A 102,314-nucleotide genomic window follows, 5' to 3' on the forward strand; every position below is an offset into this window, starting at 1 on the left:
AGAGCAGAGACCTCATCTCCAGTAGTTCACGGACAGCCTGCAACCTTGGTGCTTTTTCCTTACCTATTTCAGAGATGTGTTCACCAGCAGGTCCTCCCAACTGAAGTTCCCACTGAAGTGTCAGTTTCTGGGTTGCTGGAGGGTGCAGGATGCAGCCTAGCAGAGGCTTCCTCTGAGGCCTCTGGAATCTCCTCCTCACGTGCTGGAGGCCTTCCATATGGAATGATGCACTTAACAACTGAGGCATTGTGCTTGCCACCTGAGCCTGCAAGACAATAAAGACAGAAGACATTATAGTCAAGGGCTGTGCTGTGTGCAATGAATGAAACTGAAAATTGGGTTAATATAAGAGTGATTAAAAATAGTACTTACTCGTTCGGTGAAACAGAGCAGTCCCAGCCTCCACTGACGGGGCCAAGATCCTCAGCTTTTGGGGTATGAAGAACCAAACTTCATCCACACCATCATTCCCGGGCCCTTTTGGACTAGTGAGGGCTGTTTTCTCCTGGCATGAAAGTGTGTGACTGACTGAGTGCGTTGAAACTAGGAGCACAGCTATTAGTGCTGTTGCCAGTACGTGGAAGCATGGAAGTAATTGAGGTCTCCTGAGTGTGGATGCAGTACAAACAGCGCAAAGGGTTAATAGTGCAGGAGGCTCTGAGGATTGGGGGCAGCATGTATTTAAAATTTCCCCGACACAACACGAGAGTAGTACTGCATTAATCGTTGTGGAAATGGATGCAGTAGCAGAGATTTTGAGTGTAAGGTGGGAGAGGGAAGATGGTGGCACTTATTCTGACAGAATGGAGAAGATCATTGACCATTTTTCAGCATTGTTCTGTGTTCCTCTGAACTTTGGAGACTGTATTGATGCTGATGATAACCTCAGACCAGGCAGACAGGGTCTAATAGCATGGCTTCCTCTGCCAGTCTGGGGAGGAGGGGGGGTGGATTTCCCTGCTCCGCAGCATTTAGTCAACCAGGACATTCAGGTCCCTATTCACAAAGTGAGATACCAATTTTCCCTTGTCTAACCTGTCCTGCAACAAATTGATGAACCATGTAGATTAACTCTGGACTGCTAACACTGGGTGCATAACAGGATTTCAAAGATGGCATTGGTGCCAGGGTGCCAGTCTATTCCAGAATATCCAGTGAAACAGAGAAAATAGGAGCAAGAGTAGCCCATTCAGCCCTTGGAGCCAGCTCCACCAATCTTTGAATATTTTTAAGGAAGAGATTAACGTATTTTTGGTTAAAATAATGGAATTGAAAGGTTATTAAAGGTAGGTGGGAATATGGATTTTTGGTTAAAATCAGATCAACCTTATTAAATTATGGAACAAGCTCAAGTGGCCAAATGGCCTACTCCTGAACATTGTTTATTTGTAATCCAGTGAACAAGAAACTGCCACAGTGCAACAGCCTTTGCCTTTTCTCTCTTTCTTCAAAATGTCTTGGATCAAACTTTGAGAGTTGAAAACCCACTGGAAGACCTTATTGCACAATTAGAAGGTTCTGAAGGAGAAATTTGAATCTATATCACTGACTCCAAAAGAAACAGTATTTAACCATTCAGAACTGATTTCGGAAGAACTGAAGTACCAATAACTTATGTAGGTAGTGATATAGGCTATAGCCGATATTTGTACAATCTATGAATAATATTTATTTTGTGAATGATCATTTTCAATAAGAGGTAATCTAATGATCAATCCTCAATATTCAATGGTTTTACATTCACTAAATCCCCCAATATTGTTATCTCTGAGTTACCATTAACCAGAAATTGAACTGGACTTGCCATGTGGCACACTGGCTATAAAGGGCAGGTCAGAAACTAGAAGAGTAGTGAGCAAATTATTCCTTGAACTCCCAAAACAAGTCAACCATCTACAAGGTACAAGTCAGGTGTGTGTCGGAACACACCCAACTTACCTGGAGAAGTTCAACTCTAACAACACTCAAGACATTTGACATCATTCAAAAAACAGCCATCTTGAATGGCAACACATCCACTCCCTTTATCACTGACACTCAGTAGCAGCAGTGGGTGCCACCTATGACATACACTGCTAAAATTCACCAAGGCTCCTTTGACAATACCTTCCAAATCCACAAGCACTTTCATCTAGAAGGACAATGGGAGCAGATACATGGAAATTCCACCGCCTGCAAATTCCTCTCAAAGCCAATGACCGTCTTGACTTGGAATATATCATTGTTCCTACAGTTTTTGCTGGGTGAAAAAACTGGAACTCCCCTCCAAACGGCATTGTGGGTTGACCTAAATCAAATGGACTTCAGTGGTTCAAGGCGGCTCCTCAAGACCACCTACACGAGGGCAACAAATGATGGTCCAGGGAGTGGTGCTGATATCGCATGAGAAAAAAACAAAAACCTGTTTCTGATATCAAGTCTATACAATCGGTAATGTTACTTTTCATTTAATTTTAAATTCTGTTGTGGGCATTGGAAGAAGGGACAAAGAAAGGAATCAGTCTACCATTCCTAACTGGTCATTGCAGTTCACAGATTCTTCCTTAATTTGTCTCCTGCCAATGTATTGCACGTATCTTTATTTTTAAGACACTTTCAAATTCCATTCCATTTAAAGACTATGGGGATGATTTTACGTTGTGATATTTGGCTTTGTGTCTTTCAAGCACTGGTTGGAATAGTACATTTATTTAAGGCCTTTTGGTCCACAGTTTTTGGCAGAGACATGAAGGCATTAACCTTTTGATCTGAACTACCAGACCTGCTATATATCTCCAGCACTTTCTGTTTTTATTTCAAACTGCCAGCATCTACTGTATTTTGCTTTAATTTTCACCTCATTTTGATTAGTGCTCCTATTGTATGAAGTTTGGTAATGCTGGTACAAAGCATGAAATCTGCAGTCTATCCACATTCCTACCTCATGGCATCACCAACATTAGACAACAATATAAACAAAGTTTTAAAGATGTTATCCATCTGCAAAATACTCCTTACAAATTATGTTGAATGCAAAAATCATACAAAGTTTCACTCGTCATAAACTAAATTATAACGTCTAGATTATGACACAAGCTGTGTAGGAGGATGAATTGTGAGGGGAATACAGAATGACGGCATGGTGGCTCAGTGCTTCACAGCACCAAGGACTTGGGTTTGATTCAAACCTCAAGCAGCTGTCTGTGCAAACCCTGCACATTCTCCCCATGTCTGTGTTGGGCTTCCACCAGGTGCTCTGGTTTCCTCCCACAGTCTAAAGATGTGCAAGTTAGGTGGATTGGCTATGCTAAATTGCTCATAGTGTTCAGGGATGTGTAGGTTAGGTTTATTAGTCATGGGAAATGCAGGGTCACAGGGATAGGATAGAGGGATGGGTCTGGATAGGATGCTCTTCGGAGGGTCAGTGTAGGCTTGTTGGGCCAAATGGTCTGTTCCATACTGTGGAGATTCTATGCTTCAGTGGGATGTGGGCAAAAGTATGACAGGTGAAGTATAATGTGGACAAACATGAGGTTATCTACTTTGCTAGCAAAAACAAGAAAGTAAACTATTATCTGAATAGCAATAGATTGGGAAAGGAAAAGGTGCATTGAGACCTGGGTGTTCTTGTACACCAGTCATTGAAAATAACTGTGTAGGTGATACAGATGAAGAAGTCAAGTATTATGTTGGCCTTCTTGGAAAAAAACTTTGAACACATGAACAGGGATGACTTGCTACAGTCATACAGGGCCTTGGTGAGATCACATCCCAAGTATTGTGTGTACTTTTGATCTCCTTATCTAATGAAAGATGTTCTGGTTAAGAGTGCAATGAATGCTTGCAAGACTGATTCCGGAGATGACCAGTCTGATTAGTATGGAGAGAGACTGGTCTGGTTAAGACTATTCTCGAGTTCAGACAAATCAGGGGAGAATATAAAAATCCAACAGGACTTGAGAGACTATATGCGGAACAGTTAACCACAAAATCCAAAATTAGCGTCACAATTTAAGGATATGGGATAGGCCATTTAGGACTGAGATAAGAAATCTACTTACCCAGAGAGTGTCGAACCTATGAAATTATCTGCCATAGAACACAGTTGAGACCAAAACAGTTAATGTTTTTAGGAAGGTGTTAAAATAGTACTTAGGGATAAAGAGATTAAAAGCTATGGAGAAAAAGTGGGAACAGGATTCTTATTTGAATGACCAGCTATAATCATACAAAATGGCAAAGCAAGCCTGAGGAGCTGAATGGCCCACTCCTGCTCCTTTCTCCTATGTTTCTTACATTTCATAAGAAGTCTGATGTGTTTGTAACATTGGCCTGAAATGCAGAATTCGTAAATAAAATAGCCTTCGCTTGATCTCAAAGATTCCAAAGTACTGAAATAGCTGTAGAATTACTTGAAGAGTTTTTAGAGTACTGCTTATGAAGGGAGAAGCCAGTCTCAGAAATAAGCATAATAATTGTTTCGACTACCCTGAACAACACTGCAGGAGATCAATTCTTTGTGCAATACAAAACAAATGAACATTTGGCTCTCAAGTGTGTAAATATGCCGAGTGATGTGGAATTCAGCCAGTTTAGAGCAATCCCAAGCCAAGATTTTGTTGCATTATCTTGGTCCGGTAAACCACTACAACTTACCTGTGATGTGGCTACTTATTTTTACGCAAGTATTGACACTATGATTTAAACTTTATTGCACGTAGCAGCCAAAATGAGACCCCTCAAGTAAGCAAGCTCAGCCTCACAACCTAACTTGGCTATTACCTGATTAATGATGGAATCTGGCCAGGACTTGACCAATAGTAAATAAAAACCAAAAGAACAGCGGATGCTGATTATCAGGAAAAAAAACGTTGCTGGAAAAGCTCAGCAGGTCTGGCAGCATCTGTGAAGGAGAAAACAGTTAACATTTCAGGTCCGGTCACCCTTCTTCAGAACTGGACCAATAGCGACTGTCTCTGCAGGTGCCTAGGTTTTGATCCTGGTGCTGTGTTGTTCTTTGAAGTTCTGCCTCTGACTTTTTCTGATATTGGATTTTTAAACAATTTTCTCTCTTTCAAGTTTGTGGTGTGACATTATTGATGATTCAATAGGTACTTTCACTCCCACCATTGATTACACTTCTGGAGACCTCAAGCCTGTAAGTTGACTTCTTATCAAAAGTAGCTCCCTTGTTCCTTGTTACATTCGGGGTCAGCTATCAGTTTAACACAGCTTTTCCTACAATTAACCCCTTTACTTTAAAACATTAGTTCTGCAGGCAGTGTTAATTGCCCATTCGTCATGAGGCAGTAGGTTATCAAGCAGCTGTTATGATCTCTTTCAGGAGACAGCTTATTTATGAGGTTAATTTGCAGATGGTTTTCAATTACTTTATAACAATGTCTCCTCTTTCATCTCAAGAAAGAATTTATTCCAGAAAGAGTTGTTGCTGCTTCTTTCTGTGTGGATCAGTTTATCTGTGTCGATGGGTTCAATCCATGAAGTTATTAAAATTGTAGTTTATTGTAGCACAATCCAATTCGTGGATATTAGAAGAGCATATGCATAAACAGGTAACTTTAAAAGTTAAGTCACTAATTTACATCCATAACTTTGTAACGTGAATCGCTACAAGACGAGGAAAGCCATTTGAAAGTTAATTAGAGAAACGCCGAATTTGTGTTACCCTTTCTCAGTAGTGAGCTATAAAGTTTTGTTTTAGAAATATTGATTCATGCCTTTGTTTCGAAGCCTAACGACAAAAAAAATCTAGTTAGACTAGAAATGACTCCATCTAGGTCATTTCTAGCCAGAGCAATGATAGTGTGCCAGTTTTGTTACATGAATATAGAGTGTATATATAGAATACATATTTTCAGTGCATGCTGAATCTTTAAGGGTATCTTGAAGTCTTTATGAAGACTACTTTTTTAAATCTTTAAAGCATTTAATTCTTGCAGGAAACAACTTTTGGCATATCTATATAAAACTCCACAATATTAGGAAAAAAATGGGTGAGCCTATAATTACAACCGCAGCTCCTAGACCTCAAATTGGTGTTGGTCCCTGTTGTTCGGAGCTGGCTTTCTTCTCCGCGAGTGGGAATTTGAACCCTGCACCTTCTATGCAATAAACAGAAATACTGTCACTAAAATCTTTATCATTGTATCCTGTTTGAACACCGAAGTAATCAGAAATGGAAAACACCTGTGTTCCCCTATCCCTCCTCACCTTGCGTATTCTCAAGAGAAAATTTTCCTCAGCCCCCCCCCCCCCCGGTGCATCCTCAGTGGTTTTGCTGTAGCAACTCCCAAACTCACGTTACTTCAAAGACGGTTGGAGATGAGTAACGGTCGCAGCTTGAGCGAGAAAAACGCGCTTTCTGGTCTCCCCGGCCTCGAGAGACACGAGCACGAGCTCCGCGTGAGCGCAGCCCCGCTGCCGCCGGCGCGCGCATGCGCACGCGTGCCTTCAATCCGGCGATGATCCAGGAGGACGGGCGACGGTGAGGTGACGGGAGTCGTTGGATTGTCCGAGTGAGTAAAATGTCGGCCTGTTGTGTGTTAGGGTCACCCGGGGACGAAACGCCGAATCGGGGTGGGGAAGGAAAGCGTGGGGAATCGGGATGTGATCTTGACGGTAAAGAGTTGTCGAGCTTCAGGAGTTGAGAGACTCTGACGGAAAGTTTCTCTGGAGTGGGATGTCAGTGACAGCTGCAGTAACCAGGGTCGAAGGTTCCTTCTGCCCGTTCACATCCATCCTGCTAGACAGCTTAGATTTCATCCCCGTCTCATCACCTGAAATCTCTCCACTTTTTGCTATAATTTGATTTTAGACTCCTGTCCGCACCCATCAGCTCAAATTTCAATTTACTTGGACTGATGGAGACCTCCCAAAACAAAAACTCATGCAATGTTGAGCGGTTGCTACTCAACAAAACCCCTGTGGCCGCTACAATTTGGAAATATAGCGATGACTGAGCATTTGGAGGTTTTATTTTCGAGGCCGGCCCAATTGAATTTCATAGTTGAATATCGTTTCGTCATTTGCCAAGCCGAAAAATGAGGATCTATTTATAGTTAGGTGGGAATGAAGCTGAAATTTAGATATGAACGTAAGGACGATTTGGTTTTTATTTATTCGTTTATGGGATCATGCGTCCCTGGCTAAACTAGCACTTTTCCGAATAGCCCTTGTTGCGGAGTTGGTGATAGCTGCTTTTTGAACTGCTGCAGTCCTTGTACGTATGCGCCTGGTGCCACATTTGTCAATGGTGATGCCCTGCTGTGCTTTTCAAACAGCATTAACTTCAGTAATGGTTAAAGTAATTTGATATGCTATTTGATTATTGTATGTTTTGTGTTTTCACATTCAGTTATCTTGTGTTAATTAACGTTAGTTATTCAACCCAATGTTCTGCCAAGCATCTATTTTTATATAGCAGGTATACCAGCTAGAATATTGCTTCCAGTCCTTTGTCAAATGGCTTTCCAGCTTGATGCCCCATTCTGTTCTAAGTGTTTACTACCTGGCTTAAAGTTCCCAGTGGCTGAAGCACAGTAAAAGAAAACTCCAGAGGCAATACGGTGTGGTGCTGGAGGAACACAGCAGGCCAAGCAGCATCAGAGGAGCAGGAAAGTTTATGTTTCAGGTTGGAACCCTTCTTCAGAAAATTGCTGTGTTCCTCCACAAACACACTGTATTCTCTCTGACTCCAGCATCTGCAGTTCTTGCTATCTCAGGGAAAAAAAAATCTTCAGTTTGCATATGCATTTTAGAATTTTCCACCCTTAGTCACCTATGATAATCTACAGTCTGCCATTCCACTTGATGTACCAACCTAGAAATTTAGAACAATGTATCACTTAATTTAGGGCAGAATCTATTATATATTGCACTTTTAGTTGACAAATTAGCCTGATGTTTCTGTGATAGCACCTAATTGTTATTGGATTTACATTGATTTAATAACTTCAGATAATAGCAACCTGTAATGAAGCACTAAGTAATCTAGTGAGTTTTGAGAAGATTTGTAGCTCAGGTTGAGGTTCTGGATGTGAGTTTGCTCGCTGAGCTGGAAGGTTCGTTTTCAGACGTTTTGTCACTTTTTTTATTTGAAAAAATATACTTTATTCATAAGATGTACAAAAAATAAAACATATTTACACACCTACCCAGTCATGCAAGCCGCTCCGGGTTACCCAGGGGGTACATATACCAACTAAAAGGAAAAAAAACAAACAAAGAAGGAAAAAAAATAAAGCAAACATCCCAGCAGTTGTCACCCCGCACAGTCCCCATTGGCTCCCTGACCAGTTGGGGAAGGCGCCAGCTGGGCCCAGGCACCAGATAGGGCCTTTTTTTCTATTCTGGACGAGAGGTTTCATACTGTGGTCTTTTCCCACCGCGCCTTGGCGGCGGCTGCCCCAAGCTTTAGCGCGTCCCTCAGCACGTAGTCCTGGACCTTGGAGTGCGCCAGTCTGCAACACTCGGTTGGGGTCAGTTCATTCAGCTGGCAGACCAGCAAGTTGTGGGCAGACCAAAAAGCGTCTTTCACCGCATTGATGGTCCTCCAGGTGCAGTTGATGTTGGTCTCGGTGTGCGTCCCGGGAAACAGCCCGTAGAGCATGGAGTCCCGCGTCACGGAGCTGCTCGGGACGAACCTCGACAAATACCACTGCATCCCCCTCCAGACCTCCTGCACATAGGCACACTCCAGAAGGAGGTGATCGACAGTCTCGTCCCCCCCGCAGCCACCTCGAGGGCAGCGTGCGGTGTCGCAGAGATTCCGGGCATGCATAAAGGATCTCACTGGCAGAGCCCCTCTCACCGCCAGCCAAGCAATGTCCTTGTGCTTGTTTGAAAGTTCTGGCGATGAGGCATTCTGCCAAACGACTTTGGCAGTCTGCGTGGGGAACCACACAACGGGATCCACCCTCTCCTTTTCCCGAAGGGTCTCGAGGATACTACGTGCTGACCACTGACTGACGGCCTTGTGGTCAAAGGTGTTTCCTTTCAAAAATTTCTCCACGAAGGACAGGTGGTACGGAACGGTCCAACTACTCAGAGCGTTCCGCGGCAACGAGGCCAGTCCCATCCTTCGCAACACCGGGGACAAGTAGAACCTCAGTAAGTAGTGACACTTGGTGTTTGTGTACTGTGGATCTATGCACAGCTTGATGCAGCCGCACACAAAGGTAGCCGTCAGGGCGAGGGTGGCGTTCGGTACGCCCTTTCCCCCAATTTCCAGGTCTTTGTACATGGTGTCCCTGTGGACCCGGTCCATCCTCGACCCCCAAATGAAGTGGAAGATGGCCCGGGTGACTGCAGCGGCGCAGGTCCAGGGAGTAGGCCAGGCCTGCACCACATACAACAGTACCGAAAGCCCCTCTCACCTGACAACCAGGTTCTTACCCGCAATGGAGAGGGACCAGCATCCACCTGCCCAGCTTCTGCTTCAATTTGGTAATACCCTCCTCCCAAGTCTTAGTGCACGCCCCAGCTCCACCAAACCAAACACCCAGCACCTTCAGGTAGTCTGTCCTGACGGTGAAGGGGATGAAGGAGCGGTCGTCCCAGTTCCCAAAGAACATGACCTCGCTCTTACCCCTATTGACTTTGGCACCCGAGGCCAGTTCAAACCGGCCGCAGATGTCCAGTAGTCTACTCACTGACCGACGATCGGTGCAGAAGACGGCGACATCGTCCATGTACAGGGAGGTCTTGACCTGAAGGCCTCCGCTGCCTGGGATAGTCACGCCCTTCAGGCTCACATCTTTCCTGATGGAGGCGGCGAAGGGCTCCACACAGCACACAAACAAGGCAGGAGAGAGCGGGCAGCCCTGACTGACTCCAGATCTGACAGGAAAACTGTCTGATTCCCACCCGTTGATCGAGACTGCGCTAACGATGTTGGCGTAGAGCAGCCGGATCCAATTGCGGATGCCCTCCCCCAACCCCCAATTTGGAGAGGATGTCCCTCATTTAAGCATGAGAGACCCTGTCGAAGGCCTTCTCCTGGTCCAGTCTGACGAGGCAGGTGCCCACCCGCCTGTCCTGTACGTAGGCGATCGTATCCCTGATGATCGCGAGGCTCTCAGCGATCTTCCTGCCCGGCACAGCACAGGTTTGGTCAGGGTGAATCACCGACTCCAGGACAGACCTGACCCGGTTGGCTATGGCCTTGGCCAGGATTTTGTAGTCCACTTTCAAAAGTGAAATGGGACGCCAATTCTTAATTTCTTCCCTCTTCCCCCTTCCTCTTGTAAATGAGGGTGATGATGCCCTTCCTCATGGACTTGCACATTTCCCCTGCCCGAAGCGCACTATGGTACACCTCCAGCAGGTCGTGGCCGACCAGGTCCCACAGAGCGGAATACAGCTCGACCGGTAAGCCGTTGCTCCCGGGAGTCCTATTCCTCTCCAAGGACTTGAGGGCTCTGGTCAGCTCGTCCAGGGATATCGGCCGGTCCAGCCACTCCCTCGTGCCGTCGTCTAAGACCTCCGTGATAGACGACAGGAACGACTCGGAGGCCGTGCTGTCCGTGGGCTTCATGTCGTACAGTCCGGCATAGAAGGATCTGCTGATCCTCAAAATGTCAGGCTGAGACGACGTCACCGAGCTGTCGTCCTCCTACAGCCGGCTAAGCACAGAGCTCTCTTTGTGCACCTTCTAAAAGAAGAAACGCGAGCACGTCTCGTCCCGCTCCACGGAGCGGACCCTGGACCGGAAGATTATCCGGGAGGCCTCCGCGGCGAAGAGCGAGGCTTGCTGGCCCCTCACCTCGTGGAGGTCCTCTGTGACATCGACCCCCATCAACTGCAGAAGGAGCAGGTTCTGCACCCTTTTCTGGAGTCGCGACAGCTTTCCCCGCCTCTCTCTTGCCTTCCGAACACCCTTGAGGACAAAGAACCTCTTGATGTTCTCCTTCGTCTCCCACCAGTCGCCTGGAGACTCAGAGGGGTTTCACGGTTCTCCAACCGGCGTACTTCCTCTTAAGCTCCTCGACGTACTCTGGGGTCAGAGTCGTGTTGAGCTTCCACGTCCCCTTGCCGGCCGGCTGGTCGTCCTGTAAGTGACAGTCGGCCAGCGGGAGGCAGTGGTCAGAGAAGAACACCGGCTCGACGCCGGTGGACCTGACCGAGAACGCCCGTGACGCAAACAGGAAGACTATCTTTGAGCGGATAGACCCGTCTGGCCGCGACCAGGTGTACCTCCGCTGCGCTCCGTCTGCAGGGATGCTGAAGACGTCGAGCAGCTTGGCGTCCTTCACCGTGCTCATCAGGAATCTGGACGTGACGTCCAGTTGACTCCTCCCACCCGCTGTCCCCACGTCGGATCTTCGCTGAAGTCTCCGCCTAGGATGACCGGCCTGGACGTAGCCAGCAGGGGTGGAAGCCGCTGCAGGACGGCCAACCGCTCATTCCGTACCGCTGGGGCGTACACGTTGATCAGTCTCAGGGGAGCGTTCCTGTAGGTGACGTCAGCCACTAGGAGGCACCCCCCCCCCCACCACCTCCTGAACTTGAGAGATGGTGAAGTTGCGCCCCCGCAGCAGAATAGCCAGGCCCGAGGAGCGACAGTCGTTACCCCCCCCGACCAGATCGAAGGCCCACAGGCCCAGGCACCGGACCATTTCCCGTTCCTGCCGAGGTGCGGTATCCCGCACTCCTGCAGAAACAGGAGGTCTGCCTTGATGGTGGTCAGGTAGGCCAACGTGGATACACATCTTGCGGTGGACTTGACACTGCGCACATTAATGCTCGCAACTCGTACCCCCATTGTGGGCAGTGACCGCAGTACCCTTCCCAAACTCCAAGGTCCAGCCCCTCCATCTGTCCCTTCATGCCCATTGCCCGGGCCAACTGCTGGACGCTGTCCGGGCTCAGGAAACCGTCTGTGCTGCCTTCTGGGTGGCATCCCCCTGTCAGGGGTGCGGAGGCAGGAGGGTCCGGCTCAGGGTCAGGCTGGGGACGGGCTGTTTCCTCCTTCCCGCCTGGAAGTTCCGGGGGGCCCTGCAGTGCCCCAGCGGCACTTGACTGGGTGTCGGAGGGAGCCTCAGGACGCCTCCCGTCACCTGGAAGCGGGGTGCTGCTTTCCTTCTCCCTCGAGATCTTTAACTTCTGCTTTGGGCATCCCTCTCCGAATCCCCCTTGTCAGAGGAGCTCTTATAGCCCCCCTGTAGCTGCCTCTTCCCGCCTGATGGTTGCGGTTCCTGGGCCCGTCGACGCACCTTCCTCCTCGCTTTCCGGACCGTCGTCCACTCCCCTGGGTTGCCGGTCGCCTGTCGCCGCCTCCATCGACTTCAGGTTGTCGGGGGGGATTTGAGCCTGCAGGGGTGCTTTGCTGGCCTCGGGCCCATCCTGCCGGCTGGGCCCTCCTGCACGACCTGGCCCTCCTGCACATTAGTGGGGTCCTTGCTGGGCCCTGGTTCCTTCCTCTCCTCCGGGGGGGCTGGCCCCGCATTGCCCCTGCTGGCGACCTGGGCGTAGGTGGTCCCCCGCTGCGGGCATGCCCTATAGAGGTGGCCCGCTTCCCCGCAAAGGTTGCAGCTTTTGTCTTGTGGGCAATCCTTTGCAAGGTGTCCCTCCTCCCTGCAGTTCCTGCAGATGGTGGCTTTGCAGTCGGCTGCCACGTGACCCGACCTACAACAGGCATGGCAGACTTTAGGTTGCCCTGCATAGGTCAGGTAGCCCTTGCTCCTGTCGATCGCGAAGCTGGATGGTGGGTGTACGACATTTCCGTCCGCGCCCATCCTCAGCGTCACCTTGACCTGCCTCTTACTCGTCCAGATGCCAAAGGGGTCCATGATGTCAGTTAGGTCCCCTTCCACTTTCACGTACCTTCCAAGGAAGGTCAGGACATCAACTGCTGGCACATGCGGGTTGTACATGTGTACAGTCACCATACTGCTCCTCAGCTCTGGCATCACAAACAGCGGGACAGCGGTCAATACAGAGAGGGGGCCCTCACCTCCTTTCTCCTTGAAAACCTCCAGGAAGCGCTCGCAAAGCTTGGCACTCCTGAAGGTCACATCGTAAAAACCTCCTCCGGGGAAATCCTGCAGGCAGTAAATGTCCGCAGCAGCGAAGCCGCAACAGTCCAACAGGACCCTCTTCACGAAGAAGGTGCGGTCCACAGGTGCACCTTCATCCACCTTCTTTACGGAAACACGGATGGTGTTCCGGACCCCCTGACCTGGGGCACGAGCACTTGCCGCAGCCATCGTTGCAGGTTGGCTGCTCCCCTGAACCAGCTTTAGGCCGAAGCCAGCATTAAGATCCACTGGTCGCAAGGGCGCGCAGCCAACCCGACGTCCTCCCTTCACCTCCAAGACAGCACTTCCCCCCGCTCTCGGTCCACAAGAGAGTGGGTCTTTATTTTGTTCCAGATGTCAGCTGGTTCACTGTATCTGTATTTAAGGATACGAGTGATAGTGAGTCATGTCGTTTTGTGGCTAGCTGATGTTCATGTATCCTGGTGGCTAGCTTTCTGCCAGTTTGTCCAATGTAGTGTTTGTCACAGTTCTTGCAAGCTGGCTACGTCCAGGCCGGTCATCCTAGGCGGAGACTTCAACTGCATCATTGATGCAGATGGAAGATCCGGCGTGGGGACAGCGGGTGGGGGGAGTCAACTGGATGTCACGTCCAGATTCCTGATGGGCATGGTGAAGGATGCCAAGCTGCCCGATGTCTTCAGCACCCCTGCAGACGGAGCGCAGCAAAGGTACACCTGGTCACGGCCAGACAGGTCTATCCGCTCAAGGATAGACTTCCTGTTTGCTTCACTGACATTCTCGGTCAGGTCCACCGGCGTTGAGCCGGTGTTCTTCTCTGACCACTGCCTCCCGCTGGCCGACTGTCACTTACAGGACGACCAGCCGGCCGGCAAGGGGACGTGGAAGCTCAACACGACTCTGACCCCAGAGTACGTCGAGGAGCTTAAGAGGAAGTACGCCGGTTGGAGAACCGTGAAACCCCTCTTTGAGTCTCCAGGCGACTGGTGGGAGACGAAGGAGAACATCAAGAGGTTCTTTGTCCTCAAGGGTGTTCAGAAGGCAAGAGAGAGGCGGGGAAAGCTGTCGCGACTCCAGAAAAGGGTGCAGAACCTGCCCCTTCTGCAGTTGATGGGGGTTGATGTAACGGAGGACCTCCACGAGGTGAGGGGCCAGCAAGCCTCGCTCTTCGCCGCGGAGGCCTCCCGGATAATCTTCCGGTCCAGGGTCCGCTCCGTGGAGCAGGACAAGACGTGCTCGCGTTTCTTCTTTGAGAAGGTGCACAAAGAGAGCTCTGTGCTTAGCCGGCTGAAGGAGGACAACGGCTCGGTGACGTCGTCTCGGCCCGACATTTTGAGGATCAGCAGATCCTTCTATGCCGGACTGTACGACACGAAGCCCACGGACAGCAGACCTCCGAGTCGTTCCTGTCGTCTATCACGGAGGTCTTAGACGACGGCACGAGGGAGTGGCTGGACCGGCCGATATCCCTGGACGAGCTGACCAGAGCCCTCAAGTCCTTGGAGAGGAATAGGACTCCCGGAAGCGACGGCTTACCGGTCGAGCTGTATTCCGCTCTGTGGGGCCTGGTCGGCCACGACCTGCTGAAGGTGTACCATAGTGCGCTTTGGGCAGGGGAAATGTGCAAGTCCATGAGGAAGGGCATCATCACCCTCATTTACAGGAGGAAGCGGGAGAGGGAAGAAATTAAGAATTGGCGTCCCATTTCACTTTTGAACGTGGACTACAAAATCCTGGCCAAGGTCATAGCCAACCGGGTCAGGTCTGTCCTGGAGTCGGTGATTCACCCTGACCAAACCTGTGCTGTGCCGGGCAGGAAGATCTCTGACAGCCTCGCGCTCATCAGGGATACGATCGCCTACGTACAGGACAGGCGGGTGGACACCTGCCTCGTCAGACTGGACCAGGAGAAGGCCTTCGACAGGGTCTCTCATGCTTACATGAGGGATGTCCTCTCCAAATTGGGGTTCGGGGAGGGCATCCGCAATTGGATCCGGCTGCTCTACGCCAACATCGTTAGCGCAGTCTCGATCAACGGGTGGGAATCAGACAGTTTTCCTGTCAGATCTGGAGTCAGTCAGGGCTGCCCGCTCTCTTCTGCCTTGTTCGTGTGCTGTGTGGAGCCCTTCGCCGCCTCCATCAGGAAGGACGTGAGCCTGAAGGGCGTGACTATCCCAGGCAGCGGAGGCCTTCAGGTCAAGACCTCCCTGTACATGGACGCTGTCGCTGTCTTCTGCACCGATCGTCGGTCAGTGAGTAGACTATTGGACATCTGCGGCCAGTTTGAACTGGCCTCGGGTGCCAAAGTCAATAGGGGTAAGAGCGAGGTCATGTTCTTTGGGAACTGGGACGACCGCTCCTTCATCCCCTTCACCGTCAGGACAGACTACCTGAAGGTGCTGGGTGTTTGGTTTGGTGGAGCTGGGGCATGCACTAAGACTTGGGAGGAGCGTATCACCAAATTGAAGCAGAAGCTGGGCAGGTGGACGCTCCGGTCCCTCTCCATCGCAGTTAAGAACCTGGTTGTCAGGTGAGAGGGGCTTTCGGTACTGTTGTATGTGGCGCAGGCCTGGCCTATTCCCTGGATCTGCGCCGCTGCAGTCACCCGGGCCATCTTCCACTTCATTTGGGGGTCGAGGATGGACCGGGTCCACAGGGACACCATGTACAAAGACCTGGAAATTGGGGGAAAGGGCGTACCGAACGCCACCCTCGCCCTGACGGCTACCTTTGTGTGCGGCTGCATCAAGCTGTGCGTAGATCCTCAGTACACAAACACCAAGTGTCACTACTTACTGAGGTTCTACTTGTCCCCGGTGTTGCGAAGGATGGGCCTGGCCTCGTTGCCGCGGAACGCTCTGAGTAGTTGGACCGTTCCGTACCACCTGTCCTTCGTGGAGAAATTTTTGAAAGGAAACACCTTTGACCACAAGGCCGTCAGGCAGTGGTCAGCACGTAGTATCCTCGGGACCCTTCGGGAAAAGGAGAGGGTGGATCCCGTCGTGTGGTTCCCCACGCAGACTGCCAAAGTCGTTTGGCAGAATGCCTCATTGCCAGAACTTTCAAACAAGCACAAGGACATTGCTTGGCTGGCGGTGAGAGGGGCTCTGCCAGTGAGATCCTTTATGCATGCCCGCAATCTCTGCGCCACTGCACGCTGCCCTCAAGGTGGCTGCGGGGGGGACGAGACTGTCGATCATCTCCTTCTGGAGTGTGCCTATACGCAGGAGGTCTGGAGGGGGATGCAGTGGTATTTGTCGAGGTTCATCCCGAGCAGCTCCGTGACGCGGGGCTCCGTGCTCTACGGGCTGTTTCCGGGGTCGCACACCGAGACCAACATCAACTGCGCCTGGAGGACCATCAATGCGGTGAAAGACACTCTTTGGTCTGCCAGCTGAAAGAACTGACCCCGACCGAGTGTTGCAGACTGGCGCACTCCAAGGTCCAGGACTACGTGCTGAGGGACGCGCTAAAGCTTGGGGCAGCCGCCGCCAAGGCACGGTGGGGAAAGACCACCGTATGAACCCCCTCATCCAGAATAGGAAAAAGAACCCTATCTGGTGCCTGGGCCCAGCTGGCGCCTTCCCCAACTGGTCAGGGGGCCAACTGGGACTGTGCGGGGTGACGACTGCCGGGGTGGTTTCTTGCTTTGTTTTTTTTTTCCTTTTGTGTTTTTTCCCTTTAGTTGGTGTATGTACCCCCTGGGTAACCCGGAGCGGCTTGCATGACTGGGTGGGTGTGTAAATATGTTTTTTTTTGTACATCTTACGAATAAAGTATATTTTTTCAAATAAATAAAAGTGACGAAAAATCTGAAAACGAACCTTCCAGCTCAGCGAGCAAACTCACATCCAGAACTAAGTAATAAAATGTGAGGCTGGATGAACACAGCAGGCCAAGCAGCATCTCAGGAGCACAAAAGCTGACGTTTCGGGCCTAGACCCTTCATGACCCTCCAGAACTAAGTAATCTGCTTTCTTTTAATAAGTAATTAAAAATGGGTGTGCCTATCATAAGTTTCTCGCTTTGTACCCTGCAGCATGGATATATTCACTCTAGAAGGAGGAAATCGATCTTATTTTTCATATTGCCTAAAAATACTATTTGGTGTAATACTGAGCCATCCAGTTCCACGTCTGATCCTAGCTTGTGCTCAACAACTAACCTCAACAGGGACAACAATTGGGTCAGTAGCTACCACCTTTAGATAGGGAAGGGAAGAAAAAAAACAACCAAAAATCTTTGATAATAAAATGTGAGGCTGGATGAACACAGCAGGCCAAGCAGCATCTCAGGAGCACAAAAGCTGACGTTTCGGGCCTAGACCCTTCATCAGAGAGGGGGATGGGGGGAGGGAACTGGAATAAATAGGGAGAGAGGGGGAGGCGGACCGAAGGTGGAGAGTAAAGAAGATAGGTGGAGAGAGTGTAGGTGGGGAGGTAGGGAGGGGATAGGTCAGTCCAGGGAAGACGGACAGGTCAAGGAGGTGGGATGAGGTTAGTAGGTAGCTGGGGGTGCGGCTTGGGGTGGGAGGAAGGGATGGGTGAGAGGAAGAACCGGTTAGGGAGGCAGAGACAGGTTGGACTGGTTTTGGGATGCAGTGGATGGTGGGGGAAGAGCTGGGCTGGTTGTGTGGTGCAGTGGGGGGATGGGATGAACTGGGCTGGTTTAGGGATGCAGTAGGGGAAGGGGAGATTTTGAAACTGGTGAAGTCCACATTGATACCATATGGCTGCAGGGTTCCCAGGCGGAATATGAGTTGCTGTTCCTGCAACCTTCGGGTGGCATCATTGTGGCAGTGCAGGAGGCCCATGATGGACATGTCATCAAGAGAATGGGAGGGGGAGTGGAAATGGTTTGCGACTGGGAGGTGCAGTTGTTTGTTGCGAACTGAGCGGAGGTGTTCTGCAAAGCGGCCCCCAAGCCTCCGCTTGGTTTCCCCAATGTAGAGGAAGCCGCACCGGGTACAGTGGATGCAGTATACCACATTGGCAGATGTGCAGGTGAACCTCTGCTTAATGTGGAATGTCATCTTGGGGCCTGGGATGGGGGTGAGGGAGGAGGTGTGGGGACAAGTGTAGCATTTCCTGCGGTTGCAGGGGAAGGTGCCGGGTGTGGTGGGGTTGGAGGGCAGTGTGGAGCGAACAAGGGAGTCACGGAGAGAGTGGTCTCTCCGGAAAGCAGACAGGGGAGGGGATGGAAAAATGTCTTGGGTGGTGGGGTCGGATTGTAAATGGCGGAAGTGTCGGAGGATAATGCGTTGTATCCGGAGGTTGGTAGGGTGGTGTGTGAGAACGAGGGGGATCCTCTTGGGGCGGTAGTGGCGGGGGCGGGGTGTGAGGGATGTGTCGCGGGAAATGCGGGAGACGCGGTCAAGGGCGTTCTCGATCACTGTGGGGGGAAGTTGCGGTCCTTAAAGAACTTGGACATCTGGGATGTGCGGGAGTGGAATGTCTTATCGTGGGAGCAGATGCGGCGGAGGCAGAGGAATTGGGAATAGGGGATGGAATTTTTGCAGGAGGGTGGGTGGGAGGAGGTGTATTCTAGGTAGCTGTGGGAGTCGGTGGGCTTGAAATGGACATCAGTTACAAGCTGGTTGCCTCAGATGGAGACTGAGAGGTCCAGGAAGGTGAGGGATGTGTTGGAGATGGCCCAGGTGAACTGAAGGTTGGGGTGGAAGGTGTTGGTGAAGTGGATGAACTGTTCGAGCTCCTCTGGGGAGCAAGAGGCGGCGCCGACACAGTCATCAATGTACCGGAGGAAGAGGTGGGGTTTGGGGCCTGTGTAGGTGCGGAAGAGGGACTGTTCCACGTAACCTACAAAGAGGCAGGCATAGCTGGGGCCCATGCGGGTGCCCACGGCCGACGACCTCATCGCTCCGCCCACAACCTCCACAGCCTGCAACCCCAGAGGAGACAGCCACACTGAGCCCTGCCGCATCTTCACCATCCCCCCCAGACCTCCCACTGACTGAGGACGAACGGTCAGTCCTTAGCAAGGGGCTCACCTTTGTCCCCCTACAACCACACATCAACGAATACCAGTCACGGTCGGACATAGAGCAGTTTTTCCGCCGTCTTCGCCTCCATGCCTACTTCTTCAACCGGGAACCCAACCCTCCTTCCACTGACCCCTTCACCCGCTTCCAACACAAGTCCTCCTCCTGGACACCACCCCCAGGCCTCCTACCCTCCCTCGACCTCTTCATCTCCAACTGCCGTCGAGACATTAACCGCCTCAACCTCTCCACCCCTCTCACCCACTCCAACCTCTCCCCCGCAGAACGGGCAGCCCTCCGCTCCCTCCGCTCCAACCCCAACCTCACCATCAAACCCGCAGACAAGGGTGGCGCAGTGGTAGTATGGCGCACTGACCTCTACATCGCCGAGGCCAGACGCCAACTCTCCGACACCACCTCCTACCGCCTCCTCGATCATGACCCCACACCCGAGCACCAAACCATCATCTCCAACACCATTCACGACCTCATCACCTCAGGGGACCTCCCACCCACAGCCTCCAACCTCATTGTTCCCCAACCCCGCACGGCCCGTTTCTATCTCCTTCCCAAAATCCACAAACCTGCCTGGCATGGTCGACCCATCGTCTCAGCCTGCTCCTGCCCCACCGAACTCATCTCCACCTATCTGGACTCCATTTTCACCCCTTTGGTCCAGGAACTCCCCACCTACGTCCGTGACACCACCCACGCCCTCCACCTCCTCCAGGACTTCCAATTCCCTGGCCCCCAACACCTCATATTCACCATGGACGTCCAGTCCCTGTACACCTGCATTCCGCATGGAGATGGCCTCAAGGCCCTCCACTTCTTCCTGTCCCGCAGGCGCGACCAGGCCCCCTCCACCGACACTCTCATCCGCCTAGCTGAACTCGTCCTCACACTCAACAACTTCTCTTTTGACTCCTCCCACTTCCTACAGACTAAGGGGGTGGCCATGGGCACCCGCATGGGCCCCAGCTATGCCTGCCTCTTTGTAGGTTACGTGGAACAGTCCCTCTTCCGCACCTACACAGGCCCCAAACCCCACCTCTTCCTCCGGTACATTGATGACTGTGTCGGCGCCGCCTCTTGCTCCCCAGAGGAGCTCGAACAGTTCATCCACTTCACCAACACCTTCCACCCCAACCTTCAGTTCACCTGGGCCATCTCCAACACATCCCTCACCTTCCTGGACCTCTCAGTCTCCATCTGAGGCAACCAGCTTGTAACTGATGTCCATTTCAAGCCCACCGACTCCCACAGCTACCTAGAATACACCTCCTCCCACCCACCCTCCTGCAAAAATTCCATCTCCTATTCCCAATTCCTCCGCCTCCGCCGCATCTGCTCCCACGATAAGAAATTCCACTCCCGCACATCCCAGATGTCCAAGTTCTTTAAGGACCGCAACTTTCCCCCCACAGTGATCGAGAACGCCCTTGACCGCATTTCCCGCGACACATCCCTCACACCCCGCCCCCGCCACTACCGCCCCAAGAGGATCCCCCTCGTTCTCACACACCACCCTACCAACCTCCGGATACAACGCATTATCCTCCGACACTTCCGCCATTTACAATCCGACCCCACCACCCAAGACATTTTTCCATCCCCTCCCCTGTCTGCTTTCCGGAGAGACCACTCTCTCCGTGACTCCCTTGTTCGCTCCACACTGCCCTCCAACCCCACCACACCCGGCACCTTCCCCTGCAACCGCAGGAAATGCTACACTTGTCCCCACACCTCCTCCCTCACCCCCATCCCAGGCCCCAAGATGACATTCCACATTAAGCAGAGGTTCACCTGCACATCTGCCAATGTAGTATACTGCATCCACTGTACCCGGTGCGGCTTCCTCTACATTGGGGAAACCAAGCGGAGGCTTGGGGACCGCTTTGCAGAACACCTCCGCTCAGTTCGCAACAAACAACTGCACCTCCCAGTCGCAAACCATTTCCACTCCCCCTCCCATTCTCTTGATGACATGTCCATCATGGGCCTCCTGCACTGCCACAATGATGCCACCCGAAGGTTGCAGGAACAGCAACTCATATTCCGCCTGGGAACCCTGCAGCCATATGGTATCAATGTGGACTTCACCAGTTTCAAAATCTCCCCTTCCCCTACTGCATCCCTAAACCAGCCCAGTTCATCCCCTCCCCCCACTGCACCACACAACCAGCCCAGCTCTTCCCCCCCCATCCACTGCATCCCAAAACCAGTCCAACCTGTCTCTGCCTCCCTAACCGGTTCTTCCTCTCACCCATCCCTTCCTCCCACCCCAAGCCGCACCCCCAGCTACCTACTAACCTCATCCCACCTCCTTGACCTGTCCGTCTTCCCTGGACTGACCTATCCCCTCCCTACCTCCCCACCTACACTCTCTCCACCTATCTTCTTTACTCTCCACCTTCGGTCCGCCTCCCCCTCTCTCCCTATTTATTCCAGTTCCCTCCCCCCATCCCCCTCTCTGATGAAGGGTCTAGGCCCGAAACGTCAGCTTTTGTGCTCCTGAGATGCTGCTTGGCCTGCTGTGTTCATCCAGCCTCACATTTTATTATCTTGGAATCTCCAGCATCTGCAGTTCCCATTACCTCTGATACTATTTTAACCAAAAATCTTTGCTCTGGATAGCTGCCTTGTGACGGCTACTGGGAAGTGCTTGAATGTGTGGATGTGATACCCTCAACTGTCAAAACCTTTGTTTGCATTCACTAAAGCATAAGTAAAATATTACACATGCCCAAAATCTGAAATTAAAACGGAAAATGTTAGCATTCACTACCAAGATGTACATGTATAGAGTGACCTTTCGTTAGAGAAACAGGATAGCGTCAGACATATCTGAACCCTACATTAGTTACTTTTGAGAGGAGCGGAAGATTTTGGGTGTAGCAAGAAGAATTATAATCTGAAGATGTCAAACAGTCATTGCCTTTTAAAGTTAAGCAATATTGTATTGTTCAGAGAAAAGTGAATACGTTCCTCAAATTCATAACTACAGTTGTACTTCAAATGGAAATTATATGCAGTTTACTAAAGAAAATTGTTGGAAAATCTCAGCAGATCTGGCAGTATTTGTGGAAAGAAATCGGAGTTAATCCTTCTTCAGAACAGTTAGGGTCACTGGACCCAAAACATTAACTCTGATTTTTCTCTAGCAACGCTGCCAGACCTGCTGAGATTATCCAGCAATTTCTGTTTCATTTTCTGATTTCCAGCAACTGCAGTAATTTTGGTTTTATATATGCCGTTTACCTCTCTTCATTGTGAGATGTAAAGTACTGGTGCAATTACAGGTCTAAAAGTTGTCATTTCCTTTCTGCTGTATTGACTTACATTTGGCCATGAAGGTGAATGAAAACTTTTTGTTTCTATAAGTAATGTGGGACTGGCAGGTTTCTTACTGATAAATTGAAATCACCTCAGGCAACCCAGGGGCTGTTTCAAGTGAATAGCCAGCTGGAGCATGATTTTTTTTAAAAGAAAGTGATCTAATGTATATGACACAAAATAAAACCCTTCCAGGAAGTCTGCAGGAATATGGTATGAACGATCCTAAACACCAGAAGTATATTACAAGTGTTACTTGAGGTTTGACTTCAAACATGTTGTGGGATTGTTATAGGAGTATTAATGCTTATGACTAATATTTATAACTTTTTGACAAGCTTTAGAAATCCAAAATAGGCAAACTTTCTGTTTTTGTTCAGTCAGGTCTAACTTAACAATGATTTTACCCTTTGGTTTTGGTATGGCTTGAAAAATGTAGGTAAGGGTAACTTTAAAAGTGACAAGAACCAGAAGAATACATTGTATACTTATTATTACATTTTAATATAATATTAAACATATTTTAGGTCATAGATCTCTAATATTTTAGTACAGATGTTAATGGGAATTCTGAAATTAAATATTTCAGTCTTTTTTGTTACAATATAACATTGACATGCAATAATTTAGCTTATATTTTGAGATACATAATACATATTCAAAATCATCAAGATTTTTATATTTTAGGATTTTTGTTATCAAATTACATTTTGGGGTATATGCTGTATTTAAGACCTAATTCAGTGTTGTGCAATTATACAAATATTGTGTGATGAAATTATTTTTCTTAGATTCTGTGTTAAGGTTCAGTCATGTTAATTCACCGGATACTTTGAATGTTAAAAGGTTAGTATTGTATTAATTTTTAAAATTAAAATAATAAAACATTGTCTTTTGCTGCTTGCCACCTGGTTTATATGGTAATCATTAATTCTACCCTTCTTATTTGCATCCATTGTAGATTTAACCAGACTGTTTTGCAGCCTTGTAACACTGTTTGATCCTTCTTTCCACTTCTGACCTCGTAGATATGACAGCATAAAACTACCCATACTTTAATTCATCTGCTGCCTTTGTCACTTGCAAGCATTTCTCTAGTGCTGTTCTGATTAAACTCCTATCCTCCATAAATTACAGCCCACCAGAACTGTGCTGTATGTCAGCCATCCCTTAGCAAATTCTGACCAGTTTTCACTTCCGTGCTCGCTGATCCATGTCCCTCCCTGTCCTTCAGTGACTCAAATTTAAAGCTTTTAGCTTTATGTGCAAATCACTTCATGACCTCATCCCCCTCCACTACTCACCCCACCTCAAGCATTCCACACCACCCCTCCCCATCTGATTCTTACAGTCCTTATGGAACAGTATTTTTACAACTCTGATCTCTTGTATAAACTCACCCCTCCACCCCAAACCCAAGTGACGAGTGGATAAATTGCTGAATTATACAGTGCAGAAGGAGGTCATTTGTCCCATCATGTCTGCACTTGCTCTGCATGTTTTGATTTGGTGCCTGTCTTTTCATCATAACCATGCTTCATTTCCCCAGTGCACCCAGCAAAGGTGTGACACCTGCCCATTTACTTCCCCCCCTCCCCAGTATCTAAGAGACCAAGCATAATTTCCAGAATGCACTTCCCAGAATCTAGTCTAATGCATTCGCTGCTCGCAATGTGATCTCCTCTACATTGGGGAAACAAAGTGTAGGTGGGGTCACCGTTTTGCAGAACATCTTCGTTCTGCCGCAAAAAAGAACCTGAACTGCCATTTCCCTTCGACTTTAAATCACCAACCTAACCTGGCAAACATTGCTGTCTCAGACTTGTTGCAATGTTCCATCGAACCTCAGTGCAAGCTGGGAAAACAACACCTTGCTTTCTGCTTTGGGACCCTGCAGCCCTCTGGACTCAATATCTTGTTCAATAATTCTAGGGCCTAAACTTTCCCGTGACCTAGCCTCCTACCCCGCACTACCCCTCCAATACTTGTTATCACATAGCCTTCCATTACACACTACCTATTACTAGTCACTAACAGTCCCCATTAACAGTTGCTGAACCTCCTAGCCAGACCATTATCAATTCCTTTGTCTATCCAACTGCTCTTCTCTCTGTTTGGGCTCTATGCTTTACCCTGTCATTTACTCTCTACATCATCTGCCAACCCCAACCACCCCCCACCACCATTTTCCCCGCAGCCCCCCCACCCCCCGCCCGCCAGCACCCAGCCATCTCCTGCATGAAAACAGACATTTTCCTAGCTACCATCATGATGTCCACACAATGTTTTCAGCAGAAGTTGGCTCAGCCTTGATAAACAGTAAATAGGTTCATCACATTTTACTTAATAGCTAACTAAATTACATTTTTAGTGCATGATGGTTTCTTATGAAACATTAAATATAAGTACATATTACTGCTGCTGAAACATTCTGGTACCCACAATAAAATGACAACTCCTGCAACAGTTTGAACACTGGTTAGCTCCTCCTAGATAATAAAGTGTGAAACTGGATGAACACAGCAGGCCAAGCAGCATCTCAGGAGCACAAAAGCTGAAGTTTCGGGCCTAGACCCTTCATCAGAGGCCACCTTACCTCCTCCTAGTTTTTTGTTAATATCCTGCTGGGTGATCCTTATCTTGTGATATCAGCTAACCCTTTCCAGTACTATCTTTTCAATCACAGCCACTCATCAGTTCATGGTGCTGTGAAATATTACCCAGGTCCACTTATCTTATTGTTTTCCCACACTTCTTCTGCAAGCAATTTTCCAGAAGTTCTTTTCCTTTTTTGAAAAGTCTTCTCTAGGTCTTTTGGGTCACCAGTTAGTTCGCTGTATTGCTGCCCAGTTTGTATATTATAGAATCATGGAGTCATACAGCATGGAAACAGACCCTTCAGCCCAATCCATCTGTGCCGGCCAAGTTTTCCAAAATAAACTAGTCCCATGAAGGGGAACTGGCTTGAGAAACGTAGCTGTGATCAAATGATGGAGCTGACTCAGTAGGTTGAATGTCCTAAATCAGCTCCTGTGTCTTATGGTCAATCGTGTACTATTGCAGCCCTTGTAGAGCTTGTGGGCTCAGTGCTCCATTAAACCTGACTGTGACCTCTGTCATTCAGACAGGAGCCAAGGACTGGTTCAGGAAGATTTAGCTCTTAACATGCAAACTGAGATTCCATGTTCGCACTGAACCAGCATCATTGGTGAGGGAGGCCCTAAAGAAGAAATAAAGACCCAGCTGCTTACTGAGAGACACCAGTCAAATAAAATTAGCATGTCTCTGGTGATGGGATAGAACAAAATTGCCATGCACTCAGGGCAGACATTGTCCTTGCGTCTCACTGCTGCAGACTCAGGTCCTTGTGCTTTCTGATCTCCCTTCAAATCCAACCCGGTCCCCACCTTGTTCATAACACGTTTACTTCTGGGAACCGTCATACTTTGCTGGATCTCAACAAATGCAGAAGAAACCCATCTATTCTTATATGTTCATGGGATGTGGGTGTCCCTGGCCAGACCAGGATTTTATTCCCATTCCCAGTTGCCCTGAGGGCAGTTCAGAATCACCCATATTGCTTTAGGTCTGGAGTTATGTATAGCTTGGACCAGGAGATAAGATTGGTTGTGCTGTGGCTAATGCCTCACTTAGTCTCATATCTGGATTAGCAAACAGCTTTTCCTTAAATTCTGCATGCATTTGCTTAGACCTTGAGTCCCTTACTGACTGCTAAAACCCTTCTCAGCTTGGGCCTGTCACAATTGTTGTCCTGATCAGCCCCATGTTGTTGTGCTCAAGATCATTGTGCACCTATTTTGACCTCCTTGATCTTGATTTTCTTGAAATGAACTTAGAAATCAACAATCTATTGTAAAGGGCTTATTTTTCATTTATAATGAAATGTTTAGGCCTATTCATAGTTGTTGGGTGATTTTATTTAGCTAGATTGTGGTGGACTAGCGATGAAAGCATAGACCTAGATCAGTTGCTCGGAGATAAAATATAATGATATAGTTTAAGAATCATTAAACAGTGGAATAAGTTGCTGATAAATATAGATGTGATTTTTTTCTGCAACCACTCAGAGGGCAGCTTGATAAATTCCTTTGGATGACAAGTATATCTGTATATAGAAGGAATAGTAGTCAGTGTGATCTTCTGGAACTCTCTTGTTTAGTTTCTGAAATCGGAGGAAAGATATCCTGAGTTTTCTACCAAGTTAGCCTTTTTTTTAATCTTCCAGCAGATGCTATGGCTGCACTGAGGGATAGGGGTACAAATATGGGTGATGATCTGATGAACGAGTTAGTTTTCTCCTGTCCTCCTTTTATGTGTGTAAAATCCAGAGAAGATAAACAGGTTGCCAATTCATTGAGAATGAAGGGATAGGAAGCAGGTATGAAGGGAATAAATCAGGACGATAATTGTCTTGCAACTACGGTTGGACTTAACAATTTGCAGTTCTCAGAAAAAAATCCCATCCTTCTCTATTCACCACATCTAACACAAAGTAACAGTTAACGCAGCCAGAATTAGAAAAAGAAGGAAATGGAGGTGCAAGAAATAAGAAAGGAACATCAGAGGAGAACAGATAACATTGTGAAAATCAAAAACAGATGAAAGTGTGATTGTAAAGATAATTTCCCTAAATTATGTGGGTTGTGGCTGAGGTCACAAAGTATGGTTTATTATTGCCAATCAATGTAACTATTATTTAGTTCTGTGACTCATAAATGAAATCCCTAATGTGAGTTTGGTTTCCGTTACTCATGCATATGGACTCTTTATATTACACACACTTCCCAGAGGTGCAGCGTGCTTATATTATTGTGTTTTATGTCATTTATACCCTACTTCATCTAATCAAAATTGTAAATGACACCTATTGTAAAGAGCATTGGCAGTTTTATTGCCAATTATGTAAAATCAGAATTATTCTTGATGGTCATCAGTCTGCCTCTTTCATACTATAAAAATACAAAAGCATAGAATTTAAAAAAAATGCAGTAGCACATCTAGTATCAGTGCCCAATTCATTATATTCTGAACTCTCACCTATTTAACCACCTGAGAAAGGCTTCTTACTGATAATTCTTACTGACAGTTCAGTGGAACCTGAGTTTGTCAAAAGCATAGGATCTTTCCTCTTTGCTTTCATCATCTTTTTATTTTTAAGCTTCTCTGTATGCAAATGCATATTCCCCCTCTCTCCTTAGGTGTCACTTTGGCTGAATAATGAGTATGTGACCTGGTAAACTTCCTGAACAGATGTTACTAGCCTCCTATTTGGTATTTTTCTATGATAACTCAGTCAAAATCTGATCTTTACTGCATGACAAAGTAATGTGCTAACAAGATTTAAACTGTTATCCTCCAGCTGAGTGATCAAAAATATTTTGTAAAAAACTGTTGAAGAAAAGTATTTGGATTGGTAATATCAAGTGATTCTGTTACTTTATTTCTTGGCTATGAGCAGTTGAATAGCCTGGCACTAATTACCCATCATTATTTAACATTTTGTGAATGTGGTATCTTGAATTGCTTCTTCAGTGCTCTTAGTTGGAATACTGTTTTTCAGCTTTTTGATGCACTACTGAAGAAAAAATGTCCATGTCCAGATAATAAGTGACTTAGGGCAGAACTTGTAAGTGATCGTACTGCTGCACACCTTCTGGATATTTGTCTTTCTAGAAAGTGGATGTTGTGCCTTTAAAAGTCCTCTGTAAAATTGCTAAGGTTGTCCCCTTGTGTAAGAAGGGTAGCAGGGATAATCCAGGTAATTATTGACTGGTGAGCCTGACGTCAGTGGTAGGGAAGCTGCTGGAGAAGATACTGAGGGATAGGATCTATTTACATTTGGAAGAAAATGGGCTTATCAGTGATAGACAACATGGTTTTGTGCAGGGAAGGTCATGTCTTACCAACTTAATAGAATTCTTTGAGTACGTGACAAAGTTGATTGATGAGGGAAAGGCTGTAGATGCCATATACATAGACTTCAGTAATGCATTTGATAAGGTTCCCCATGGCAGGCTGATGGAGAAGTTGAAGTTGCATGGAGACCAGGGTGTGCTAGCTAGGTGGATAAAAAACTGGCTCGGCAACAGGAGACAGAGAAGTAGTAGAAGGGGGTTTCTTAAATTGGAGACCTGTGACCAATGATGTTCCACAGGGATCTATGCTGGGACCATGTTGTTTGTGATATACATAAATGATTTGGAGGAAGGTATAGGTGGCCTGATGAGCAAGTTTGCAGATGACACGAAGATTGCTGGAGTAGCAGACAGTGAAGGGGATTGTCAAAGATTACAGCAGAATATAGATAGATCGGAGAGTTGGGCAGATAAATGGCAGATGGAGTTCAATCCAGGCAAATGCGAGGTGATGCATTTTGAAAGATCGAAGCCATGAGCAAACTATACTGTAAATGGAAAAGTCCTGGGAAAAACTGATGTTCAGAGAGATCTGGGTGTTCAGGTCCATTCTTCCCTGAAGGTGGCAATGCAGGTCAATAGAGTGGTCAAGAAGGCTTATGGCATGCTTTCCTTCATTGGTCGGGGAATTGAGTACAAGAGTTGGCAGGTCATGTTACAGTTGTATAAGACTTTGGTTTGGCCACATTTAGAGTACTGCGTATAGTTCTGGTCGCCACATTACCAAAAGGATGTGGATGCTTTGGAGAGGGTGCAGAGGAGGTTCACCAGGATGTTCCCTGGTAGGGAGGGCGCTAGCTATGAAGAAAGGTTGAGTAGATTGGGACTATTTTCATTAGAAAGACAGAGATTAAGAGGGGTCCTGATTGAGGTCTATAAAATCATGAGGGGTATAGACAAGGTGGATAGCAAGAAGCTTTTTCCCAGAGTGGGAGGCACAATTACTAGAAGTCATGAGTTCAGAGTGAGAGGAGGAATGTTTAGGGGAGATGTGTGTGGAAAGTTCTTTACGCAGAGGGTGGTGGGTGCCTGGAACGCGTTGCCAGCGGAGGTGGTAGAGGCAGACACGATAGTGTCTTTTAAGATGTATCTGGACAGGTACATGGATGGGCAGGGAGCAAAGGGATACAGACCCATAGAAAATAGATCAGAGATAATGAGAACTGCAGATGTTGGAGAATCAAAGATAACAAAGTGTGAAGCTGGATGAACACAGCAGGCCAAACACCATCTCAGGAGCACAAAAGCTGATGTCTCGGGCCTAGACCCTTCATCGGACAGGGTTCTGAAATAAATAGGGAGAGAGGGGAGGTGGACCGAAGATGGATAGAGGAGAAGATAGGTGGAGGGGAGAGTATAGGTGGGGAGGTAGGGAGGGGATAGGTCAGTCCAGGGAGGATGGACAGGCCAAGGAGGCGGGATGAGGTTGGTAGGTGGAAAATGGAGGTGCGGCTTGAGGTGGGAGGAGGGGATAGGTGAGAGGAAGAACAGGTTAGGGAGGCGGGGATGAGCTGGGATGGTTTTGGGAGGCAGTGGGGGAGGGGGAGATTTTGAAGCTTGTGAAGTCCACATTGATACCATTGGACTGCAGGGTTCCCAAGCAGAATATGAGTTGCTGTCCCTGCAACCTTCTGGTGGCATCACTGCGGCACCGCAGGAGGCCCATGATGGACATGTCATCTGAGGAATGGGAGGGGGGAGTTAAAATGGTTCGCGACTGGGAGGTGCAGTTGTTTATTGCGAACCGAGCGGAGGTGTTCTGCAAAGCGGTCCCCAAGCGTCCGCTTGGTTTCCCCAATGTAGAGGAAGCCAGACCGGGTACAGTGGATACAATATACTACATTGGCAGATGTGCAGGTGAACATCTGCTTAATATGGAAAGTCATCTTGGGGCCTAGGATGGGGGTGAGGGAGGAAGTGTTGGGGGCAAGTGTAGCACTCCCTGCGGTTGCAGGGGAAGGTGCCGGGTGTGATGGGGTTGGAGGGGAGTGTGGAGCTTTTTTCCGGAGGTTGGTAGGTGGTATGTGAGGACGAGGGGGATTCTTTTAGGGCGGTGGTTGCGGGGGCGGGGTGTGAGGGATGTGTTGCCGGAAATGCGGGAGACACAGTCAAGGGCGTTCTGGACCAATCCCCTCCAACCCCACCACACCCGGCGCCTTCCCCTGCAACCGAAGGAAGTGCTACACTTGCCCCCACACCTCTTCCCTCACCCCCAAATTATTCCAAATTATAAACACTGACAATAAACTATACAACTCTGCAATGATATTATCTGAAGTGTTCGAAAAATTGCACATTTTAATGTAATTAATAGAAGGAATCGAATTAAGTTTGTTTGTGTTTTGTGCTTGGCGTGCATTAACCAACCCGATCTTCCAGTTGTCATCTGCTTTAATTCCCCCTCCCATTCCCCTGGTAACTCAGCCATTCTTGGCCTCCTCCATTATAAAAATGAGGCCAAACATAAACTGGAGGACCAAAACCTGATAATCCGCCTTGGGAGTTTACATCCCAAGGCCGTGAATGTTGACTTCACCAGCTTCAAAGTTTCTCCATCCCCAGCCATATCCCTGGCCCGCCTCCCTGACCTGACCTACCCTGTCCATCTTCCTACTCACCTATCCGCTCCACCCTTCTCACTGACGAGTCCCTATAACCCCTTACCTGCATCCACCTTTTACCATCCCACGTGCCTTTCCCCAGCCCCACCCCTCTCCATTTATTTCTGGGCTCCCCTCCCAGTCCCCAGTCCTGACAAACAGTTACAGCCTGAAACATCGACTTTCCTGCTGCTCAGATGTTGTCTGACCTACTGTGTTGGTCCAGCTCCATGTTTATTGACTCTGGCTTCCAGTATCCGTGGTTGTTACTATCTCCAGAGTTTGTGCAAAGTTTGACAGGAAAAAAAAACGAAGTATGGGCAAAGGAAACGCTGTATTATTAGGCTTGATTTCTAGACGGAGAGCTGTTCAATGCTACAGAAACCTCTAAAATGAATTTTAGTACAAATTGTGAAATGAATTTGTAAAATTCAGTACATTTAAGGAAAATGAATTTTTGGAAGTACTGCCTGATAACCAGTAGAAGGTGCTACGAGACTTGCAAAAGAAGAGTCCTTTAATGTAATTACATCATCAGAACTCTGATCAAACTGTTCACATCACATCACAATCTTGAAATTACTGTGAGGAAAAATACAAAAGCATTGTAAGAGAACTCTGCAATTTTTTTTCAGTTCAAAAGTGTATTTTTTATTATCAGTTTCTGTATGAAAACTGCTGCCTCAAAGCCATTACTACAGTTGCAGAAGAAAGCTCATATCTAGTTTTCCCAACACTCTTGGGGGAAAAAAAGTCAGATTAATAATGTATAGTCTAAACCTTTTGTTCATAAATGCACTATTATTCCATACTAGTATCCATTTACAGTTTTTATATTGACTGCTGCACTATCATAGAAGTCAAAAAGTCCATAAAGGTTTGTTCGAAATCACACTCGAAATTTAAAGTTATGGGGTGTGCATTTTATTAACCATTTTAGTTGAATGATGCCTAGTATTTTGTATTCTTTATTCATTAATTTATAGGATGATTAATTCCTATCTTGACAGGAAAACATTACAATATTTTATGTCTGAGATAATGAAGCCAAAATGTAACAGGCGTGCTTTAATTTTACAAAATATCTAATTTATCCTTTCAAAATATGAATATAAGTTTTTTTTTCTTAAAAAATGGGAAGTTTACATCCCAATGCAAATAGTCCTGATTCCATCTAGGTGGCTTGGAGTAGTACTGATTCTTTTTTGTCCATCTAATGCATTGCCAAGAACACTGTCAGACTTTGGGTAGAGAGAATTATACTAATGTCTATTCAACATTCATAATTTAAACAAATTTTGGAAGTATATAACACATCCCTCACACCCCGCCCCCGCAATAACCGCCCTAAGAGAATCCCCCTCATCCTCACATACCACCCCACCAACCTCCGGATACAACGCATCATCCTCTGACACTTCCGCCATCTACAATCCGACCCCACCACCCAAGACATTTTTCCATCCCCACCCTTGTCTGCCTTCCGGAGAGACCACTCTCTCCGTGACTCCCTTGTCCGCTCCACACTCCCCTTCAACCTCACCACACCCGACACCTTCCCCTGCAACCGCAGGAAGTGCTACACTTGCCCCCACACCTCCTCCCTCACCCCCTTCCCAGGCCCCAAGGTGACTTTCCATATTAAGCAGATGTTCACCTGCACATCTGCCAATGTGGTATTTGTATCCACTGTACCCGGTGTGGCTTCCTCTACATTGGGGAAACCAAGCGGAGGCTTGGGGACCTCTTGGCAGAACACTCCACTCGGTGCACAATAAACAACTGCACCTCCCAGTCGCGAACCATTTTAACCCCCCCTGCCATTCCTTAGACGACATGTCCATCATGGGCCTCCTGCGGTGCCACAATGATGCCACCCGAAGGTTGCAGGAACAGCAACTCATATTCTGCTTGGGAACCCTGCAGCCTAATGGTATCAATGTGGACTTCTCGAGCTTCAAAATCTCCCCTTCCCCCGCTGCATCCCAAAACCAGCCCAGCTCGTCCCCACCTCCCTAACCTGTTCTTCCTTTCGCCTATCCCCTCCTCCCACCTCAAGCCGGACCTCCATTTCCCACCTACTAACCTCATCCCGCCTCCTTGACCTGTCCGTCCTCCCCAGACTGACCTATCCCCTCCCCACCTATACTCTCCCCTCCACCTATCTTCTCCTCTATCCATCTTTGGTCCGCCTCCCCCTCTCTCCCTATTTATTTCAGAACCCTCTCCCCATTCCCCTCTCTGATTTAAGGGTCTAGGCCTGAAATGTCAGCTTTTGTGCTCCTGAGATGCTGCTTGGCCTGCTGAGTTCATCCAGCTTCACACTTTTGTTATCTTGGATTCTCCAGCATCTGCAGTTCCCATTATCTCTGACCACAATTTTAACCTATATTGTTCTGATTTTACAGGAGTTTTTTTAAAATTCTTGGTTGTGTATGTTGTTGGCCAGGCTGGTATTTATTACCCATTTCTAATTGTCCCAGAGACATTAGAGTTGTGTCTTTTTGAGCTAGCGTTTTGATATATCTAGAGTGCCAAGTTTTGGATAACAGTAGAATTGAAGCATGAGAGGTTACTGAGGAGAGAAATGGAAGCTTGCCCTGTGCCATGTTGGAAAAGATGGAAGAGGTAGTGCAGGAGGTATTAACAAAATTAGGAGAGCTATGTATATAAAGGTGAGACTGAAGGTGAATGCAGTGATTTTACCCTTGTAGTCACCAAGTGAGGTTTGCAAGAATATGGTTGGATAGATTGCCAGATTTTCACTTACCAAATATCTTCTTCAAGTCAGTTTTGATATTGAGTGCAAGGCTATAAAACAGAGGGAGGTGAGCAATGGCTGATTAGTGGCACGATGTTCAGAGGCTCGAAGTGAGCAGAGGTTGTACCTATTGGGTACGATAGGGTTTTTAAACAAAGTTTTGAAGGAGAACTGAAACGATGATTGACAAAAAAGAGCTATTAATAATGAAGTAATTACCAAGCAATGATCACATGTGGTCAGGAATTGGATTGGAATAAGGTCTAATGGATGGAATTTGTGTTAAATGGGTAGAAACTACAGTGTAGTATTAATCAGGGAGCAGGAAGGCTTGAAAAAGGAGGCAGGCACAGCTATTGAAGACTTGCATTTATACCTAGCATTGGCTGAAGCATGGGCTTATAGTTAATTCAGTGTTCCTTGTCACCAAACACATATGCTTGTGCAATGAAAACATTTATTATTATTGGAGGGGAGTAGGGGGAGTGTGCTAGTTTGGCTAGTTTTAAAATTGACAGATCAGTGGTCAGTTGAGCGTAGCATAAATATATTGGGGTGCTATGTTTCACCCTCAACTGAAACAGCAAATCCTTATCTTTATGAAATCCCAACATGTTTTATTGCCAAAAGATTCTCTAAATTTATGATAACTTATGCATGAAGAAAAGCTCAGAAAAGTACAAGTTTCTGGCAGAGGCTACTGACTTTATATCCACGTGTGCTGGGGGAAGAGCAAGAAGGAGACCTCTTCGCAGAAACCTTTACCCATGGGGATTCTCAGGGAGGCAACATGCCTCAACTTCACTGAGTACGAATGTGTAAGGAACCTGTACTTTACCAAGGAGTCATTGAGCTACATCACTTGCTGCAGTCTCAATAGGCGCATTAAAGCAAGCATTCAAACAATATTGCCTGTGATTGTCAAGGTCTTTGTGGCTCAATGGTTTGCTTTTGAGTCATTTCAGGCCATAGAAAGCAGCATCCCTCAGTATGATGTATGCTCCTATAGGCAAGTCACAAAGTATTTTTATAACTGGAAGAACTTATGTATCACATTTCCATTTTTAGAGTAAAGTGTGACTGCAGAGTGTAAGATTTTGCATATTTCCTCAGGGTCTGAAGTGTTAAGCACAGCATTCACTTGCCTGTTACACTTTGCATAACCGGACTAGCATCTTTTTTCAATAGAAAGACATTATACTCTTGAACTGGGCAAATTGTTAGCAATACAGATTGCATATCTGGTAACTGTGTGCCCAGTTGCTTGGCAGAATTCATGGCTCATTCATTCCACAATAGTCCTCTTCGTTACTTTTATCTTAAACAAGCCATCAGATCACAGGTTGCATACTTGTGAGAAGGGACATCTCTCCCAATGTGGCCAGTGATCCACTGTGAGGAACCCAAGAACAAACACATTCCAATAAGCGTTGTAGTTCTGGGATGTGAGAGGGAAGTCGTTTTTATTCATTCATGGGATGAGGGCGTTGCTGGCTAGGCCAGCATTAATTGCCCATCCCCAATGCCTGGAGGACAGTCATGAATCAACCACGTTGCTGACAGTCTGGAGTCACATGTAGGCCTGACCAGATAAAGATATCAGTTTCCTTTCCTAAAGGACATTAGTGAACCAGATAGGTTTTTCCAACAATTGGCAATGCATTCATGGTCATCATTAGACCCTTAATTTCAAATGCTTATTGAATTTAAATTCCAGTATATGTCATGGTGAGATTCAAACCCAGGTCCCCAGAACATTATTGGGGTGTCTAGATTAACAAAAACTGAAAGAACTGTGGATGCTGTAAATCAGAAACAAAAACAAAGTTGCTGGAAAAACTCAGCAGGTCTGGCAGCACTGTAAAGGGAAAAAATAGAGTTAATGTTTTGGGTCCAGTGACTCTTCCTCAGGAGTAACAGCCCAGTGATAATATCGCTAGGCCATTGCCTAGTGGGTTAGTGTAATCTTTATAGAGGACCACGGGCCTCTATCCCGTGGAGATGGTCTCATTTTTCTGAAGCTGTACCTTTTGTACTTAGTGCTATACCATACCACTTTTCACACTAATGGATTGCCCACTGCACCTAGCAACTTGTTCCATTCCAATCAACCTCCTTCAATAGTTCTAGCCCATGAAGTCACCATTTCCACACTAGACGGCAGTTACTTTGTGGATGGCTAATATTGAGTATATTATAAATAGTATGGCGATTATCATAAAGTCTTGCTTTACGCTGATCAAATCACAAAACATCTTTCAACACCAGTTTTGAGTTGACAAAAATTATGCTGAAATATGTCCTAGAACAAAAGAAGCAGCCTTTATTATCAGGCAGGACAACTGAGGGTTGCAAATTAAGAAGACCACATTGCAATAACTCAGAGCTGACACCTGTCAGAAGGCAATTCTGGAAGATAAAGGATATGTGGTGGGAAAAGAAGTCCTGAAAATTCAATAATATACTGAATGACATTATACAATGCTTTTTTGAAACCGCCAGAGTTATCAATAGACCAAAGTTAAACTGAAACTGTATCCTCTTTGTCCACAAGATGGTGTTGGACCTAAATCTGTTAATTTTAACTTATTGATAGTTTCAAAACATAACACTCGTAAATGCTCCAATATTAGCAAAGCCTGCCTGCAAATACTTACGCATTGTTATGACTAAATGTAGAGGGGTACATTGGTTCCCTACTTTTTAACCTACTCAGTTGGGCGCTGCAAAGATTTAATTAAGTTTTTAGCAAACAGCTATGTCTCAGTTTGACAACATTTAGTTAACTAGTTCACCAGAAACAGTAAAGTAGATTAATTACCAGATTTCATTGAGTGAAAGAGGAGTAATTTTATTGTTGGTTAACCCAGAGAGAAATAGTAAAGACATGACATCAAAAACATGCACAAGCTTAGGCATGAAGTTTAAAAAGGGAAAGTGTCTTGGACAAATAAAAAAGACATAGAGTTTAAATTCCTTGGGATATTCTTAAGGTATTAAGTTTTAACCTGAGATTACAGTTGCATAAGGATGTCCTGGATCAGGGACATCCACGAATATCACAGATATCTTTGTGATGATCAGTCATTTCTCTGCAGTTTTCGTTATCACCGGATGCTTTGTTCTTCAAAAGGCTGACAGAAAGCTGGGAGAAAGAAAGAGTGTTCTCTGTTCCAATTACCGATCCATCCCACTCTGCTGTACCAAAGCAGTTGCTTGGAACACAGCTTATTCATGCATTTCTTGTGTATGGGATAATTGTTTCCAAGCTGTATAATTGCAAGTGAGTCTGTCATCTCTAATATGTAGAACTTATTATGCAGATGTAAATTTAAATATGTGGTATGAATGTCTTCACTCCTGCCTGGTTTTAGTCTCTTCTGAAAAAATGTAAATTTCAGTTCAGATTTTTATAAAAAAATTTCATTGGTTTCCTGAACCTTGGCTGAACCTACTTTTTTTTAAATTCATGGAATATGGGCATTACTGGTTAGGCCAGCAGTTGTTGCTCATCTCTGGTTGCTCTTGAGAAGGTGGAGGTAAGCTGCTTTGTTGAACTGTTGTAGTTCATTTGGTGTAGGTAGACCCCAAATACTGTTAACGGAGAAAGTTCCAGGATTTTGACTGAGTGACATTGAAGAAACAAAGATATATTTCCGGTCCCCATGAAGTCACAGCTAACAAAAGCAAACACAAACAAAACTAATTGATGCTGAAGTTTGTGAACACAGTGCCAACCGTTGGCTGTATGACCAATGACCGTTAAAAGTTCCATGCTGGTCTTCTGCACCCAGTACTCATCTATTGGAACTGGGTGTCAATCAGGTCCTGTCAGGTTTGTAGAAGCAGTGTAGCTGAGTTCTGTCATGAAAAAGGAGAGCTTCCACCACCCAGTGTCCTCATCCTCTTGGAAAACTGCTCCCATTCCCCCAGCTCCTTGGCATCTATCAAATCACTATCTCACATGCTGCAAAAGTAGGGAGACAACAGTCCAGTGCTATCATTGCTGGATAGTTAATCCAACACCTGCCATCCTTACCTGGTCTGGTCTACATGTGATTTCAGACACATAGCAATGTGGTTGGTTCTTAAATGCCCTCTGGACAATTAGGAATGGGCAATAAATGCTGGCTTAGCCTTGTCCCATGAATGAATTTTAAACAGTTCATGATTAGGTGGCTTACTCTGTCTGGCCTGTATTGGAGCAAGGCCTCTGCCCAGACTGATCTAAGAAGCTAAACCACATCTTTGGAAGAGATATTGTGAACTGTAGATGCTGGAGAATCCAAGATAACAAAGTGTGAAGCTAGATGAACACAGCAGGCCAAGCAGCATCTCAGGAGCACAAAAGCTGACGTTTTGGGCCTATACCCTTCATCAGAGAGGGGGATCGGGAGAGGGTTCTGAAATAAATAGGGAGAGAGGGGGAGACAGACCGAAGATAGATAGAGGAGAAGATAGGTGGAGAGGAGAGTATAGGTGGGGAGGGGATAGGCCAGTCCGGGGAGGACGGACAGGTCAAAGAAGCGGGATGAGGTTAGTAGGTGGGAAATGGAGGTGCGGCTGGAGGTGGGAGGAGGGGATAGGTGAGAGAAAGAACAGGTTAGGGAGGCGGGGATGAGCTGGGTTGGTTTTGGGATGCAGTGGGGGGAGGGGAGGAGCTGGGCTGGTTTTGGGATGAGGTGGGGGTGGGGGAGATTTTGAAGCTTGTGAAATCCACATTGATACCATTGGGCTGCAGGGTTTCCAAGCAGAATATGAGTTGCTTTTCCTGCAACTTTCGGGTGGCATCATTGTGGCACTGCAGGAGGCCCATGATGGACATGTCGTCTGAGGAATGGGAGGGGGAGTTAAAATGGTTCGTGACTGGGAGGTGCAGTTGTTTATTGCGAACCGAGCGGAGGTGTTCTGCAAAGCGGTCCCCAAGCCTCCGCTTGGTTTCCCCATGTAGAGGAAGCCATGCCAGGTACAGTATACTACATTGGCAGATGTGCAGCTGAACATCTACTTAATATGGAAAGTCATCTTGTGGCCTGGGAAGGGGGTGAGGGAGGAGGTGTGGGGGCAAGTGTAGCACTTCCTGCGGTTGCAGGGGAAGGTGCCGGGTGTGGTGGGGTTGGAGGGGAGTGTGGAGCGGACAAGGGAATCACAGAGAGAGTGGTCTGTCCGGAAGGCAGACAAGGGTGGGGATGGAAAAATGTCTTTGGTGGTGGGGTCGGATTGTAGATGGCGGAAGTGTTGGAGGATGATGCGTTGTATCCGGAGGTTGGTGGGGTGGTAGGTGAGGACGAGGAGGATTCTCTTAGGGCGGTTATCGCGGGGGTGGGGTGTGAGGGATGTGTTGCGGGAAATGTGGGAGACACGGTCAAGGGCTCTCGACCACTGCGGGGAAGTTGCGGTCCTTGAAGAACGCGGACATCTGGGATGTGCGGCAGTGGAATGCCTCGTCCTGGGAGCAGATGCGGCGGAGGCGAAGGAATTGGGGATAGGGGATGGAATATGCTCCAATATGGTCTTTGTCGCAGCACATGCATCAGCTTGGTGAATGTGCTGCAATGGTTGAACAATCAACATCTTACATCAACAAAAGTCAGCCTGTTGTGCTCCGACCCCCTGCACATCAACCATGAAACTTATCACTGAATTCAGTACAATCCATTGTCATTTTTGCATGGCAGTATTGTATCCCTCATCCCACACCATCATGAGCTGGGTTCCTGACATGCACACATATTCTTGACTGTACCCTTGCAATGCTAGTTGCTGGTGCATCCTGCAGTGCATATCTCTGTTTCCTAAGAGGCCTGCAAATGAATCAGAGAATTGCCATGCTGGTTGCGAGGCATGGTAAATGTCTGATGCCGGTGTCTATGGATGAGAGTAAATGTGTCTTGTGGACATAGAACTGAGATGTAATTTGGCGCTGAGCAGTGTGAAGACTGCAGCTGGTGGTAGAGATACATTATCAAATATAAAGGCTCAGCTTTGCGTCTGTATTTCTACTTAATTGCTGCTAGATGGCAGTGAAGCCATTGACCAAAGAAACAGATTACTTTTTTATGATGAATACATAGTTTCCAGTTTGACTTGGGTCAAAGGGAAGATCTCAGCCCTTAAATTCAGGTTCCTTTATTAATAAAAATGCAATGTAAAGTTATTAACTCACATTAATTAAATTTCAGAATATTATAAATGTAACACCCAATTTCTGTAGTAATTTTTAACTTCTTATAAAAATGTCCATAAATTTTGCATCCATGCGTAACCTGTACTGCAGCAATTTTCCAGTGGAAGATACATAGCCAGATAGGCAGATTTTATTTTGTAAAACGTTTTTTGAAACAATGTCCATTTTCATTTATTTCACGTTGGTTGAGTTATGAATACATTATACAACAAAATATCTCTGATTTAGAAGAGAAACAGAATGCATAATCTCTACATTCCATAATTAACTGCTTGGATATATTATCCTTTTAATACAATATGAAATTCTTAGTAAAATGAAGGAGATGCCATATTACATGCAGGTTCTTTAAAGAATTGGACTGTTTTCAATTTGTTGGATTTTGCTCATAAGTGATTACTTGGCAAGCCATATGTGGGGTGGCTGTGGTTGAATACAATCCATTGCACTCATTGTAAAACATTGAATTCCAATGAGAATGTGTTTGTAATTGTGTTTACTGCAGTTTGACTATAGTAAATATCAGATGCCAAAAATAAATCTGTACAGTAATTGATACTTTCACTTAGTCTCATTCTTTCTTAGAATGACCTAGAAATTACAATACAGAAATGGATTGTTCCACTCAACCATTTCATAGAGTTGTGGAGTCAGAGCATTATACTGCATAGAAACAGGCCCTTTGATCCACCAAGCCTATGCTGATCAACAAATGCCAGACTGTATTAATGTCACTTACTTGCGATTGTTTCATAGCCTGCTAGCTCTGATGTCATCCAGTCATTTATGAAATGGTGCCTGCCTCCATTATCCTCTCATGCAGTGGATTCTATACCTCTGAGATCCCTTCTAAAACACTTACTTCTCACACTAAATTTATGGCCTCTGGTGTTAAACATGTCTATCATGGGAAAAATATTCTCATGATCTACTCTGTCTATGCCTTGCATAATTTTGTATATCTGAATCACATCCCTGCAGCTACCTCTGCTCCAGGGAAAACAAACTGAGCCAATCCAGTCTCCAGACTTTCCATCCCAGACAACATTCTGGTGAATGTCCTCTGCATCGTCTCTAGTGCAGTCAAGTCCTTCCATAGTGTGGCAACCATTTCATTTGTGGCCTAACCGATGTTGCAAAGAGTTGCTACAAGACTTTACTGCTCCTGCTTTCTATGTCCTGGCTAATGAAGACAAGCATCCTGTATGCTTTACCACCCTATATACCTGTACTGACACCTACTGAGATCTATGGGCTTGTACAATGTTGCTATTCAACTTCTATGCAGCCTCTAGTTCTAATTCTGTTTGTTTACCCCATTTCCACAATTCCATTATTCTATTTTCTACTGCATAAACTGTTTTAGAAGTATTCCATGGTATTTTGTAAATTATTAACTCTGGAGCTGCATTTCTAAATCTCAAAACCCTCTGTGTCTTTAATTCTGTTTCTAAGTGAATTCAAATACCTCATATGTCAACACAAGTACAAAAAGTGTTGTTACTATGTGGCTGTATCACCTACTAACTGACCTGGTGAGAATGAAAAAGGATCCCTCAAAAATCAAAAACAGCCCTTGAGAAAATCTGCAGAGCCCTTGGGGATGGAAGAAAATGACCCCTGGGTTTGAGCCCCAAATTGTTCACAATATTGTCTTATCAATGTTTTTCAGAAACTTAGTGTTACGTCTCCTATTTCATATTTAAATCCGTTGTAGTAAAGTTAAATAAGTCTATAAACTTTATTGACATCAGACTTTATTTTTAATATTTTTTGAACCTGAGCAGTAAAATCTGTCTGTTCTTCCATCAAATATTTGCTTCCTCACTTTAATGCTGTTTAAAAAAGCTGCAACAGGGAAGTTTTGGTAAAGTGACACCTCGAAAGTTTTTGTAGAGAATAAAAGCTCATGGTGTAGATGGTAGCTTATTGGTCTGAACAAAAGAGGTTGATGAGGTAATGTGCCACCAAGATTCTTCTGGAACTCTAACTGTTTAGAATTTTTATATACTTTTCTTGGATGAAGGGATGGAAATTGTTGCCAGATTTGCTGATGACACAAAAGAAAATAAGTTGAGAAGAGGAAATGAGGCTACATAAAAATCAAGATAGATTAAGTAACTAGGCAATTATCTGGCAAAGAGTATGATGTTGGAAATTATCCATTTTGGCACAAGGAATAAAAAAAGATATATTATCAAAGTGGTAAGAGATTGCAGACCTCTAAGAAACAGAAGGATCTGGGTGTTCTAGTTCATAAATCACAGAAAACTAGTATGAAGGTGCAGCAAGATATTAGGATAGAAAAGAATGTTATCATTTATGTAAGGAGAATTAAATGCAAAATTAGAGAGGTTATGCTTCAGTTATACAGGGCACTGGTGAGTCTGTGTCTGAGTACTGTATACAGTATTGGTAACCTTACCTTAGGAATGTTTAAATGTGTTTAAGCAGTTCAGAGAAGGTTTACCAGACCATCTCCACAAATGCTGCCAGACCTGCAGAGATTTTCCAGCAATTTCTGTCTTTGTTACCAGACTAATATCTGGAATGGCCAGGTTGTCTTATGAGGAAATGTTGAACAACCTAGGCCTGTATTCACTGGCATTTAAATGAATAAATGCTGAACCAAATGTGTAACATTCTGACAGGACAAATGTGAAGAGGATGTTCTTTCTTATGTGAGAATCTGGAACTAGGATTCACTACTTAAAAATATAAGGGATCACCCAGTCTTTGGAACTGTTCCCAAAAATACTTTGGAATCAGTTTTTGAATTCTTAAGGCAGAGATGGATAGATTCACAGTTAGCAAAGGGTTATCAGGTGGGTGCAGGAATGTGACTTTTGGCTATGGTCAAATCAGCCAGTTCTTATTAAATGACAACCAAGTAGCCTACTTCTCCTTTTCGTGCAACAATTGATCATCAATCAAATGCCTGACTTGCATAATATTTTAACAGAGCAATTTTTTTTCATAATAGTTTAACCAAGTCTTTAATGAATATAACATTGGTGTTTCAATTCAATAAACCTTTCCGAATGCCATGATAAAGATGAGTAGGCAACTACACTATCAGATGTCTGTTCAGCTATTTTCGTAGATTTATTTGCAGAGCACCTAACTTAAAAGTATTACATCATCAGTAAAGTAGATTAGAAAGTAGTCCCTTAACTTGGTCAAGACTTAAAACAACACCCATTGGAACTTTGAGATGATACTTCTGCATTGTGTTATCATCAAAAATCTAAGCTACTGTCTAACCAACCTGGAAATTGTTTGGTTCCAATTACAGGCAGGGAGTTAATACCTGCACTGAAACTAGTAGCTATGCTTAGAGTTGTATGTGTACTTTCGTTGCCATCCAGCCAAAGGAATGCTTTTAAGAATGTAGCTTATGAGATGTATCTTTTTAAACCCATTACATATTAGATTGCTATCTAATGTTTGCAATTTATTTGAATTAGAGAGGTTTTATGGTTTGAGGCAAGTAAATTGTTTATCCATCATTATTGAGAATTTGATGAAGGGTCTAGCACCGAAACATCAGCTTTTCTGCTCCTAAGATGCTGCTTGGCCTGCTGTGTTCATCCAGCTCTACACTTTGTTATCTTGGATTCTCCAGCATCTGCAGTTCCTATTATCTCTAATATAATGAGAAGCTGGGTTAGATGAAGAAGATTCATTGCCTGTACTTAATTAGCTGATCTTATTCTTGATGGGGGCAGAGGTGATGCAGTTGCTCAAATTACTTCCGATAGACAGCGTAAATGAGTCCAGGCACCCCTTGCTGATCATTATTCATTGATATTTGCAGAAAGTATGTGGTAATAGACATGGGAATAGAACAGAATTCTGTTCAGTTGCCACCTATTTATGATCAAGTAATTTGCATACACTGACTGAATAATGGCACTTAGACAATATAATGTGGGTGCTGGTACCAATGTAACGTAACTCAGAAAGGAATTGCCTTCGGTAAATTGGCATGGAGGCAAAAGAAAAAAATACAAAAAAAGTTGGAACCCAAATTCAAATGAAAAATTCGTTTCTATAAATAGTTGCTTCTGTTACTGTTTAAATAACTTAAACGATTGGAATTTTATGCCACATTTATGTTAACTTGCAGTTTAACTGTGGATAGATAGCTACCTTTTGAAGATGGCATTTAAGCTTTCTTAAATATTTTCGTCAGCCTTTCTACAGATAATGAAGCAATTTCATTACGATTCCATTTATGGATCAGTGCTATGTTGGATAAGAATGATGACAGCACTGAAAATTCATAGAGGACAAACCAGGCAAAAAACAAAAGAGGGCATCTGATTATAAACTTTGGTTGGGCTTCTCTAGAAATAGCTTTGCACTATTGGTAAGTAGTTTCTAACAGTGGAACTGAGAGCTAATATTAGATAAAAGTTGGAGAAAACGGTTCCCTAATCTAACTATGGAAAGTTTAGGACTAGAAAATACCGTTTGGTCCATTGTTTTTTCACCAACATCTCTTGGCACAGATGTTCTGCAACTGTTCAGAAACCTGATGGTTCGCACTAAACAACTGCACCTCCCAGTCGCGAACCATTTCAAATCCCCTCTCCCATTCTGCAGACGACACGTCCATCCTGGCCTCCTGCAGCGCCACAACAATGCTACCCGAAGGTTGCAGGAACAACAATTCATATACCGCTTGGGAACCCTGCAGCCCAATGGTATCAATGTGGACTTCACAAGTTTCAAAATCTCCCCTCCCCCTACCCGCATCCCAAAACCAACCCAGCTCATCCCTGCCTCCCTAATCTGTCCTTCCTCCCACCTCTCCCCACCTCCCACCTCAAGCCCCACCCCCATTTCCTACTCACTAACCTCATCCCGCCTCGTTGACCTGTCTGTCCTCCCTGGACTGACCTTTTCCCTCTCTAACTCCCCACCTACATTCACCTTCACTGTCTCTAACCCCGCCTCTTTGACCTGTCTGTCTCCTCTTCACCTATCTTCTCCTTTATCCATCTTCTATCCGCCTCCTCTTGTCTCCCTATTTATTTCAGAATCCCTTGCCTCTCCCTCATTTATGAAGAAGGTTCCCAACCCAAAACGTCAAACTTTCCTGCTCATCTGATGCTGTTTGGCCTGCTGTGTTCAACCAGCTTCACACTGTGTTGTCTAAGGTCTAAATTGTGTTTTCTTTGCACGTAAATGAATGCCTGGAGTGTGATAAATAAAGTTGGTGAGCTGCAGGCATAAAGAACCACATGTGAACACAATGTTGTGGCAGTAGCAGAGGCCTGCATGCAAACTATTTTGGACAGCTAAGAAAGGAAGGAAAGAAAGGAGGACAGATGGGAGCATTAATTAAGGAAAATGTTAGTGCTAGAAAGAGGGTATATCCTGGACAGGTCACGGGCAAAACATTTATTTAGAGTGAAGAAACAATAGAAGTATTATCACACTACTGGATATATTCTTTCGGCCACCGACTAGTGGAAAAGGTAAAGAAGAAGAAATTTGGAAGAAAATTAGTGAAGTGCAAAATTAGAGTAGTTATAATGGGGACTTCCATTAACTTCATAAAGGCTAGGATATTATGACTATAGTCTGCAGAGAGGTGGAAGAGTTCTTGAAGTGTTTTCAGGAGAATCTTCTAGATGATTCGGGCAAATCGAGGTATGAGGTGTTGTTGGGATCTATTTCATGGGATTGGAGTGGGTCAAGAGGATCAACCTTTGGGAGAATTTGTGGGATAGTGATCATGCTATCATAAATTTTAGGTTAGCAATAGAAAAGAACAAGAAGACATTCAGAATAAAAATAAGTAATTGGGCAGTGTCAACCTACAGGCAAGGTCAGAGCCCATGGAATAAAAATGACAGTGACAGCATGGATACAAAGTTAGCTGAGCAGTGTGAAGCCTTATGAGTGGGTGAGTTTCAGTCTGGAGTAAGGCATACAGTTGTGGCCCCCAGTGGTTAGTCCCAGGGTCACAGCTTTTCTTGTTTGATATTGATGATCTGGATTTTGGGCATGCAAGGTACTATTTCAAAATTTGAGGATAGCACAAAACTTGGAAGGATTGTGAACAGTGAGGAGAATAGTGATAGAGGTTCAAAGGACATAGATACAATTAATGCATAGCTGGACACATGACAGATGAATTTTAATGCAGAAATTCATGAAGTGACACGTTTTAAAAGGAAGATCAAGGTGAGGAAATGGAAAATAAATAATACGGTCTAAGAGTTGCAAAAGCAGAAGGCTCTGGGAGATATCTGCATAATCATTGAAGGTAACAGAGCAGAATGAGAAAGTACCTCACAGGGCATATCTGGGCTTTATAAATAGAGGCATAGAGGACAGAAGCAATGAAGTTAATGTGAACTTGTACAATCTTGCCGGGAGTATTGATCCAGAAAATCTGATCAGGTTGGGAAATTCTATTTCCAATCTTTTTAAAATAATTATTTTTATTCAGCCATGCAGTGTGACCATCACTTGTTGGCTAGCACTTATTAGAATCATAGAATCCTGACAGTGTAGAAAGAGGCCATTTTGCCTAGTGAGTCTGCACCAACCCTCTGAAGATTATCCCATCCAGATCCTGTAATTCTGCATTTACCTTGGTTAATCCACCTAGCCTGCATTTTCCTGGACACTACAGACAATTTGAGGCCAATTCACCTAACTTCCCTGTCTTTGCACTGTGGGAGAAAAACATGCAGACATGGGGAGAACGTACAAACTCCACGCAACCACCTTGGAAGGCTGGAATCAAACCTGGGTCCATAGCTCTGTAAAGCAGCAATGCAAACAACTGAGCCACAGTGCTGCCCCAGTTATAAAGTACTTCATACTTACTTAATATCAGTGGCTGGTTTTTGAACTTGCTACACATGTGTACAGAGCATTGGGGAACTCATGATCTGCCACCAAGCCATTCAACCTTGCTTGCAACCTTTACTGCCCATCTCTGTTGGTCTGGAGAAGGTGGTGGTGAGCAGCCTTCTTGAACCACTAGTCTTTGGGCTGTAGGGAATATCCACAGTGCTGTTAGGAAGGGAGTTCCACGGTGAAGGAGCAACAATATAATTCCAAGTCAAGAAGGGGAACTTGGTAGGTGCAGGTATCCTGATGAATCTGCTGTTCTTATGCTTTCAGCAGAAAAGGTTGAGAGCTTTGAAATTGCAGAAATGTGTTAAAGCTCCTTTGAAGCAAAGTACCTTGTAGATAGTACACTCTGTCATCAAACGTCATTGGGGAAGAGTGTGAATGTGGAAGGCGGTGGATGTGGTGCCAGTAAAGTGGGCTGCTTTGTCCTGGATGGTATCAAATATCTTGCGTGTTTTTAGAGCTGCACTCATCCAGGTATGTGGAGAGTTTTATATTAAATTGCTGACTTGTGCCTTGACAATTTTGGCCAGGCATTGAGGAGGCAGAAAGTGAGTTATCCATCACCAAATTCTGAGCCTCTGATTTGTTTTTTTAGCCATAGTATTTGTAGATTTAAATGTGGAACTTCTAATAAAGGAATAAATGCAAAATGAAACCTTTCCCTAGCCCCTCTGCTTTTGTATTTACATTACATTGGTGGATTCTGAGACCAGTGGTGACAGTGAAGCAGCATGCACCAGATTTCCCATGCACATCCAACTGAAAAGTAAGGCAGAGCTTTGGTTTAGTAGCTCATCCAAAAAAAGTATCTTCAACAGTGCAGCATTCACCCAGTACTATGCTATACTGTTTGCTCGATTATATTCTCAAATCTCTGGACTGCGACTTGATACCAAAAGCTTCTGACTCAGAGGCCAGATCTCTTTCACTAAACCAAACACTTTTTCGCTTGCTTTAAAGACACTTTTCCTTCTGGCTGTAGACTTATCATAGTGTTAGCATATAAATATCTGCAATGTCAAAATTAATACGTTGAAGATTTATTAAAATCAGCCATCCAATGCATAAAAAGTTTTCTGTTACAGGCTGATACGTTGCCTCTAGAGGCAGTGGTGAAATTAATTGCTGACATACTTGTCATTGTTCCTGGAGTTATATGGTATGCTTGTGCTGCTTTTGGAGATGATGCTCTAATATAGTGGGATATGATGTAGTAGATAGAATTGCCAAAAATAAAGTTTAAAGTACAGCATGTCAGAAATGTTAGCTTGAATTTATAAATCTGGTTTAATCTTTGGAAAGCCCGTGAAATTATGTCCCATAATAGCACTAGCAGTGAAACCAGTTGTAATGATCCATCCTCTTTGAAGGAAGTCTTCTATAAACCATATGAGATTATTTCTTAGCCATAGAACATCCTGTAGCTAGTGCCTAGCCCACCTCAAAAATACATGTAATAATTTCAGAAGACCCTGTTTCACAAAATATTGCTTTTAACACTGGAAGTGCATTAAGTGTACAACTAAGCTATGCACCAACATAGTCTTCGATCTGATCTCCAATCTGTGCTGAGTTACCTAAACTGAATCAGTAGAGCATAGCAGGAATTTCTGACAAGATTTCCACAACTGAGGCAGATAGCTCAAGTTGGGTAATTTTCATGGTAGAACCATCTTGATATAAAGGTTCCCGTTAGTCCTGTCTTTGCTCCTGAGTGGCAAAGGTGAGATCGAGTTGGGCTGCTGAGTGTATAAGCAGATCCTAGATAGCCATGGGGGAAAGCTGAGGTGGCTTGGTTGGAACGTTCACCTCGATTTGGCACTTTTTCCTGCTTCCTATAGAAGCTGTTAAGGTTTTTAGCCCTCATGCATCTGCCACCCACTTATGTCCTCTCCATGCCAACGAATGTTGTCCTCCCACCCGCAAAATTCCTGTGCCAACTCACTGCCATGCCACAACATTCTTTCAAGGTTTGATAGGGTAGATGCAGAAAGGCTGTTTCCCCAGATTGGAGTGTCTAGAACCGGGAGATATAGTCTCAGATTAAGAGTTAGATTGTTTTAAACAGAGATGAGGAATCATCTCTTTTTCATTCAGAATGTGATGAATCATTGGGATTTTCCACCCCATACAGCTGTTATTGTTCAATCATTGAATATTTTGAAGACCAAGAACAATAGATCTCTAGATGTTCAAGATATCAAAGGATATTGAGATAGTGTGGCAAAACAGCTTTGTGACAGATCTGCTACGATTTAGTTGAAAAGTAGAGCAGGCTTGTTAGGCCAAATGGCCTACTTCTGCTCCTAGGTTCAATTAATCTTCGCAAAAATCCTGGTTGCTTAGTGAATTGTATTACAGACCTGGGAACAGGGCAGGCTGCAAAGTTCCTAATTGTTAAGGATATGTGGTGATATAAAAGGAACATTGAATCTCATCTTTAACAGCAAAAGGTAAATCTCAAAAGTATTTTCAATGAATATTTTTACTAATTAGAAGAGAGAGAGAGAACTTTTAATATAGCTTGTGGATGAACATAATGCTGCGACCTCTTTTTGATAGGTGAGGATTAATAAATTGTTGTGGATTCAGAAATGATTTATCTGGATGTTCTGGGACTGGAGGGATTGAGTTAGAAGGATGGGCTGAATCAACTGGGACTATTTTCACTGCAGCATTGGAGGTTAAGGGGTGACCTTATACAGGTTAATAAAATCATGAGGGGCATAAATAAGATGAATAGCAAATGTCGTTTCCTACAGTGGAGGAGTTCAAAATTAGCAGGTGTATTTTTACGGTAAGAGGAGCAAGATTTAAAAAGCACCTGAGGGGCAATTTTTTCACATAGAGGGTGGTTCATATGTGGAATGAACTGCCAGAGGAAGTGGTAGATGCAGGTACAGTTACAATGTGATTAAGATTTGGGTGGCAGTTCCTGATGAACAACTGAAGCCAGGTGCTGATGATGTCCACCCTGAACTATGTTTCTTGCTATCTTTTCCATTGTATAGATGTGAAGTGTTACTAGAAAATTGCTGGGCTAACAGCCAGAGTGGGCAGTAATTATCAGGCTGATATCTGAAAGCGCAGGATTTACGTTTGTTGAATGTTAGGATGTTGAAGGATCAAATACATGTAGCAGCCATCTGCAAATCCTAGCTACATTTAATTTTCAATCATTTCATCACCTGTTTGCGAAATGCATACAGAGCGAAAGTACATAGGTGCCGGATTATGGTGAAAGTGATTTGCCATTGGTGCTTGCAGGTTGAACATTTGGCATCTTAATGATGCTGAAGTTAACAGCAGTGACATTAAATAAGGCCAATCTTGGCCAAAGGCAAAACATTATTAGCCCAATTTCCAAGGGTGCCTCGAGACCGCACATCATTGCTTCATTGTCTGTCAAGTTTAACAATGGTCTGAACTGAATGCAATGAGAAGTTGAGCGGTTGATGTGAGTCTGACATGAGGAAGAGTCTGGGAATACTGTAGGCATTCCCTTTATGATGACTGTTCACACAGCCAGAGTTACGCCTTCACCAAGCTGCTGCACATGCTGAGGCTGAATGTGGACGAATGATAGTTACTTGTTCCTGTAATCGGGATGCAGCATCTCACTGTATGGAGAAGTTAATGCAGCCTTCATTTGCATGGTATGCCAATGATTACAATAAGGTCAGAAGTGGGAATGTTTGCTGATGATTGCACAATGCTCAGCCCTGTTTGCGACTCCTCAGATACTTAACAGTCCATGTCCAAATGCAACAAGATCTGGACAATATTCAGGCTTGTGCTGACAAGTGTCAGGTGACATCCGTGGCATACAAATGCCAGGCTATGACCATCATCAATAAGAGACAATCCAGTCACCACCCCTTGATATTCAATCGTGTTACCATCACTGAATCCCCCAATATCAACATCCTGGGGGCTATCATTGACCAGAAACTCAACTATACTCACCACGTAAACACAGTGGCCACCAGAGCAGGTCAGAAACTACGAATACTGCGGTGAGTAACTCACCTCTTGACTCCTCAAAGCCTGTTCACCATCTACAAGGCACAAGTCAGGATTGTGGTAGAGTACCCATCACTTGCTTGGCTGAGTGCAGCCCCAACAACACTCAAGAAGCTTGACATCATGCAGAACAAAGCAGCCTACTTGACTGGCGCTATATCCACAAGCATCCATTCCCTCCACCACTGATGCTCAGTAGCAGCAGTGTGTACTGTCTACAAGATGCACTAGAGAAATTCACTAAAGGGCTTCAGATAGCACCTTCCAAACCCATAAACACTTCCATCCAGAAAGACCGCAGACATATGGGAATGCGACTGCCTCCAAGTTCCCCTCCAAGCTACTCCCCATCCTGACTTGGAAATATATCACTGTTCCATCACTGTCGCTGGGTCAAAATCCTGGAATTCCCTTCCTAATGGCATTGTGGGCCAACCTACAGCAGGTGGACTGTAACAGTTCAAGAAAGCAGCTCACCACCATCTTCTCAAGGGCACCTAGGGATGGGCAATAAATGCTGGCCAGCCAGTGAAGCCCACGTCCCACAAATGAATAGAAAATAAAAGTCTCTTCTGAAATCTAAGAACCTCTTTTGCTCCTTCAGTTCCCATGTTGATCATTTTCACGGAGAGTGCTGCATCCTGCTTTTGATGGGATGCTGTTCACTGTGGCTGACTTCATAACAAGATGAAGGCTGATGCATGAAGACCAGGGCTGATGGCAAGCTGAGGAGCAGTAGCAAGCTGCCATGGGGGGTGATGTACACCCAACTCAAAGAGAGGTCACAACCGCAGGGCCTCTCAGGATGTGTGAGGTCCGCAGGAGGCTAGAGTTTTCTGGCCCAGAGTCAGTTTCCTGGGAAGGAGCAAGATGCAGAATTGTGGCTCCATGTGTCCCAGGATAAGGTGAGGGAACTGTGCTGAATACTGGAGCAGTACCTGACCGCTGCAGGGGTGGGAAGCCACCCTCTCTTGGTGTACTCAACTAGTATACTTCTTCCAGGGAGCAATGAATGACTTGTGTGGGTTCTTTCAGTTAGGCATCCGGACAGTGACAGAGTCAAAAACTATGCAAGATCACACCAGTTCATTTAATTTCTTCATGATGAGGTCAGTGCTACAGCCCAGGTAGTAGGATTCAGGAGCATAGCTGGCTTCCCTCAGGTGCAGGGTGCCACTGTCCATGCACGTGTTGCCCACAGAGGGTTGTATCACAACAACATGGAATTCATCAACTACAAAAGGTTCCGATTAATGTTCAGTTATCTGTGATCATTGTTGCCACTCTTGGAGGCATTTACCCCCTACCCTGGTAGCTGTGATGGTACCTACATCCTGGAGATTTCTCATGTATCAGTTCATTTGAGGGTCCAGCTGCCTCTCAAAGCTGGCTACTAAGGGGCAAGGGCTACCCACAGTGACCATGGCTCATGACACCATTATGCAACTCCCTTATTGATGTAGCGCGCCAGATATAATGCCACCCATGCCTTGACCAGGGCTGTAGTGGAGCAGACAATAGGGCTGTTGAAGTTGAGGTTCTGCTGCTTGGACGAGTTTGATGGGGGCCGTCCAGAATAGTCTGGACAGTGTGTTCCATGTCATCCTGACGTACTGTGCTTTGAATAATTGGGGCAGGAAATGAAGCGATGTGCTGAGAAATGTAGCAAGTGGCAGCAGTCTTTCAAGAAGGAGGACAAGAACATTGAGGCAGAGGAAGCTTTCCTTGTGCACGACAGAGCTCAGCTGCACTGTATGGCTTATAGCGCTCAGAACCTCATTGACTCTCATGTCCAATAGATAATAGCTGAGTGCCATAGACTAACATAGACTGTAAAATTTTCATTGGCCCTGATGTCAGAATCTAGTATGCATCGTTGAAATGCAGTCTCTACTCGTTGTTTGTATTTGTCCTTGCTGTCTGCAAATACAAACTCATGTTTGGATTTGACTGCTTGCTTGTCTGTATGTGATGTGCCCCACTGGATGATGACAGGTCACAGATCTGCCGTGGCCGTTGGGAACAGGATAATGCTGACTTAGATGGTATTCACATGGGATATACCTATGGACAGATAAAAATGTAAATTATGCAGTTCTGTGTGAGAGAATAAGTTCATGTGTGCGAGGAAGTATCAGCCGTAACAGTTATGTGCTTGGAACAGCATGGCTTTATGGCTACTCTGTCATAACATTGCCAGCGAGGGACAATGCCAGATTACCCGTGCTTGTCTGAGTAACTGCAGCTTTTCAAAGATGACATGGACGCGAGGAATACCAGACTTTTAGCAGATAAATTGTAAATTGTTCCAGGAACAGTGAATTCAAAGATGGGGTCAGAATTGGACAAGGACGATACTATATGATTGGGGTAGGTATTTAATCAGGAGGGTTTGGTAAGGTATAGCAAGAAAAATAGTTAGGCTTCACATCAGAAATCTGTCAGGAAAAAAATCTGGATGCAACTCAGATCAAAAAAATGCAAGATTCAGCTCCTTGTTTTGAAACAAAAACATGATACAGACATGTGTTATTCATTCCTTAAGATAGTATTAAGTGCAATGTTTATCTGTAATAGGAGTTGTTTAATGATTATGCCAGATACATAGTTGACTTTTTAAAAAGATTTGCTTTTTTTAATGACTCAGTGGATGAACATCTATTTTGAAAATAAACGTGAAATGATTAGAGTGAGCATTTATTTTCTCTTTTCCCCCACTGCCCTGAGAGTGAAAAAAAAAATCATTTTCGTATGATAGCTGTTTTAGGTAAAAAGTTTTCCTTAGCTATTTTGACTTAAAGTAATCTTCAACTTGGCATAGTGCCGCAAAACTGTGGTTTGGGGTTCCTGTACCACACGAGTCTATAATCAGAGTTGCTCTTCAATGGGAAACTCTGGGCTACTCAAGAAATATTTGAGTAGCTAGCAGCTGGAGTAAAACACTCTAATCCTTTTCCCTGAGCAATAAAAAGAAATCCTGTTTACCTGAGAAATAAAGTCTGCCACAGTGAAATCTGTATTGAGCTGTCTGGTGGTGAAACATAAAAAAGATTATAAATTATGTGTTTTGTAAAGATTTTAATGACAATCACATAAACTCTTATAAATGCATATCATTCATACTTGTTTCTTCTGGCTTTCCTCTCACTTCATGATTAAAGCTCAGATATATTTTTTCAGTAACTCTGTGATGGGTGTCTTCATTTAGTTAAAACCTATGGTGACCTTTGAATTATCTGATTTTGTTAGCTAATATTTGTGGCCATCTGGTTTAAATTTGGTGTTGTATGAGTCATTTTACTTTGATTTAGTCCCCCTTTTATTCTATAGAATGAGGTCTCAGGAAAACATTTTGTAATTGCAATTCATTATGTGTTTTTAAAAAGCAGTCTGGACATTTGAACATACTTAACTTAAAATAAGCTTGTGTGGAAATATTTAAGAGTACACAAATTGCTATGTGGATATTAGGATTCTGGTTCCTGGAAAATAAAAATTACATTCTTCACAGTGAAGTATTTGACTTCATCCCATCATGTCTTCCCTTTGACAAAGTTAAAATTTGGGGGAGTAGCTTCCGTTTCCAAGAGAGGAAGGATGAGTGATCTTATAGGAAATGATACACAGTATTTTTGGCATTCAGTGTGCAAACAGTCAGATTATGCAATTTTTTTCACGAAGCTTTTTTTCAAAACCAACATGAACTGCTGCATTCAAAATAATGGTTGTTGCCAACTTAGTGAAGATTTTTGATTTCTTACAACACACTACGTTCTTTAGAATTCTTTTTAAATTCAACATTACATATAGAACAATGTCCGACTGGTTTTGCTTGATGACTGATTGGCTTATGTGGTACTGAGTCACCTAGACCAAGAACGTCCGTTCTGTCTCTGGATTGTGCTGAATGCTCTGACATTAGTGGTGACAGTAATTATTCTTATTTAGGGAAAGGAAAAATTAACCACACTTTCTGCTCCTGTTTACTACCTATAAAGGATGTCCAAAGTCATTAGATGATGACATTAGTTTTCACTGGGAAATTTCCCTTGATTTTACAACCCTGGAAATGTAATATGTAGGTGCTTGCTGGTATCTAAGGATTGCTATGCGCATGGATAGATACTTTAGAGGATAGTTGCCACCATCCTGAGGCAAGTGAGAGAAATGTGCCATGAAGTACTGGAACGATGTATTCCCTGATCAGAAACATTCATTCACACTTACACGTTTGGGCTGAACTTGTATAGTATCTTCTTACTACATCCAAATAACTCAGAGAAGTCTACTACTTTCATTCGATTCTGGACCAAGCTCCACTTCCATAGTACCTTATTTTCTGTAACCTCCATTGGCTTCCTACCTATCAGTGCTTTGAATTTAAGACCAGTTTTTATTTATTTAGTACCATTAATGTAATAAAACATTCAACAGCAGTTCACAAGAGCATTAAAATAAAATTTGATTCTGATCCACACGGGATTATGAGGCTGTTGAGCAAAAGCTTGGTTAATGAACTAAATCTTGAGTTTCTGAAAGTAGAGAAAGGAGGTGAAGAAATTTGGAGAAAGAATTCCAGTGATTAGGACCCAGTGGTTGAAGACATGGTCAGCAGCTAAAACTAGAGATGCTCACAATCAAAATTAGAGAATCAAAAATATGTTTTGGAGGGTTGTCAGGCTGATGCAAATCGTTGAGGGATTTAAAAGTATCAATGAGAATTTTAGAGTTGAGGTTTTGATTAGCTAGGAGCCAATTTAGGATTCTGAGAGCAGGGATAATGGATGAACATGCTTTTGTGCAAGTTCGGTCATGGACACCAGCATTTCAGATGGCAACATGCTTATGGAGGGTGGAATTGGAATCAGTTCGAGTGGTCTAGCCATCATGTAATGAAGGCATCAATTAGATTTTTAGTAGTGGTTGAATGGAGCAAGGCATAGTCTCTGGAAATAGACAGTCTCTGTGATGGATGTGTGTGGTTGGAAGCTCATCTCAACATCGAATGACATCAAGATTGCAAACGGTTTCAAACTTTTCACCCTTGTACATAAATTGAACCATAAATTTTCTCTGCCCTATGACTATAATCTTTTTTGCTATATCTGGACACTTGCTCTCCATTATTCTAATTCTGGTTTACAACGCCATCCTCCTTTCTGTCAAATCTTATCATCCCAGAAAAAGAATTTAAAATTTAAACTTCAGCATCTCAAAATTCACTTTCCAATCTTTACCTACTATATTTCTCCCTCTTCCAAAAACTACTCAAAACTTAGATTTTTCCATCATGCCTTTGTTCATCTTCTTTAACCCTTGTGACCAGCTTCCTTGTTTCTAAATCATATTCCAGTGTTTCTATATATTAAACGTAAGGTGCAAATTGTTGTACGTATAGTAATCCAACCCCTAACTTCAAAAAAACCTCTCTATAATTTAAAGGAGAAAATATTGCAAAAACACTGCATCTAGTATTCAGTATCTTACTTTTGGTATGGCCCAACATTGCCTGTTATCTGACCCCTCTGGTCCATTACAGACAAAAGTTAATATTTCAAATATGGCCAACTTTTCTTTTTATAATGCGTTTTGATCTGCTGTATATTTTCTGATATTATTTTAGTTCACAGATTTAATACTGAAAACATAAGACATAGGAGCGGGACTATGTCCATTGAGCCATCTCTGCCAGTTATTAAGATCATGACCTCAACTTCACTTTCCTGTTCAATTCCCATTTCCCTTCTGACTTTTTTAGGTCCCCAAAATCTGTTGATCTCGTGCTTGAAAAATGCACAATAGCATTCACAGTTCAATAGGAAGCAGAATTCCAGTAATTTATAACCTTCTATGTGAAGACATTTTCTCCTCATCTCGGTCTTATATGGCCAGTCTTTTAATTTGAGACCATGCTTCCTAAGAAATTTCTTAAACTTTACTGGCTTCACTGACTATGTATGTATATAAAGATATTCTTATGAATAAAGTTTATTTTTGAACTAAAAAGATTCTGTAGATTTGCTACATTTGAATAAGATAATTAAAAGTTATTTTAGGAAAGTTATTTTTTATTATGTTGCATTGGAGACTGTGCTTTGTATTTCCTTGACCAATATTCATCTATGTCTGCAGTGGAGTAATGCATGTAAACCAGCCAATAGTTTCAGTAATAAATGTACCATGTGGTGAACTTGGAAAATGTGACATTCAATTACCCTATTTCTTTTACTGAATAAACTTATTCCAATCAGAATAATTTGGGAATGCTGCTCATTTTGGCATTGTGGATCTTTGTGCTGTAAGAGAAGGGGGTGATCACTCAGAGTTTCTGTTCACTATTTGGTAGCCCTTGTTGAAAGCCCTACTTTATATTAGGTTAGGACAAGGTTGAACTAACTTGGGATGCCTATTATAATTGGATAGTCTGAATAGGCTCAAAAATAAATAATTCCTATCTCTGGTTTCAGCTGAGCATGTATCTATAGAGCTGCACATGATTCTTTAGTGCATTGAGTGAAGGGCTGAAAGGGCGAGTGTAATAAATTAATATGGGAAAAATAAATCAGTATATGTAAGGAAGTTCATTAAAAGCTGATCAAATTTTTGATAGAAGCTTGTAATCAGTCAGTTTTGTTTTTTCTTGTAGTCTGATTCTTCAGATGAGAAAATTGAGTACAGGACAATAACTGAATTTTATTCAATTAGAATTTCACGGTCTATATCCTATTGAACATTTTTGTTCAGATGACCTGAGTACTAAAGGGATTGTAAATGTTGCCAAATTGGTTACTATACAGTTAGTCATTGAAGAGTCCAGAGATCAAAATAAGGCAAATTGCTGACTAATCCATAAGTCATTCCTTAAGTTTTTTCCTCAATAAACTTAATGTCTGTCACCGACTTTATATCCAGCCACACCCTGAAATTACCCCACACAAATTGTGTCTCAGGATCAGGCACTTGTAGAGTGTAGTAGCTTTTCTTGGTGCCTGCAGAATTTTCATACCCAATCATTCTCTCTCCACCTCCACAAACAGTTTTATGGGGTTTGTTATTGGAAAGGTGTGGGAGAGTCTCAGTGAAACTAACAGCGGGATCAAACAATGGAACTTTCACTGCCTCTGTGCAGTAAAGATCCGGAACTAGATGGACTGGTTTTCATCATGAACTTGTGCTTTGTCACGTGGGCTCAGATGTTTACTATTTCAAATATGTAGTTGTTCTGCAAGCAATTAGATTGTTGCTTCATTTTTCTCTCTCTTGGACTCATTAGCAATTATGAAGGAGATTTTTGGGGCAACAGAGATGAAATTGGAATACATCCATTAGAAGTATTCTTGTTCATCATTCAATACAAGTAATTGACAAATGGACAAAATATTCTAAAATAGAACAAATAATCTTGCAATTTGTTATGCATTTGAACACATTGTTTATATTCACTGTACTTACAAAGCATGTGCTGACACAGAAGTTCAGGAACTTTAAAACGTGCTGTTGATCTTCAGATTGATGAATACTACAAAGCTTCTGTATTCTGTAGTACCCTTCACACTCAACTTGCAGTTCCTTAACAGAGTTAATAACTTGCATGTGTTTTACTGTGGATCTGTATTTGGTTAAAGCTAACCTTTAATTAGAAGTCTTTGGATTTGTGCACACCAGACACTGGGATGTTATTAGTGAGAACTGAATGCTATATGTGTTACTGCATGCAGATCAAAACAAACCCAGTGTACTCTGACAGCATTAAACCCCACTGAGACCTGATGCAGGATATGGTTTTCACTTCCAAAAGAAATTTATAATCCACAAGAACTTGCCAGATGTTGTAGCCTGATGCTTGAACTTCTTTACAGATTTGCAGAGTAGGTGGTCACTGGATATTTATCCACAAAATTGTATAAAACCTTCTGATGGTAGGATGTGCACTGTTCTTCAGTACTTTTTGTTATTTGCACTGTTCTTCAGTATTTTTTGTTTTACTCCCCAAGTTTTTTTATTGTCATCTTGTTACCTGTAAATTATGTAGATTTGCAGAATTGTTTAATGTGAAAAATAAGGACAATAATTATTCACAGTCATGCCAAAAAGTTGCATTTGAGATTGATATCATGAAAGAAGTTATAGAAGTAATTTGCAAGCTTCAGTTGTAACCATTGACACTAAAACTTAAAGTTCTATGACTAATTCAAACTCTCATTAAAATTCTTAAAGCTTTGTGCACGATTTATTGGATGCCAGAAGTGAACCTTTATGTTGAGCTAAGATGCACACAACCGAATGTAGCTGGTTGGGCATTGTAGTCTCCTTAGCCTAGCTATCAGAGTAAAACTATTTGGTAGTTGTTGTTTGTATCTCCATAAATTTTTAAGCTTGGTTTTTAGCATTGTTCCTAACTCTTTAATTTCTGACTTCAGCTATACTATGATACTGAGTAAAAGATCAGCTAAAGGGAAGCAAATAAAATCTGAGGGAGAGCCACAGCTAATGATTTCACCTTTACATAACTTAGAAATATTCAGTGTTCTTTATTGCTTACATTCCATAACATGCTCTTCGCTCACAGTTGCAAAAATCCAATTATAATCGTTTTTGTATGAGCAGATACGAATTACTGAGACGACAGGCAGAAAAATAGCTCCAACTGAGAGGCTATAAAATATAGGAACTCGGGATGGAAATTACTCCCGTTTTACAGTGCATCTGCAGCAATAGTCTATCTTGCATCTCTGGTGCTGTCAGCTTCCCTGAAAGATCTATCCTTAATGTCTCCTCATCCTTACCTACAGGGTCAGTTTTTATGTATACTCAAGAAACTGGACTGATTTTCACTTCCACTTTTGATCCCAAAATGATGCTGTTAAACTGGTTTACTGGTATCAAATCTCGAATGAGTTGCTGCTTTCTACAGCTCAAGATCAGGATGATCAAAATTATTGTCCAAGGCCATCTCCATTTCCTTCCTATTTCTCTCTTTCCAGGCATCTTATCAGGCTAAACCAGATTGTTTGCAGTCTTAGAGTTCTGAACAACTCCTCAACTGGTAATAAGTTTTGACCTCCATCTTCATTTGATCACCTGTGTCCATTCCTTCTCCAGATTCCTATATAAGGCTTTGTCACTCCCAAATTTGACTATTCTGATTCTTTCCACGATTGTCTTCCTATTTTTTCCACTTACTGTGAATTACAACTTGTCCCTAACTCTGCTCCTCACATCTTGTCCCACACTAATTTCTACTTGTTCATCATCTCCTTTGCTATTGATACCACCCTTCATAAACTACTTCATCTTAAAACAACTTCTCAATACTCATTTCCTCCACCATTTTCTTATACCTGTTTTATGAAGTACCGAGAGGCTTTTTAAATTTGAGATGCATATTTATTATCTGTTATTACTGATCAATCAACCATTGGAAATCTTTCTTTGTTTCCTGTCTTAAACCTTTTCAATATGCAAAACTCACATAGATCTCATGTCAATCTGATCTGTTCTGGAGAATACAACCCAAGCTTTTAATATTTCGAATTGTAACTATGAACGAACCTTCTGGTTGTGGAGGAAGCATGAGGAAAGGCAGCTGGAAGAACTTAATTGGGCAAGAGTCAAAAATTCAGAATCCTGTCAAATTAAATTAAATTCTCTGATCTTAAAAGACGAGTCAACCTTCTGGATTGCTGGCGTTGGAAAGCTTGTCTGCATGAATTTGCACATCATTAATTAAGTGCTCACTCTCAATTAAGTTCTACCCACTCAAGAAATACATGCCTTCAGATACCAGACTCTAGGGAAAGGAGGAGCATGACCTAGTAAGGGTGGGGCACTGTCCATTGGGTAAAATTGAGTGGAAGAAATGGCATTTTAGCATATTTCTGTGTTGTCTGAACCTGGCTTATTTTGTTCAGGGTGCCCACTGCATCATCAATTATGCTCCAACTTCAGTGAAGGGAAGCTAACTTTATGTATGGGCTTGTATACTATTATGCTTTAAGTACCCTGGGCAATGCACAGTGTCTTCATGCACTTTGATGTTTGACTGCGATGGTGTCTTCTGGACTGCACAAAATGGACATCACTACAGTGGATACTGTTTGAGGAGAAGGACAGGGAAGGAAAAATGCTAGGTGAAGTGCACTTGTCATGGAGTAGGTTTGGAAGGCAAATCTCGAGCATGCCAACTGCGCATTATTGCGCTATATTCACAGATCTGCTGAAACCAGCAGTGCATTGGCACAGATGAACCCTGCCCTTTTGACCATTCTGCAGCTGAGGATGAACCTGAGCAGAGGAGTAGCAACAGTAGCCATGAGCTTCAGGGCATGTGAAGAAGGGGAAGATGATGGTCATGAGGAGGTCACTTAAGGATAGGAAGAAAGCAAGATAATCTACGAGTGAAGCTGATAAGTGTGGGAAGACCTTATTGAGAGCAGATTTCAGGCTGAGTGAGCTATAGACAACTGTTTCATCTATTGAACATTTTGAAATCTGCTTCCTGGGAGCACATTATCTCTTCTTTTGAATACACATCTTTCAGTTACCTAAGTTTAACTTTTATCCCTAATTGTAAAAAGAGTCCTTTTCAGCTTAAAATGCTGATACTGTGAACCTTTGAGGTGTAAACAGCATAGAACCACCTAGTCTTTCCAAGCATTGTGCAGACCACTGTATTCCAATGACTTCAGAGCAAAATAGGAATATCAGCCTTGCATCAACCAAACCTGGTCTAATTGCTGAGGTGTCACCATGCCATTTTCTCAACATGTGGACTGTGCTTTGCTGAAAGCTTTGTAAGGTAGACATAGGACATATAGAGATTCCAAAGCGAAGCCAGGTTATGCCATTTCAACTGTGGATTATGCTCCACAGTTCTTCTACATCATAGCTGATATGAATTGTCACTTTTTGTCACCAACATTGTACTGTCCCAGAGATCTTTCCTTTCTTTGACTTTACTGTTCTACTAGTTGAGCATCCTCAGTGGCAGTGTCCCAACCACACTATGGTCAGCACAGTTTCAATTCTAAACTCTTCCTTCCACCACTCCTCCCTTATTTATCAAGAGTGTATTCCCCAGTTCTTATTCTGAAAATATTTTGCCTAACTATGGAGAGACAAACCAAGGAAAAGATCTTTAATTTTCTGCCCTGCTGAGCCTGGTCATATTTTTTCATTACTCATGATTGAGATTATCTCTGTGTCTGCATTCTCCACAATGTGGTTAACACAGGCCAATTCGCTTCACTGGCACCACATCCAACAAGGCCCTGAAATTGATCTTGCAAACATGGCTGCAATCTCCAAAAGACAGCTTGCCCTTTGCCGGCTAATGACCACAATGTTAGGCACACTTTTTGCTGATGATGCGGTACGAGAAATGGACTGTTGCTGACTGACAACATTGCATTCTGATAGGACAGATGCTTCACTTTCATTTCAACCAGCCATGTCAGCACCTAGTGACATAATGGAACTACAGTAAACTTATATGCAGTATAAATTGAGGGAAAAAATGATGTCTGGGGTAGTCAAGATATACTTATAGCATTACAGAACAATAACATTGAATGAACATCTATGCCCTCAAAACATCTCCTTTCTTTACCAATCATGACCACTAGGTGTTGCCCCAATATCCACAAGGAAGGTGGACGGCAGCTTGTTCTGCACCTCTGTTGACTGTGACTTGGCAGGCACCTTCTAGGGGTTGAAGGCCACAGCTAACTAAGAGACTGGACAGATGGTCTCTGCAAACAGAGGGGAGATAGAGGGCTAGAACACCTCTGGCATATCCTGAGACAAATCTTACATGCCTAGCATCTGACCTCTCAATGGGTACCATGAGTAGGAGCAGCACCTGGAGGAAGAATGAGGTGCTTTACTAGCTCCCTTTTGTCTTGACATTGGTGCACTACAACCATGACTACAGGAACAAACTGTAGGTCCAGGTGCATATCTAAGCGGTGGACCTAGGTTTCCAAGTTGGCTTTTATCCTTTCCTTGCCAGAGCCACAGCTGCTTTGGGCTGAGCAGGAAGCTCATCTCCAGCAATCCTTCAAGTGTCAGAGATGTTGGCTGTAGCTTCCATTGTTGGCTGTTGAACTGTCTATCTTGATATGCCAACCAGATTGGGACTTCAAATACAATAGTACACTCACCAAGGTGAATGTCTCTGTACAGAGGGCACAGATGAACATCATACTGGAGCATGCTCTGAGATTTTGGAAATTCCATCCTCCCAAGTTGGTGGAACAGCTGCAGACTTGGGGGTAGAGGGGGATTTAGTGGAGGGTGATTCCTCTTTCTTTTGCTGTTTTGATCACTCCTACCTGGAATGGATAGGAGAAATTAGCTTGTGAATATGCGTACTCCTCTATCTAAATAATTCCTCACACCCCCAGCCAGCTATAGCATAAGTGCTACCTCCTCCACACTTCACTTCAGCTCTGAAGACTCATCTAGACTCAAAACGTGAGCTTCCTCTCTCTCTATGGATGTTGCCTGACCTGCTGTGATCTCCAGTATTTGTTGTTTTCAGTGCAGATTCCAGCATCTGCAGTATTTTGCTTTAATGTGATGTCTGGTACTCCACCAGTTTGGGAGTGTTCCCTCCTGTGATGAGTTCCTGTCCTTCAGACAGGTAAAAACATGGATTGAGAATCATTGTAATGAGTGAATAAGCACTTTGTGAGTGTGCATAGTCAGGGCAGGTTCTGAGTCCTCCCAGGTAAGTGATTAAAAGCACACTGCCTAGGGACTGGTAAAATGTTGTGATAGCCACCTCATGCTGCCATTCTTCCACTGGTGCTAAGATTTGCATATAATCATCCTATCTGAAGTGCCTGTGCCCTTGCACAGATGTTGAGTGTCATTTCGCAGTGAGTAAATAGTACCACTTATTCTTATGAAATACAGGAAATCATTCATATTCCTCCTGCACTGGATTCAGGTTCCTCTGTGAGGTTCACAGGTCCTGACCTGCACTACCACCTTGGTTTACCCAATACAGGTCAAGGGGATTGTGTCCTGTTTGCATCCCTGGGTAAGAGGAACTGGAAGCTTTCCTGGAATGCCCACAGGAAAACCCTAACTGAGGCGTCATTGATTCACGGGCTAATTTCTGTTTGCTGTGCAACATTTCTGGGGAAGATGGGGCAAACACATGCATCTGTTCCTGGTTGGAATGCATGAATGCCTGTTCAGGTGCCCTTCTAATACATTACCAGGTCCTGCCAAGGACTGAGTAGGGATGAAGACTTCCTGCCCACCTTCTAGATCATAAAATTTACCATGTTACTCATGCAACTACTCGCATTCATACATAACAAGCTGAAAATTGTGTGATCGTGTGAGAAATACTAGTCCCACCTCTGAGCAGAAGTGACACCCACTTCCAGGCCTGCTTTGAAACTAAGGTTCCATAATGAAAATTCTATCTTTTGTCTTTTTCTGTCTATAATAAGCCCAAAATATTTAACAACAATAGTACTTCTAAACTGTACGTATACTTGCATTCTTTAGACCCATTGCCACTGAACTTAATGAATGATATTCTTATAGATTTTACATTATGGCTGGGAATTATGACACAATCTGTCAATTGAAAACATTTTAATTAAATTAGCATATCTGTTCTGGTTACAGATTAATAATTTTTTTCTAAGAAGTGACATATAAGACAGTACACTATTATAATTTTTTTCATTACATCTCAATTATTATAATGAAAAATTATATATCTTAAATAATTTGAAATATAATAGCATCTTCCTATTGTTAAATTTTTAATTTAAAAAGAACTTACACCTTGCTCAACTGTAAACCATTACAAGATCAATGAACTGTAGGTCCTACTTTACCAATTTACATATTATGGTGAGATTATGAGATGATTAAAATGTTCTGGGAATGATTGATACTGAAAGCAGATGTGAAGGTTGGAATTGTCAAAAAATAGTATCGGTATTATTTGTAAGATTAATTATCTGTGTCTAGAGTTTGTCATTCCATATCAAATTAAATTGACCTTTAATTACTCAGTGCTCTTTATCTTGGATAAATAAACTTCACATCTGATAAGTAGAGAACTTTTTCTTCCTCATCTCTTTTTAAAACAACCTTCATTTTCACTTGCCATACAACTCTTAGACTTTCAGAGTTACTTAGCTATAAAGATAAAGTAAACAATTCAACAAGTCAAAAATGTACAACCTGACCTTCTGTTATTCGTGGTCAATCTTGATAGAGGTGACTGGTGCATGTCTGGTCCATTTTAACCTTAAAATGGATGATCCACAAGGTCTAGTTTATCCTTCTTACTACCAGGAGACATCACTGCCTGACAAATAGGCTACGAACACTCATTTGCACACAGGATAAGTCTATTAGTTTTTCAGCCGAATTTTGCTAACCCTTTAGTCACACTAAAATGAATGTTCATGCGGTCATCAGCTAGAAAAATAAATTGTATTGTGTGAAGAAAACTTGTGCAGAATGTGCTGGTAGAAATATAAACTATTTTAATGTCCAGTTAACTCAAATCAAAGTACATTTTTTTGTGTTTACTTGGAACTTCCCTTGGAACTGAAGCCAACATGCTCAAATGGGCTACTCTAATATTTAACGTTAACAAGCTAATTATGTTTAAACTTTGTGCTGTTATGGCATTGTCTTTACATATATTACAAAAGCAGCTCACATTTGAAATGTTTCAAATCATAATATTAGCCAATTATAAATGCATGTGCCTGAAATATTAACACAGTAACCTATGTTAGTGCAGAGATCACTCTGCCACAACCCAGCATGCCATGAAGGCATCCTTTTCTCTGTAGTTTCATACACACAGAGTTTCTAAGATCAGCTTGTCAACTGGTGTTTTTTTTAAAACGTGGATTGCAGCGAAAGCAAATTAGAATTTAGTATCCAGACAGGGATCAGATGTAGTTTATATCATGGAGTAATAGCCAAAGATGAAAGATATATTAGAAAACTGGATAAATATGAGATTCCCTAAATTTTTCTTTACTGAAACATGGTCATTTAAGAAAATAAAGCAAGGCTTAACTGATAAATTGACAATTTCGTCTGGTAAATAGCTAATCCATCCAGACCTGGAAGGTTCAAAATTCCACCCTTGATATGTGCCACATTAGTTTATCACAGTTAGAGAGGAGCAGGGTTCTGCAATTGGTTTTTAAGAGTCGAGATTTGCAATGAGAACATACTTGCTGTGATTTTTGTAGCATATAACAACAAAAACATTGAAATCTGTCCTGAGAATGAATATCCATGTTCACACAGGAATAAGAGCCACTTGAAAGAGGTACAAGAACGTGATTGCAATTCTTGGAATCATTTCCCAGTAAAAAGTGAATTACAAAGATTTTGTTTAAAGTCTACTACACAAGATTAAGCCATTTGGACCAATCTACACTGGCATTTACACTCCAAATGAGTGGACTACAATGTCTGCATGGTAAGGACTATCAAGATGATGGGAAGGATGACTCCCAGCTTTGTATTTCATTCCTCCTCACACCACCCCAAGAAAGTAAGGTGAAATAGGGGTTTTGTTCTGTTTTTGTTTTCATGAACTGTTTTCTCTTCAAAGATTTACTTTTTCATAGTCAGATATTGGTTTCCACTTCTCTCGAGTCCTTTTTCCTTAAAAAACCATTGCCAGAGAGAAAGAAAACATTTGTTTTTATGTTATTGTTCCACTATATTTTTTAAATCAAAAGTTTTATTTTATCTGCAATGTATGGATTTTATTGCCTTTGCCAGGCATAAAACTTGTGAAGGGAGGGAATTCAATGTGACAGCTGCTTACTGCTGTGATCCTACTTCTTTCTTGTTGTCCCAATGTGAACTTGTTCTTTTGAGCTGTTGAGAAGGATACCCCAGGAAGAGAGAAGGCTACTAATTTAACAATGTAGATTAAGGTCTGATTATGTAGAGACAACCCTGGTAATTATAGACCAGTGAGCCTTACCTCAGTTGTTGGTAAAGTGTTGGAAAATGTTATAAGAGATAGGATTTATAATCATCTAGAAAAGAATAAAGTGATTAGGGATAGTCAGCACGGTTTTGTGAAGGGAAGGTCATGCCTCACAAACCTTTTTGAGTTCTTTGAGAAGGTGACCAAACAGGTGGATGAGAGTAAACCGGTTGATGTAGTGTATATGGATTTCAGCAAGGCGTTCGATAAGGTTCCCCACAATAGGCTCTTGTACAAAATGCGGAGGAATGGAATTGTGGGAGATATAGCAGTTTGGATTGGAAATTGGCTTGCTGAAAGAAGACAGAGGGTGGTAGTTGATGGGAAATGTTCATCCTGGAGACCAGTTACTAGTGGTGTACCGCAAGGGTCAGTGTTGGGTCCACTGCTGTTTTTCATTTTTATAAATGACCTGGATGAGGGCGTAGAAGGATGGGTTAGTAAATTTGCGGACGACACTAAGGTCGGTGGAGTTGTGGATAGTGACGAAGGATGCTGTAGGCTGCAGAGAGACATAGATAAGCTGCAGAGCTGGGCTGAGAGGTGGCAAATGGAGTTTAATGCAGACAAGTGTGAGGTGATGCACTTTGGTAGGAGTACCCGGAAGGCAAAGTACAGGGCTAATGGTAAGATTCTTAGCAGTGTAGATGAGCAGAGAGATCTCGGTGTCCATGTACACAGATCCTTGAAAGTTGCCACCCAGGTTGACAGGGCTGTTAAGAAGGCATACAGTGTTTTAGCTTTTATTCATAGAGGAATCGAGTTCCGGAACCAAGAGGTTATGGTGAAGCTGTACAAAACTCTGGTGCGGCTGCACTTGGAGTAGTTTGTACAGTTCTGGTCACCACATTATAAGAAGGATGTGGAAGCTTTGGAAAGGGTGCAGAGGAGATTTACTAGGATGTTGCCTGGTATGGAGGGAAGGTCTTACGAGGAAAGGCTGAGGGACTTGAGGCTGTTTTCGTTAGAGAGAAGAAGGTTGAGAGGTGACTTAATTGAAACATATAAAATAATCAGAGGGTTAGATAGGGTGGATAGGGAGAGCCTTTTTCCTAGGATGGTGACGGTGAGCACGAGGGAGCATAGCTTTAAATTGAGGGGTGAAAGATATAGGACAGATGTCGTCTGCAAATTTACTAACCCATCCTTCTACTTAGAGTATTTTGTACAGAGAGTAGTAAGGGAATGGAACGCTTTGCCTGCAACGGTAGTAGATTCGCCAACTTTAGGTACATTTAAGTCATCATTGGATAAGCATATGGACGTACATGGAATAGTGTAGGTTAGATGGGCTTGAGATCGGTATGACAGGTCGGCACAACATCGAGGGCCAAAGGGCCTGTACTGTGCTGTAATTTTCTATGTTCTGTGTTCTATGTTATCAGGACCAAGTGTGCAATGCAAGCAAAGGACTGGGGATTCTGGGACACTGTTAGTTCTACTATCATGCAGTACTTGGCAGGAACAAGATAGTGCTAAAAAAGGCCCAGAAGATTAATTTTATGTTTTTAATTTAGTTTCTACTGGGGAACAGGTCTGCTGAGTAAACCTTGAATCTCATAGCAGAAAAAAGCAGGAGTAAGCCATACTGTTCTTCAAGCCTGCTCTGCTATCCATTGAGATCAAACCTATTCTGATTTTGTCCTCACCTCCACTTTCTTCCCTGTTTCCCCAACCTCTCCTTCTCTGTGCTTCAAATATGTGTCTAACTCAACCATGAATATTTAATAACTCAGCCTCCACAACTGTCTAAGGTAGAGATTCCACGGAGAGAGAAATTCCTCCTCATTTCAATTTTGAACAAATAATCCTTATTCTGAAACTATATCCCCTGGTTCCCTCACAAGAGGAAACTTCCTCTCATCATCTACCTTGTCAAGCCACTTCAGAATCTTACATTTTGATAAAATCACATTGTTCTTCCGAACGATGTTGAATATACGGCCAACCTGCTGAACCAATTCCCATAAGACATCTTCGTACTTTATCCCAGGAATCAACCTTGCAAATTCACTCAGAACACATGTATCCCCCTTCAAATACAAGGACCAATACTACACACCATATTCTAGATGTAGTGTCACCAGTGTCCTCTACAGTTATAGCAAGAGTTCCGGATGTTTCTTCTTGCAGTAAAAGCAAAAATCGATTTGCCTCCTAATTGTTTGTGTTAACTGAATGCTAAATTCTTGTTTCATCTAGATCCCTTTATATGGATAATGTATTTTCCTACATTATACTCTCCCACCTGCCCAATTTTTGTCTATTTACTTAGATCTGAATCACTCAGTAGCCTCTCTGGCTGGGATTTAATACAGTGGCCATTGGCTAACTTACTGGTTGATACTTCAGGGCTGAACATGCCTCCCCATATTGGAAGCCAGGACAAAATTTTACAATTAAGAGTCAATTATGTGACATCTGAGCTCATGAGAGAACAACAGCTAATTTTTTTTAAAAATCCCAACAGAATATTGGATCTGATGAATAATAAAACACAAATGATTTGAATTTAATTATTCCAGTAAACACAAAAGTATTCCTGAAGCTTTCATGTATCTTGATTCCAAGTAGCGCTTCTGACCCCATATCTTCTAGCACAAAGATTATTTACTTCCAGTTTTATAACTCTATTCACTTTTTTCCCTAGTTAAATCCATTTGATGCTGAAGCTCCCCTCTTAACAGACTTTTATAACGACCAGACTCAAATATTCTAATCTATTCTAATATATCCTCATCCTCAAAACTGTAGGTCACCTGATATTCTGTCTGATATTCTGTTGAGTTTATTTTGTGACAAGTTGCACACAGTTATGTGTCTCTCCCCCCCCCCCCCCCCACCACCACCACCACCACCACCACCCCCATTCTGTACTTCTATGTGGTCACTTGTGCATTTATTCCAATATCGGCATCTGTGCCTTAACCACACAGACTTCATGCTGAGGAATTCTCTCTAAACTCCTCTGCTTTTCCATCCTACTCTTCCTTTAAAACCTGCCTTAAAACATTTATGTTTTTAATCAGGCTTTTAGCCAGCCTAAAGAATGTTCCTTTATTTGGTCCTGCATTCATTTTCTTTATTATGCATCTGTGAAGCACCCTGGGGTATTTTCCTACATAAGGAGGCTGAATAAATTCAAACTCCTTGAATCATCTGTGGATCTCAGCTACAAATACCATACAATCTTGATTTGATAACAGAAAGATTTGTTTGATGGGATTATAAATGGAAGATCCATGATGTGTGAAGTGCTGTGGGTCAACATATTACATGTTTCAGTATAAACTCTTATTCCAGTGGTGTGGTTAAGTTGCAAGGTTGCAGTGTAAAGAAAGTGATATCACATCTAAGAGCTAGAGTCCTCAGGTCACCGTAGTTTCTCTTTTCTTTCTGGCAGCACTCCATCTCCAGACTTCAGAATTGCTAATCTATTAATATTACTGCAATCGAAGCCATAAGAATGCTGACATATTTGTTTAAACTCTGCAAGAACAGTAAATGTCGTACTTTAAACCTACCTGCAAAGCAATGATAAACAATGTGACAGCTGCAAAATTTTCCTTTCTTGTTAAGTGCAAGCGTGTAACATTGGAATGTGATCTGTCACTGAAATTTATAGCTTCTGTCCACTTATGATGGCATTTGAAAAGTTGAAATGGATATCGCCGTGCTTGATAGGTTAACCTTTGTTTAATAAGATCTTTTTCCAAAACCCACATCTTGCACAAGTCTTAAATTATTTCTCTCTCTCATTTTTAGCCTATTTGAGGGTGCTGACTGACCACATCGTAATCATGGGTGAAACAGAATAACAAAGAATCTCGATCGCTTCATGTTCTGTTTGAATTTTTCCTGATGACCAGATGACGGATGTTCCAGTGCTCAACGCTCCAAACAATACACCATGAAAAGATTGCACAACTTAATTTTAAGAAAAACTTTCAGACACACTAGCAATCAAGCAGAAGTATAAAAGAAAACCTACTTTCAACACATCAGCAAACAGAAAAGTGTCATGCCCAATCAAACAGCTAGCCCCCCCTCTGACAGTAACCATAGTGCATCAATCTTAGGGTTCATGCTGATACCTGTTATAGTTATAGCAGTCATTGGCATTGCAGTTGTAGTGGTAACATTTTTAAAAACATCTTTTCAACATGTTCTTCAATTTATGGATTTACCATGTAATACTTTTAATATGTCTTTATTGTTTTTTTTTGCCAGGTAAAGTATGTTCGAAAGAGACGCAGGTAAGACAATTTTAAGGGGAAATTTTTCTTAAATAATTTTGTTCACTTACATCATGATTAGTTGTAAAAAGTGTAGATATTTGTTGACAGGCATGGCAGCAAATGGGAAGGTAGAGGGAAGGTGAGATACTTAGTACTTCAACGTCATTAATTATGATTCATTTCTGATTATCATCCAACAAACTTGACATAGTTTCTGCACTTAACATAGAAATAGCCTGTGTATTGATTCTATTTTGATATCATTTCTGCCCTGTAGACTTCCATGTGCCGATTATTAATGCTGGTTTTCTGTTCCAAGATACTGACCTGGTAATAGGTGAAGGAGAGATAGCCTTTTAAATAGATCAGTGTGGTGCACGAAGACTGCGGTTACCACATGTCGGAAGTAGAGGGAGTCACGAGCCTGGTGCAGTGCTGACAGCAGCTACTGCCAGCATTTCCTTCCTGCAGGATATGAAGAACTCTGATTTCCTGATGAAAAGTGATTGAGCTAAATGTGCAGTTGATTCATCAAAGACCAAGTTACAGTTTGTCTTGATTTTTTAAAAAAATCCTTAGTACGTTTTTTTGATAACTTTTTATTTGGAAAATTGAAACGTGTGCAAATAAATTCAGTGAGCTTAAAATCAATTTAGTTACAAACAGCTTTAAATATTATATTGGTTAGTTTATGCTTTTCTATTCTTAATTATTTACCCTTGATAAATTGTTATATGTTTTAATGGGCTTTGGTTCTGGCTTCTGTCTTTAGATATAACATATTTTCATAGTCCTGCCTAATAATTCCATGGACATGACTTACTTATGAATGAAACAGGAAAGATCTCAGCAGCAATTTGGACACACATGAGTCATTACATTGCACAAAGGAGAAGACATGGCCTGTGATTTTCATTTAGGATGTGGAGCATCCTGTTATTAACTGAACTGTTTATACAAATGTCAAAAGATGTGAAACAGTGTACTACCTACAACAATTCTAAGTATTCAAAGCCTGTTAAGGGTCTATATTTAGATCGACAGGACAATATTGCTTTGGTAATATTTTTATGTAACTAAGTTTCTTTAAATTTAGAATCTAAGTCAACATGGTTACCTGTATGACTTCGTTCACAAAAGTTAGCTAAAAATGGCACTCTCGAGTGAGAGTCATTCTGGCTTAATTTCATTTTCAATTTTTTATCTCCTTCAAACATTGCTACCATGGATTTTTACAACTGGAGAGGTGGTTATCCTTTGTAATATGTTTCATGATGGCCATCAGGGTTTCATTGTGGCATTCCTTTGAGAGTTGTGATGTTTCGTAGTGGTCCTTATCCAAAATTGCAAGTGCAGAAATGATCATGTTTTGAGGCTGTCATTTTGAATAAGAGTCTGGTTGTCAAGACGATGATTCCAACTTGTGATGATATGGGATAATGAGTTAGTGTCTTATTGTAGAAATAATGGCAACCATGAAATATATCGTCTTACTAAAGCAAAACACCAAATACATGAACTGCAAGCACCATCAAACATAGGGTGCTCAACTGGTTAATCATGAATCATTCTCATCTGATTAGGCATCATTTCCCAAATAATTGTTATTGTACTTAGAGAGCGTATTGTTCATTTTGGATGTTGTGATTGATCGAATAGCTGTTGATATAAAATCAGACTTCAAAAGATTATTTTCTAAGAAAAGTGCAGGATTATTGTTGAGCTGTTCTTCCTTTCATTTCAGTTCCCCTTGACTCCCCTTCAATGGTATCATCATCACTGATTTCCATCATCATCCTGTTGCTTACTATTGACTGGAAATGCAGAGATTACCAGAGCAGGTCAGAGGCTCAGTATTCTCCAGTGAGTAACTCATTTCCCAAGTTTCCACCATCCACAAAGCACAATTAAAGTGTGCTATGTGTCAACCTGGCTACAAAACAGAACTATTTACCAGCTAGCAGCATAAGCAACAAGTGACAGGCACGACTGAGCAATTCCAACAGATTTGACCTAAGGTCTGCAGCCCTGCAACCTTTCGTCGAGAAGGGTGGTGAACAATGAGCTCACTGGAGGAGGCTCCATAATCATTCCCATTCTCAAGATAGGGATCGGGGAGGCCAACGTGTAAGTGCAAAACACAAGGCTGAAGAATTTGCAACCATTGCCGATTGTTGGAAAAACCCATCTGGTTCACTAATGTCCTTTAGGGAAGGAATTGCCATCCTTACCTCGTCTGGCCTCCATGCGACGCCAGACCCGCAGCAATATGGTTGACTCATAACTGCCCTCTGGGCAATTAGGGATGGGAAATAAATGCTATTCTAGCCAGTGACGCCCTCATTCCCTGAATGAGTAAAAGATGATCTCTCTAGGCCTACTTCAGAGGTCTCCAGAATCATGGTGCCCGTCTTCACTCAATTCAGTTCATTTCATGTGATGTCAAGAAACAGCTGGAGACACTAGATGCAGCAAAGGCTTTGGCCCTAGCAATGTTCCAGCAACATTATTGTAGCCATGTGCTCCAGAACTTACCTCATCCCTAGCCAAGCTGTTCCAGTGCTTTTACAACATCTACACAACAATGTAGAAGTTTGCCAGTCTGAGTCTTGTACCCAAAAAGCAGGATTAATCCAATTACCACCCCTTCGATCTACTCTTGATTATCAATAAAGTGATAGAACGTGTCAGTAATAACGTTATTAAACAACACTTGCTAAGCAATAACCTGCTCACTGACACTCAGTTTGGGCTTCCCACGGAGCGACTCAACTCCTGACCACAGTACGGTCATACTTCAAGCATGGACAAAAAACCTAAATTCTAAAGTTGAATTGACAGTCACTGTCCTTGACTTTAAGGCTACATCTGACAATGTGACTTTAAGGAGCCCTAGCAAAACTGAAATCAGTGGGAATCTGGAGAAATCTGTCTGCTAGTTGAAGTCATGCTTGGCACAAAGGAAAGTAGTTGTGGTTAAAGGAAATCAGTTATCTCAGCAGCTGTAGGACATCTCTGTATAAGTCGCTCAGGGTGTTGTCTGAGGCCCAGCCATCTTCAGTTGCTTCATCAATGACTTTCTCTCCATCATAAGGCCAGAAGAGAGAATGTTCTTTGATTGCACAATGTGCATGACCATGTGTGACTCCTCAAGAGATTGAAACAGTCCATGTCCAAATAAAGCAAAAACTGAACAATATTCAGGATTAGACTGACAAGTCACCAAGTAACATTTGTGCCACACAAGCATCAGACAAAAATCACCTGCAACAAGGGAGAATGTAACCATTATCCCTTGACCTTCAATGGCATCACTATAACTGAATTCCCCACTATTGACATTTGGGAGGTTACTATTGACCAGAAACTGAACTGGGCTAGCTGTTATCAGCTAACTCCACCAGAGTCAGCATTCTTTTATGAAGTATAAATCACGTATTGGCCTAATTTGCTTGAGTTCTTTGAAGATGTAACTGTAGTATGGATAATGGGGATCCTGCAGATGTAGTATATCTGGACTTCCTGAAGACCTCTGATTAGGTGTTGAACGGAAGGTTAATATGCAAGATAAGATCACATGGGATTAAGGGTTATTTGTTTACTTATAAAGGATTGGCTACCAGAAAACAGAGAGTCAGGATAAGTGAAAACCAAATGAACTGCACATGGTGTAAATCAGGAACAAAAACAGAGTTGCTGGAAAAGCTCAGCAGGTCTGGCATCATTTGTGGAGGAGAAAACAGAGTTAACATTTTGTGTCCGGTGACTCTTCCTCAGAACTTTTTCTTTGGTTGGCAAGAATTTAGTTGCCTAGATGAGGGCAGCTCCACCAACAAGAAACTTGATTCCATTTATTACAAATCTGCCTGCTTGAGAAGCACAACGTTCATAAACATTCATTCACTCCACCACCAACACACTAGCAGTGTGTACCATCCAAAAGATGCACTGCAGAAATTCACCAAGGCTCCTTAGACAGCATGTTCCAAACCTGTGACTACTGCCATGCAAAAGGACGAGGACAGCAAATACGTAGGGACCCCACCACATGCAAGTTCCCCTCCAAGCCATGCGTCATCCTGACTTGGAAATATTATCACCTTCCTTTTAGTGTCACTGTGTCATAATCCTGGAATTCCCTTTTAATTATAGTGTGGATGTATCTGCACCAGATGGATTGCAGCAATTCAAGAAGGCAGCTCACCACCGCCTTTTCAAGGGCAACTAGGATGGGTAGTAAAAGCTGGCCCAGCCAGTGAAACTCACACCCCTGAGTTTAAAAAATATACTAGGCTCGTGTAAGGGTGAAGGTTTGAATGGAAGTAAGCTCAGGAAAAAGGCAATATTCAAAGAGATGGCCAACTACAGGGGAAGATTGTAGGACAGAAGGACCGAAGGGATGGAAGAGGAAAGGAGGAGGAGAGGAGAGACTGGATAATCTTGAGTTTTCTTTGGAGCAGAGTAGGTTGAGCAGGAATTTGATAGAGGTGTACAATATTACGGACATGGACAGGGTGAATACAAAGCAGCTTAGTCAAAGGGCCAATAACAAGGGGCTACAATTTTCAAGTGAAAGGCACGAGATTTAGAGGGATTTAGGAAAAGCCTTTTGTTCTCATAGGGTGGTGGGGATCTGGAATGCACTGGCTGGGAGAGTGGTTGAGGTGGGAAACTTCCCAAACTTTAAAAAATATTTAGATGAGCACTTGAAGTGTCATAACATTGAAGGCAATTGGGCTAGTTTAGGTAGTAGTGTATTTTTGGTGGTACAGACTTGATGGGCTGAAAGGCCTCTTCTGTACTGTATGATTCTATGATTGGTTGGTGATGGAAAATGGGGAGGGTAGAGAGTGAAAGACTGGAATGAAAAGTTAACTGTAACATATCTTGCAATACCATTTTCCAAAATAATGGCTTTGAAAATGCGCAACACAAAAGAAAGGGGCAACAGATCTGATTGCCTGTTACTGCATGCCAAAATCACACCTAACTGAGGCAATAGAAACAGAAAGGTAGAAAAATTACTGTATGATCACTCAGTTAAGACCTTTGCACTGAAAAGAAACACTTGCTGTAAGTCTAGGAAAGTAAGGAGTTCAAGCTGCAAACAACTACCTCCCACCATGCCCTGTTGTTCATTAATCTTTGACACAAAGGGCACCTAACAAGCACTGAGGGTGGAGTGTGGTATTAGTGTGAATTAAACTATGGATGACAATTCTGAGACCCATGCAAGTGAAAGTTAAGCACATGAACAAAGAACCAATATGTAAGCTGTTCATTGCAAGGTTGTTTGGCTGCCTCACAAACAATTTTGCAGGACAAGAGTGACATTGTGCTAATCACCACATGCATTAGAGGATCTACTTCATCATAGCCTGCCCTGTAGCCTTGTCTACTACCCTACACATGAGCAGTCTGATAAAGGCCCAAAGGCTACATTAATGATATCACATCTCAAATGGAAACTTCCCGTTTCATTACAGATATTTCTTCACAGATCGTATTTCCTTGCCACAGGTTTGACCTACTTAATCTGTTAGCCGTGTTAGCATTGATAAGGATGCTAAAGAGGGAAGAGCAATCACAACAAGCAGAGATGGGGCTCAGGAGGCTGCAGCTGTAGATGAGCAAACAGCACATGAAGAGAGGAACATGGGCCTTCAGCAACAATGACTAGTTTACTGAAGTTATAAAAAATGCATTGCTGTTGCTTGCAGATGAGTGAAAGACAGTCTTCACTTGAGTGGAGAAGCCATCATCTACATGTGTCATTTACCATAAGCAGATCTGCAGCCGCTAGGCTTTAGAAGAAATGTTATGCTAGTGCCAATGAAAATCATAGCAGCACTAACTGCCCATTGGCTTCTTTCAGACCACAGCTGGGGACATGTGGTATCTTTCAACTGGCAATTCATAAGTACATTTGAGAGTTCATCGATGACCCTTACAGAAAAGAAATACAGTTTGGCCCATTCATCGTTGACCCAGAGAAGTCAAGGTGCTAGATGTAAAAAAACAAAAGAACTGCGGATGCTGTAAATCAAAACAAAAACGGAAGTTGCTGGAAAAGCTCAGCAGGTTTGGTAGATCTGAAGAAAAATCAGAGCTAACGTTTTGGGTCCAGTGATCGTTCCTCAGAACACAGTGCCAGAGATGTCAGGTTTGAATCCATCACTAGGTTCCTTCAGGTATAAGTGACTATTAACTATGTGCATGTGGAGCTCCATGCCATCATTCAGCCAGATTCTAGAGCAGAAAGGGATTTCATTTCCTCAATTTCCAGTTAGTTTGTGAGCAGAGGTAACAATTCCTGTCAGTGTGCACACATTAACCAGGGAACTGTCACAAAGCTTATATTCTGCCAAGCTCCCATGATGAATGTTTGCTGTGCACGTGCACAAGCACCCAAAAAGCTTAGCTAACAACCCCAGCGTTCAGATTGATAGCAAGTAGCACACCTCCTGTGGCTGTTATTGAACAGACAGTTAGCCTTCTGAAGATGTGCATCCATTGCCCAGACTGTTTAGGAGGAACATTTGCTGCACCACCTAGCTGTGTGGCGGGTTGACAACTGACAAGAGGGGATGATGGACCAACTAAATGCCTCTTTGGAGAAGGAGAAGAAATGTGTGCTGAAGATGCTAAGGGAGTCAGAGTTGTGGATGAGGATGCTAAAGCAGGCAGAGCAGTAGTGAGATGAGACAGACAGAGACATGAGAACCTGATAGCAGCTGGAATTGAGGTCAAATGACTTTGCATGAACATTTATAGAGGCTCTGAAATTATAGGCAACTTTTTTTTTGTGAGGAACTCCTGTCCTCAATGAACTCTTGTCTTATAACTGTGAAACTTAAATACTCTCTTTTTTGTGGATTTTTTTTTTCCTCTTTACAGCAATAACTTGTTGGCCAGTGCATCAGTATAGAGTTCTGCAGGCTTAGTTCACTTAGTTTATTCTGCTATCATAGAGATGTAAAAGGCTGACACTATGCTTAATGACTTCCTAATCTCATCCAACTTGCTTAAATTCCTCTGAGATAATGGGAACGGCAGATGCTGGAGAATCTGAGATAACAAAGTGTGGAGCTGGATGAACACAGCAGACCAAGCAGTATCTTAGGAGCACAAAAGCTGATGTTTGGGGCCTGGACCCTTCGAAGGGTCAGCTTTTGTGCTGCTTGGCCTGCTGTATTCATCCAGCTCCACACTTTGTTACCTTGGCTTAAATTCCTACTTCCCAGAATTATGTTCTTCCCAAAGAACAGAGGTGAATAAGAGCTTCAGAGATAATGGGAACTGCAGATGCTGGAGATTCCAAGATAATGTGCTCCTGAGATGCTGCTTGGCCTGCTGTGTTCATCCAGCCTCACATTTTATTATCCGTGAATAAGAGCTTTACTGCTGCAGATGATGCACATGATTGTCTAGTATAATGAACAATTCTCATAGTAGTCGATAAAGGAAAACTTCATTGATCAGATATCTTATCAGATAGAAATAGATGACAGGATTGTCATCTAAAGGGCTGTAATTGTTTGAAATGTCCTGCTGTACAGAAAAACGCCCAAAGTGGCATCAGTATTTTTTCATCATTCTTTTCCTACCATTAATTCTTGGTGTCGCCTCAGCAGTCGCAGTTGCTCCTCCCAGTTGGTGTACAATGGCATCTTACTCTTTTTCGGATCGGGGTCATTAAATAAAAGTATCCATTGCATGTGCAGTGGAGTGAAGATCCAAGCACATATCCAGCATGTACTGACTATTCTACAAGACCTGGCTGCCCACTGTGACTACCCATGTGTCTTTGGAAATAGCCATGCATTTGCATGTTGGAGCCACAGTACCACCCAAAGGTTGAGCAGTCTAATGCTCTACACTCCAGTCTGCATGTGATCTCTGTCACTACTGCCAGATATTCTTTTGTTTTCCCCAATATCTCTGTAAGGTCATTAATGGCCAAGTGCAGAGGTTCATTTATCTATACTGAGTTCAGTTGGGACCTGTTTTCCAACTGTCCTGAGTTGCCAGAGGAGAGCTCAGCCATTTCTTCATCTTGTAGTTTTGGGTGCCTGCCAACGCTGTGCTAACCAGACTATGATTCTGAGCCTATTCCGGATACATTACACACCAAAATGGAAGTCTCTATGCTGGTCAGTGTGAGGTGGAATGCCTTGATGATGTTTCCTCCAATGGTTCCAATTGTTCCTCCTCAGTTTTACTGTATGGGACTGGAAGATTTGCCTGTAGGTTCTTTCCTTGTCTGGACTTTTTATTAGATCTGAAGGCTGTCAGAAAAACAAACGTTTATTAATGTTGTGATCTGCCAGTCTTACGCAAGTTTTATTATTATGCTTGATGGGCATATGGGAGATCTGCAGTATGGAGACTTTCTGGCTCAATGGTTGCACACATCCAGTTTGCCTTCACCCTCAGCGCAGGCCTTCTCCCGTCATTTGCCTGCATTCTTTGCAACTTTTTCCTCAAAGCTCGTAGCAGCCTTATGCCAGGTATTCACCACTGGCACTCCATCCTGCAGAAGAAGAAAATAGTTTAGAGATTTTAGCATGAGTACACGAGCACTATTCCTGCGTTGATGGATGCAGATAGAGATGTTAGTCCGCTAAGCTTTAATTGTCAATGTGCAATACTGATAACCATAATGTATGGTAGAAGTTAGGAAGTAAAAGGTTCTGATTTGATAGTTAGCTTGGTGTTGTCAAAGAACTGGAGCTGAAGGAGATCCATAAGGCTTCATGATATGTGTTCCTGATATTTCTGTGAGGTTTCATTCTGAATCTTTTCTGATTGTGTTCTTGTTCCATGCAAGCATTTGGTGAGAAACTATCAGATGTGTAGGTAAGTTCTGATAAAGGGTCACAGAGACATTGAGATATACAGCACGGAAACAGATCCTTTGGTCCAATTCGTCCATGCAGACCAGGTATCCTATATAAATCTAGTCCCATTTGCCAGCATTTGGCCCATATCCCTCTAAACTGTTCGTATTCATATATCCATTCATATGACTTTTAAATACTATAATTGTACCAACCTCCATCACTCCCTCTGGTGGCTCATTTCATACATGCACTACCCTCTGCCTGAAGAAATTGTCCCTTAGGTCCCTTTTAAATCTTTCTCCTCTCACTTTAATCCTATGCCCTCAAGTTTTGGATTCCCCCACCCAGGGAAAAGACCTTGTCTCTTTACCTTATCCATGCCCCATATGATTTTATAAACCTCTATAAGGTCACCCCTCAGCCTCTGACAGTCTAGGGAAAATAGCCCCAGTCTATTCAGTCTTTCCTTGTATCTCAAAATCTCCAACTCTGGCAACATCCTTTAAAATCTTTTTCTGAACCCTTTCTAGTTTCACAACATCGTTTCTATAGCAGGCAGTCCAGAATTGCACACAATACTCCAAAAGTGGCCAAACCAATGTCCTGTACAGACACAACATGACCACCCAACTCCTATACTCAATGCACTGACCAATAAAGACAAGCATATCAAATGTCGCCTTCACTACCTATCTACTGCGATTCCACTTTCAAGGCCTATGAACCTGCACTCCAAGGCTTCTTTGTTCAGCAAGTATATAAGCCCTGCCCTGATTTGCTTTTCCAAAATGCAGCACCTCACATTTATCTAAGTTAAACTCCGTCTGCCAATTTTATCATCCCATTGGCCCATCATATCACGGTTCCATTGTATTCTGAGGTAACCATCTTTGTTGTCGACTACACCTTCAATTTTAGTGTCACCTGCAAACTTACTAACTGTACCTCCAATGTTCATATTCAAATCATTTATCTAATTGATTAAAAATCTGTGGACCTAGCACCGATTTTTGTGGCATGCCACTGACCACAAGTCTCCAGCCTGAAAAGCACCCGTCTACTGCCATCTTCTGTCTTCTACGTTTGAGCCAGTTCAGTATCCAAGTAGCTAGTTCTCCCTCTATTCCATTTGAACTAACCTTCCTATCCAGTTTACCATGAGGAACCTTGCCGAATGCCTTACTAAAGTCCACATAGATCACATCCACTGCTCTGTCTTCAAAAGTCGTCCTCATCACTTCTTCAAAAAATTCAAGCAAGTTCAAGAGACCCGATTTCCTATACACCAAGAGATGTAGGCTGTCCTAAATCAGTCCTTGCCTTTCCAAATGCATGTAAACCCTGCCCCTCAGGATTTCCTCCAACAACTTAGTCACCACCAATGTCAGGCTCACCAGTCTATAGTTCCCTGGCTTTTCCCTACTACCTACCTTAAAAAGTGGCACAACGTTAGCCAGCCTCCAGTCTTCTGGCGCCTCACCTGTGGCTACTGATGGTACAAATATCTGAGCCAGGGCCCAGCTCTCATTTCCCATAGAGTTCTAGGGTACACCTGATCACGTCCCGGTGATTTATCCACCTTTATGTGTTTTAAGATGCTCAGACCTCCTCCTCTGTAATATGGACATTGTCAAGATGTCGCTATTTATTTCCCCACGTTCTCTATATTCCATATCTTCCTCCACAGTAAACACTGATGCAAAATACTCATTTGGTACCTCCCCAGTCTCCTGTGGTTCTACGCATAGATGACCTTGCTGATCTTTAAGGGGCCGTATTGTCTTCCAAATACTGTTTTGTCCTTAATGTATCTGTAAAATGCCTTTGGATTCTCCTCAGCTCTATTCACCAAAGCTATTTCATGTCGTTGTTTTGCCCTCCTGATTTCCCTCTTAAGTATACTCCTACTGCCTTTATGCTTTTCTAGCAATTCATTCAATCACTGCTGTCAATACCTGACGTATGCTTCCTTCTTTCTTTTGGCTAAAACCTCAATTTCTGTAGTAATCCAGCACTCCCCTACACCTACCAGCCTTTCCCTTAATCCTAACAGAACATACTGTGGTTTGAATTCTCGTTATCTCATTTTTGAATGCATCCCATTTTCCAGTCATCCCTTTACCTGCAAACATCCGCTCGCAATCAACTTTTAAAAATTCTTGCCTAATCGGGTCAAAATTGGCCTTCCTCCAATTTGGAAATTTAATTTTTAGATCTGGTCTATCCTTTTCCATCACTATTTTAAAGCTAATAGAATTAAGGTCACTGGCCCTGAAGAGCTCCCCACTGACACCTCAGTTACCTACTCTGCCTTATTTTCCAAAAGTAGGTCAAGTTTATCACCACCTCTAGTATAGCTACATACTGAATCAGAAAGTTTTCTTGTGCACACTTAACAAATTTCTCTCCATCTAAACCCTTAACACTATGGCAGTCCCAAGTCTATATTTGGAAAATTAAAATCCTCTACCATAACCGCTGTATTATTCTCGCAGATAACTGAGACCTCCTTACAAATTTGTTTCTCAATTTCCCACTGACTAACGGGGGATCTATAGTACAATCCCAGTAAGGTGATCGTACCTTTCCTCTTTCTCAGATGCACCAAAATAACTTGCCTGGACGTATTCTCAGAAATATCCTCCTAAGTACAGCTGATATGCTTAATCAAAAAGCCACCCCTGTCCTCTCTTGCTCCCCTTTCAATGGAATCTATACTCTGAAACATTAAGCTGTCAGCCCACTCCATTCCTGAGCCATGACTCTGCAATTGCTATGATACCCAAGTGCCATGTTGCCAACCATGCCTGAGTTTATCTTACCTGTTAGGCCTCTTGCATTGCAATAAATGCAGTTTAATTTATCAGTCTTACCTTGTTCTCTGCTTTGTTACAGCCAACCCTGATTGTTTGATTTACTCCTTGTCTCAACTGTATCAGTCTCAGACTGTTGTCTTTCCCCACTATCTCCCTGGATCCCACCCCTACCCCCTTCCTCCTTTAAATCCTCCCAAGCAGCTCATTGAGCTGCATAGTGTTGTAGCTCCTTTCTAGTTTTAAATGTGAACTTTGCAGATCCGTGAAAGGCAGTTGCATTTTATTGCTGGTGGTGCAACATGAGTTGGTGCATTTAAGTGAAAGAGGTTGATGTTAGGAAGGAGGATATGCTAGAAATTTTGGAAAACATGAGGCTAGATAAATCCACTGCGCCAGATGGGATACACCCAAGGTTACTACAGGACGTGAGGGAAGAGATTGCAGGGCCTTTGGTGATGATCTTTGCTTCCTCGCTGTCCACTGGAATAGTACCAGATGACTGAAGTGTAGCAAATGTTATCCTCTTGTTCAAGAAAGGGAACAGGGATAATCCTGGGAATTACAGATCAGTCAGTTTTATTTCTGTGGTGGGCAAATTATTGGAGAGGGTTCTGAGAGATAGTATTTATGATTATTGGGAAAAGCATAGTTTGATTAGAAATAGTCAGCATGGCTTTATGAGGGGCAGTTCATGCCTCACAAGCCTTATTGAATTCCTTGAGGATGTGACAAAACACATTGGTGAAGGTAGAGCAGTGGATGTGGTGTATATGGATTTTAGCAAGGCGTTTGATAAAGATTCCCCATGGTAGGCTCATTCAGAAAGTAAGAAGGCATGGGATTCAGGGAAATTTGGCTGTCTGGATAAAGAATTGGCTGTCCAATAGAAAACAGTGGGTGGTAATAGATGGAAAGTATTCAACCTGGAGCTCAGTGACCAGTGATGTTCATTAGGGATCTGTTCTGAGACCTCTGCTTTTTGTGATCTTTAATAATGACTTGGATGAGGACTTGGATGGGTGGGTTAGTAAGTTTGCCGATGACACGGAGGTTGTTGAGCTCTGGATAGTGTGGAGGGCTGTTGTAGTTTGTGACAGGCCATTAACAGGATGCAGAGCTGGGCAAAGAAGTAGCAGATGGAATTCAACCCAGAAAAGTGTGAAGTGATTCACCTTTGGAAGGTCGAATTTGAGTGCACAATACAGGGTTAATGGCAGGATTCTTGGCAGTGTGGAGGAACAGAGGGATCTTGGGGTCCACATCCATAGATCCCTCAAAGTTGCCACCCAAGTTGATAGGGTTCTTAAGAAGGCATATGGTGTGTTGGCTTTCATTGGCAGGGGAATTGAGTTTAAGAGTCGCGAAGTTATGCTGCTGCTCTATAAAACTCAGGTTAGACCACTCTTGGAATATTGTGTTCAGCTCTGATCACCTTGTTATTGGAAGGATGTGAAAGCTTTAGACAGGGTGCAGAGGAGATTTAGCAGGATGCTGCCTGGAATGGAGGGCCAGTCTTATAAGGAAATGTTGAGGGAGCTAGGGCTTTTCTCATTGGAGCAAAGAAGGATGAGACGTGACTTGATAGAGGTGTATAAGATGATGACAGGAATAATGGAATGGATAGCCAAACACTTTTGTTCCTAAGGTGGAAATGACAGTGGAAACGAGGGGACATAATTTTAAGGTGATTAGAGGAGGGTGTGGGAAGATGCCAGAGGTAGGTTCTTTACATAGACAGTGGTGGTAGTAGAATCAGATACGTTAGTGACATTTAAGTAACTCATGGATGATAGTAAAATGAAGGGTATGCAGGTTAGTTTTGATCTTAGAGTAGGATAATAGGTCAGCACAACATTGTGGGCCAAAGCGTCTATCCCATGCTGTACTGTTCTATGTTCTACTTTGCACATGAGTCATTGGATGGAGACATCTGGCCCCCAATCTTCTGTGTGATATTTGTGTTTAATAGTACCTTACAATGCTCACTCACATTCATAACGGTATGAAACATTGAGAACACAGTGGCACTTGGCCTGGTATAAGCAGCAGATCATTCATCCTCGTCCATAGTGTCTCCATTCTCTTCTTTGGTTCCCACTGGGTGCCTGGGTCACTCTGGATAGCATCCTGTTGCAATTCTTTGGAAACATCACATTCCTCTCTTATTTTTTGGCCTTGTAAGAGGACTTGTAAGGTGGTGTCACCAGAGCATGGTGCTGTCTTTTGGCAGAGCTCTGAAATTTTCAGGAATGGGTGGAGGCGGTTCCCGACAGTGAAGGACTGCTTAGGTACTGTTTTAAATCTATCTCCTGGGTGTTTAAGCCTTTAAGGTTCTCTCAGGGTGCTGGCAGAATGTGTAACTCGGCATCTTACTCACTCATGAATCTGTAATAAATAGGAAGAATATAATTGCATGTGAAGCTCGCTTCTGATCCAGAGCATAACTCTGTCTCCTGCTTTTATCTCTACCTGCACAACTTGGTTTCAAAAATAAATTTCTATCCTTGCCTATGCAGTCTTTTTAAAAATATGCATCCTCATTTCTTAGTAACATCTTTGTAAACCTTTACTATATTTTTCCAATGTTTCAAGTTTTTCTTTGTGGTATGGAGACCAGAACTATGCACACAACTCAAAGTGTAACCTATTCTTCAACTCCACACAAGCTGTAATCTTTAAGATTAACATGGCACCTTGTTTTTGAATGCCCATGTGCACCACATCCACTGCATTCCCCTTGTCTGTTATTTCTTTAAGATGTGTTTTGTCTGTGCAACATGCTTTAATGTTTGTTCTGAAATGGTGTGGAGCCACCTTGAGTAGGTGTAGTACCAGCAGCATCCACTGTCTTTCCAGCAATGTAATGAAAAGCTGCAGGTGATTAGTTGGCCAGTAGCTCTTGGCTGGGTAGACATCTGTTCCCCAGGTCCTTTATCTTGAGGAAGGCAAACCATTTCCCATTTAGATGGCTGATTGGACTTAATTCAGCAGGTCTTCCAAAAATTAGGTGATGCAGAGTTCTTGCCAGCTGTTGAAATTACATCATTTAACAGGTATAGGGATAGGAAAGGTTTAGAGGGTTGCGGGCCAAATGTAGACAAATGGCAGTAGTTTGGTTTAGGAAACCTGGTTGGCATGAATGAGTTGGCCAAAGGGTCTGTTTCCATGTTGCATGGCTCTGACTCCCACCATATTACTATTTTTTTTGCACTTCTCTATAATTTTCCTCAAAAAATGTCTCAGTAGCTGATGACTTTTATAATGCATCTCAGAGTCTAATGGTACCTCTGCTCCTTAGTTTTCTCTTAACTGTAACCAATTACACTCTGCCCTGACCCCTCCAAGACTTTGTCTTTCTGCTTTGGTAATATGGCTCTTAATCCACATTGCAGCCTTCTTAATGTTTTAGACATCCAAACTTCGAAACAGACACAAGTACTACAACCGGGATAAACACCTTGAAACTAGTATCCAATTCATAGAAAGCTGAAAATATAAGTTTGAGCAGGAATTTGTTAAAGTGTATGTTGTGAAAGAACAAATTGTTGTAAGGGAATGTATGTTACAGATTGTCTGGCCATTATCATATTCCTGTTTGTGAAAGGTTGCTGTGCATGTAGAGCGTGAGCTTTTCCTATGCTACAAAAGTGACTATCCCGGAAAAAATGGTTTCATTGTTTATAAATAGTTTTAGAATACCTGCTAGTTATGAAACGTGCTGGATAGATGCAAGGTTTTCTTTTAACCAGTGTTTTCGTGTATACTTTTTGTATACACTGTTTTTAAAAAAAGACCTATTTAATGTGTCACAGTGCTACTTCACAACATCAGTCTCCCTATCTGGTAAGTTTGTTATAATCACATGTGTTTCTCCTTTTATAGCTAAATCACCACCACCATCGTTATCAACTTACAATGATTAGAACTCCTGTTGACCACACCTTGAAAGGCAAGGGCTGTGGTGTTAAATTTTGGGTTATTTGTTGTTCCTCTGCTTTGTTCTATACTTCAGCACTGTCACAGATTGCAGATTATGGATATCATGAACTAATTCATGATTATCGCATCTGCCTTTTGATGTTGTTTCCTTCAATAGAGACCCCATTACCCACCTTTAAGTCACTCATCTGCTTAAAGCTGCTGGACATTCCCAAAATGGCCAAATTCCTGTATTTAATCAATACTTGGTGCTCAGCATTGACCAGATAAAATCTATGAACAGATTTTAGCTCCTGACTTGACTTCACTACCAAAAACAGTTAAACATTTGCTAAATATTGAAAAGTGACACAGATACAAGATTAGAGATAATGGGAACTGTACCTCTTCCGCACGTACACAGGCCCCAAACCCCACCTCTTCCTCCTGTACATTGATGACTGTATCGGCGCCGCCTCTTGCTCCCCAGAGGAGCTCGAACAGTTCATCCACTTCACCAGCACCTTCCACCCCAACCTACAGTTCACCTGGGCCATCTCCAGCACATCCCTCACCTTTCTGGACCTCTCAGTCTCCATCTCAGGCAACCAGCTTGTAACTGATGTCCATTTCAAGCCCACCGACTCCCACAGCTACGTAGAATACATCTCCTCCCACCCACCCTCCTGCAAAAATTCCATTCCCTATTCTCAATTCCTCCCCCTCCGCCGCATCTGCCCCCATGACAAGACATTCCACTCCCGCACATCCCAGATGTCCAAGTTCTTCAAGGACCGCAACTTTCCCCCCACAGTGATCGAGAACACCCTTGACCGCGTCTCCCGTATTTCCCGCAACACATCCCTCACACCCCGCCCCCGCCACAACCGCCCAAAGAGGATCCCCCTCGTTCTCACACACCACCCTACCGACCTCCGGATACAACGCATCATCCTCCGACACTACCGCCATTTACAATCCGACCCCACCACCCAAGACATTTTTCCATCCCTACCCCTGTCTGCTTTTCGGAGAGACCACTCTTTCCGTGACTCCCTTGTTCGCTCCACACTGCCCTCCAACCCCACCACACCCGGCACCTTCCCCTGCAACCGCAGGAAATGCTACACTTGCCCCTACACCTCCTCCCTCACCCCCATCCCAGGCCCCAAGATGACATTCCACATTAAACGGAGGTTCACCTGCACATCTGCCAATGTGGTATACTGCATCCACTGTACCCGGTGTGGCTGCCTCTACATTGGGGAAACCAAGCGGAGGCTTGGAGACCGCTTTGCAGAACACCTCCGCTCAGTTCGCAACAAACAACTGCACCTCCCAGTCGCAAACCATTTCCACTCCCCCTCCCATTCTTTAGATGACATGTCCATCATGGGCCTCCTGCACTGCCACAATGATGCCACCCGAAGGTTGCAGGAACAGCAACTCATATTCCGCCTGGGAACCCTGCAGCCTAATGGAATCAATGTGGACTTCACCAGTTTCAAAATCTCCCCTTCCCCAACTGCATCCCTGAACCAGCCCAGTTTGTCTCCTTCCCCCTCTGCACCACACAACCAGCCCAGCTCTTCCCCCCTACCCACTGCATCCCAAAACCAGTCCAACCTGTTTCTGCCTCCCTAACCTGTTCTTCCTCTCACCCATCCCTTCCTCCCAACTCAAGCTGCACCCCCATCTACCTACTAACCTCATCCCACCTCCTTGACCTGTCCGTCTTCCCTGGACTGACCTATCCCCTCCCAACCTCCCCACCTATACTCTACTCTCCACCTATCTTCTTTTCTCTCCATCTTCGGTCCGCCTCCCCCTCTCTCCCTATTTATTCCAGAACCCTCTCCCCATCCCCCTCTCTGATGAAAGGTCTAGGCCCGAAACGTCAGCTTTTGTGCTCCTGCGATGCTGCTTGGCCTGCTGTGTTCATCCAGCCTCACATTTTATTATCACAGATACAAGATTAAGTCATTTATAATGTTGAACTCATACTGTTCTTTTCATTACACTTACATTTTGGGGGTCACACTTCTGTACTGATGCCATCTGTCATGTGCGTCCATCGCCTATAGAAAAATGGCCATAGACTTTTCTTCGGAAGCAAATTTATTCCTAATAGAATAGTGAACATAGTATTCTATGCCGTTTCAATTCACTAAAAGAGGATAGCTGCTCATCTGTCATTGCTTGTGCTGACAGTGAAATGAGAAGATTGCACAATATAAAGTGAGGTCTACTTACCTTGTATGTTAGATCTGAAAGTGCAAAAAAGAATCAACTCCCACAGAGCTGCTGCTCTGTCATTTCAAACCTGTAAATGAAAAGGAGAAAGAAATAACATCAGTAAGATCCTGTGATTTTAAAGGCTTGAATGTAGAGAAATGCAAAGATCAATGCCCTTTAGTCTCCTTAAAGATAGAAAATGGCTTGAGCAAAGTTAGCAGATGCAGTGGTTTCAATATAAAGAGCAAACGTTTGTATATATCTGGCCCTGATTCCAGACCCACAGCAATGTGATTGACTCTTAACATTCTGGCCATTAGGGATGGGCAATAAATGCTGCCTGGCCAGTGGCGCCCTCATCCTGTGAATGAATAAAAAAAATATATATAGTGCCTTATTACATCCTCAGAATGTCATAAAGTTTTACAGTCGGTGAATTCCTTATAAAATGCAGCCAACATTAATACTTAGGTAAACTGGTAGATAATCTCTTCATGAACAATGAATAATTTATCAAATAATCTACTTTTGGTGATTTTGATACATAACTGCTACTTGACAAAGCTAACTAACTTGTTAGCTCTCCCTCTACCTTGTAAAAATATTTCCAATGAATAGTCTTGCAAAATCTTCAGAAAATATTTACAGTGATTATTATGTTCTTCCTTCAACAAAGACACACAAGTTTGTTTGTTAATGTCATGTAAAGCCTTAATATAATTTCCTAATAAATAAATGCTTTACAACTAATAACATAAATCCCACATAAATATATTTGAGAATGAGAAGATTGAAATCTATTTCTCAGCTATGATTTGAATGTGCACAGGAGCCAGGTATCTTGACTGTTTTGGGAAGATGTGTCCAATGGTGAAGGTAACATGAAAGGATTGATGATCCAGAGTTCAGTAGTCTTGCTCAAGATAGTACCTTCACTAAAAGAGCTATGATAACAATAGGCTGTATATTCATTGAATGTTTATTAGTTAAGTTTTTTTTGCTTCAGTGGTTGAAGATTAATCTCTCTTAAAAGGCTTTTATGTTGTTTCAAGGTTAGAAAAACTACGCAACAAACTTGTGCCGATTTACTCATATGACCCCAGTGAGGATCGTAATGATGTGGAAGAAGAATCTTTAGATCGCAGTGGAGAAGGGAAAGTAAGTAAAATCTATTGAAAATATGTATTTTACCAAGATGAGTTTGATGACTAAAACAGTGGAACCTTAAAGAAAAATTCTTTTTTAATGTACCGGTGAGTAAAGGCAATATTAATAAGAGGTCAAAACTCAGACTCAGTTTCCAGTTTCTGAGTTTAGCTTATCTCAGGCAGCAGAGGAATTATGCTGCTCGACTTGGACACATTCCCCTGTGAACAAGAAAAGAAAAGTCAGCCAGGGTTCTTGCTTCTGATTGCTATCAAACAGTTTATGGTGGAAAGTGTGCTTGCATGTACTTGGACAGCGATAGATTGGGATTAGCTTTGATCTCCTCCAAGACTGCTTAGCCTATGAACACTCTGTGGTTTGGCTTCCACCTGCAGAGTAGCCTAATACAAAAATGATAACAGTTCTTGCACATGGAACTATCCTAGAAAGAGTAGGGCTTTTCAGGAAATTAGAGAAAATAGAATAGGCATCTAGCAAAGAGAAACAAGTCTCAGTAAGCATATTCCATCTTTCTGTTGTTCTGTTCTTTTACATATTTCACAAATAATACTTTAAGATGTTGACATTCTATAATTGAAAATCATTACAATGTTGGCACACTGAAAGAAGCCATTTATTTAATTATGTCTGTATTAAATCTTTTACTTTACTTCAATTCCAGAGTTTTTTTATTTGTCATTTTTCACCTTTGTAAACCTGTGGATATCTGAAATAATGACAAAAAAAGTTTGGAAATGCTCAGGTCTGGCAGTATCCATGGAGACAGAAACAGAGTAAATTTTTCCAGTTGATCATCTTTCTTCAGAACCGGGAAAAGTTAGACATATGTCAGATTTTAAATAGGATGAAAGCAAAAACAAGTTTAAAATGAGAGTAAGACTGAATGACTGCTGCTTCTTGTGCAATTCTTCTATTGCCTATCTTCTATCGGGGACCTATCAAGTTCTAGCTCTGATTTTTCTTTGCTCTCCCCTACATAGAAAGTATGAAGTTAACTAGCTCTGATGTTCTTATTTGTCCAAGACATTTGTCAAAACATCTTTTTAATTGAACAAGATTTTCCCAAAGTACCTGTGAAAACAACTTAGAATTGGGTACAGAAATTGAATATTTTAATGCACATGCCAATTTTTATGGATATGAAGTTTATGCCAGACTTCCATGGATGCCCATTAATTATGTAATCTATGTTCATTAAATGAAATAGCTATTACCCTAGCAGTGAATGACCTCCATAAGTCCTTGACTTAATGATTAAAACTCTATTGTATTGTTTTCTAGGGCTTTTACATTTGCTGGTCTCCTGGTGTCTTGCACTGCTCTTCAGACAAATAGGTGCTCTGATTATAGGCTGCTTCTCATAACTCTTTTAAATGTTTTTAGAAAATATGGTGACTCTTTTTCATTTCGATTCCGTGGGAAACTTTCTAGTCTGTACTTGCTGCCTCCTTATCAATTCATTACAGATTAGAAACAACATATAAGGAATTATGGTTAGATATACCCCACCCACACCCTGGCTGTTAGCCACTGACATGCCTTAAATTGAGCTATACCCAAATTTGTCTATAAACATAGTTTAGTTGGCCCAAATAGTTCCTGTCATTGTTTACCCTCCATGTGAGCAAATAGTTCTAATCACATTTGCCCACACTGTTCCCATATCCCATCACCCCTTTTCCTTCAACCAACTATTCAATCTAATCTTAAATGTTGACATAGTTTCTGTCTCAACTACTGACCGTACAAGTCAATTCGGTCAGCTCAACTTTCAGTGTCAGACGTTTCTCCTGCTCTTTGTTCTAAATCTATTATATTTAATCTTTAGTAAGTGGCCCCTCATTCTTAACTGCTCAACTACAGACAGCAATCTGTCTGGCAATATGTATAGAGAGAGAAACGGAGTTGACATTTTGAGTCTGTGACTTTGCATCAGAACTGAGTATTTCAAGTTTTTCTTAGTGTTTTCTTGTGACCGTTTATGATGATAAAATAAATACAATAAGCTGAAATACTTAGTTTTCAACTCATTATGCAACGATATAAGGATTTGTTATTACAAATGTTTGCTTGTTGGCTGGTGGTTTAGTGATTCAATTTGTCTTCGCATGTCCACAAAAGCCGATTACCCAGTCATTATCATATTTGCTGATTGTGGGAATTTGACGTGTGCATTGTATATCCTACATTACCACAGTCGCTGTACTTAAAAGTATTTCATTACTTACACAACATTCTGGTATGCCGTCAGTTTGTAAAAGGCAGTATATAAATTTAAGTTTTTTTTTAAAGTTGGCTTCACCATAAGTCTTTATTCTGGATCTGTCACTCTGTTGTGTCATACAGACATGTGAGTTAGGAGCTGAAGTAAGCCACTTGGTCCCTTGAGCTTGCTCTGCTATTCAATATGATCATGGCTGACCTGTTTTTGTTTCACATTCCAAGCTACTCCTGATAACCTTAGATTTTTGTTAGGAAAGGAATCAATCTACCACAGCCTTAAGTATTCAATCAACTGGCCTTCACTATTTTCTGTGGCAGAGAATTCCAAAGTTGCGCAGCTCTCAGACAGTAAAGCTCTCATCACCTATGCCTTTCAAGGATGACCCCTTTTTTTTAAAACAGTGTTATTCAGTTCTGGACTAACCCACCAGGTGAAACTTCCACTTTGGCAGTAACTAACAGGTTATATCTAACAAATTTGATTGAAATCTTCAAGAACGTGATTTGGTGTGTAGTTGGGGGTATTGCAGTTGATGTAGTCACCATGGACTTCCAAAGATTTTTTGACAATGTCTCACTTGGGAACAGGTCAAGAAGCTAACAGCCCATGGGATCCAGAGCAATTTGGCAAATTGGATCCAAAATTGACTTAGTGGCAGCAGGCTGAGAATGATAACAAAGGGTTTTTGTGACGAAAAGGTTTTGTCCAGGGTGTACTGCAGGGCTCAGTGCCTGGGCTGTTGCCATTTGTATTGTGCATTAGTGATCCAACATGAATATAGGAGATGTAGCCAGTAGGTTTGTAGATAGCACAAAAAATTGCTGGTGTGATAAATAGCAAGAAGGAATGCCTTAGACTTCAGGACAACATAGACACCCTGGTGAGGTGGGCAGAACAGTGGCAAATGGAATTTAATCCATTTAAATCTATAAAAATGTGAGATGATGCAAAGACCATCATGGCAATGGAATCCATGATAAATGATTGGACTGTAGGACATACAAAGAATAGAGGAACCTTGGCATCCTTGTCAACAGATCTTTGAAGGCAGCAGGACAGGCAGATAAGAATCCCAAAAAGGCATTTGGGATTCTTGCCTTTATTAGTTGAGGCATTGAATGTAAGAGGAATAATGTTCTGATGGATCTGTTAAAGTATTAATTACATACTGTAAAACTCTATCATCATCCAAGATCCTATATGCTTTTATCAAGCCTTTGCACATTCTTCTAAATGCAAGTCCAGTCTGTCCAACTTTTCCTCATAATGCAACCTGCTCATTCCTGGTACCATTTAGTAAATTTGTTCTTAACTATCTCCAACTCTTTGATATCCTTATTAAATAAGGAGACCAAAATTGAACACTGGATTCAAGATGTGCTTTCACCAATGCCCTGTATAAGTGAAGCAGTATATCCTGCATGTACAAGTTGGTACAGTGTGGAGATGGAGAAACAGCAGATCAGGCAGCATCAGAGGAATAGGAGAATTGGCATTTTGCACCTGGACCTCTCTCAGCACTGGGAAATAAATGGAGGAAATGGGGTGATGCTGGTGGCAAGTAGGTGGGATGGTGACAGATGGATGCATGTAGAGGTAGTGGGGATTGATCAGTGGGAATGGTGGGGCAGATAGGTTGGGAAGAGATGGAGATGTATCACATCAAGGAGGCAGGGATGAGACGGGGGGTTGGACATGGGGTGAGGCCAGGGGTGGGGAGATTTTGAAACTGGTGAATTCTATGTTTAGGCCATCAAGCTGTAGGCTCCCAATGCAGAATATGACGTGTTATGCCTGCAGTTTGCATGTGGCGTCATTGTGGCACTGGAGGAGGCCCAGGATGGACCTGTCACCCAGGGAGTGAGAGGGGGAGTTAAAATGGTTAGTAACCAGAAAGTGTTGTTAATTACAGCTTATGGAGTGCAGGTACCCTGCAAATCTACCACTGAGCCTATGTTTGATGTAGAGGAGACCACATTGGGAGCAACAGATACAGCAGACCAGCTTGGAGGATGTCCGGATGAATCCCTGTCGGATATGGAAAGTTTATCTTGGGCCTCGACCGGAAGTAACGGGGATGTGTAGGGGCATGTGTAGCACCTCTTGTGATTGCAGGGAAAGGTGCCCATTGTGGTGGGGTCTGTGGGGACTGTGGAGTGAATGAGGGAGTCACGGAGTGAGTGGTCCCGATGAAAGGCAGATAGGATGGGGAGGGAAATATCTCTTTGGTGGTGGAGTTGGGTTGTAGGTGGATGAACATTCAATTCCTACTGTAATAAAGGATTGCATTCTAATTAGCCTTGCTAATTTTTTGCTGATTCTGCATAATAACTTTGCATAACTCTTAACACTGGAGCACCTAGATCTCTCTGCACCTCGAAATCATTATCATTGCTTGCTATATGACTATAACTGACAACAAATGTCAGTTCCTACCTTCCATTCAATTCTCCTCTTGGAAAATGAACCTGTATGGAGAACAATAGATACATTGAGTTATTATAGTTGCATCAGTTGCCATTGTACAAATGTTGGAATAACTTTACAGCCTTGAAATTGCACCCACGTTTTTTATATAGCTCAGTAGTTAATTGGCCAATGTGTTACTACACCTGAAATGCTTTAAAACTGTGGGTATTTTTATTATGGTTTTAAATTTTCTGCATTAACCTTATTTTTTTGCATTCCAAGTCTACCAAAACTGGTTATTATTGAGATTATCAGAGCTAGTACGAACTGCCGATGCTGGACTCAGAGATAACACAATGTGGAGCTGGAGGAACACAGCAGGCCAGGCAGCATCAGAGGAGCAGGAAGGTTAATGTTTCGGGTCGGACCCTTCTTCAGCTTTCCTGTTCCTCCTATGCTGCCTGACCTGCTGTATTCCTCCAGCTCCACACTGTTATTGTTGAGATTATTCCTTCCCAACTCTTTTCATGTTAAACTATTGACTGTAAATTTTTAAAAATAACTTTTCTATCTTGTCTGTCAGCCTTGTTTAGTTTTTAAAATCTTCATTTTTGTTTCAGGATAATCATGAATCTTCAGATGAGAAAGCAAGCAGACTGAATGATAGCCATGTCTCCACTTCAGATACTGGCAATGTGCTTTGAACCAAATATTAGCAACCAAGATGCAGGTGAATCAGTTTTTCTGAATTTATTCTCTAAAAGTATCCATGAGTCATAAAGTCATCCAGCACTGATACAGATCTTGCAGGCCAAGTATAATTCCAAACTAAGCCAGTTCCACCTGCCTGTACTTGGCCCATATCCCTCCAAATATTTCTTATTCATGTACTTATCCAAATGTCTTTTAACCATTGTAGTTGTACCAGCGTCCATGACTTCCTCTGAAAGTTCACTCCACACATGAACTAATCTGTGTAAAAGAAAATTGCCCCCAGGTCTTTTTTAAATCTTTCTCCTCTCACCTTAAAAATATGCTCTCTCGTCTTGAAATTTCCCACCCTAGGGGGGGAGAAAAACCCCTGCCATTACTTTATCTATACCCCTCATGATTTTCTAAACCTCTATAAGGTCACCTCTCAGTCTCCTACACTCCAGTGAGAAAAATCCCAGTCTATCTAGTGTTTCCTTTATAACTCATACCTTCTATTCCCAGCAACTTCGTGGTAGATCTCTACTGAACCCTTTCTAAATTATAATATCCTTCCTATAACAGGGCACCTGAAACTGCATGCAGTATTCCAGAAGAGACCTCACCAAGGTCCTGTAAAACCTCAATATGATTTCCCAACTCTTATACTCAAAGGTCTGAGCAATGAAGGCAAGCTCGCTAAATGCCTTCTTAACCACCCTGTCTGCAGACTTCAAAGAATTATATACCTAAACCCCTAGTTCTCTCTGTTCTACAACACTACCCAACATCCTACATTTAATTGTTTGTTTTTACCAAAATGTAATACCTTGCATTTATTCAAATTAAACTTTATCTACCACTACTGAGCCTACTGATCCAACTAATAAGATCACCTTGCAATCTTAGATAACCTTCTTCACTGTCCACTGTACCAACAATTTTGGTTTCATCCACAAACTTAAGAATCATGCCTTCTATATTCTCCTCTTAAGTCATTTATATAAATAATCTACAACAATGAACCCAGCACCAATCCCTGTGGAACACCACTTCTAACAGGCTTTAAGTCTGAAAAATAACCCTCCACCACCAGTCTCTGACTCAATACTTAGCTGTAGATATACTTGAAAATCTTTACTTTTTGTTGCAATTTGTACAATTGTTAAAGTATTGAATTACTGATTCTTCATATAGGAGCTATTGACTTGCCTCTCCTGGCTAAGTTATTCCAATGCAGCTATCGCACTGGAACCTTCCTGATAATGTAAAAAAATTATTCAGGTATCCACAAAAATACAGAACAAATCTGAACTGCCAAATCTCTATCTTGTCATCCTTTCCTAATAATTAGCCAATTGATGGAGTCCTCAATAGTGCTTTTAATTGACCCCACTATTGCCAATTAGCTGTTTGCTGATGTTCACTTTAGACTCATATGAACCTGAAAAGGGGAGCCACAAGGGAATAGGTATAGGAAGGGAAGATGTAGCAGCAGAGGAATATATAGAGGTTTACACAAAAGGGAAATGGTGTTGATAGAGAAAATGTGGAATATAGGAAGAAAAGGGGTCAGACGATCAATGAAGAAACAACTGTGTGCATGAAAAGGTAAGGAAGAGAGTGTGGAAGGAGAAAAAGAAGAGGAAAGAACTAATGCAGAGGAGGGTAATTATAACTAGGATGGAATGGGAGGAGTGAGGATGCTAAGGAGCAGGGATGAAAGCCCAAATGTTCAGGCAATGAATGGGTGGTTGGAAGAGAAGGAAGTGGGAAAGAGGGAGTGCAGAAAATGGGGAGGGGAAGTGAAAGAGGAAAGATGTAGAGAAATATGAGAGACTTAAAAAGAGCACAGAGAGATGAGTTAAGATTGGTAAGGCAAGAGAGGAAAAGAAAAAAGTGAGGAGTGTAGGAGATTGGAATAGAGAAAAGGGAATGACAGCATAGAGAGCAAGAGGTGATAGTGGCTAGGGAGCTATAATCAGGAGGACATTTGGTTTGGAATTTGGAAAATTAGGAACAAGGATGGTCAAGTTTTGAAAAATGTAGCTTGGGAAGGGAATCTTTCAAAATCAAGCTTATTTGAGCAGCATCGTTCACAGCATTGAAAATTTGCTGTTGAGTGCTAGAGTGGGAAGGTAGGGAAAAGGCTGATTGCATCGTGCTCAAAATACACAGGAGCACAGTCAAACTCATGCCTGAAAGTGGCCAAGTTGGCCCAAAAACTGAACCATGGAAATGATTAATCAGAAAAATGTTAATGCCATGACTGAGAAGTTTTGAAAGGAGGTGCTGCACCAAATCAAAGACTGGTTCAAATGCAGGAGGGAAACAGACTATGACTGAAAGAGCAGCACATGGACAAGTACTAGGGTTAGCAAGGCTTGTGAAACTTAGGGAGCTGAGATAGCTGAGCGAGGCCAGTGAGAAAGGGTAGGGAAGGGGGTGGGTCAAGGCCTGGGGGAAGGTACTGCTGGCAAGGCCTTGAGTTTGGAGCAGCCAGTTTGCTTGGCTGAGGTCACTATAAGTGAGAGACTACTGGGCAAGGAAAGAAGTAAATGGCTTTGAGCAGGTGGGTTGTGGGGGAAATAGTAGGAAGTGAGTAGCTGCTAAGGGAGAGACAGAGAAAAGCTGCAAAAAGATCCTGTCAATAAATACCTCGCAGACTGGGATCCAGGAAAACCTGATCTCACTGATTACATATTCATTACACAGTAATGTGCACCATGTGAAGTATGTCCACAAATAAAAGAAAACTTCTGTTGCTGCCTGTGCCAATTTAAAACTGATATCTGCAAAATTGAAGCTTACCTTGTGGTTTAATGACAGGTTGGTAGTTGAGGATATGGATGAATTCTGCTTCTGAGTCCAAATGCCCCATATGTCAACACAAATACAGAAGGTAATATTACTGAAAGCAAAATGCTGCAGATGCTGGAAATCAGAAATAAAAACAAAGTGCTAGAAAAACTCAACAGGCCCAGCAACTTCTGTGGAGAGAGAAGAACAAAATTAATGTTCTGAGTCAGATATGACTGAGTTCTGAAGAGGCTATATTGGACTCAAAACATAAACTCTGCTTCTCTGTTCACAGAAGGTGTTGAGTTTCTGCTGAGTTTCTTCCGCACTTTGTTTTTATGTCAGGTAATGTTGCTACCTGACTGCATCTCACCTAATGAAGGAGTTAGTGAGAACAAAATAATAGCTTCGAGGAAATCAAGAAGACTCCTTGATAATCAATTATTTTGACCCCTGCTTTACAAAGCAAAAGGGAATATAAAGTAACAGAGGCTCAGTGTAAATGAGGCTGAAAAGACCAGTTTGCTGTTGGATGAATACCACTGTAATACTTTGGGTTGAGGCTAGGAATTAATTGAGTAGGTAAGATTCAACAGATTGGTAGACACTACATTTAGCAGAACTTGTGGTTAAAGTGGAGTGATTCCAGGATTTGACTGTCAATTCGCGCTAATTTAAAGTAAAATTCATTTCTTATTTTTATGGCAGGGATGGACTGCAGATTAAAATTAAGCTTTAACATGATGCACATCTTGCTGCAGTAATTGAATTGATGCAAAGCTACATAGCAATGAATCTTAGGAGTGACAAAGAAAGGTGAATAATGTAAGTTGACTCACAGTCATACAGTGTTAGTGTTCAATTTAATTTAATTATCCACATTCCAATTATGGCACTGCACTTCAGAGCTTCTTCATTGATTGTAAAGTGCTTTGGGATATCCTGAGTTGCTAGATAAATGCAGTTTCTCACTTTTTGTTTCTTTAACTTGACCTTCATGGACGTACAATTAATTAGTAAAATGTTGCAACCACTCACCTTTTTGATACATAACCTCTGGTACATTACTGGGAAAGTAAATATACAGCCCATAGCTGTGTATTTTTCGACTGATATACCTGTGTTCTGTTATGACCTTATAGCTGCTTTAGTATCTTTGCCAGCATCTTTTTGTAAGACCTAACTATGGTTTATTTGGTGGTAATAGCTGGTGTAGCAACAGAACAACAACATTGGTTTTACTCACTGGTCTAGAGAGGGAAGGCATCACTCCTGGTTTTTGTTAAATGGCCATTGCTGGATAGTATACATATCTTGAAAGAACAGGAATTGGCACAGCAATATTATCTTACTGTCTGGAATAATGCATGAGGACTGACTATTCTGCAAAATGTTAACCCTGTATGAGTCATCTCTTTCAGAAGTCCATGTATACAACGTTAAAACAAAACAACTCTTTGTAGAAGGCTTTTTCCAGAATTGTCTCAGTTTAGGAAATTTTAGAATTGATAATCCCATAATCCAGTATTTGATATTGCTTTCCATAACAAATATGTTGCCTGTGACTATGTAATTTGATCTGTGAAAGAATTTTTTAAAAAATAGAGTTGTTTTATGGATATGCTGATATGGTCAAGCTTGATCAACAATAAAAAAAAATTCGGTGCTTTTGACAACACAAATTCTGATGTACGTCTTAGGTTAATCTTCTGGTCATTAGAGGCTGTATGTGATGGATCAACTTCTTAGATTCTGTTTACCTATATATTTTACATATTGCAAAATATTGCATACAAGATTGCACATATATAGTTAAAAAAGTTTTCTACTTTATTAAAAAGATTAAATTACAACTTTTCCAATGGCTCAGTGAGAGAATGCAATGAGTAGCTGAGATATCCAATCTGCAATCTTTAATCGATTTTGCAATTGTACAGGACATTGGCGAGGCCAGTTTTAGAATATTGGATTCAATTCTGGTCTCCCTAATGTAGGAAAGATGTTGTTAAACTTGAAAGGGTTCAGAAAAGATTTACAAGGATGCTGCTGGGAATGGAGGGTTTGAGCAATAGGGAGAGGCTGAATAAGCTGGGGCTTTTTTTCCTGGAACATCAGAGGCTGAGGGGTGACCTTATAGAGGTTTATAAAATTATGAAGGACATGGAAGAGAGAATAGTCAAGGTCTTTTTCCCAGCGTCAGGGAGTCCAAAACTGGACGGCATAGGATTAAGGTGAGAGGGGAAAGTTTTTTAAAAGGGTCCTGAGGGCAACATTTACACTCAGAACATGGTGTGTGTGTGGAATGAGCTGCCAGAGAAGGTGGTGGAAGCTGGTACAGTTACAGCATTTAAAAGTTATCTGGATGGGTATGTCAATAGGAAGGGTTTAGAGGGATATGGGCCAAATGATGGCAAATAGGACTAGATCAGTTTAGGATATCTGGTTAGCACAGACAAGTTGGTCCAAAGTGTCTGTTTCTGTGCTGAATGACTCTATAACTCGGGGGAAATAGGGGATGCTGCTATTGGTTTTAGTATCTTTGCATTAAGATGGAAAAGTCAGTTGAGGTCTACGTTCACTGTAGGCCTTGTTTCCATTGCATGAACTTCTGTGACCCATGTGTGGCAATGTTCCCTGAAACTGGAAGTCAGTCTGTCAGTATGCCAGCTTCCCCTGCTGGGTGTGTTTGTGTGAATGTCACACCAAATCAAAATTGAGCTCATTTGACCCAGTTGTTTCACAACACAATTGCTAGGGTTGCAAACGCATAGCAACTATTTTGTATGGAGCTACTCTTAAATGGCAACTCTGACACTATTTTTGTATGTAAGTAGTATTTACCTAAGATTAAAATGCCTTTGTATATGTGTGTGATATTACAATATATTTATCTCATTTCACAGGTGCACAAAATGAAAAACAATGTTTGAACATTTGAGTATTTGAACTTTACTGATGCTGTTGCTACATAACAGATCACCTGGTAGAATCATCTTGAAACTCTTGGTAGAACTAAACAGCTACAAGAATAACTATTTTTACAGTGGTTTTTGAATTAAAATGCCAGATTTTGGCACTGTATTTGTTGCAAAGCTGGATCTTTCAACTATATATTTGTGTTTTGAAATTATGTACAAGTAAACCGAAGAAATGGAGATTAATTGTATTAGATTTTGCTTTTCTTGTGTATATTTGTGTTTGAAAATGTGTGTGTATTTTGTTTACTTCAGACAAAGTTCGTGGCAACATTTGGTGAAATCTTCTCTGGATCAAAGTGGAGTGTTTAGCGATCTATCCTAAAGACATGTGGGAACAATTCCTTGAATGAATGTTCCATTGATTGGTTTATATCTGAAGGTGCTGAAACTGGTGAAATCTGGTGCTCAGGCCAGGAATTTATTTGTAAATATGATTCTAAATATACACATCTCAGTTTCAAAGATGACAAAATATATAGCAGGGAACAAGAGTGCAAATAGGAAATGAGTAGTTTTGTCAGATAGCTTATTGTAGCTTCTGGGCCACAAGTGACATAAGGTCATAGTTTGGATATGCCATTTATCACTGATATCTAAATTTACTTCCATATGTCCCTTAATAAGATGTTCACATTTCAATTCCCTGTTAGACGTGACAGTTATGTCATTCTGTGCAATCTCTCTAATGAGATGTGCAATACCATTAAATTCGTGCCGTTCCACTTTTGAATCAGTGAACTTTTGATCATTTGTTCACAATCTAACTAAACGTGCCTTTGTGCAGAAGAGAGATTTTGCATGCATCAGTATGGTCAAACGTGCATGGAATAGAACATGTTCTAAAAGCGGCATAAATACAATAAAGACTGAAATGAAGCATGTAATTGAATCATATGAGATGCTTTAATAAGACATATAGTAATATAAACAAAAAATATATTCGATGTAGGGTGGTGCTTCGGGTATTCAATTTGTTAAAATCCGTAATTTTGCAGCTTCTGAATTGTATCACTTATTACCACATTGAGTGTAATCAAAACCAATAACATCTTTTTTTAATAAGTCACCTTTTGTGGTTTTATGTTATTACCAATGGATTTGATTTGAAATGTTTATTTTAGAGGTCATTTTCACATTCTTCCTTAGAATTGTAAACACACTTGACAAGCTGAATGGTCTACTCCTGTTCTAACATTTCTAATTTCCTGGTCTTGACCAAGGTTAGCAAAGGACATCACGCTTGGACTCTGTTCCCCCAGACTGTTAACATCCATGG

The 102,314-nt window shown here is 42.8% G+C and overlaps 1 protein-coding gene across 3 annotated transcripts; it reads left to right on the top strand.

Annotated features, from left to right (window-relative positions):
- The first annotated feature begins 6,432 nt into the window (after positions 1–6,432).
- On the top strand, positions 6,433–102,100 carry LOC125460895 (small integral membrane protein 29-like). Of its 3 annotated transcripts, XR_009446860.1 has the most exons (8): positions 6,433–6,515; positions 66,025–66,199; positions 70,487–70,856; positions 70,952–70,977; positions 89,824–89,929; positions 95,192–95,301; positions 98,769–98,885; positions 100,964–102,100. XR_009446860.1 is itself a non-coding variant. In XM_059652245.1 (7 exons), the coding sequence occupies exons 3-6, from the start codon at positions 70,743–70,745 to the stop codon at positions 95,273–95,275; spliced, it is 330 nt and encodes a 109-aa protein (XP_059508228.1). In that variant the 5' UTR covers positions 6,433–6,515; positions 66,025–66,199; positions 70,487–70,742; the 3' UTR covers positions 95,276–95,301; positions 100,964–102,100. The 3 variants fall into 3 exon arrangements, 2 of the variants coding, with proteins under 2 accessions (XP_059508228.1, XP_048405031.1); XM_059652245.1 differs by lacking the exon at positions 98,769–98,885; XM_048549074.1 differs by lacking the exons at positions 66,025–66,199; positions 98,769–98,885 and having other exon boundaries at positions 6,460–6,515.
- Positions 102,101–102,314: the final 214 nt, after the last annotated feature.

Source organism: Stegostoma tigrinum, chromosome 18 (assembly GCF_030684315.1).
Source record: "Stegostoma tigrinum isolate sSteTig4 chromosome 18, sSteTig4.hap1, whole genome shotgun sequence".
Taxonomy (NCBI): domain Eukaryota; kingdom Metazoa; phylum Chordata; class Chondrichthyes; order Orectolobiformes; family Stegostomatidae; genus Stegostoma; species Stegostoma tigrinum.

Coding starts and splice junctions, on each gene's coding strand:
- LOC125460895 (XM_059652245.1), top strand. CDS start 70,743: ATGCCCAATCAAACAGCTAGCCCCCCCTCTGACAGTAACCATAGTGCA. Junction 70,857..70,951: donor TTGGCATTGCAGTTGTAGTG/GTAACATTTTTA, acceptor TTTTTTTGCCAG/GTAAAGTATGTTCGAAAGAG. Junction 70,978..89,823: donor TATGTTCGAAAGAGACGCAG/GTAAGACAATTT, acceptor TGTTGTTTCAAG/GTTAGAAAAACTACGCAACA.